Source organism: Taudactylus pleione, unplaced genomic scaffold (assembly GCF_031769625.1).
Source record: "Taudactylus pleione unplaced genomic scaffold, aTauple2 ptg000897l, whole genome shotgun sequence".
Lineage (NCBI taxonomy): Eukaryota > Metazoa > Chordata > Amphibia > Anura > Myobatrachidae > Taudactylus > Taudactylus pleione.
Genome location: NW_028285298.1, coordinates 1,485,319 through 1,629,497, shown reverse-complemented (window position 1 = coordinate 1,629,497; position 144,179 = coordinate 1,485,319). Strand labels below are relative to the sequence as shown.

The following is a 144,179-nucleotide window of genomic DNA, read 5'->3' as shown; positions in this document are numbered from 1 at the left end:
CCTTTGGTGCGAGACCCATAACGACGGCTACCCCGTCGTTATTTGGGTCTCGTGCATGCGCACGACGGAGCTCCCTCCGTCGTGCGCATGCACACTAGGGCACCATCGACCCGCTTGCAAGTGCTAAGCGCTCGCGAGCGGGTCAGAATCAGGCCCTGAGAGCTGGTAAAATAGGTAAATGGTGCAAAGGTTTAGATACATGGATATCATTTACAGGATTGGAAAACCTGGTTTAAGGAACAAAGGGCATGATTCCGCAGAGGACGGAATTGCAAAGCCGCACACAAGCAGCTTTGCAATCCCGTCCTTGCTAAAATACTACGGTCTGACACCTCCTGCCGCATCTGTGGTTCACCATCACGACCATCTGTCGCGATGTTGGACGGCGCCGGCCAGCTGAGATGCAGACTCTGATCCATGGACGCAGACCCTGTCCTTGGCACTCCCAGAAAACATGGGCGACTCTACCCTGTTTTCGGGAACACAGGCCGTTCACCCTGCCGCACCGCCCCGAAATTGTTTCTGCCTGTCAGTCAGGCAGAAGCATACGTGCGATCACAGAATGAGTCCTGCCCATGCGCAGATTCCCCATAATCGGGACTCAGCAGTGCACGCTGAATCAGGCCGAAAGTTCAATAGATCTGCATCCAGCTGAGTGTCTGGTCACCATGTATTACAGGGCGTGCCGGTCGCTTCTGTTTGCTCATGCAGAGATTACTGACTTTGCATTAGTTGTAGCGTAAGGACCACACCATGTTGCAAATTGGTTATGACCAGAGGATGCGGCATAGCCCTGTATATCACAAAGCTATATGGCAGTAAGGACCTAAAGAAGCACAACAACCAGGATGTGTATAGGGAAGAATCCTGACAAATACCCAACATTGCAGTAGACTAATTATATACTAACCAGAGACATATCCCTGAGCTACACCTGCAAGTCTGGTATTCTCTGTAGATGCTGAAACTGATTGTAGCCAGACAGAGGACTACACAATCAGCTGCCATGGCTGTGGTTATGACCTTGAGCTGCAGCCCCTGATGTAATATCGTCAGTAAGTGTGTTCCTCCCCTGATAAGTCTAGATCCCTGCTCTGGAGGCAATGATGTCCGGAGGTGATGCCGGAGGGAGCCGAAATGCCTGTTTTGCTCTCACTTGCCTGGCGACTAGCCACGCCGGCCACCAGCATGTCCTGAGGAGCCAATACTTCCCTCAGGTCCTTGATACGCTGTGCCGCCTACTGCAGTCAGAGGAACAGGAGACCTGCTGGTTCGCTGCCATGTAAGTACTCGTTGTTCTATTCCCTTTTTTTTTTTTCTTTGTAATTAAGGGGTCTATTTACTAAGCAGTGTTAGGAGACAGAGTGAAAAGTGATAAGGCGCCAGCCAATCAGCTCCTAACTGTCATTTTTCAAACACAGCCTGTGAGATGACAGCTGGGAGCTGATTGGCTGGCACCTTATCACTTTCTTATCACTTTTCACTGTCTCCTAACATTGCTTAGTAACTAGACCCCTAAATATTGTACTTGAATGATCCATGATGTCACCACGGTTTATGGTCCGAAAATTACATCACACTTTTGTTAATGTGGTTTGAACATGAAATGTACAGTTATTGATCCGCTGATTAGATAAACCTGTAGTCAGTCGGGAGCATTAGAACATCCAGGGCCGTAACTAGGGGTGTACGAGTGGTGCTCTTGCACAGGTCTTGGGGGTGGTACCGTCGCTGACCCACAGTCCTTGCACCTGGCTAGCAGAGGGCCTGGAATGACTACCTGCCGCCAGTATCGCTGGTTGGATGCTCTGAGCACACACCCTGCAGTCTGTACAGCCGATCAAAGCATCCGCGGGACGTTCAGGGTACTGCAGTACTTCCTGGTGCCAGCGGCTCTGCCCCCTTGGTGCAACATTATGTGCTCAGGAGGAGAGGGCACACTGCCACCCTGTTACAATGCTAAGAGCATCATTAGTACTAGATCATCTTTTAGCCAATCAAAGCATTAGAACATTCATATTACTAGGTCAACCTGTAGCCAATCAAAGCGTTAAAACAGTCAACAAACACTGTGTTACTATAATAGTTTTTATTTTCAATGGACCTTTCACAATACGTTAAGCAATGACAATATTGTTTTCTGAGATGTTTATGGGTTTTATTTCCTTTAATAAACATATATGAAAGAAGAAAAAAAAAACATTCACATTAAGAGATCAACCTGAAGCCAATCGGAGCGTTAAAAAATTAACGGGAAGGGATCAACCTCTAACCAATCAGTTCATTAGAGCATTCAAAGGTATAGGTTAACCTGCAGCCAATCACAGCATTACAATTACAGGACTATACCAACTTGTAGCCAAACAAAACATGAGAAATTGAGAATGTTTCATAACTCCAAAGTTAACAGCCAAATGCAACAAAGAAACAACACGTATGTATGAAAATAAGTTATACACTGAACTCTATTTAAAACTTGCTGCAAGATTTTGGTGAGACGTCTTCACCAGCATCCAAAACCTGCATAGTACCGATACATATATATATTTGCCGCATAAATTACCTGTGTAACTGCAGAAATGGCCACAGACTACCTAGATTTATCTGAGGCTCTGGATGAGGATTAGAAATAACCTTTTATTGTCTGTTATCATTGTAGAACCATTAAGATTCTATCCAAGTATCCCGCAGGAGTTGTGAGACTTCGCCAGCACTCTGTTCTGGAGACAGTCCTTAAGGTAAAATACCAGTAATCTTTTTAAGTTATTATAAGAATGACTTCTACCGTATCAGCATTGTGTTCTCTGTGACAGCATCGAAAAGGGTTTACCTTGTTACTTTCATTCCAGAAAGGAACCTACGGCACCGCCTTTCCCCACTACAGTGCTTAGGTAGAGGTAGCACCTCTAGAGCGCCCCCTGGTTGCTCATTTCAGCAGAGCTTTCAGTAGTGAGGACCTCTGCTGATCTGCCTCCGACATCTGGTTCCTGATTGGATGGTTTTCCAGTCTAGGGCTACCGGTTACATCAACCCGTAAGTACGATCCTTCCTTCCGCTGCTCAATATGGAGGCAAAGCAGCAGAGGTTCTCTTTAAATAAATTCTGCTGAATTGAGTAAATAGGCAGGGGCCACGAAGGAAGGGCCCCACACCAGATTACTAGTCACGGGAGCTCGTGGAGGTTAAAAACAAAAATATATTGTTAGGATTGGGGTAGCATGAAGATATATATTTTTTCCTAATATACATACTTTTTATTGTCCTTTATGCCCAGAAATCTCTAAGATTTTGGGTATCATATTTTCTGTAAACTTACATTTATTTACATATATTGTAAGAGCAGTCATATTGGGAATAGATCTAACTGTCAGGCATAAAACTCAATGTCATGAGTAGATGACAATGTGAAGTCATAAAACACTGCCGGGGAGAAGGAAAATATTACAACCTGCAAAAGGGTACCCTCGGCTTGGCGTACTCGGCAGGAAGCCCATGTCGCACACCCCTCGTTATGGCCCTGATCGCAAGCTTTGCTGAATGCTACAGGATAGGGGCAACATTGCGCCCACCTATACAAAAATATAGGTTTTGTGTTGCGGAACAAGTTCTCGACACCTTCTAAACCACGTAAGCCTCAAGTGTCTCCAATGCAGACAAATTGTGGACATTTTTACGTACAATATTACAAAGCTGTACTTTTCTGTACAAGTCACTAGTAATTTCCGTTAATCAGAACATGGCAGTTTGCGGCTGACTGAGCCGAGGGATCTTCTCCATCCAGCAAGTCGGTAAAACGTCACAGGACAAATAACAGCTGGAACCAAACAGTGACAGAGCGACTTTCTCCTTGCGCCATTGTCTGTGTGACTGCACGGTGACAAAGAGCACACATTCAGGTCTGCGCCTGCAGAGTGTTTTGGTGACCTGCAGCCCCCCACAGTGTCTCCGGTCTCCATGGAGAATTGGCCCATAAATATTTTACGGGCATTGCCATAGTCACAGGGTAGAACCTGATTGTTAGTAATGGTTGGCGGGTCACCACAACGAAGGTCACCATGGTTATCCTGGGAGGAAACACTATTGTGTCACTGAGGGACACAATTCTAGAGAACAGGATAATAAGGTGTAAATATTGTCTTACTGAGCCATTCAGCGTGCCCTCCCCCCATTATCCGAGTCCTGCATTTGTACACCAATCGCCTCATCAGCTTGGCGGCAGTTATGTGTCTCCACTACTCCTTCTGAACAGTGGGGAGTTTGCAGATACCCACCAAGCCACCGGGGCTGTAAGGATAATGTGTAAAGTAACAGTCTGTCTTTCTCTGTATTCCTTTCTCACAGTATATTATTATTATTACCAGTTATTTATATAGCGCACACATATTCCGCAGCGCTTTACGGAGAATATTTGGCCATTCACATCCGTCCCTGCCCCAGTGGAGCTTACAATCTATATTCCCTACCACATGCTCACACACATACACACTAGGGGTAATTTTTGTTAGGAGCCAATTAACCTACCAGTATATTTTTGGAGTGTGGGAGGAAACCGGAGTACCCGGGGGAAACCCACGCAAGCACAGGGAGAATATACAAACTCCACACAGTTAGGGCCGTAGTGGGTATCGAACCAATGACCTCAGTGCTGTGAGGCAGTAATGCTAACCATTACACCGTCTGTGCTGCCCATATAAATGCAGACATTTATAACGGTCTAATCAAATTAGATAAATTCTTGTTGATTTGTTGTATTTAGTGATGGATTTAGGGCCTGATTCAGACCACAAGCGGGTCGATGGTGGCCCAGTGCGCGAGCCCGAGAGCGAGTGAGACCTTCACTCGCTCCGGAGCTCGCAGCAAAACGGGGCGGCTGTCGATGTTGATCAACAGCTCGCCCCGTTTTGTAGGCTGGCAGGGGGGGTGGCTGAACAAATGGAGGCATTCCCGAAGGAACGCCTGCTGTTGGTGGGCGTCCCTACTGACATCACTCGTGATATCAGTAGTGGGCTTCCGGCTCTATTAGAGCTGGAAGTCCACTCGGCATTGCGAGTGCTGAGACCCTACCACAAGGGTCTCCTCGCAATGCCGATGGTAGCGATAATCTCGACCATCGCCAGGCCGCTTGCACAAGCTGTGGGTGGTCACCCACAGCTTTGCGAGCGGCCTGGAGGCCGGAATTTAAAAAGATAGGGACTCCCTGATTCAGAGCAAGCGCACGCAAATAGCGTGCACCTCTGATATATATATATATATATATATATATATATATATATATATATACATACATATACAGGTTGAGTCTCCGATATCCAAAGTGCTTGGGACCAGGGGTATTTTGGATAACGGAATATTCCGTAGTTTGGAATATGTGCATATCATAATGAAATATCTTGGGAATAGGACCCGAATATACACACAGAATGCATTTATGTGTTATATACACCTTATACACACAGCCTGCTGGTCATTTTATATAATATTTTCAATAATTTTGTGGCTCAAGCTAAGTTTGTGTACAGAAATGAAATTCATTTATGTTTCATATACACCTTATACACACAGCCTAAAGGTAATTGTATACAATATTTTTAATAATTTTTGCCTTAGACAAAGTTTGTGTACATTGAACCATCAAAAATCAAAGGTTTAATTTTCTCAGTCAAGCCCAAAAAATTCAGTATTTCGGAATATTCCGTATTTCGGAATATTTGGATATGGGAGACTCAACCCGTATATATATTTATTTATTTTATATCTGGAAGCGACAGAACGACACTGCTAGCTTGCTCCGATCAATGTGATGTACAACATTTGTAGTCTGAAGTTCCGTTGCGCATCATCTCTGGCTTTGTATGTTGGTAAAGCTAACTCCTGTGCAGTTAAACCCGCAGACCAGCGCCTGTAGTACACGGTGATTAGTGTTACGCTGCGTCTGTGATGCGAGTAAGACACTTCACTAGGAAGTGGGCGAGATGCAGGAGAAACACCTACACTTCTGGGGGGTGTGGGGGAGGCTACCCGACAATAGGAAGCCACAGACACAGATTAATATAGTGAAAGGAGCAGGGTCCCCAGCAGCACAAAGTAAAGGTGTGAAATGATTACAGAAAGATTGTAGTGTCAAATACATATTAATATTAAAGTTCATTAAACCCAATTTTTTTTTCTACTTGTCAATGTAAAACAGAAGTGATGCATTCGGCATCCCGGCGGTCGGGATGCTGACGCTTGCATTACCGGCACCGGAATCCCGACGCCGTTCACAATCCCAATTCCCAAATCCCACTCAATTCCCCAGTGTAGTGGGAAGTCCAGGGACTTGGTGACGCGTTTTGTGGATTGTATCACCGCGGACCTGCCCTGCTGCTCAATTGCAATTTATAGCGCTCGGCCCCCCACATCTCCTTCCAGGAGTAACCCGAGCCGGAGTACATCATTCAAGTGTCTCCATGTATGACTGCAGGTGCTGTGTTGGTGCATTGCTGTTGTGACAGCCATGTTTTTACCTCAGGTGGTTGCCACATCGCATAGGGCGGGGGAGGAGTTGCTGGAAGAGGTGGAGATGACATTACAGAACCTCCAGCGTCTTCCCCAACCTGCGGCCCCTACCGCGAAGATCCTGGAGTCCGGCTCTGTAATAGTGAGCTGGGAGGAACATAAACCAAAGAGCGGCCTTTTTGTGATTTACAGGTGAGTACCCCATTATATACATCTAATATATTGTAGGTAGTGGTAATATAGCATATATATATATATATATATATATATATATATATATATATATATATATATATATATATATATAATGCTATATCTACCATCACAGTTATATTTACCAGAATATAAATGTATATTTTGGGAGAGGTGCAAAAAAAAAAAAATTTGCGGCATTAATAGTTTTTTATTTATTTATTGTCATTTTTGTTACCGTCACCCTAACGGAGGATACACACTGGGCGATCAGCAACATGAACGATATCGCTGATCTTTCAAGATCAATCTTTGATCTTTTTCAACTTAGTACACCACCTTTTTTTTTGCAAAAGATTTTGAAACTATCAACGATCAGCAGGGTCATTATCGCTTGATCGCTCAGCATGTACAAGCTGAACAATCGAACTATAACGATAACGTCATAGTCCACATCGGGCAGCATGTACCGAAGATGAACAATGTCGAAAACGACCAACCGGCCCTCGCTTGTGATTGCACTCACAGTACAGCGCGCATCGCTGGTCGTTTTTGACACTGAACAGCACAATTAATGAACGATTAAACGTTTACGATATCGTAATAGTTTAATCTTTCATTTTAATCGCCCAGTGTGTACACTCCATTAGGCTCTATAAACAGGCTTCCCCAGGCAAATGGCCGGTGGAGACTCGTCAGCAGGTGTTTATAATTTATACCAGCAGTAGCCACAATAATATATTAGACGCGCCTAAATCAAAACTGAAAAGTGGTGTTGTTGCCATAGCAACCAATCAGGTTATAGCTTACATTTCTCTACTGCATTCTAGAAAATTATAGACATTAATCACATTCTAGCTATTATCTTCTAGAAGGTTCTAGATCAATAAGTAGAATCTGATTGGTTGCTATGGGCAACACAAGCACTTTTCTGTTTTACAAGCTTTAGTAAAATCTACCCCCTGATTTAAGCCCCAAAAGTGTGGCTCCCTTTGATAAATATGCCCCTAAATCCTGACAATAAGTTTGAGTCTGACACTAAGGGGTATATTTACTACAGTGCGGGTTTGTAGAAGTGGAGATGTTGCCCATAGCAACCAATCAAATTCTACTTATTTATCTAGAACATTCTAGAAGATAATAGCTAGAATCTGATTGGTTGCTATGGGCAACATCTCCACTTTTATAAACCCGCACTTTAGTAAATATACCCCTAATGCTCCATTATATATATATATATAAAAAAAAAAAGTTCCTCTAATTTCTCCTCACCTGTCCTTTTTAAAACATACAAAACTTCCCAACCACATCTTCTCCTCAGTATAGTGTCCGGTTCCAGATCTCAACAGCCTAGAGAATAAAATTGGGACATCTGAGAAAATCTATAGTAGCTTGTGCAAAACCTCCCCAATCCTTGTCCTCTGCTCTCATCCACAGTATTAAATAAGTGACAGCGTTAACAGTAACTCACAGCCATTAATCTTGTGTCCACAGTCTATTTGATGGTGACAAGCTCTTGTACCAGGGATCTTCATTCTCCTATGTACTCCCACACTGCAATCCCGGTCAGCACCATCTTAAAATTGTCATGAAAACCGAAGGCGACCAGAGCAAAGACAGTCCCATCACCTCCGTGACTGTGGAGGAACCATTGCCCGGCTGCCCCACGGAATTCCAAGCGGTAGGACGTACAGCCAAAAAAGTAAAGCTGAGCTGGAGTCCACCAGCAAACTCCAGTACACACATTAAATATTACGTAGTTTATAGAGATGAGATGCTTGTGGAGACCACATCGGATCTGAGCTGTATTGTTGGGGGTTTATCCCCTTCCACCAGTTACACTTTCAGTGTGTGTTCCTGTAACTCAAGGGGCCACAGTCAAAAGGTCTCCTTGGTCACCAGAACAATGGACAGAGGAGACCACACTCCAGACAAACTCACTGTCTACGTCATTGGTCGAAGCGAGATGTTCATCACGTGGGAAGTGCCCAAAGACCCTATCGGCAAATTTTTCAATTATGAACTGAGTGTGGATGGGAAGTCGGTGTACTTAGGCACAGAGCGGTCTTATACGGCCCGACGTCTTACGCCCAACACCGAGTACACCTGTACTGTGAGTGCAATCACAAGCGAGGGCCGTTTCGAGAGTCGCCCTGTCACCAAGCGCACCGCTAGAGATGAATACAGCAACCTGAACAAGTAGGTAACACTCTGATCATGGCAAGATGTATTTTCACTGCAACCGTCAAAAGGTGTCATTCACCAGCATGTTGGCACTGGCAACTTCCTACGATATCTCCATTTTCTCGTCACTCTCTTCATTTAAGAGACTATTTAAACATGAGTATTCATGAAATGAATGTCTACTTCTCATTGCACTAGCCCCCTCTACCACCCAGAATAAAATACAAAAATACTATACTTATCTTGAAAAGCCATATTCAATGCCCAACTGTACATATGTAATCTTTATCTATAGTCCATCCACACAATATACTTGTCTCAAGATGTGTAGCCTACATACGGCCTCTCTTATCACTTCCTCTGCATCGGCATCTCTAGGACTTCTCTATAGCTGCACCTTTTCTCTGGAACTCTCTACCTTACTTCATCTGACTCTGCACCCATTTATCAAGCTTTAATGGGTAACTGAATACTGCCATTTTTGAGAAGATTACCCTGACTCATGTAGCTTCCTGACCTCACCAATACTTTCTGCAACATCCTACTTTCTATCAGCATGTCCTAGACAGCCCACACCTCCTGTCTCACTTCTTCCCTTTAGACTTTGATTCCATTACACTTTGATTCCTTTAGACTTTGCTTCCTTTAGACTTTCATGCTAGGGATGGCGAATATTATGGCAGGGGGACCCCACACTGAGTGTCTCCCTGCCATAGTGTCACCAGCCATGGCTGTTTCAGCCTAGTGCTGGTTGGTGAAAAATAAGGGGCTCCTAATGCCATTACCCCCCCATACCCTATTTTTTACTTCCAGTCTAGACAGAATAACCCAGTGCTGCTTATGAAATTTGGGGATTCCCACGTTGTTGTTTTTTAACATAAAAAAAACCTACTCCGATCTTAGGAGCTCATTCAGACCTGCTTGCTCCCAGCGTATGCAAATCCAGCGCACGCCCAGCAAGGCAGGCGATCTCACGGCGAGGCATAAGCATGCCCACTATGTCTTGGCGTGCGATCACTTTGTGTATGCAGACTCCCACCAGCCATTCTTAAGACACCCACTTGCGCATGTCACGTTCTAAACATGTCACTCAGTAAATCTGGGGTTTCTATACTTTATAATGGTAAAAACATTGATAGTCATTCAGTGTTCTATTTTACGGTGTTTTTTGATCGTGAATCTGCAGTCTGCAATCCTATCTGTAAACCGCCACAAAAACCAATGGGATTTCAAACCTGCCACTTAGTAAATTTACCCCCCTTGGATGCTAGTAGATAAATAACCCCACCCGGAAAGGACGTTTTGTGAGCTGGCAATCCTCCTCAATTGATGTATCCTGCTACTGCATTAGCATAAAGAGTTGTTGCAACGTTATGAGTAAATTTCAAGTCTTTATGACATCACTTCCTACAGAGCCTCAGCGATCACATTGATTACTGGGGAATTGATATGTTGTATTTACTTGAATTAATATGGGTCAGGACACAGACTTGGCTGTATGGCACATAGGGGGAGATGTATCAAAACTTCCAAAGCGGACAAGTGGAGAGCAATCAATCAGATTGTAGCTATCATTTATCTAATTCAGGGCCGTATTTAATAAGCCGAGATCCGTGGAAAAGTATCGCGGATCGGTGCTTTTCGCGTGGCGGAAACTTATCTCCGTATTCAATTCCAGCCACTTTTCGCGTACGCGGAAAGTCAATGCAATGTAATAGGAGAAAAAGATTTGCCTCTGAATTTTGGGGTGTAAAGGTGGGGAAACCACTCAGAACCCTTGGGACAGCCCCCCATAGGACAACTGTCAAAAAATTACAAAAAAAACCCTTAAGAACACCCCAAAAAGTACTTTCATTTTGGGGGCAAAAAGGTAAAGAGTGGGGGGACAAGCATAAAAACTAGCGAAATAGACTTCTTGGGGGTCCCCAAGTATGGGCCAGGTGTTTTGGGGATTGCAGGTGCTTGCTTCACGTTTTTTCACACTTCACTTTAGCAACTTTAAAATATGCTTGCACCCATTTTCAAATACCACAAATATGACATGACTACTTATATCACCAAAAAATACTGCTAAATGCCATTCCTCACCACTTTTCTAAGGACGCTAATAGCAAGCAATTGTCCAAACTTAAGTACCCAAAATAGCTTTATTAGGGCTATTAGTAATCATCTATATTGAACCCCAATGTTCGTGCATCTTTTTGGGGGGTTCAGGCTGATTTCCCCACTTCTGACACCACTTTCCGCCTGTTTCAGATTCGCCGGGTCCCGTTTTCGTTTGGTTTGGAATTGAATAGGGCGAAAAGCGGGGGCGTGCACGATCAGTTTCCGCGTCCAAAACACACGATGTAGGCGGAAAGTCGGGCAGGCAAAATTAAATTGCGGACACAAAATTAATTGAATACCGCCCTCAGCCTTAAAAATAAGAGGTAGAGTCTGATTGGTTTGATACTACTCCCCCATAGTGATATTTGATACAGCTAAATCTCGTTTTATGTCTATCGGCATTTATTACAGTCATGGCTTCCAGCAGTAAAGCTTTAATCTGACTGAGGATAATCCTCTGACATCCAGTTTAAATATAAATCTCTATAAATAAGCTTTCCATATCATCCCTTTAATTCGGGATACATATGAATTACATTCTGTGGCTGCCTGACCTCAAGTCTCCATTTCACCTGGTTTTAATCAGCCACAGAACCTGTGTAATTCACGTGTCCCGAATTAAAGGAATTATATGGAAAGCAGAAGTTTTGTGTGTGGATCTAGATCGCGCACACAGCTCTGTGACATGGTGGCTTAGAGTGGGTGGATAATAACAGACAACTACGTGACCCCATCATCCGAATCCAGTGGTTCTCAAACTCGTTCCTCAGGACCCCAAACAGGTCACGTTTTCATTACTCACTGACACATTTTAAAGATCCACAGGCGTATCGAATTATTTCACTTGTGATTTTGTGAGGAGACCTGGAAAACATGCACTGTTTGGGGTCCTGAGGACCGAGTCTGAGAACCTATGTCTTATTCGCATTATCCTAATGATATTACTTTATAGGAACCAAACTGGAAGCAACCGGCACGCGGCCAGTTTACCGACCACCGAAACCCCGGATCAAAGTGAGAAACAGCCCCGGTCAGAGGTGCCGAGGAGAAGCTCTCTCACCAAAAGCCAGAGCCTGAGGCTGGTCATGAGCAGGCAGAACAGCAAGTCAAAAGGAGACGGCAAAATCCTGGCTAACAGATCACGGTATCAGTCCCTGTATAATACAATATTATCTGTTAAACAATAAGTCATACAGTAGGTCGTATGTAAGGTCTTCCCCCCCCTTCTAAGGGTCTTTTGCGAACCGCAAAACTACCCACAATTCTTCTCTATTTGCGCACTTGGCACAATCAAAGATACACGCCCACTTCTGGCCCTTGAAATGAACCCCCTGGAAGTCGGTAACTGTAGAGTGTAAACTGCTCAATTTAGGTTAATTTACGTCTACAACTAAATAAGCCCTCTCAGCATCTGCTAGCCCATATAAATAGGCGCGTGCTGCAAAATGAAATCTTGTATTACTACTTCACACTTCCATAGTGAACAAAACTAGGCGCACCAAGCTAGGCATGTCAATCCGCCCAACTTGTCCTATCAGAGAGTGCAGAGTTTTACACCCCTGCAGATGATCTTGGCTCACAAATCCGGGAAGAGCTTGCCCGTACAACCGCCTGCATTTGTGCAAAACTAGGCAGTTGATGTCACAAAGAACATTTGCATTTGTAGCTATGAACACTTGTGTGTGTCCCTTTCTTTGTTTATCTAGGAGAGAGTCAGTGACATCCTGGTCTACGGAATTAGGCGAAGGCCCTCTAGTGATTCAACGGTCATCAAGTCAGGTGAGAACACGCGAGGCGAACAACAAGGGGCCATTGCTCAGATCAGTGAGTAATATATCACAGTTCAGCTGTGGCTGAGAAGTATGTGCACGTTTAATAATATATCCTGGTCGTCCTGGTGGTCTTCTAAATGCATACGTCTCAGCATTTGTAGCAACATGCGCGGGATAGCTGCAGGTGCTCCAGATGGGATTTGGTCATGTGCACAGTCATGGGGGCGTTCCCATAACTACGGACGCAAAGGGCTGCCCTGGTTCCGTCTCTGTGAATATGACTTCCCTCGCCAATTGTCCTTCCGATCTGGAAAATTCAGTACCGATCGGGAATGCGGGACAGGGCCCTCAAATTGCTCTGTTTCCCCGGCCTGTAGGCAATGGGCGAATTTTAATCTTTTATCTACATTTGATAAGATCAGGACTGCAGAACTAGGGGGGGCTAAGGGGGCACGTGACCTGGGTGCCGGGGAGAGGCTGCTGGGAGGCTAGGTTGCTGCTCTTGTGGGTTTGGAGCTGCATCCCGGCCTTGAGAGGCACAGAGACACTGTCAGTCTAATGTGGTGCCGGTTGCAAGTCAATCAGTGCTCGCGGACTGGCAGCCAATCAGCAGAGGCTGCCAGTCCGTGAGCTCCAATTGGTTCGCGAGCGGCGCCACATTACAATGACGGTAGTACTGATAGTTCCCCAGCGTGTGGCAGCCCTGTCCTGTCCCGTGCCACCCTGAGCTCACTCACCGCGCGGCCTCGGCAGGTAAGAGAAGGGAGATGGGGGCCTTACTGTGGCATAATGTGTAATGGGCATTAATGTGGTATAATGTGTAAGGAGCCTTACTGTGGCATAATGTGTAAGGGGCCTTACTATGGCATAATGTAAAGGGGGCCTTTACTGTGGAATAATGTGTTGTAAGGGGTATTACGGTGTTGCATAATGTATTGTAAGGGGCATTACTGTGTTGCATAATGTGTTGTAAGGGGCATTACTGTGTCACAAAACCACACACCCTTTTCATCCTCTTTGTTGTATTTTTTTTGGGGGGGCGCCAAATTATGGCCTTGCCCCGGGTGACAAAAATCCTAGTTTCGGCCCTGATTAGATCTCTTACAAAATGTAGAAGGTGACAAAGACACTTCACAGTCTTACCAAGTGGCGAGTTGTTACACGGCACTGGGTAAGCGCCGAGTACAGAAGGCGCCACTACTCCCCACTAACCCACTGTTGTCTTTGCATTGTGCAGCCCTCATCACCGTGCGGTGTACCATCGGGACAGACAGACAAAAATATCCAGCAAAGGGAGAATAGGATATGTCCGGACCAGACTGAAACCAGCCATGAGAAGAAGACAGAGATGTCTCCGCAAAAGAATTCTATGGTCATATATATCTTTCATTTATATATTATCAACATATTACACAGCGCTGTACCATCAGATTATGTTTATCAGTTCAGCCGGAGTACAGATGTGTCCACATACATCTTACTTCCTTGCGAATAAAACAGCCAATCTAGTCGAGCCAGTGCCAAGCGAGTTTTTGTGCGACTTTTACTTTCAAATGCGACTTATTCGTAACATTATGTGAATAGGACGCACAAACATTCTGTTTGTGACTGTATCTGCATGCAAAGTCACAGCCGCTGACACTGTAACGTAGCATTTCGCATACAGATACACCCGCATTGGCTGTGACACTGTAACGTAGCATTTCTCATACAGATACACCCGCATCGGCTGTGACACTGTAACATAGCATTTCTTATAAGAGATACACCCGCATCGGCTGTGACACTGTAACGTAGCATTTCTCGTACAGATACACCCGCATCGGCTGTGACACTGTAACGTAGCATTTCTCATACAGATACACCCGCAGCGGCTGTGACACTGTAACGTAGCATTTCTCATACAGATACACCCGCAGCGGCTGTGACACTGTAACGTAGCTTTTCTCATACAGATACACCCGCACCGGCTGTGACACTGTAACGTAGCACTTCTCATACAGATACACCCGCACCGGCTGTGACACTGTAACGTAGCATTTCTCATACAGATACACCCGCAGCGGCTGTGACACTGTAACGTAGCTTTTCTCATACATATACACCCGCAGCGGCTGTGACACTGTAACGTAGCATTTCTCATACAGATACACCCGCAGCGGCTGTGACACTGTAACGTAGCTTTTCTCATACATATACACCCGCAGCGGCTGTGACACTGTAACGTAGCATTTCGCATACAGATACACCCGCAGCGGCTGTGACACTGTAACGTAGCATTTCTCATACAGATACACCCGCAGCGGCTGTGACACTGTAACGTAGCATTTCTCATACAGATACACCCGCAGCGGCTGTGACACTGTAACGTAGCATTTCTCATACAGATACACCATCACCGGCTGTGACACTGTAACGTAGCATTTCTCATACAGATACACCCGCAGCGGCTGTGACACTGTAACGTAGCATTTCTAATACAGATACACCCGCAGCAGCTGTGACACTGTAACGTAGCATTTCTCATACAGATACACCCGCAGCGGCTGTGACACTGTAACGTAGCATTTCTCATACAGATACACCCGCAGCGGCTGTGACACTGTAACGTAGCATTTCTCATACAGATACGCCCGCAGCGGCTGTGACACTGTAACGTAGCATTTCTCATACAGATACACCCGCAGCGGCTGTGACACTGTTACGTAGCATTTCTCATACAGAATATAGGCATGCCGCATATCATTTTAATCAGCGGAAGCTGCTTGTGCGTTCTATTGGCATCGCATTGCGAATAAGACACATTTGAAACTAAAAAGTTGAACAAAAAGATACTCAGCGCTACCGAGTTGCACAGCACTCCCACATTCTGTTTAACGCGTCTTGTACCGCACGGAGGTAAGATGTATGTGGACACATCTGTACCTGGAGGAACCTCATGCAAACACAGGCAAAACATATGAATTACTGTGCCTCCCATTTTCATATTTGTCACTGTGTGAAAAGTTACCTTTTTATTGAGTATAATGATTTGCGATGTTCTATGATAGGAAAGGGCAACGCTCAGCACTCCAGCTGCTCTGAAACTACACATCCCAGCATGCCGTGCCACAGTTTTGCCATTTGAACATGCTAAAACTGTCAGGTTGAAGCTGGGATGTGTAGTTCCACAGTAGCTGGAGTGCCACCCCTGTCCTGTATCTTGTAGATGTTGCTGTTGCTATTACTGGCTATGTAGAGTTTTTAAAAGTTACAAAATGCAGATGCATTCCATAAGTAGCAAAGGTCATCGCACCACCTACTGGTCGTGAGAAGCTCCTGCACCACAATTACATTTCAACATTGAAAACATTTTCAGGAAAATTAAACACTATGTATTAACTCCCACAATAGGGAATGTCTCATGATTTAATTAATAAAACATAATGTGTGTCTTAAGAAAAACTGTAAAATACAAAACATAGTTTTATAATACTGAATTGCTGTACGTTGGTTCTCACTATTTTGCTTTATACCTTCTATGCAGCCTTCACAGCCGACCCCGTTAAAGACGTTAGACGGCGCGTGTGACCAGCCCATGCAGCCCTGTCTGTCCCCGGACACCAGGAAGCCTCAAAGTGCGCTGGGGTTTAGGCTGACACCCATTGCGTCTCTCTGCAGTCTGGAGGCGGACTACCTGCTGAACGGAAGAGCCAAGACTGAGAGTGAGCTTATACGGCCACCAGCTGAGGATCGGCACAACAAGTCAACGTAAGTTTCATCTACAACTTAACATAAATATAGCAGATATGAAATGGGACTTGTAGTGCCATAACAGCTGCGGGTCCACAGGATGCCTAAGTGTAGGCAAGCTGCTCTTTCTGACAATGCTGGGACCTGTAGTTCCAGAAGTGCTGGAGAGCCAAATGCGTGTACTATCCTGTGTCTTCAGAACACGGAAAATATCTACAGCAAATGTCACTGAACTGCACAGACACATTGCAATCTCTAATAAAGATGCTTGTCTTGCACACAGACTCGCCCAAGAGTGTTCAAGAGTTTTGGATAAGGAAAGAAGTTTGAATCACAAGAAAACACTACAGCCGGTGAAAGGTACCAGTGACCCAGTTCAGTGTACGATATATAGCGACATTAGAAGTAAATGACCAAAAAATGAAGTTGGTGCAGAATACTGACCTAAATGCTTTTCAGCATAAATTGACTTCTTCAGGGTCTCATGATGTCAGTTAATAATGAAACGCGTTGAGGTCAAGATTCAACCTGATTGACGGTGCACGTGTTATATTCTATGAGAACAAGTGTCATCAATGTATCCTGTGTAATATACAGCGATTTGTAGGGGCAGGCGTGCTAATCAGCTATCTTCCTATGATTTTGGCATGTCCCTTAGTGAGGTACAGACACAAGAACATGAAGATCAACGCTTGGGACATCACAGGAACTGTAAAAAGCGGAGATGGAAAGTTGTGTAACTTTTCTGGAAAATGCCCCCTGACCAATAATGAATATATACTGTCACGTTTATCTCCAATTTCCAAGAACCTGGAGTGGAAGGACAAAGACAGCCTACTGTCACGTGCTGCTGGTAAGATGTGGATCTGATAGGTACTGATTTGTGAACCAGTGCACAACTTAGTTTAGATAGCATTGGTGGGCAACTCAGACTACATATGGCTCTGGACCCAGCAGCTGGATCACTTCTGTCTCCATTATTTTTCTTATTAGCGGCGATTTTCTGGGCAATACGCATAACATGATTAGCAAACCAGTAACGTGACCCAAAAACAGGTGAAAATCTTAATATTTCTAAATAATTTCAGCTCAACATCCCGCTTGTCTCTAGGTCAACTTGAGACCCGACACCGATCCTGGAGCCTCCCGAGTTCAGACCTATCACAGTTTCATGGTTTCAAAACCACAGAAGGGAAGTCAATAGAAGCAAATAAAGGACCCAGGTATGATACGGAGACCCCTGGACGGTGAATGTATTTTTTGATGACAGAGTTTTATATCTAAATTTGAGCATCCATAATCTGAAGCAGAGCTCGGAGTTTATGTGAAACCAACAGAGTTTTCTTGGACTGTACTGTTGTGATACATACTGTATATACAGGCGGGTGTGGTGCAGAATGTTGATTAGGTCTCAATGTAGAAAATGTGCATGTTGACATAACATTTTTCTACTGCTAGAACCTTAATGTTACCCTAACTGCAGCCTTTGCCCTAACCACAGCCTAACCCTAAATATAGCATTACCCTAACCTAACCGCAGCCTAACCCTAAACCTAACTATAGCATTACCCTAACCTAACCGCAGCCTAACCCTAACTATAGCATTACCCTAACCTAACCGCAGCCTAACCCTAACTGCAGCCTTACCCTAAGCTTCCCTAACACTAACCATAACTGCAGCCTTACCCTAACTCTACCCTAAGCACAGCCTAACCCTAAACCTAACTATAGCATTACCCTAACCTAACCACAGTCTGACCCTAACTCTAAAGCTGGGTACACACTACACGTTATTCTTAATGATTTGGCCGATTCCGATGCACCAGAACGACAAATCGTTAATATCGTGCAGCGTGTATTCACTACATCGTGTAGTGTGAGCTCCCATGGGGTCGTCAGCTGCATCGTTTGATCTTTTGTACATGCAGTCAAATCAGGCAATGCGGCTGACAATCCCATGTAGCGGGGGGCTGGCATATCGGGCGGTCGGGCACCGGATCGCCCAGTGTACAGACTGCCCAATATGTCGGCCAGGGGTTGATCATATCGCTGGGTGCACACGTCGTTTAGTGTGTGTGCTCAGTTTAATCCTACAGTAACCGCAGTTTAAACCTAACCTGAGAGTATGAGTAGGAACGCTGCCGTCACATTCACGCAACTTTGCGTATGACCGAATATCCGCATTTTGTTTAGTTTACGCAGTGCGAGTGCAGTTGCAGCCGGCTTCCATGTATCGGCCCCATTGTACGGCAATCTGCAGTGGAGGGTCAGTGCCTGGAGGACGAGGAGTTGGGATGGAGTTATGGCACCGATGCATCGAATGTATAATTACTATGCTGCTTGTACGCCTCCCTCACTCCTCCTCCATGTTTCCTAATCCTCCACCTCCTGTCTTTGACTGGAGCCGTGTTATGTGTAATAGCAAACCAGTACAAATGTGGCTGCACTTCTCTAATAATGGTGCACTGCAAGGCGGAGGTTACTTAGTCTGCATACGTCTTGGTTATAATGAGACGCTGAAATTCTGTTAACAAAAAACACCCTCTGGGTTATTTGTCATGGCGAGATTCCTGTTGTAGAAGTAATAATGTATTCTGATGCGTCGTTGCTGTGATCCTGTTGATGTGGCAGTGAGGTTTTTTTTCCGTTTGACCCTGGCCCACAAAATATTTCCTTCCCAAACAACAGGTTTTTGTTTTGTGGTAGCAGAAAACAGTCCATGCATCACATACACAGGATGCCACCTGCAACAAGCGGTATCCATTCTGATTCAGCGTTAGGAACATAAAACCATTAGTATCTTGCACTGCAGGTGGGGCAGGTATAAAATATGCAGAGAGATTTCAAGTTGGGAAGGATTGTGTCCTATATTATTCTTCATTTCAGTGTAAACACAGTCCTATTTTATGTATAAAATATCAGCATCTTATTGTTTCCAGGAGTAAAAGGCCGCTGCCCAGACATCTGCACAAGGACATCCAAGCCCTGATTGGAGACTCCAGAGTGACATTCAGACTCCTACCTCCCCCCAACGCCATTCCGCAGAGAGTCCGCCCGCACCATTGACTGCACCTGAATTCCTGCATATGAGTAATTCCCATCAGACTGTGTATCGCAGGAAAGCAGGGTTATAGTTTCACCTTGTGTCGCTGTCACCCAACACCCACAAATTTAGGAATAAAACTACCCCCCCTCCAATTGCCAATAAAACAGATCTGGTGTCACGTTCTGCATTGAATAAAACTGATAAGAGGAACCGCTGGCGCCATACGATGTTAAAACGTATCATTACAGGAACAATGGCAATTTAGTGGTGTACGGTGATGAAAAGAGGGAATAATTGACCAATGCTGCGTATGATAACATGTAAGGCCCAGGTCTGAGTACGAACAATGTGAGGCAATGCGAGGCTGTGCCAGTGAGCATTCCCAACGTTATTCTTGTAAAGTGCAATTGCCTGTCTGTAGCAGTAGCCTTTATTTTCCTTTTTATTTATCCACAATTATTAATTATTCGGCGCAGATCATCAGCTTTCTCTGTGACTTTATTCATTTCAGATGAGCGGACGCTGCTTTGCTTAGAAGAACAACCTAGATTACACGCGTTAATGGTCGCTGGTGAACAGTGATACTGTACATGTTGGTTATAGAACATGAAATGTGACAAATAATTGTTTTAAAAATAAAATAATAGATTGGGATCTGCAGCTCCGGAGCACTGGGCATAAGAGCGAAGTCTTTACCCCTTTTCTTTAGTTGGTGGAGGGATTCCATTAACAGAGCTAATAAAACAGAATCGAAATTGTGATATTTTCCTGGAACTGGCAGAATCGGCGTAGTCTGGTGCGCTGGTTCCTCGCCATTTGTAACTGGACGATTTAGAAGCGGTTTAGAAGTTTTGGGAAGAGGCTGCAAAAATATGAGATATGGTAAGAACTTACCCTTGTTATCTCTATTTCTACGAAGTCCATAGGGTTCCACAGGATACCTTGGGGTATAGGTGTGACGTCAGTCGCAGGGCACCAAAGAGTTAAGCTTTCAGCCTCCCAGGATGCACTAGGTCCCCCTCCTATACCCCGCCCCCAGGCCAAGGCACCTCAGTTAGTTACCAAGCCATAGGCCGGAGGAGGAGAAGGAAGAGAGAGAACAAAGATCTGGACACATACAAGAATCACATTCTCACCAGAGGGAGACGGAAAACCGGTGACCAGAGCAAAGCCCATCTGCAGCACAGGTGCGACAGGGCGGGAGTCCTGTGGAACCCTATGGACTTCGTAGAAATAGAGATAACAAGGGTAAGTTCTTACCATATCTCATATTTTCTACTTCAGGGTCCATAGGGTATCCACAGGATACCTTGGGGATGTCCCAAAGCAGTATCCTTTAAGGGTGGGGACGCTCCTGTGCAGAAAGGAGAATCCGCCGCCCGAAGGAAGCATCCTGAGAGGCGAAGGTGTCAAACCTGTAATACCTCACGAAGGTATGGACAGAAGACCACGTAGCAGCCTTGCAGATCTGAACTGCCGAGGCACCACGTCAAGCTGCCCACGAAGGACCCACAGACCTAGTGGAATGAGCCTTCAGAGAAGGAGGGACCGGTAGGCCCTCATGAAGATAAGCTTCAGAAATAGCCATACGGATCCAGGCTGCCAAAGTTTGCTTTGAAGCAGGCCAACCCTTTTTACAGAAGCCATAGAGGACAACAAAGCGTCCGACTTCCTAAACAAAGAAGTGCGGTCCACATAAGTCCTTAAGGCCCGCACAACATCCAAAGAGGCCTCACCCACGGAAAGACCCGGTGAGTTAAAGGCCGGAACAACTATTTCCTCGTTAACCTGAAACTGGGAAACAACTTTGGGGAGAAACTCGGGCCGAGTGCGGAGCACTGCCCTGTTCCCATGAAAAAACCAAGAAAGGGGGTCTACAAGAAAGAGCCCCTAACTCAGAAACACGTCTGGCTGAAGCAACGGCCAGAAGGAAAACAGTCTTAGCTGTTAGCCATTTAATATCCACTGAGCCCAGTGGTTCAAACGGCGGTCCTTGGAGAGTCCTCAGGACCACAGCCAAATCCCAAGGCGCCACAGGTGGAACAAAGGGCGGCTGAATACGGAGAACACCTTGCATAAAGGTGCGCACATCCGGGATTGTAGCAATCCTACGGTGAAACCAGACAGATAGGGCCGAAACCTGTACCTTCAAAGAAGCAAGGCGAAGCCCATGATCTAGTCCCGCTTGCAGGAAGGCGAGAATCCGAGACAGACGAAACTCCCGCGGTGCATAACCTCTCGGTCGACACCACTGGAAGAACGTATGCCACACGCGATGGTATATCCTCGCGGAAGACGGTTTCCGAGCTCGTAACATGGTACACACCACAGAGCTGGCAAACCCCCAGGACCTCAGCATGGCCGTCTCAACAGCCACGCCGCCAAAAACAGCCGAGTCAGGTCCGGGTGAAGACAAGGACCCTGAGACAGAAGGTCCGGTCGTAGCGGCAACCGCAGAGGACTGTCCACGGACAGACCCTGAAGGTCTGAGAACCAGTGCCGTCTGGGCCACGCGGGAGCTATCAACAGGAGCGTCCCTCCTTCCTGTTTGAATTTCCGGATTACCCGTGGAAGAAGGGAGACCGGAGGGAACAGGTATGCGAACCTGAACGTCCACCGGACGGACAGAGCATCCACCAGAGACGCCCCTTCGTCTCTTGTGCGAGACCCGTACACCGGCAACTTGTTGTTGTGCCGGGACGCCATGAGGTCGATTTCTGGAAGACCCCACCTGTCCACCAGTAGTTGAAAAACGTCCGGGTGCAGGGACCATTCCCCTGGATGAACGTCCTGGCGACTTAGAAAGTCCGCCTCCCAATTTAGCACTCCCGGGATGAAGACCGCTGATATGGCCGGAAGATTGCGCTCCGCCCAAACCAGGATCCGAGAGACCTCTACGAGAGCCGCCCGACTGCGAGTTCCTCCTTGCCTGTTTATGTAGGCCACGGTGGTAGCATTGTCCGACTGGACCCGCACCGGGTGACCCTGGAGAAACCGCTGTGCCTGCAGGAGAGCATTGAAGACCGCACGGAGTTCCAAGATATTTATTGGAAGCTCCGCTTCTGTCGGTGTCCACCTGCCCTGGAACAAGTGTGGACCCGAAACTGCTCCCCAGCCCCGAAGACTGGCGTCCGTTGTCAACAGGACCCAATTTGGAACCCAGAACGGACGTCCCTTGTTGAGGTGGGTCATCTTTAACCACCACGCAAGGGACAGGCGAACCTCCGGGGTGAGCACAATCGTCTGGATCTTCAGAGACTGAGGCAGCCCGTTCCACTTGGACAGGATCAGGTGCTGCAGAGGTCTAGAGTGAAACTGGGCGTATTCCACCATGTCGAACACCGACACCATGGAGCCCAGTAACCTCATCGCCGAGTGTAAGGACACCCGGCGGCTGTGCAGACAACTGCGCACCCTTGACTGTAAAGCAGAGATCTTGTCCTCCGTCACGAAGATCCTTTGCTGTCCCGAGTCCAATAAGGCTCCAAGATGCAGAATCCTCCGAGACGGGATTAGAGTGGACTTCTGCCAGTTAATTAGCCAGCCGTGCCGTTGCAGCAGTGCAATGGTCAGGTCCAAGTGGTGTAACAGGAGCTCTGGAGATCCTGCCACCAATAACAGGTCGTCCAAGTACGGCAACATGCGGACTCCTTGCAGCCGCAGAGAAGCCGCCATGACCGCCATAGCGTCCTGTATGTCCAATGACACCATGTAGTCCCCAGGTTCCAGCGCCAGAATGATGGACCGTAGGGTCTCCATCCGAAACTTCGGGACCCGCAAAGACTTGTTGAGTGCTTTGAGGTTGAGAATCGGACGATATGACCCATTGGGTTTCTGTACCAAAAATAGATTTGAATAGAAACCCTGGCCCCTCTGGGAGAATGGAACAGGCACTATAACTCCAGCCTGGAGCATAGTGTGCAATACCTTCCGCAGCTCCGTAGCCTTGTTTCGGTCTGATGGTAGACCCGTGGTGAAGAATCGAGCCGGGGGTCTGTGCCGGAAGGAGAGGGCGTACCCGTGAGAGACCACCTCCAGAACCCAAGTGTCTGTCGTAGTGAACGACCAACACCGGGAGAACTGCAGCAGGCGGCCTCCCACCCTGGGATCCCCCAAGGGGAGACCCGGACCGTCAGGCCGCAGGCTTGTCATCTGGCTTGGGGGCCGGACGTCTGGTACTCCATGCCTGTTTCCGGGGCTTGCCCGATTTCTTAGGGCCAGCCTGTCGAGGAAACGACTGTGGTTTGGGCCTGCCCTGGGCCCTAGATGACCGAAAGGACGATGGTCCAGAACCAGAAGGAGCAGCGGCCGACGGGAGACAAGCAGATTTGGCTGCCGCCAGCGTGGCCACAATCTTATCCAGATCCGGACCGAAGAGAACTTCTCCGGTAAACGGCAACGCTTCCAGACCTTTCTTGGATCTGCGTCCGCCTTCCAGGATCGCAGCCACAAGGTGCGACGAGCAGCTACCGCTGCTGAAGAAATTCTAGACACCAGAGTACTAATGTCTAGAGCCGCCTCGTTGATGTAGGTGGCCGAATCACGGAGATTGCCAATCAACTCCGCTTGTTCGGCCGGACAGTCGGATTCAAAAGAAGCCTCTAATGAATCCGCCCAGCGCTCCATCGCTCTGGCAACCCAGCAAATGGCCATAGCCGGCCGTGCTGCCCCCCCTGCAAGGGAATAAGCGGACTTCAGGCAGATTTCTACCTTGCGGTCCGTAGCATCCTTAAGGGAGGACATGGATGGCATCGGCAATGTGGCACTACGGACAAGACGGGTCACGTGAGAATCCACCTGTGGAGGGGATTCACACTTAGCAAAATAATTATCCGCGAACGGATAAGACACCGCCAGGCGTCTCTGCGGCTGGTATCTTTTGCCAGGTTGTTTCCACGCCTCCTCTAAATGGTCCACCAACTGACCCGAAAGAGGAAAGACTGTGGCATCGCCCTTCACATCTTTGAAAAAGGCATACTTAGATTTAGCCGCTGGGGGAACTTCGTCCTCAATCACCAAGGCTGTGCGGACCGCCCGAATAAGTCCAGGAATATATACTTTGGACTTAGCATCAGCGTCCTTAGTATGGAAAGGTTCCTGATCGTAAGGATCCAGAATCTCCCCATCATCAGACGTCCCTTCGTCATCCTCATAAGGAGCGGACAGAGACGCCACCGGCCTTTTATGAGGCCGCATCACAGACTCCCCTTGCAATACATCCGACAAGTGCTGTAAAGAACTCGTCAGGGAGTTAACCCACGCTGGCTCCTGAGAACCCGGGAGCGGGGAAATAGGGAGACTGTGGGGTACCACCAATTGTCGTGGGAACCCCTGCATGGGTGACGACACCACAGACTGCTGGGACAAACCCATCGGAGTAAACGCGGGCTGCGGAGCTAACTGGCCCACTAAAGCTGTTAACGCCTGAGCGAAACAAGCCCAGGGCGGCTCCTGTACCGGTGCTGTAACCGTAATAGGCCGTGCCATGGACAACACTGCCGGCAAAGGCCCTCCGCGCTACCCTCCCCCTCCGCTAACGGTACTTTGCACGTGGTACACTGTAGCCGGAGGGGAAAATCACTTTCAGACATGATGGCACCACGTATGTGACCTCTCTCACCAATTAAGTATTAAATAGGCGAGAGACCACCCTGCAGCACCGCACCGCAAGGGCTTTAGCAGAAAGAACAGGGACAGTAATAAAGCTGACAGTTTAGTGAAGAATAGTTACAGGCAGCGCTAGCACAGTCACATACAATGCAGAGAAATAACAATTCCTGCACTAACAGCGCTGATCACTCAACTACACAGACACAGGGCCTGGTAGGACACAGCGCTGCATACACAGACCTGAGCCACAGCGGAGGAGAGGTATGCGGGGGGACCCAGACCACGATGCTTCCTTCCAGACTTCCAGCAGCGTTCACCATGCGTTGCAGAGAAGATGGCCGCCGAGGAGCAGAGAGAAGCTGGCCTGGGGGAGGAGCGCTGACACAGGACCAGTCAGCACAGTGCAGAGAGGGCTGTGTGCAGCGGGGGAGGCGCCGGCTGTGAGACAGGGAAGGCGCGCTCCCCTGGCATGCATTTAACCCCTGGGACGCCGCAGCGCTACCGCTCTGCTGCGGTCCGCTGTCCCAGGGGGTAGTGGAAGCGCAGGTTGGTCGCCTGGCTCCACGCTGCAGCCAGTCCCCAGGGAGCCCCCTGCCTGGGGACTTAGGACCATGTGATCAGCGGGGACCCACCGCGGGACCCCGCTGCTTACCTCTGTCCCCCTTGAATCCGGCCATGGTCCGGAGCATCTGGGGTCACCGCTAGCTGTGACCCCAGACGCCCACCAGCATCCCCGGATCAGTACCGGCGTTCTGGTACCGGCGGGGTGTAGGGAAGACAGCATGGACGTCAGGACTGACTGTCCATGCTGTTCATCCAGATGTGCAGCCACAGCTGCATGAAGAAAAAGCTTCAGGGGCTCTTCTAGCCCCCACTCCAACAGGTGCACCCGACTCCGGCCGGGCACCAAACTAAACTGAGGTGCCTTGGCCTGGGGGCGGGGTATAGGAGGGGGACCTAGTGCATCCTGGGAGGCTGAAAGCTTAACTCTTTGGTGCCCTGCGACTGACGTCACACCTATACCCCAAGGTATCCTGTGGATACCCTATGGACCCTGAAGTAGAAAGTTTGAGATTCAATTGCATCAACATTTCACCGCATTTTTAAGTTGAGAGAATTAGTTGACTGGGTCCAATCTCTGTCTCTCTCCCTGAACTCATGAATGAGGACTTTTATTGAAACTATAATGCTGGGCGACATTTTTACTGTGTTTACAGCAAACGCCATGGACAAAGGGGGTCATTCAGACCCGCTCATGAGCAGCAGTACGCTCGCAAGCGGCTTGAAGTCCCCCCACTGCGCATGCGCACGACGGAGGGAGCTCCGTCGTGCACATGCGCGAGACCCGGCGAGCGACGGGCTCTCCATCGCTCTGGGTCTCGCACCAAAGGGGGCGTGCTGTCAATGTTGATTGAGAGCACGCCCCCTTTGGTGGGCGTGCCTGCCAGACGGAGGCATTCCCATGGGAACGCCTACCGTCTGAAGCCGGCCCCACTGACATCACTAGTGATGTCAGTGGGAGTGCTATTGGCTCTGATAGAGCCAAAATCACTCCAGGGCTTGCGGCAGCGAGACCCTACCGCAGGGTCTCGTCGCAAGCCCGATGGTCAAGACCATCGCGACCATCATCATGGACGCTCGCTATAGCTGTGGGTGGTAACCCACAGCTATGCGAGCGTCCATGAGGACGCTCCAAAAAAAGGTAGGAGGGCTCTGAATCAGGCCCAAAGTCCTGTGTAGGCCAAAGAAAACAGCTCTTCGTTTATCAACATCAACCTGTTACATTACCTGTATTATCACAGTCTACTGTTTCAATGTGTCAATTAAAAAAAATATATATATATATATTTGTATACATTGGTTTTGTGTCTAGTTAATTAGGTCATGTGAACAGCAGCACGGTGGTGCAATGGTTAGCTTTGCTGCCCCACAGCACTGGGTTCACCGGTTCAACTCCACTCTGTGAGGTCGGGAATATAGATTGTAAGCTCCACTGGGGCAGGGACTGATGTGACTGACTGAAGTATTCTCTGTACAGCGCTGAATACTGTGTGTGTGCCATGTACAGTCTATAACTGTTAATAAATGATCAATGATCTATAAAAGATATTTGTATTTACTATTTAGGGTTTTTCCTGTAGGCTGTTGTGGGACACAGACAGTGGGGGTAGATACACTAAAGAGAGAGTTTTTAGAAGTGCAGATGTCACCCATATCAACCAATCAGATTCTACTTAACATTTAACTAGCAACTTCTAGAAGATAATAGCTAGAATCTGATTGGTTGCTATGGACAACAGCTCCACTTCTAAAAACTCTCACTTTAGTAAATTTACCCCCAGTGTGTTATGTGTCAAAGCGGTGTACTGGACATTGGGAAAGTCATGATTAAAATGTTGACACCTGCAAAATGTCGACCTTGATAAAATATTGATGTTTCCATAGGAATTGATGACACTTTTCAGGAGACTTTTAAGGTGCATACACACTAGACGATATGCTCCCTGAGCGATATCGTCTAGTGTGTCCCCGGCAGGCTGTGCTCAATGTCGTTCATGACATTGAGCACAGCCACTGAACGATATCATTAGCGATATCGTTCAGCGCCGGGCTCTCTCACCCATTCCCTGACATGCAGCAACCTGACGAGGTCGTCAGGTTGGCCTGCATGTCAGCCCGATGAACGAGGATGACGAACGACCCGCGGGAACGCGCGTCGTCGTCATCGTTCATCTTTTTTGTGTTAAAAATGGACGATAAAGTGGACGACTGAACGATAACGATATCGTTATCGTTCAGTCGTCCACTTTAATCGCCCAGTGTGTACGCACCATTAGTGTTCCCGTTAGAGACAGAGGGCCTGATTCAGAGGCGGATGCCAATGTCTCCGCGACCGTCTTTTCTGCAGCGTGACTGTGCTTTTATGCTAATACTGCAGCCAATGGAATTCGTAAACAGGCTCCCACTGGCTGCTGCTCTGTCGATGACATGCCTGCATTTGGCTAGCCACGCCCGTTACCTCACTGGGACGCCCACTGAAATTGCCTCCCTCTGCGTCCAAGTTCGCTGTGCATTCCCTGGCGAGAATCAGCGTACGCATGCACATTGCCTGGCGAGAATCATCGGAGGCATGCGCATTGCCTGGCGAGAACCATCGGACGCATGCACATTGCCTTGCGAGAACCATCGGACGCATGCGCATTTCCTTCGAGAAAGTGTCAACATTGTTAATGACGACATTATGAACATTCTCCTGGAGGACGGGGACATAATCTATTAGAGTCTCCATCACCAATGAAACTGGTTTCATGGCACATATTTCCTCAGCAAACCTAACTTTATCATTTGGGCCAGACATTTATATATGATCTGTGAGTGTGTATTCTACAAATGTGACATTTACATGGCAAACACACTGCTCCCAGTCCTGTTAATGTATACATATCATATATTATCCGTTCCAGGACAACCCCCTCAGCGTTACTGGCAAAATAAAGCGTCTAGTAATCCAAGACCTGGAAGAGAGGCCTGAACAGTGTTTTTTTGGGGCAGAGATGTGTTTTGGCTGAGGACAGTATTTCACAATGATACACAATACCCTCTTATTAGTTTGCTTCTGGTAACAACAGAACAGAAGGTGCAGTTCTCACTGAGGCCACTAGGGGGTGCTGCTTTGTAGTAATGAACGTCCTGTTGTTTATAGACAAGTGTTAAGGTGCCCACACATATAGCGACATTTTACACGATCTGGCCGGTGACGACGAATCGGGTAAAAAAAAAAAGTACAAATCGTGAGTTTATACTCACGAGCACGATGCCGATGCGCGTCCCCGCTCGTCGTACATCGCATATTCTGATCTGCCGTGCTGTAGGGCAGATTAGCCAACCATGAACACGATGGAAGCAGATCGTGAGGGTTTTTTCCCTCATGATGAATCGTACGATTCATCACACAATGTGGAATTTGACTGACAGAGGCCTGGACACGCCCCATCGCCATCTTGTGCAGCATCGTGTATGGAGCAAGACAGTCGCGCATTGAGGAGCCTGCACACTGGATTCTTGTTTTGGACAAGTTTTGGTGAGTATTGGTACAGTTTAAATACAACCACACTGACAACCAATATGTGCTCCCCACAGCCCACCAATGTGTGCCCCCAAGTAATAAATGCATGACCCAGCCACCGCCCGCCGTATTGAGTCGGGCGGTGGCTGGGTCATGCATTAAGCTCCCACTGCCCACCAATGTGTGTAATATAACAAAAAAATAAATAAACACGTATTTTACAAAAAAAATCACCATACATTACATTTAAAAACACACATTATTTAAAGCTGGGGGTCTTCTACCTTTCGGTCTCAAGCTGTTGTGGAACTACAGATCCCAGGATGACCTGCCACCCACCGTTGAAACTGTTTTTAGGGCATCCTGGGATCTGTAGTTCTACCACAACGACAGGCCCAAAGGCGGAAAACCCATACTGTCAAACAAAGAAAAACATTATATTACCAAGCAATAAACACATGACATTCCTGTAAAAGAAAACATGATTAGAATACCATAACAAAATTTTAAAAACTTGTAAAAAAGATAATATTAAAACATTAAAAATATGAACTATAACAACATTACATTTAACAAAACTATATACACAAATATTTAAATGTCCTTTTTTTTTCTTATTCATAGATAATGTCCATGGATTCTGAACGTGAATTCGTTACAGGATTCATTGAAATCCTGCACTCGAAAGACTGTCTGTGGAAGATCAGTTCTCGGAAGTACCACAATAAGTCGCAGAAGTTGGCCGCACTAGAGGAACTTTTGGTGTATACGAAAAAATACATATCTGATGCAGACCTGAAAACTGTACGGCAAAAGATTCAAAATCTCAGGATAGTATACATCAAAGAAAAAAAGAAGGTGGATGACTCTAAAAAATCTGGAGCGGGCACAGATGAACTATATACTCCTGCACTGTGGTACTACCATATGATGTCATTCATCAGTGAACAAGAGCCTCAAAGGGAATCAATCATCTTGATGTCTGAGCGTGAGGGAGATGAGGAGGTTGCAGAAGTCTTGGTAAGTAGTGACACAGTTTAAACCAAAATCCTTAATGTTTTTGATGTTAAATCCCAAATGTCCAATTTAGTCAGTAGTTCACAGACAGTCCTCCTGCCATGGTACAGCACCTGGTCCATTGAAATAGGTCATGTACTCCTCCCTCACTTCTTTGGCATGTGCGGTGGATGTTGTTGTAATTGGTGGTGCAGACACAGATTTCAAATGTTCAATGTCCTCCAGGGGTCTTACATCTTCTGCTCTAGCTGGGACTGGTCCTCGTTGAGTAGATTTTCTTCGCAGAAAGTTGTGCAGCACACAGCACGCCATCACGACCCAATCTATCTTCTCCACATGTAGATTGATGGTGGTGTGGAAAATGCGGAAGCGGTTGCTCATTATTCCAAACGCATTTTCCACAATGCGCCATGGCCGGGATAGACGGTAGTTGTATATCCTTTTCTCTCTGGTCAGGCCCCTCTGTGCAAATGGCTTCATCACATGTTCATGTAATGCAAAAGCCTCGTCTGCAACGAAAACCTAATTTAGGCCGTGCTTTGTCTGGTCCAGTGAGGGCAGGTTGAGGGTTTTGTTGGCGAGTCTCTGGTAGAAAGCCGTCTTTTTGAAGGACCCACCATCCGAAGCACGCCCATTCTTGCCGACATCCACAAACAGAAATTCGTAGTTGGCATTCACCACTGCCATGAGAACGATGCTGAAGAATCCTTTGTAGTTGTAGTAGTATGATCTGGTGTTGGCAGGTGGGTTGATGCGGATGTGTTTCCCATCGATGGCTCCTCCGCAGTTAGGGAAATTCCAACGTTGTTCAAAATCTTCCGCGATGCTGGTCCACTCCTCCACGGTGTTAGGAAACTGTAAAAATAGTGACTATAATTTTTTTTATATCTTTTTTTCCTATATAGACTCCCACCCAAGACCCTGATTTAGCATCAACACCGGACCTCAGTCTGCTCGGTGGTGACAGTGATCCGGAGAATAGCCCACAAGTGGAAACTCCACTTCCACCTGGACCCTCATCTTCTCAACAACCCCAAAAAAAGAAAAAAAAAGGCAGAAAGGAGAATTTTACTGAACGTGAGGACCATTTTTTTAGAAAACACAGAACGGCTGCTGCAGAAACCCCCAGATGCAATAGATGATTTCACAGCTCATGTGAACAGCACATTGAGAAATATGGATACAGATATCCAAAGAAATTTTCTAAGGTTAACCCACGACCTATTGAGTCGCTGTATGAGCAAAAATCTCACAAATTCTACATACATTGCAGATCCTATGCTATTTTCCCCTGCCCCAAATAGGTATGTCCGTCCCCCCCTGCCCAGTTAGATATTACTCCCCCACCAAGCACCCCAAGCACCAGCACCACCTTGTATAATGCTCTGCTGGATGCAGCAGATGAGTCACCCCAATATACAGAGATGTAAATTTATTTGATATTTAATTTGGTTGTTTTTTTGTCTTGCTTTTAATGTCACCAAATTTTATGACTTCCAATCGGTGCTTGCTGCATGGGATAGGGTGGTGATGACGCCATTTGGACAAGGTCACTACGCACATGGCACAAGTACACATTGCTGGAAGCCGGGGCCACACCACAATGTACACTTGTGCCATGTGTGTATTGGCCTGTTCAAACGCGTCTGACCCACCCTATCACATACAGCCGGCTACCTATTGGGATTCATAAAATTTGGTGATAATGTTCTTTTGTAAAATTGTTATAAAAAAAGGATATAGCACACAGTTTAGTGCACACTTTCAGTTGCCTGCAGGTCAGTGCACATTGTACTAAATGAAGGTTATTTTTTGCTTTATGTTGAGTAAAAAATAAAAAAAAATGTTTTTCTTTACACAAGAAAACAATGTGTGGTGTTTTTTTTTAAACTTACCTTGCAATAATGGTCCTGTAGCACTTTTACGATGGCTTTGCAGGTCTCCGGAATGATGACGCCCAAGGACTGAGGTGAGATGAGTGTCCCAAACTTTAGGTCTTCCAGTGACCTTCCTGTAGCCAGGTACCTCAGGGTAGCCACCAGTCTGTCTTCAGCAGGGATTGCCCTCCGCCACCTTGTGTCCTGTCTCTTGATGTGGGGGGGTCACCATATGCAGCAATTCTTGGAAGCTGGCGTCATCCATGCGCAGGTAGTTCCGATAGTCCTCCGGTTTGTTCTCCTTGATCTCCATCAGCAGGGACATGCGAGAGCGGGTATCCCTTTGTAGCAGCCACTCCTTGGTCCAGCATGCTCTCGTCCTTCTTCGCTGGGCCCTCTTCATAATCTCCCGGACCCCAGCTTAAGCGACCAACACTTTATACTGATAGGGACGCATCAGTACAGAATTCAGGAACAGGATAGAATGCAGGTAGGTAGCACACACTTGCAGGTAGAATAAACTTTGTATAAGGCAAGCCAAATACAAAGAGCACAGTAGCAATGTACAGGATTCAGCAGGAATACACCTAGCCTCATCTAGTAGCAGAGCAGAATGTACACAGAGTTTAAAGGGTTCCTGCTTTTTATACTCCCTAGATAGCCCCTCCCATTGTTATGGCTATTTAAATTTCCCACCAATAGTCAAGAGCCTGTTTTTTTTTTTTTTTTTGTTAAACTCACGATTTGTTATGGCCAATCTCACGATGTGTACGATCCGATAGATCGTGAGATCGTAAGACAGATTGGGTGTCTTTTTTCCAAAATCGTGATCACGACGGCAAGGGAGCTCCTGTGAAAGTTCATGAGGAAATTGGCCATAAAATCGTATCGTGAGGACATCGGTATGTGTGTGGGCACCACACAGTTGTTTTATGTCAGGATATCAGCATTTCACTTGTGATTAAAGTTATGGATTCTTGGAGGACAATAAACGCTTTTAACTGGTTTTGACAGAAGTTTGTCATTAGAGAACTTATTTATAGGATTTGTAGACATAGTTAGTAGCCATAAAGCAGTGGTAGACAACGGGTGCCACTCCAGCTGGATCTACATCTCCCACCATGCCCTGCCACAGTTTTGCTGTTAGGACATAAAATCGTGGCAGGACTGGGATGTGTAGGTCCTCAGCAGCAGGAGCGTTGTACTTTGCCTGCCCCTGTCATAGAGGAATCTCTGAAAAAGGCTTTACAGTCAAAGTATCTAGACTCGGGCGTAATAACCGAGCTGCTATTCCAGATCCCCCATTTATTAATAATCACATTTGCAATGCGATCAGGGCATGTCAGTAGCACCAATGACTGCATTGCAATATGCGATCATTTCATCCCTCCTTAATACATCAGGGAATACTTAATATTTGAGGTAAGCTCCCAAAAACTGGTGTTTTTCGGGGATTTTACCTCAAATATTCAATGATAAACAGGTCCCGCAATATGTTAGGGCTCAACCACAGCTGGTCTGAGAACATGCTGCAGGCCCTATGCCAGAGCACTGCACAAAATGGCTGAACCCCAGCAATGCAGACATCTCGTCCTTAGATGTCGCTTGTCATCTGCACACAATGGGAGCAGCCATTTTGTACGCTGAAGCAATATCAATGAGAATGCACCTTATCTATTCCAGTGACATTGCTGAGGCACGTATATAAACTGTTCAAGAGCAGGCCTCATTAAAGGCACTAGCTACCAACGCTTAGACTACTTTCCAACAAAATGGCTGCTCCATTGCAGGAGTCATGTTTATTATAAATAAATCAAGAGAAAGGTCCTAAAACCAAGCTACTCATTGTACAAAGCACATCAGGAAACAGTACACTACTCCTACATTAGTCAGAACAGATTTATGTACCAGTTTGTATGTTCCTGGAAATTCATGTGTGTAAGCAGAACTGACAACAGGCCGAATGTCCGAGACAAATAAATGAGGCATTTTAAGGATTCTTTTAATATCAAAAATATTTCACTCAATACAGTATTTAAACCAAGACGTATGATTTATCAGTGCGCAAATCTCTTTAAATTTAAAAACAGGTTCTTAAGGCAACTCTGGCGTAATACAATTCACAGATAGCAGCGATAGGACATGTGGTACTTTCCTCTGTGCAAATCAACTATGTGGAGGCAGACCGGACGTCCAATATTCAGCCCATCAATTCCTTTGGAACTGGTGAAATGACTGAGGTAGAAAGTGCCTCATACCTCAGTGCAGACACTAGTTCCCCTGTGACTGAGACAGCTGTATCCTAGATCACAGGAACAATGATCTATTAGGAGATGTAATAATAATCAGCACAGGTAATTGTGCAGGAAGCGTTCATACATATGCAGGTAGCACCGCCGTCCTCCATTGGGAGAGATCTTATATTCATTGGGAAACAGTACCCCAATTACCAGAGGTGGGTCTGTGTCTTGATGCACCAGTCATGGACACACACAAAAAAAAAAATCAGACTTTGATCTGAGGCGGAGGCAGGATGCCAATCTCGTCCCTAAGCGCTTCCACCGTCTGCTCCCAGCGTTTCTCGTAGTAAAAATTGAGGACGCAGCGGGCGTTGCGCCCATTCTGTACTGCCCAGGGAACCAGCTCTAACAATTTCTTCTTCCTCCTGCAAAAACAATCAGAATCTAAATGCATAAACTGGCGCCCCCTGCTGGCATGGCGGGAAACCATCCCACCAGGAAACGGGAACTCTACACACCGTTACGAATATATGAAATCACACATTTACTTTACATGAGAAGTTAATGCGCCGCTGTGACGTTCTCTTATCTTACTTGGCGCTGAGGCGGAGAGGTCCAAACACGGCGCCCAGGACGCACATGGGCAGTCCCGTCTGAACGGCTTCAAACCACTTCACCACCACCTCCCCTGCCAGAGAGACACACGTGTCAGCAATTGCCGCCCTGTCGGTTAGATCCTGCCAGGCGCAAGGATCTGGCAGCCGCTCACTCACCTAGCATGTTGGTTGGCATCCCCAGAAGCGTGTGCATAAGGTCGTGGACTTCTCGATACCGCTGGGCTACATAGGCCAGCTCCTCGTCATCTACAAACTTTACTGGCATGCGGGTGTCTGGGGTGACATGCTGAGACAAAGCACAACGTGTGTATCATTACAGGATGCTAGGATAAGATTTCAGCCGAGGCAATGAGAAAATCCTATAATGACAGACATTAGCGTCACAGTGTTAGAATTGCTGTCGTATACTTCCCACCATGGTGCAATCTGTAATCATCTCCTACCTGTGTCTGTTTCTCCACCTATTGACCAGAGACATGCTGGCAGGCTAACCTGATTCTGCCTACAACTGCCCCCCGGTGTATGTTCCATATTCCTGAATCGCAAGACAATCGCAGCACCTGCGCAGTGCAGCTTATAAGCATGCGCAATGGCAAACAATCGCTCGTTCTGCGTAAAAACCGGCATTGCGTAAATCAGGCCCTAATTCCGTATGTCGCTTTCTATTCAGCTACACTTCTGTATGTGGCTTACTCTGGTCACACAGTGACATAATAATGTTTATTACGTCGGAAACTTACATTGACATCTAAGAATCGGATGTACTCTCTGCCAAATGTCCCATCCGGCAACTCTCGGAGCCTCTCTATATCCAGATTGGACATTATAATACGGGGCCGCTCTCTGCGGGGGAAGAGGAAGGGCTATGTCAGACGAACAGCTAACTCCCATGTTTCTATTACTTGGTTTATATGTATTAAAGCGATACCTTATATTGGGTTTATAATCAAGATGTTAAATGTTCTGTGTCTGTTTCTGCTGAAATCATTTATTGCCTAACCCTCCCTCCCCCTAGACTAACCCTAACCTCCCGGGGGGGGGTGCCTAACCCTAAGTCCACCCGGGAGCCCTAAACCTAACCCTCCCCCTCCTGTCCGCAGAGGCGCCCGGTATCCCTTCGATCGGGATGCCGGGCGCCGGTCTCCCGGCGTCGGTAAAATGACAGGCGTCTATATTTAGACGCCGGTCATTTAACCCTCGCCGGGATATGACAGTCGGGAAACCGGCTGTCGCAATTACGTCCGCCGGCTTCCCGACTGCACATTCTGCTGTATGATCATATTATAATTATTACTATTTTTGATATAGTGCAAGGATCACTTATATGAGCCTTGAATACTGACAATACACCTCCATTGACCCCATGTGACCAAATGCGTGGGGGAGGGCGTTGTTGAGGTGCACTTGCTGAGAAGAGTTCTGTGCATCCAAGCAGTGCTGTGTGTCAGACTAGCAGCCACTGAGAGCTCTGAGGTGGGGGCAGGGCCTCACTGTGTTAGTCTAGCAGCCACTGAGAACTCTGAAATGGGGGCGGGGCTTCACAGTATGTCAGTCTAACAGCCACTGAGAGCTCTGAGGTCTGGACAGGGCCCCACTGTGTTAGTTTAGCAGCCAGTGAGAGCTCTGAGGTGGGGACAGGGCATCTATAGTACAATGAATACGGTCATCAGTCTATGGTCGTCTTAGGCATAGTCAGAGAACATTTTCAAGGGCAACATGGTTGAAATCAACGACACTACACAATATATTTGCTCTGTGTGTGGCCAGGCCTAAAAATGTGTGAACTATATCATGATGGATATGTACAAAATTTAGGAGACTCACTGTAGAATCTGCAGCCCCTCTGGGTCATTTCTCATTTTTTCATGCAGACTTTGCAAGGCCAGAACGCCCGTAGTTTCCCCTAGAACGGCAACCATATCTGCAGATTTGAAAATATAAATCCGGCCACTTCAGTAAACATAAAAAATTAAAGAAGAAAGTGCAATTTATAGCCATATAGTAATCAGCAGACAAATGACACTAGGGGCCCAATTATCTCACTGGCTCCTAGTAAATGTATAGCATGCTCTACCAGCAATATCGGCACATGCATTTTAGGCAGCAGTTGGTCTTGTATCTGCTAACGGTGTCCGGCAGGTCCTTACCATGTCTGTACGGATCATACAGGGACATCACGGCTGAACCGGCAGACAGTAGCAACTTCTGCAGTGCGTTAGTGGGAATGTGGTTTGGATACAATGTACCAGATTCATGGATCCCAGCACTGAAATGAACGTCTCCTTCTGGCTCGTCTGCCATTGTGGCATACTCGCGATTATAGCGTTGACGGATACCTGCCAAGAAAAGACAAAAAGAACGTCAAGATATCCAGGCAGATGCAATTAAAATCTAAAATAATTGTTAGAAACGTGGTCATAAAATGTGCCATAAGCAGAAGGCTAACGAGACTCAGCAATCTACCTTTAATAAGATGACTTGATAATGTTATATATTTGTGTTATTAAATGCATTGTCCACTTCTGTACTTACTTGAACTTAGCAGCCGGAGAGGAAGCAGCAGAAATAAAGAACTGAACCCAGATTACAGATCAATCTGCTAGGTCATGTGTGGAGTGAACGCTGCACCTGATTGGACAGGAGTTTCCACCTATCCAAATGTGTTTCAATCACTGCACAGCTCTATCCTGGACAGTTTGCATTGACCATGTAGTCCGCACATCATGCTTACAGCTCCTATGGTTACTTAGCGTTACTCCAACACCCAAGACCAGATAATTTTGGAGCTCCAACTGAAGTGCTGCATGTCGAGGCAAACTAAAGGGATGGGGTGTACAACAGTGAACTATCCTTAAATGCAGCAGGATCTCCTAAATGAGTATGTCATTAGGGGGTCACTTGCAATATGGAAACAAAATTAGATCCAGCAGCACAGCTTCAGGTTGGTTACTGCAGAGAAGTGATAATCTGCTGGCAGAGCATTGCAGCATATTCTGCGGTTTTCATGGAAATTGGAGAGACAATACCAGTTCATTATAAGATGGACAGTTTCAGCGGATTCATACAATCCATGGGGTAATGTCATACGGTACCTATAGATCAGTTATTAGGGGGTCAAAGGGTTCCACGAACCCAGGGTGTAATAGTAACAGTGTATACGAACACTACGCATGATAAATCAATATATGACAGTAATTTATGTAGTGTCACATATCACGCAGCACTTTTACGGAGAATATTTCAGTCAATTAAATCAGTATCTAGGGATAATTTATTGATCAGCAATGCTAACCCCTACGCCAACTGTGCTGTCAATAAATATATATATATAGTAATGCGGGGTTCTAGGTGTCCACACACTCGAGAAAAGGAGGAAGAAAATGCCCGGTGACCCCAGGGTGTAACAGTACCAGTGTATGTTGGGCGTGATTCCGAGATGGACGCTGTTTGCATCGCTTCTGTGTCTTTGGACGCAGCAGTGATGCAAAAACATCCTAATACCGCAGGAGACGTCTGAAGGCAAAAGATGCCCAGTGCAGGTCCGAAGACTTGGCGTCAGATCACCATCCGCCATCTGAGTGTGCCTAAGCTTACTCAGAATGGCCGCCAGTACTTCTCTGTCGTCGGCACGCCTACAAAACAGGCGCAACACACCCTTATGTTTCCATAGCTGCCTCCAAATGGGCGCAGCATGACAGTCATGATGCGGTGTAGGGGGCACAGCGAGATAATGATCTGCACATGTACCAATCTGTAACCATCAGAGATGTACGCAAACCATCAGTTCCATTCACACTCTACGATAGATCGATAGATAGATAGATAGATAGATAGATAGATAGATAGATAGATAGATATGGGTCCTGTGACCCTTTGCTGTAATAGTGACAATGTATATCTTATATGTTAGCAGGTTTTATCTCTACGTCCATTCTCTGGGTCCAGTGACCCTAGGGTGTAATAGTGACAGGTAAATGTATTTTATATATATATATATATATATATATATATATATATATATATATACACACATACATGCACACACTGTGACCCCAGGGTGAGCAGCCACAGGCAGAGGATACAGAGAGAGCTCCAGGATCAGACAGGTGAAGGTTATGGGGACAGGGCAGAGACTTGCCTGTGAGTATGGGGGGAGCAGCAGCAGCAGCCCGCAGGGTTCTCCATGCAGGGACCAGCCGCAGCCCTCTCACCAACATCCCCATGTCCTCCCTATACCCTTTCCAGGGAGCCTGGGACTTGTAGTGCAGCAGGAAGAGACAGCATGTCACCAGCCTAGAGCCTACTACGGAAGCCGACTGGGGCCATACCGCGCCACGTAGCGGCCGAAGCGGGAACTGCAGCCACCAGAGCATCGCCCCGGCCATTACCCCGGGTTACATCAGTAGCCATACATGTGACGTCATCGTGACCCGTTGCCAGGACAACCGATGTCCGCAGATCTGGAAAGGGTTAATACTGTGTTTAGTAGCTCGTTACATCAGCAGCCAATGGGTGACCCGCCCATACATCAGCCTCGGCCAATGAGCTTTCAGCATGTCCTAGCCACATAGCCAATCAGCACCTCCTAGTCAGATAACCAATCGGCGCACCGTTTTCTGCTGCAGCACAGCCAATCAACGTCCTCTCACACGCCAAGCCCCAGTTTTCCAGATCTTTCCTCGGGTCGCGGCCAATCAGAATCACGGAATGCGTTTCGCCAATCGGAGTCCGCGCCTGAGAGATAGACGGGGCCGATGAGCAATGGAGGCGCTCGGGGCGGGGACGGGAGAGTTTGCACAGTGTCGCCTCTGTACGGCTGGGAGTCTCTGAGAGTGAAACGTCTGGGGAAGAGAAAGAAGCGGAAACATGGCCGAGAGTGACTGGGACACCGTGACCGTGCTGCGGAAGAAGGGCCCGACCGCCGCCCAGGCCAAGTCCAAGCAGGTAAGGGCAGCTGGTGGCAGGCATGCTCGAACGTGTACAAGTGAGAGAGGGAGAGGCCTAGGCTTATAATGTGTGAGGCGAGGCCTGGGCCTATAACAGTGAGTGAGACGAGACCGGGTTTGATACCAGAGAGAGCAAGAGGGGAACAAGGCCTGGGTTGATAACAGAGAGAGAGGGACAAGGCCTGGGTGGATAACAGAGAGAGAGGGACAAGGCCTGGGTGGATAACAGTGAGAGAGAGAGAGGGACAAGGCCTGGGTGGATAACAGTGGGAGAGAGAGAGGGACAAGGCCTGGGTGGATAACAGTGAGAGAGAGAGAGGGACAAGGCCTGGGTGGATAACAGAGAGAGAGAGAGGGACAAGGCCTGGGTGGATAACGGAGAGAGAGGGACAAGGCCTGGGTGGATAACAGTGAGAGAGAGAGAGGGACAAGGCCTGGGTGGATAACAGAGAGAGAGAGAGGGACAAGGCCTGGGTGGATAACGGAGAGAGAGGGACAAGGCCTGGGTGGATAACGGGGAGAGAGAGAGAGGGACAAGGCCTGGGTGGATAACGGAGAGAGAGCAAGCGAGGGACAAGGCCTGGGTGGATAACGGAGAGAGAGCAAGCGAGGGACAAGGCCTGGGTGGATAACGGAGAGAGAGCAAGCGAGGGACAAGGCCTGGGTGGATAACGGAGAGAGAGCAAGCGAGGGACAAGGCCTGGGTGGATAACGGGGAGAGAGAGAGAGAGGGGCAAGGCCTGGGTGGATAACAGTGAGAGAGAGAGAGAGGGACAAGGCCTGGGTGGATAACAGTGAGAGAGAGAGAGAGAGAGGGACAAGGCCTGGGTGGATAACAGTGGGAGAGAGAGAGGGACAAGGCCTGAAGGCCTGGGTGGATAACAGTGGGAGAGAGAGAGAGAGGGACAAGGCCTGGGTGGATAACAGTGAGAGAGAGAGAGGGACAAGGCCTGGGTGGATAACAGTGAGAGAGAGAGAGGGACAAGGCCTAGGTGGATAACAGTGAGAGAGAGAGAGGGACAAGGCCTGGGTGGATAACAGTGAGAGAGAGAGAGGGACAAGGCCTGGGTGGATAACAGTGAGAGAGAGAGAGGGACAAGGCCTGGGTGGATAACAGTGAGAGAGAGAGAGGGACAAGGCCTGGGTGGATAACAGTGAGAGAGAGAGAGGGGCAAGGCCTGGGTGGATAACAGTGAGAGAGAGAGAGGGGCAAGGCCTGGGTGGATAACGGAGAGAGAGGGACAAGGCCTGGGTGGATAACAGTGAGAGAGAGAGAGGGACAAGGCCTGGGTGGATAACAGAGAGAGAGAGAGGGACAAGGCCTGGGTGGATAACGGAGAGAGAGGGACAAGGCCTGGGTGGATAACGGAGAGAGAGCAAGCGAGGGACAAGGCCTGGGTGGATAACGGAGAGAGAGCAAGCGAGGGACAAGGCCTGGGTGGATAACGGAGAGAGAGCAAGCGAGGGACAAGGCCTGGGTGGATAACGGAGAGAGAGCAAGCGAGGGACAAGGCCTGGGTGGATAACGGAGAGAGAGCAAGCGAGGGACAAGGCCTGGGTGGATAACTGAGAGAGAGCAAGCGAGGGGCAAGGCCTGGGTGGATAACGGGGAGAGAGAGAGAGAGAGGGGCAAGGCCTGGGTGGATAACGGAGAGAGAGCAAGCGAGGGGCAAGGCCTGGGTGGATAACGGAGAGAGAGCAAGCGAGGGACAAGGCCTGGGTGGATAACAGAGAGAGAGAGAGAGAGGGACAAGGCCTGGGTGGATAACAGTGAGAGAGAGAGAGAGGGACAAGGCCTGGGTGGATAACAGTGAGAGAGAGAGAGAGGGACAAGGCCTGGGTGGATAACAGTGGGAGAGAGAGAGGGACAAGGCCTGGGTGGATAACAGTGAGAGAGAGAGAGGGACAAGGCCTGGGTGGATAACAGTGAGAGAGAGAGAGGGACAAGGCCTGGGTGGATAACAGTGAGAGAGAGAGAGGGACAAGGCCTGGGTGGATAACAGTGAGAGAGAGAGAGGGACAAGGCCTGGGTGGATAACAGTGAGAGAGAGAGAGGGACAAGGCCTGGGTGGATAACAGTGAGAGAGAGAGAGGGACAAGGCCTGGGTGGATAACAGTGAGAGAGAGAGAGGGACAAGGCCTGGGTGGATAACAGAGAGAGAGAGGGACAAGGCCTGGGTGGATAACAGTGAGAGAGAGAGAGGGGCAAGGCCTGGGTGGATAACGGAGAGAGAGAGGGACAAGGCCTGGGTGGATAACGGAGAGAGAGAGGGACAAGGCCTGGGTGGATAACGGAGAGAGAGAGGGACAAGGCCTGGGTGGATAACGGAGAGAGAGAGAGAGAGGGACAAGGCCTGGGTGGATAACGGAGAGAGAGCAAGCGAGGGACAAGGCCTGGGTGGATAACGGAGAGAGAGCAAGCGAGGGGCAAGGCCTGGGTGGATAACGGAGAGAGAGCAAGTGATGGGCAAGGCCTGGGTGGATAACGGAGAGAGAGCAAGCGAGGGGCAAGGCCTGGGTGGATAACAGAGACAAGATCATCTACGCAGCATCCATACAAAAGAGACCCCGGAGATGTGTGTGCCCAGTGAGGAGGCTCATCTTAGTGTACATAGATCTGCCCACTTACATACATACATACATACATACATGCACACACCCATGATCAAAAACATTATGAACACTCCCAAATGAAGTGAATGATGTCTTATCTCATAACAAAAGAAAATATAATATGAGTGAACCAGATGATGGATACAGTAAGCTGGCAATCCTCCATATTTTAGGTTATTAAAGGAGTGCATAAAATGACATAGTAATTAATAGTGATATTTAAGCCAGAGGTAGAAATAATGAAAAATGCAAAGGTAAAACCACCCGTTAAAGACTCACTTGGCTGGTTGGAAAGTGTCTAGAAAAGACCTCCTACTAAGTCATCCGGAACCGATAGGAGTCCCTGATCCTGGTCAGTGCAGTGTGCAGCAGATGGCTCCTAGTGAAGCTGGCATTAGCAGTAGCACTCAGGTCTGCAGCCCTGGAATTAATAAGCCTTCATAGGGAGCGTTTCAGTCAGGCGAATTGCCGGCAATGCCTGTGATGTTGGAATACTGGTAAGAAAACCCTGAATTTGCTCCTAAATTGCATATTTTTGTTTGCAGCCCCATATTGGTGCTTGTTAATAGATACAATTTAGTGGCTACTGTAAGTATTGCATGTTAATACAATAATTTGTGCACATCACCCCTAAATTAACTTACCCCAAAGAGCGCAGGTGTCCATTCCCAAGATAATATAGCTCCACATGGATTGCACGGCCTCAGACATTCGCTGCCATGTGTGGGATGTATAGTGGTGAGGTTACGTGTCAGCTGTTAGTAATGATCCTGGGTCACAGACCAGGCATGGAGCAGAGCTGCAATGTTCTGGCCAGTACACAGATGGTACACACAGCAGTGTATTCAGCTGGCCGGTGCTAATCTCTGCAACTTCACTGCTATAATCGCAGCAGCTTCTGGTTCTCATTTCAGTTATTTATTGTATTTCCAACTTGTTTCTGACATCGGGTTCACTCATTTCCTAAACTAATTCCATTACATCATGTGCTTCATGTGCTCCATTGTGCACCTAGAATTTTGTGTGTGTGTGTGTGTGTTACTCATAGTGGAGGTGATGTATCTATAGTTGGCAATTACACGTGACGTCACACAAGCTGTATTGAGCTTTTTGGTTTTCACGTTTGTGTTGTCGTTATTGTCTCTACTTGCGCACGCTGTAGGGTGAGTGACCACAGAGTGTAAGACCCAGGGCCTAACCTGGTTTATGGAGCAGCACCATGTGCTAATGGGTTGGGTACCGCTTCCCAGCCTATGCTAATTGGTTGGGTACAGCATTCCAAACCCCCCTTACCGCAGCCTAACCCTCATACTTAACGTTACAAGTTGTTGGAATTCTGCCCTCCAGGATGCCGACTACATCCCATGCTCATTCCCACTGAATATGTTTTACATGGGTGTAATAGGCTGCGGCGTGTCCATGTTCCCGTCCATCCCCCCCCGCCCCCTGGGTTGGGCTTGTTTTGGAATGAACAGTTGCCGCTTTTCCATTGCAGAACACAGAAGAGATGGGCGGGTGTAAAGACCTGAGTGACTTTTATAAGGGACAAATCGTTACGCTGCACGTCTGGATCAAAGTACTTCCAAAACAGCGAAGCTTGTAGGGTACTCGAGGTCAGCTGTGGTAAGTAGCTACCGATAGTGGTCCGGGGATGGAAAGACCACTGACCGCCAACAGGGTGTTGGGCGACCAAAATTCATTGATGCAAGAGGTCAACAAAGGCTATAGTGTCTGGTACTACCCAACAGAGGCTGCTGATTTTATTGATGGTAATTGAAGTAATGTATCATGACTGAAAGTGCATCGAACTCTGCTGAGTAGCCCAGGCCAGTCAGAATGCACATGCTAACCCGTGTCCACTGCTGAAGCTGCCTACAATGTGCACGCAAGCTTCGGAATCGGACCTTGGATCAGTGGAAGGAGGCAGTCTGGTCCGATAACTTCCCTTTTCTGTTGTATCGTGTGCATGGCCGGGTATGTGTGCGTCATTTACCTAGGGAAGAGATGGCAGCAGGATGCATTGTGGGAAGAAAACAAGCCGATGGAGGGAGTGTGATGCTTTGGACAATGTTCTGCTGGGAAGCCCTAGGTTATGGCCCTCCTGTGGATGCTAGTGTGGTGCATACTGCCTACCTAAACTAATTGCAGACCAGGCACATCCGTTCATGGCAACTGTATTCACAGATGAACGTGGCCCGTCGGCAGGATAATGTGCCACACTGCACGGATTGTTTGTGGAACGTGATTAAGAGCTGAAGGTGTTACCCTGGCCTCCAAATTCGCCAGATCGTAATCCAATCGTGCATCTGTGGTATGTGTTGTAGCAACAAGTCCGATCCGTGGCTGCTCCACCTCTCCGTGTACAGGCGTTACAGGATCTATATGTGTTAGTTTTGTATAAAAGCTCTGTCCCTGACCTGCAGGTTCCTGGGAAAGTGACTGCAATCCCTGCAGCACGTGTGTGATCAGGCTGCAGGGTGACTTATCTGCAATAAGAACAGCCACTCTGCTACCTTACCCTGCATTTCTGTGCACCAAAGCCCAGCTCTGAAGCCTGGTAATCCTAGACATTGTGAGCAGCATCTGATTAGCTCTCTGTCTGTTCTTATCCAGTCTTGTTTTATTACTGTCTTGTTCCCAGTTGTAAAGGACAATAGAATATGCTGGTGCTGTAGAAGTAACTATTAAAAATGACATAATGTGTTCTGTACTTTCCCTTGTGGGAGGTAACTGGGAAGGAGGCTTCCAACTAGTGACCAATGGTAAAGTGATTAATCCCTTTACTTCTCCTGCGATCTGCTCCGGCCTCGGAGGGCATGCGCGTGTGTGTGTGTGTGTGTGTGTGTGTACGCTATCGTGTTATATCTGGGCCTGCACCATGCAGGACAGGGAGCTGTTTGCTGCCTCTTATCACACCAGCTGACTGTTACCTGGATAGAGGCCCAAGTTCCATAAATTGTGTCGCAATTGTTGACAAATGTGCTATTCAAGCAAAAGGTTTTTTTTTATTCTATTTGCAACTTGATCTTATTGAAGCGATTCCGAACCATACAAGTGTCTTTGCTTACTGCCTGGGGTTTGTGTACCGTAGTTGTGGTCACAGCACATTGCTGGACTAAGGGCTGTATTTTATTCTGCTTATTGATCCTCTGGTAAGACACATGGGAAGCATGGTTGTGCAGTGGTTAGCATTACTGCCTCAGTACTGAGATAGGGCCCTTCTTAGGTATTGAACACCTATGGGCGGAATTCAATTGATTCCTGCCCCCATCGCGCCCGACGGAGCTATTCTATTCTTGCTCCTGTCGGGCACGAACAGCTGACAGCGCTACATTTCAGCTCGCAGCCCCAGGGGGGTGAGAGCTGAAATGTGCGAAAAGTGACATGCTTGGGCGCCCAAACATCCCTTTTTCGCGATCGCGCCCAGCACTTTGGTCGGGTTTAGCTGCTTTACGCGGCTAAACCCGGCCACTTTGGGCGCGATCAGCACGAAAATCTGGAACAATTGCATAGCGGCCCGCGAACTCCCGTCACTTTAGACGGGAGATGCGGGCCGAGGGTGCAATTCAATTGTTTTCTATCTGTGCAGAGTTTGCAGTGCTCTCCCCAGAATTTTTTTCCAGCCGGGAGGGGGCCTTCGCAATAAAAAAAAATGTTTTAAACCCACACATTATGATTTAAACTTGAAATAACATTTTATATAATAATTTTCCTCTTCTTGTTAGGGGCCCAGTCGTCTGATTATGAAAAAGCTGCAAAGTTTGTAGGATCCTTGTCCTTGTTATACAGCTCCCAGATACTGTTCCCACTTGCAGGCTCCCAAAGTGCCGGGTGGTAGGCGGCTTCTTGCCGGGTGGTGCACCCGCCAAAAACAGCCTGGGGAGAACACGGAGTTTGTATGTTCTCCGCGTGTTTTGCGTGGGCTTCCTCCTGCACTCAAAGAACATACTGCTATATAAATTGGATTCTGAGAAAAACTAACCCCAGTGCTTGTATTGGGGAATGTAGACTGTAATCCCTGATATAGCTGGGACTGGTATGAAAATGGTAATATTTGTACAGCATTGCGCACATTGGTGGCTCCATCTAAGCGATTATACAAATTGTGGCAGGGCCAGATCTGGGAGCAAATACAGTAGTAGCTTGTGTGACCGGTGGAAACCAGTGACTTCTGCTTGTATTGTGTACGGTGTAACCCGTGTGCTGCAATTATGTCATCTATTACCTCCCCCAGCCAGTGCAGAAACTTTTACTCTTGTATCTCTTTTTAGGTTGATACTTGCAGGACATTTGCTGTAACTAAAGTGTCCTCATGTCGGTATTCGGTCTTAAACCTTGTGTCTTATGCGACCTTGATGTGAGCTGCTAAACACAGGTTGGTATTGGGTAAATTTATAGGCAGATTCTATTTTGCCAGCTGTTTGTGTTGGGCAGATATCTGCGGGTTACGGTAGGCAGGTTCTGGCCCACACCTCCTCAGGCTGCAAGCAGAACCTTCCTTCTGAACACGCAGTTCCCAGCGAATCCATGGGTCCCAGGAACTTCCACACTTCATTGAATCTGGCCTTTAATCACACGGGTTAGTACGCTGCGCGTTCTCTGAGGCTGACCGTTTGCAACTATACGAAAGTCGTACGCAGTACAGTTGTATCTCCAGTTGCGGTTTAAGGAGACTAACTGGGCTGTTCTCACGTAGACAGGGGTCAGAGAGAGCGTGTAGATGGAATTGCAGGCTACTTGTTTTCAGGCACCTCTTTTGCAGCAAGGATAGGATTGGTGGACGTGTGCACTCATAACTATGACCAGTGACACCAGCCATATGGATAGGGGTGATTCAGCCGCAGACATTCATACAACTATGCATGTGGCTGGCTGTATATATTTATTACCGTGCGCTCGATGTGACAGCAACTGTACTGGAACTGTCCCAGTAGATCCGTCTTGCGATGCAAAATATCTGTTTTTTCCATAAAAATGTCACCAGCTCATTTAAGGCACCGCATTGAGAGGCCTTATCAGTTTATGGAGTCTGTTTTCTTTCACGTCTGTGACTTTTTGTGTCTTGCAGGCAATCGTCGCTGCGCAGAGGAGAGGGGAGGATGTGGAGACTTCCAAAAAATGTAACCATTCTAAATATCTTTCAAAATGAGCCGCTTTCTTGTCTAGGCCTTGCCGTTCCCCCTAAGGTGATGTTACGCTAAAGTCTAATGCCGCGTATGCACTACACGATATAATGAACGATATCGTTATCATTCATTATATTTTGCAGTGGATATGCAGTCAACGACCAGCGATGCGCGCTCCCGCTGGCCGTTTACGACGTCGCTTATCGCCCGAACCTGCTGTCCAGCCTGATGATATCGTCAGGTTGTGCTGGTTCGGGGATGAGGGAGGATGCCGGCACTGAATATCGTTCAGTGTGGGTGCAATGCCCACTGCACAATTTAATGAACAATATCGTTCAGTCGTTCATTATATCGTGTAGTGTATACGCAGCATTAGAGAGCACTGCCAGATCTGTTTTCTGGGGCTCAGTGATTCCCAACGGTTTACTGGCTGCCACCCTCCTTGGTTCCATAAATGTATTTCAGTGCCCCCCCACCCATTGAGGCCATTAAGCAAAATAAATGATTAAAAATTGTATTAAGTTAATGACTGGAAACTCTTACAATTAATGAATTAACTGTGTGCGTGAGTCCCGTCATGTGAACATACATTCATGTTGCCGGCTTCTGTCACCAGGGTCTGCAGGACAGAACAAGCAGCACACCATCACCAAAAACACAGCCAAGCTGGACAGAGAGACAGAGGAACTGCACCATGACAGAGTGCCGCTAGAGGTGGGGAAGGTCATCCAGCAGGGTCGGCAGAGTAAAGGCCTAACACAGAAGGACTTGGCCACGGTAAGCATGGACTTAACGAGAACAGTCATTGGGGTCTAGTTTGTTACTGACTTGGGCTAAAAGTGGAGTAATATAGTTTTGATAGTCTTTCGTTCTATTTTGTAAAAAAAATGATATATAAAGTCATGTAAATTGCCTGCGGGTGAGACCATTACATGGTGTTATAAAATGAAGTGTTATGTAGCACAGTGGCTGTAGCTTTCTCAGGGTTGATAAATGTTTGTATCTTGCCTCTCAGAGAATCAACGAGAAGCCGCAGGTGATCGCAGATTACGAGAGCGGGAAAGCGATTCCAAGCAACCAGGTCATGGGGAAGATTGAGAGAGCAATCTGTGAGTCTGATACGTGCATTGTATGAGGATATGATCACGTGTTGTATGTAGTGATATCTATGTGTGATCCGGTCACCTCTAATCATATTCATCTAGTCCCAGGTTACACAGAATATCCCATGTAGGTGCCTGAGAACAGGTTTTAGTCTTGAGTATGTCACTTCTCATTGTAAAGCATTGTAGTACGCTGTATCTCACTCTACAGGCCTGGAGACACTCTATGCTCTATGTGACCTTCTTTATAACTATTAGTAGCAGTCTGTCATCACTGCCTCATGGCAATAAAGAGAATAATTCTCATCCACCACTTGATTATACTACATCCAGATAGTCTACTTAGTGTCAACATGCTATCGTGCAGGCGGCTAATCTGGTCACAGTTACCCCATGTTTGCAGCTAATGGTTGTGTATAGTCCCTAAAGAAGCACCATTCTCATCCTGTATTAGATAAACCCTAATGATAAGTGTATGTAGTCATTGCTAGAGCCCAAATGACCTTATCTACAGAACAATTTCCCCACTGCAGGCACCAAAAGACCATAGCAAAATCACTGTTACTTCCACTTACCATAGTGTTTAACACCCGCATTATGTTCTGTCCTTATTGCGTATCACACAGCAGAGTTTTCTTTGCGTACATTATGTTCCCCTGTCCTTATTTTGTAATACTGGATCACATTTTACCTAAGATTTCAGCACACCAGCAATGCTTATATTTCTCATACATAATATGTAAATCATCTGATCACACCTGTGCAACTTGTGCCAAATTATGAAGCTGACCTCCTACATGTGTTCATTAACCCTCGTAGCTTACGATCTCTGGTCCATTTGATGTTCATACATAAACATGGTGGTAATGTCACCTCCCTGCCCACATTTTAATTGGAAAGAAATAAAAACCTGCCCGAGATTTAAATTCTGAGGGAGCTGTTCAATTCTCGTCTGTGTGTGAATGCAGACTATGGCCCGTATTCAACTTGGAGCGAAAAGCCGTTTTCGTGCGTTTTTGGTGATACTTTTTTGCGGGTGACGTAATTTTCACCTGTTTTGGTTTTACCCCGTATTCAATTTGAAAGACTTTCCACCTAGGCGGAAAGTCAATGCAATGTACTAGGTGAAAAAGTTTCGCCTATGAATAGCAGGCGGAAAAAAGTGCAGAATTGGGGTTTTGGGGTGCAACGTTGCGGGAACCCCTGTGCAGCCTTCAGACAGTCCCCCAAAGGTAAACGGTGTAAAATTTTTAAAACACTTAAGGACATCGGGAAAAAATTACTTTGAAAAAGTGGGCGAAAAAAAAAAGTTGGGGGATAAAGTTAAAATCTAGCGGACTTGACTCTGGGGGGATCCCCAAGTATGCCCTAGGTGTATTTTTTGATTGCAGGTGTTTGTGGCAGGTGGATTTTTCACAATTTTTTTTTCAACTTCACTTTAGCAACTTTAAAATATGTTGGCCCCCATTTTCAAGTACCCCAAATTTGCTGGGCTAAGTTATTTTCAGCAAAAAATACTCCTGAATAGTATTCTGCACCACTTATAGAAAAACGCTATGTAGCAGCTATTGAGCCCGTTTAAAAACACCAAATACTTTCAGCAAGCCAAGTCGGGGGGTACCATAGTGAACCCCCATGTCAGAGCATCTTTTGGGGGGTGTCAGGCTGATTTCCCCATATCTGACAGCACTTTCCGCCTGTTTCAGTTTCGCCGGGTGCCGTTTTCGCCTATTCAAATTGAATACGGGTATACGCGGGCACGCGCACGATACTTTTCCGCCTGCAAAACACGAGATGTAGGCGAAAAGTCCGGGCCGCAAAAAAGTATCGCGGCTCTGCTCATATTGAATACTGCTCTATGCTGCGAATTACAGTACTAAGAATTGACCCTTAAGAGTCTTCTATATAAAGGTACTATAACATTCTCAAAGCTATATTTTATCATGGCTGTGTTCTCTTGGATTAGTCTGTGTGTGTGTGTATATAATATAATATATATGCACACAAATGAACTAGTGCAAGTGTTTGTGGAATACAGTAGTCGCTGTGCACCTGTTTAGAAGATCTGCACAGCGATTTCCTACTGATAAGCAAATTGTTAATGGTCTTGCAGGTCTGAAGTTACGCGGAAAGGACATTGGAAAACCCCTCGAAGCCGTCCCAAAGGGCAAATGAAAACAAAGCCTCGAAATCAGTGTTCCCCAGCTGATCTCGCCCAGTCTGTCCGACAGGCAGACCGGGACCTTGTATTGCCAATCATGAACATGTGGGGGTTTCGGACTGTACTAGATGGGAGAGACTAAACACAATCTTACCTGCTGTCAATACAAACCAATAAATACCGCGTTTATGCCACACCTAAATCGTGATCCACAAAGTTCCTGCCAGGACCGGCAGGTGATAATTTATGGCCAGGGAATTACAGGACTAGTAATTTTTTGTTTTTTTGTTTCCCACATGTGGATGGGGTGTCCTTCTCTCTTTTTTTTTTTTTTTTTTTTTCCCCGGCAAATAGGAAGAACAGTCCTTCGTTTATATAAGTTCTCGCATCCTTTCTTGTATGTAATTGTAAAATAAAAATTGTTATTCTTCTTCACCTGAATGGGTTCCCAGTACCTTGCAACAAACTAATTCAGTGTGCATCAGGGTCCACTAAAAGAACCATGAACTATGAAAATACACCTGAAAGGAAACTCTTGGACATAGTCCCTGACAGTCCATTGGACTGGAACAGGTTAATAGCTCCTGATGTCCCTCTTACCTCATCCCAATGGCTAAGCTGATTGCTCTGCTATACTTATAAAGTAGCGGTAAAGTAACCAGATGGCCTTGGAAGCACAGGTGTTGTAGCCATTTAATGTTTCCACTTGTGTTTTGCTATTAAGTCTTCCTCTTGTGTCAGTTATGATTTTAGACCATGTGCTGACTGCCAAGCTCCTATCTATCTTAAAATAAAATCTCCAGTTTAGGGGGTATGTCTGATTGTTGGGGTTAATCTCTTGAACCACTGGATGGATTTTAATGGGGTTTTCATTCTTTACACCATTGGTCAGGGAAGGTTTAGGTGTATGAACCAGATCTGTGACAAGGCGGTCACTATTTTAATAAAGCAAATCACATCACTGAAAAAAATCTTGCACCAAGCTGCTGTAGAGAAGCTGGCCATGGTGCTGAAACAGCAAGAGAGCATCTGACACTGAGACAATCGAAGATGGCAATGTGCCCTGTTGCTTAGCAGCAGCCTAGAGAGAAGAGGGAGTCGGGCTGGGCAGGGTCACGTCTGAGGCAGGCGGAGAGTGAGAGACAGCCTCCAATGAACCCATGATGGTGCCCTGATGCAGACAGAGTAGCCAGGAAGGAACCTGGGGAGGCATAGCTATCAGGAATTTAATAAAAACCAACCAACCATCGGAACACCATTAAAAGATTTCCATTTGATGGTGACAAATATCGGTCTGTGTTGCCATCGGGACAAAAACATTGATTGTTAGTAACCATCAGATTCCGATGTCCATCTCTATGCCGAACCTGCAAGCCGACACTGGCCACCACTCCACCGTGAAGTGCTCCCTCTTGAGCATGATGATCCTGCTCAGCCACACGTCCTCGGTGAACAGGAGGCACCTCCCATGGAAGTCAGCGCTGTTCTTGGACAAGGGCACCACGGTGAGGAAGCTCAACAAGAAATACAGGTTATATTGTTCAAAGAGAACGTTGCTCATCGCCGTGTTTGGCAACGCGGGAAGGGCGTGCATGGAGGCTGTGGAAATATGCACTGGGAACATGCTGATGATCATGCTTTTACGGTAGCTGCAATACAAATTTCTCATCCATGATTCTCCTGCCCTTCCCAGCACATCCCAGTCGCTGGGACCTAGCCAGCTGTAGGGCAGCCGCAGTGGGGATTGTGGTGATACAGGGGACTATGGTGACATGGCGTAGGTTGTTATGGGGATGCGGGAGTGAGAAGCAGGGGGTTGTGGTATGAACCATTGGCAGGAGTGACAAATTGAATGCTGTGGTGAAATGCAGGGGGCAGTAGTGAGAAGCAGGAGGCTGTTGTGAGATGCAGGGGACCGTGATGACTATACGTAGGTTATGAGATTCAGGGGGCTGTGGTGAGACAACCTCCCGTGCGAAGCCAGGACGGGTCACTAGTTGACTAAGTCTTGAAGTATGTTTAGTGATCACTGGGTTTTCATGAGGATTCCTCAACATTCCAAATGATTGTGAGCAGCGATGAGACGATACTGCATGCAGTAGCTGCTGGGTCCGTGCAGTAACGGGTCACTTTCACAAACTCTCTTCTAAGTGACCTGAACTCTCAGCGTAACTAATTGCAGCTTATTTAGGCCCACACCTGAGAAATGCAAGATTCATTTATAAATTACTATTTGCTGGCATGGTGGCCATGTATGTGATGTCTCTACAAAAAGAGACCTGGGAAAAGAACATGGAAAAAGTGGGGAAATCATCCTGAACCCCAAAAAAGTGGCAACTAAAATAGCAAGACAATCTAGAAGGCTGTTAGTGGCCTTAAGCAAAGTATTGGGGGTTCTTTTTTACAGTTTTTTTTTATTTTTTTACTAATGGTGGGAAAATGATAGCTAGTGTGTGTGCTTCAGCAAATTAAAGTCCAGTATTTTGGGGAACAGAAAAATGTCTGTAAAGTGAATTTTTTTTTTTTATTATTTAATTTTTTTATTTATTTTTTTTTTATAAAAAACACTTGGCTTCGGAAACCCCTCTTCCATCTATACAACACTTCCAGCTTTTTAGATGAAATATCTGAAAACCGACTTTGTATTTATTGGCCAAATTATACACTTATACCCCTCAAAGTGCATGATTATTCATTGGGAGGGGTGTAGCACAGGTTCCCAACATTTTTACCTTATACCCCTTTCACACAGAAATACTGCCTTTTGTTTGCCGGTACTAGCTAAATACCCCTTGTACACAGAAAATCTAATTATCGGATAAAGCAATTTTACCCGGTAATTTGCAGATCAACACGTTTTCTTATTTTTCTGTGTGAAAGAGTTAACCCTGGTCGACATTGCTGGGTCTCCGACTCTGTTTTTTTTTTTTTTAACAGGGCCGGAGACCCGGCAATTTCGACCCGGGTTGACACTTTCACACAGGGAAAAAAAAAAAAACAACAGCGTTGATCTGCAAATTACCTGGTAAAAGTGCTTTAGTCAGTAATTTGATTTTCTGTATGAAAGGGGTATTAAAAATTACATTTTTTTTTTTTTTTTTTTTTCCCCTTATAAAAAAAAAAAAATACTGTGAATTTGCCATGAAAATGCATCACAGGACCCAGTTTGATTCTAATTACATTTACCCCTAAGTCTTAATTAGAGGTTATTCCTAAAAATGTTACTTTTTTTTTTTTTTTTTTTAATTCTATTTTAATTTAAATTTTTTGGTTTTTTTTGGAACTGTAGCACCCAAAAAATGGAAGTGTCTCTACGTTGCCAGGGCTTGGCAGAAAAGTGTAATCATTCCACAAACAATACAGAAAAACAGGGAATGTGGAGTAGTAATGTACTTTCCATTACATCTATACTAATAAGATTATAAAATAAACAGACACAGCCACCAAAGAACCCTCCCAAATGGTTACATTTTATTTCTGAAGGATCAGGGCCTGTATAACCAGGATGTAGTATTACGGTTGGGTCTCTTAGGGCCAAGAACAGTATTCGCAGTGAGGGGCAGTATCCTCATTGCCCTGTAAGGTAGTGGCATCCCTGGAATTTACATTACTGGAAGTCAACCTTGTAACATTTGCAGTCATCTGTCGGAGGTGGTGGACACAGCGTCTTCATTCTGGAAAAAATAAATTGTAAAAAAAAAAAAGAAACTTACAACCTGCATAACAAATGGTACTTCTGATGTCCTGGCCTTCCATAAAGCAAGTCTGTATATATTGTATGCAGTTATACTGTGTGTTGAACCGAAGTTTAGCCCGCATCCTGAACACATTGTGTATTCGTGACATGTACACTAAAATCACACAAGACCGTTCTTCTGCTGCACAAAATACGGAGGTTTATTAGGAAACCTCCAGTGAAGACTAAAAAATTAGCTCTAGCTCTGTCTACAAAGTATTTTTGTGTAGTAGGTGTTCATTTTTTATAAAGATTGATCTCTTCGGCCAGATTTACATTCTTTGGCACTTTCTCCAATACAGCTATCAACTTTTTAATTTCTCATTTTCTTTTTTTTAAAGAATAGTTTTATATGTAGCTTTTTTTTTTTTTCAATGGCAAATGTAAATGGTATTCTAAAATAACTGTGATGGTCAGGGACATCCTTGTGCATACTGTCACTAGGTGGCGCTGTGGGAGAAATGACCATGACCTGTTACCAGTTCACCAGCTGTCTTTCACTTTTGTTAGGTACCAACCACTTCATATTGGTAACACCCCACAAGACCTGCCATGGAGATGCTCTGACCCAGTCGCCTAGCCATCAGAATTTGGCCCTGGTCTACGGTGCTCAGATGGCTACGCTTGCCTATTTGGTTGATATGTCACTGCAGTCTGCCCAACCCCCCCCCCCCCCCCTCAAGTGCTGTTTCTATCAACTAAGCGCACTCCTCCACCTCGCGCCTTCCATTACTGGCATCATGCCCCCCCCCTAATGTTTATAGATGGTGATCGGGCATTACAGGGCATGGGGCTGCCTCCTGATTGCTAACATATTGGTTTGTATGTACTTTCCTGAAACTTTTACTAAATTATGATTTTGTTTTTTGATGGGTATTCTGAGCTTTTCAATTATATCTATCTACCAACCTGCAGCATTATTTACTTCTACTGCACTCAGACACCACACAGCGTTGGTTGTTTAGCGTCTTGTGTGCCAGAAAAATGGGATTAAACCATTATCCCCGCTGGTAGGAGTACAAAGCTAAACTGGATAACTTTGTAATGTAACATGTCGGCGTGTCGATATCTTAACTGTCAAACTCTCCATTGCATACCATTAAAAGCTACAGAAGAGCATGTACAGGCCAGTACATTACATACACCTGAAAGTTGAACACCTTCTTTAATTCACAATTTCTCATTGACCCACATGGCATCCGGTTGTGGAACAGAGATCATGTGAACAATCCACTTCCGACTCTGTAGTAATGCGGTGCTTCCTAATGGAGAAGTACTACTGCTCTGATATACTATATATTAGCCCCTGATGTCCCGTGACATTATATACAGCATGTAATAGACACTGATGTTTGTGTTGCCCTAACGCGTTTCACATTCAATTTTGCTCATATGTGCGGGAGGTGAGTATGCCTAGGATACCCGAATATGTCCACTTGCTGTAAAGGCAGCGCTAGTAATGCTGCCTCAATGTTCACGCATGCAAGTAACATTTGCTAGTATGTATAAAAACGCCAGATGCAGCAGGTATGAGGCCTTCCACTGGCAGACAGGAAGTCCTTGTTACCCAACTGACCTGGTATACAGAACATCCTGCTAATGGTAAATTACCTCTTCGAACACCACATTATCGAAACTGTTCCTTCGCCCGGATCGCCCAGGCAGCGGTGGGGCGCGTGCCAGGTTTTTTTTGCGTTTGCGGTACAGAAGATATCCCAATACTATGACCAGCAACACAATGATCACACCGATGATTATCGCCCAGGTGTTTCCTGACTTGCTTTTACCTGGTGGAACAAGTGGTGACATTTTATTTACAGTTACGTAGGGGTCTAGTTACTAAGCAGTGTTAGGAGACAGAGTGAAAAGTGATAAGGTGCCAGCCAATCGGCTCCCAAATGTCATCTCACAGGCTGTGTTTGAAAGATGACAGTTACAAGCTGATTGGCTGACACCTTATCACTTTTCACTCTGTCTCCTAACACTGCTTAGTAACTAGACCCCTTAGACATTTAAAAACATATGCGATATACTATGTAATCAATGTACTTATTTAATATTTTATTATATAAAGTCCATAAAATAACCAAAAATCTGTACAAATTAGTTTTAGAGAAAAAAAATCTTTACATACTGAGGGAAACCTAATATTGGAACACAGGGGTATATTTACTAAAGGGCGGGTATTTAGAAGTGGAGATTTTGCCCATAGCAACCAATCAGACTCTAGCTATTCTCTTCTATAAGGTGCTAGACAAATAATTAGAATCTGGTTGCTATGGGCAGAAATTCCACTTCTATAAACCCGCACTTTAGTAAATATACCTCTTAATGTGATGTGCACATTTGTTGGCTACATAATTGATTGCGTTGGCTGAAGCAATGCACAGAAGATTCACTACGGAGGCTCCTAAGTACCGGCATGCACCATTTGGCCAGTTCATTGATGCATAAGGAAATTCTAAAGAAATCCCTTCAAAATATGCTTTGTGTGGTTATGTAGAAATGATTTAATGATTTTGGTGGTCTACCCTAAGATTGGTGATTATGATTAGGTTGTCTACTTGTTGCCCATTGACCACTACAGCTGAGCCTGGACCACTGGGTTTTCATTTATCAGTAAGACAAATCGAGTTATTGCTTTCTTTGTAATAACTATACACTGTTAGACACCGTAATAAGCGTTGGTTGGATAGGTAAGTAATCGCATGCATATCGTGTCAGGCTGTGGAGCAGTGATCATGTGAACAATCCACTTCCGTCTCTGAGGTAATTGTGTTTCCTAACGGAGAAGTAATGCTGCTCTGAGATACTGTATACTGATACCCAGTGACTTTATCTATCGCTCTTGTAGCATGTACTGACGTTTGTGTTGCATTTCCCCACCAACGCGTTTTGCATGCAGTTTTGCTCATGTGCAGGAGGTTATTAGAGTATGCCTGCCCAGTGATGTCGCTGGGTCATAGAGTATTGTTACTGTACGCTTTCCACAAAATGGCCACTGTGTAAGCAACAAGTGCTCTTTACTAGCAGTCTTACAGGAACAATACGTTTTACAGTGTAATAACATACCAGGTGTACTGTCTGGCGCCTTTTCTTGTTCAGTATTACATAGTACGCCAGGGGTGTACTTCACATCATCCAGCGAGATAATGGCGGAATGTGGGCGAGAACCCTTTGATGCCTCAAATATTATCTGTAACAAAATAACAGTACATGAGGTGCAGCTTGCGCCCTTTTATTTGTTAAGCAAAAAGCTTTTGTCAAACTAGCAGACAGGTGCGCAGGTCTCCGGTAAGACTTGTGCAGGCCTCAAGTGCCATTCATTTTCTATATTACTGTGAGTTTCTATATTGTTTGAGGCTCTATGAGGCATGTGTGTGATTGGTCCGCCCATATCCATGCCCCCATTCCGCAGTCATTTTAAAGTGTGCAGATGGGTTTATCACTGTAGGTGGTAAAATATAACTTTAATAATGAAATAGACATTCTGGAAAAGGTTTGCATTAAGAAAAAAATGAGGTACAGAGCTGCTTGAATATTTAGCTTCCCCAGAGATATTAAAGACACGGTTTTAAGACTGGAATATTTACCAAAGGTAGATTTTAATCGGTTAAAAAAAAACGTTCTAAATTGGTCGACATCGAGGTTTTGTTTCGGGCTGAATCACACATTTACTAACAGACAATATTGTAATATTGATTTCTAAGTGTTAATTACTAACACTTAAGGTGCATACACACACAATGATTTTTTGAACGATTATCGATAACGATATCGTTCAATCATTGAAAAATCGTTCACTTTCTGAGTTAAAACGATGAACGATTATCGTTCAGGCGCGTTCACGTTTGTAGTTCAGTCAGACTGACCAACTCAACGATTTTCAGTAAGGGAATATGCAAAAATCTTTGTAGTTAAAAAAAAATCGTTCATTACATTTAGTAAATGAACGATTCTAGTAAACGATTTTCGTTCATTTTGAAAAAATGAATGAAAATCGTTTACTAAAATCGTTCATTTACTAAATTGTTGTGTGTGTGTATGCAGCTTTAAAAATCAATATTAAAATATTGTCTGTTAGTAAATGTGTGATTTAGCCCCATCAATGTTGATAGATTTTATTATCGACCTTTTAGTAAATTTACCCCATAGGCCGAGAGATATCAAACCTTTTAAAAAGGACAAGGCTAAGTTTCCCATAGTAAGCCAATCAGCGTCCGGCTATTATTTAAGTACAATCTATGAAATGACAGCTAGAAGCTCGTTGGTTGCTATGGGCAATGCCTCCACTTGTGTGGTACTTTACCTGAAACTCCTCGGTGCTGTTGAGCTGTATCTGATGCTCTTGCCAATCGTTGCTATGAAACCCGTGTAGTGCCCACACCATCAGCACCCCCCGCGCACTGGTTACGTACAGCACCAGCTCCCCCATATCTGGACAGGACAGAGAGTGATCATTATAGAGAGGACTCTGAGGAACATTCGGGGATAGTATAATAATATATACAAGTTTCCCATAGAAAAGAGACAGGCATTAGGCAGAAAAATAAGGAACACCGATCGTACTGAAAGCGAGGGCAACTACATGGATGTGGCTGATCCCCCGGAGAGGAGACACAGGTGTCCAATTTGGCGGCAGGGCCCACACCCACTGCGTCAAAATGCCACGAATCGCGTGTCTGTGGGTAAGGGGCTGAAATAGCGTCCTATTAGCCCGGACCCCTCCATACGGACTTGCGATTCCTGGTATTATCGCCCTAGCCTGCCCACTTCACCAGGAAGCGGGTGGTATACAGGAGATCCGCCCACTCTCCCGGAGACTACACGGAAAAAAATTGTGAGTCTGCCGCACCTTCTGGGAGAATAGTGTGAAGTGGAGGTGTATGTCTGTATGTAAGTGCCTCATTCATATCAATGGTTACTAGTAAACTAATAGGCTGTAGTCTCATGAATATTGGTTCAGCCAACATAATGTCAGCCTCCTCTGTGTACAGCCACGCCATATGTCTGAGGGATCGGTCCTGTCCCATCACTCACGGAAATGATCTGGGGAGTCCGTTCGGTACCAGAAGCTGAAGCAGGATCCGGCGGTCGCTGGTAGGTGCTCACTTATAACCCAGGCAGAAGTTCCTTCCGTGTGTAGTGCGCCCGTATCCACAAAGGCATAATGTCCTGCAGGGGGCAGTAAGAAACAAACAGTGACCCACTATTATATGGCTAATGCCGTCTATTATTATTGGGGGGTAATTACTCATTATCTGGTATGTGACTAATTCCATTAAATTGTTGCATCAGTTACAAAACCAAACCAAAAACATCATGAATTTCTAAATAAGAGACTATCATAAGCGGATTTAACATTATAAAGGGGATATTATTTGATGCAGAATACAAGGCCAAAAGCTGTATCAGTTTATATCCCAATGAGACTTTAATATTAAAACTTTCCTAAAACTTCTTAAAATGTTCCTAAAACTTAGAAACACCTTCTCACTCGCCTGAAAGCACCAACTTTTTCTGCAACGCAGAACAACTTGAGAATAATACAGTGATCACACAAATATAAGATGTGCAGAGGGCCAGCAGTATTGGTTTGTAAATAAATGATGGCAGTTATTTCAAGTGACTGAAGCGGTTTTAACACATCTACTTATCTGCTGGAGAATCCGTGACACCATAGTCAAGTGAATTTGAAAATGTTCAAATCAGAATTTCACACGTTTTTTTTTGTGGTGGGACTGAGGAATGTGGATCAGAAATCTTCTCCATATATATTAGGGGTCTATTTACTAAGCCTTGGATGGAGATAAAATAAAAAAAAGTACCAGCCAATCAGCTCCTAACTGCCATGTCACAGGCTGTGACTGAAAAATGATAGTTAGGAGCGGTTGACTGGCACCTTATCTCCGTTGACTATCTCCATCCAAGGCTTAGTAAATACACACCTTAGTCCTTGCACATTCAAAAGTTATTGATGAGGGTGTTATAAGATGTTAATGTGGATTGCTATCAGTTATAGGGGTCTATGTACTAAGCAGTGATAAGTGACAGAGTGAAAAGTGATAAGAAAGTGATAAATGCCAGCCAATCAGCTCCCAACTGTCATTTTTCAAACACAGCCTGTGAGATGACAGTTGGGAGCTGATTGGCTGGCACTTATCACAGACTTATCACTTATCACTGCTTAGTACATAGACCCCCATAGTGATGAATGAAGTAGTTGACACATGGGGTCACCATATTGACTGCCCGTAGTTTTGGCGAGTGCGGGTATAAAATGGCTGACCTTCTGGGGTACCAATGCTGTGATCCTTTTCTGGGGCTAATCTCGGTCTGTTTAGAGATTCTCCATTCGTCCAGTCCCAGTCATAGGTGTCCATGAGGGGGAGCCGAACATTGCTCCAAGCGCAAGACCCCCGTTCAAAGTCACAGGTCACTGTGGGTGAGCAGAAAAAAAGTGCTGCCTTAGTTATCATTAATGTGTGTGTTGTACCAGGGGCAGATCAACACTACTGCTCCCAGCAAGCCTATACTACTACACAGAACACCAGCCTTATAATAATGTATAATGCTACACATAAATGGGGTTTATTGCTTCTGAATGATTCTGCAGTGCAGATAAACTATTATCTTACAATGAACACACTTTAGACGCAGTGTTAAAATAAATCTCCCCAGTATTTGTGTGATTAATGGAGCATACACACGGTCAGATGTGTCAGATGAACGATTTAACGATTTTGCAAACTATTTGAACTACAAACGATTTTTGACTGCATTAAAATGACTGAAATCGTCCAAAACTGCAAACACATCAGATGTCAGATATCGTTATCTGACCATTGGGAACGCGCATCGTTCAAACATGTCAGATTTTCCTTCAGATATGAACAATTGAACGATTTTTGAAATCGTTATTGTTCAGATCTGAAGAAAAATCTGACCGAGTGTATGCACCATAACAGTGGCAGTATTTTCCCTGCATGAAACATTTGCGCCCCCGTGACGGGAGTAAAGCTGCATACACACACAACGATTTTATGAACGATTTTCTGTCAGATTACACTGCACAACAATGAAAATGTTTCCGATGTGAAAATAGTTACTTCTAATTGATGTCAGCATGCAAAGAATGACTATGACATGTAAAACTCTGTTAGCTCTGAGTCCCGAGATATAGCCCATTTATGACGATGTAGGGGTATTCCTAGTGAAGTGGGCAGAATGGAGAGAATCTTACCAGCAAACTGCGTTCTGCGCAGAGGGGGCGGGGCCTCATGACCCAATTAAATGAATCTGTTATTTGGCCCCTCCCCTATTCAAATATATGCGATTCACGGGATTACCCACACAAGATAACTGTGGTGCACTAAGTGACAGCATAGGGAGCGATTCCACCAAGACATTTCAGCAATGGGACAAAGATATCAGGGAAGGTGACAGTGACAAGAGACGCCCCAGAAGAGGAGTACAAGCTACAAGCAAAGAGAAAGCACCCCCATGACTAGGCCACTATATTACATAGTACTTTCCTATGCTGTATGTTTGTTTCGTATGCTGTATGTTTGTTTCGTATGCTGTATGTTTGTTTCCTATGCTGTATGTATGTTTCCTATGCTGTATGTGTGTTTCCTGTGCTGTATGTTTGTTTCCTGTGCTGTATGTTTGTTTCGTATGCTGTATGTTTGTTTCCTATGCTGTATGTATGTTTCCTATGCTGTATGTTTGTTTCGTATGCTGTATGTTTGTTTCCTATGCTGTATGTTTGTTTCCTATGCTGTATGTTTGTTTCCTATGCTGTATGTATGTTTCCTATGCTGTATGTTTGTTTCCTATGCTGTATGTTTATTTCGTTTTGTGTTCTAATTTGTGATTGATTGAATTAAAACAACTGTTATTTATTTTCTATCAAGAAAATATCAGATTATTTTAAAATAGCTTTTCACTATGACTATATTACTAATGTACATACAGTATAGTGCAAATAGTGTAGCTCAATAAATAGAGCTAGTAAAAACATTCTGAAATCATTTTAGTTTTTCTTGACCTCAAATTAGTAATGTATGACTATTTTTAGAAAGGAAACAAATTAAAAGTATTAATTTGTTGTACAGTGTTATCTGTCAGATTTTTTAAAGTGTAATGAACAATTTTTTGAACTACAAACGATTTTTGTAACTTCCCTTAATGAAAATCGTTCAGTTGGTCAGTCAGAATGAACTACAAACGGGAATGTGCATGAACAATAATCGCCCATCCTTATAACACAGAAACTGAACGATTTTTTCAACGATTGAACGATGACGACGTCGTTATAGTTAAATCGTTCAAAAAATCGTTACGTGTGTACGCACCTTTAGATTACATTCTTTAGCTGAGGCCCTATATTAGCACTCAATACTGCACTTGCAATTTATGCATACGGTTCATAAACCTCAAAATAGGGATTTTGTAAATTTCACACTGTAATAGTTTGTTTACATATAATGATACATTTGGAAATACACTTTATACTGCAAACACAGATGGGTATTAAAAACCTAAAGTTACAAAAATAAAGGAATTATGCAAATTTGAGAGACACCGCTACATACGTGCCTACTTTGAAATACTCCCCTCGAATAGATCAGGTAGAGGAGATAAAAGTGGGGGGAGTAGATGGTTTCGTGCCACAAATGCATGAAGTGATGGTGCCATGATAACGCGTTTCGCCGTGAATCATGTCACGTCTCAGAATAAGCACACTTCACCTAGGAAGTGGTCTGTATCCTGGCGGTTGGTCTACTGTGTTCCAAGATTTGGGAGTTTCTCGCACATTCCAAGTGAGTAGGCAAGTATGCACAGATGAATAGGTAAGAAATCAATGTTTAAAAACTGAATTTCATAAAAATAAAAAAAATTCAATTCTGTCCTTTCGGGAGACAAAATGGCTGCCACCATTGTTTGTACCTCAATATTGCATTTAGTTAGTCTGTATTCTCATGCATATGAGTCCAGCATTCAAAATGGCTGCCCGCACGGTGCATAGGTGGGGGGTGCACTTTAATCTGTTTCATGTGTCAGGAACTAAAACTGTAAATCTTGTGGAGTTTATTTTACAAAACCATTTTTTTTTATATAGAACTATGTTTTACTGATCAGTCCGCTTCATGAGCCTGCGCTGTGGTCACCGCTATCGGCCAATGACCCTCCATTTAGTACCTGCTTCATGACAACGGTGATGGTTGATGTGAATGTCGTCCACAGCGATATAGGAACGGTCTCCACCAGCGCCCTCCGCTTGAAACACAAGCTGCAATGAGAAGAGGTATGGTCAGGGGTCTCTATAGACAGAGAGCTGGGTGGTCTCTATCTCCAAACAATGGCTGCAGTCAAAGTAGATAAAGGGCCTTATTCTTAGTCGTATGCTGCATCTGCGTCAGTTGCAGGATTATTTTCTCCTGTGCATGCGTCGAATCCATGCGCACAGAGTCGCAGCTGCAATTGAACACACGTCCCCAGAAGTGTCTTTGAAATGTATGACTGGGAAGTGGCTAAGTGGGCGCATGGAGATGGTCCGTCTTATGGGCGTATCATGGGAGTGTCGATGTAGTGGTTTCCGCACAATCGGTCACATAGGCGGCCATACTCTGACAGAGAATCTGAGCTAGCTTGGGGCTGGTGAAAGTTTTGATGGTGTGACTGATGGCTGCGTCTAAAGACGCTCATAGTGGGCGTCGCAGTCAATCGCTGAAGCAATAACGGCAAAAGACGCACAGACGCGCACTGCACCATCACACTTAGAATCAGCCCCTATTTGTGTAGGGAATCCGTACGGCTGAAAGTGGAAGCCTGTCCCGCCCACTGCGTATCCGTCTGCAGGCGCAGCTGCTGCCATCATGAGTATTTGGACGTGCACCAGTCCCATGCTGGGTGCAACTGATCGATCTGAAACAGGCTTCCCGTCCCTGTCCGTACGCTGTGATCACGCATGGAAGTAGGATTACCCACCCACGGTGCTCCCACCAAATGGAAACTGGGCGAACATTACCCTGAGAAACGCATCAAGTTATTATTAGACTTTAGTCACCTTGTTTGCCGGAGTCACCTATCTTGGACTGTACTGAGGGCCTGATTCAGACCCACTAGCTAGGATGCGTTCACACGCAGACAGCCGATGTTTGCAATCTGCGCAAGCGTACGCATCGCAGTGCGCGTGCGCATCCAATCTATGCGATCGCGAAGCAATTGCCCCTTAAGCAAAGACAGCTCGCTAGACTGAGTGACAGGACTAGCCGTTTGTGGGTGGTAACGGGCTGGACGATGGAAACTGGGGGAGTGGTGGTGCAAACGCAGGCATGTCTGAGCGTCTCAACGCAGTTTCAGAGGCGTGCATAATCATGACGGAGCGTCATAGTACACGTCACTTGGTTGAATTTCACACTGAAGCACTCGCAGTGCTTGCGGTAGGGTATGGTCAACCACAAGCGCTGCGTTCGCTTCCGATGGTACTCGATGTTACCGATGGTTGCATACGCATCCTGGAGATGATGTGCATAAGTGGGCGTCTTAAGACAGGCTGGTGGGCGTCTGCATACACACAACGATCGCACGCCAAGACATAGTGGGCGTGCTAATGCCTTGCTGTGCGATTGCCGGATTTACATACTTTCGCATCTAGCGAGCGGGTCTGAATCGAGCCCCCTGAGATCAATCCCTTTAGGTGCGTACACACGTAATGATTTTTTGAACGATTTAACTATAACGACGTTGTTATCGTTAAATCGTTTGGAAAATCGTTCATCTTTTTAAGCTGAACGATAATCGTTCATGCGCATTCACATTTGTAGTTTTGTAGATTGTAGTTCATCGTCCATTCTGACTGTCCAACAAACTATTTTCGTTCAGAAAATCGTTCATGTTGTGCAGAATGAACGATAAACGATGAACGATTTCCATTCACTGTATGCATGATTAAAAAATCGTTCATCGTTTTTGAAAATCGTTCATTATTTTAGTAACCAACGATTTTTAGTGAACGATTTTCGTTCACTTTTCAAGGGAAAATCTGAACGAAAATGGTTCACTAAATCATTGGTTACTAACATCGTTGTGTGTGTATGCACCTTTAGGGATTGAGGGTCTCATTCAGACCCGCTCGCGAGCGCTGTACGCTCGCAAGTGGGTCGATGGTGCCCAAGTGCGCATGCGCACGACGGAGGGAGCTCCATCGAGCGCATGCGCGAGACCCGGCGAGCGACGGGGAAGCCGTCGCTCCAGGTCTCGCACCAAAGGGGGCGTGCTGTCGATGGTGAGTGACAGCACGCCCCCTTTGGTGGGCGTGCCGGGAGCGTGGCTGCCCAGACGGAGGCGTTCCCATGGGAACGCCTACTGTCTGGGTCTGGCCCCACTGACATCACTAGTGAAGTCAGTGGGAGTGATTTTGGCTCTGATAGAGCCAAAATCACTCCAGGGCTTGCGGCAGATGAGACCCTACTGCAAGGGTCTCGTCGCAAGCCCGATGGTCGTGATGGTCTTGACCATCGCGACCATTATCATGGACGCTCGCATAAGTTGTGGGTGGTAACCCACAGCTATGCGAGCGTCCAAAAGGCCGCTTCGCAATTAAAAAAAACATGCCCTGATTCAGAGCGGGCGATCGTTTAGAGCGTCCGGCTCTGAATCAGGCCCTGAACCCGTTTCTCCATTGCATCCAGACAGCTGCAGACTTTGGATATTCAGTGGATAATCCTACAGCCTACCACCTGGTATACCAACTTTAAGTGGACTGTTAAGGACTGCTTCCACGAATATGGTAATATCCCACTGCTAAATACGGAACTTTATGGAGTAAGGGTCCACATAATAGGTCCTACTATAATATCCGGTGTACTGACCAGTCCAGATGAGCCATAGTGTGTGTTTTATTTGATTTTAACATAATTATTTTATTTTTTGATGTTTAAATACATTTGTACATTTATTATAATACTTATCCCGTCCTTTATATTGATTTTTTAGCAACAGCGCTGGTGATTTTATTGATTTATAGTTATAGAATACACATAGGGGCTAATTCTGATGTGTCTGCGCAGTGGCGTATCTATAGTGGGTTTAGGGTGTGCGGTGCCCGCGAGCCCCTGAATCCAGGGGGGCCCACACTGTGCACCCATATTTTATACTCACTTTTCCGGAGTGCCGCATTGCGGCAGCCATTTTCCCTGTGATTTGCGCATGCGCAGCAGAAAAATTACCTTGCAGATGGTGCTGGTGCCATGTTCCCGGACACCTACGCTTGGGCAGCAGACTCTGGCACTGTGTCAGGGTCTACTCACCTGCGCCGCCGACTAGAGAGGAGGGGGCCGGCACGGAGACTGCACACGGGTCCTCTCCTGTCTTCTTACACCCCTGTATCTGCCGTCAGTGTTCCATATGGCTGCAGCTGTCTGCTTACCAGCTTGTGCGAGGTTCCGAATACCTGTGTGCATACCTCCCAACATGACCCTCTCCAGGAGGGACATAGGACCTCATTCAGAGCCGGTCGCACAGAGCGTGCGGTCGGTCTGAATGAGGGGAGGACCTCTTGAATTTTCAAGACGTCCTCCTTGGCGGTGGTAAGGCTGTGGGTTAACACCCACAGCCTTACGACCGCCAAAGGTGATGGTTGCGATGGTCAAGACCATCGCGACCATCGGGGCTTACGACCAGACCCTAAGGTAGGGTCTCCCTTGTCGTAAGCCCCGGAGAGCTTCTGGCTCTGTCTGAGCCGGAAGCTTTCCACTGACATCACTAGTGATGTCAGTGGACCCGCCCCCAAACGGTAGGCGTTCCCATGGGAACGCCCCCGTTTGGGCTGATACCCCCCCGGCCCGCCTTCCAAACGGGGCGAGCTGTCAATCAACATCGACAGCTCGCCCCCTTTGGATCGAGACCCGCTACGACAGGCGCTGTCGGTCGTAGCGGGTCTCACGCATGCGCACGACGGCGCCAGCGCCGTCGTGCGCATGCTCTGTGAGGGGCCATCGACCCGGATACAATCGCATCGGCGCTAACGACCGGGTCTGAATGACCCCCATAATGCTCCTGGACTTCCCTGGTAATGTATGATTGGTGGAGGCCCCAGAGGTGGGGCTGCAGTACATTCCAAAATTCAAATAGGGGAGTCACACCAACTGCCACTGAGTCCCAGCCAGTGATGTTTGGCAGTGTGTGAGATGACAGTTGGTGTGACTCCCCTATTTGAATTTTGAACTGCGCTGCAGCCCCACCTCCTACCAGGGAAGTCCAGGACCGGAGCATTGTGTCCCTGCTGGAGAGGGTCAGGTTGGGAGGTATGTGTGTGTCTGCATGCGGAAAGCCAGCCCGCCCACTGCTCTCCGTCCGCTGCCGCCATCATTAGTATCTAGACTTGCAGCCAATCCCTTGCTGGGTGTAACGGATCAGTCTGACACAGCTGCCGTTTACCCGCCCGCAACACAAACTAACACAGATGGCGGCTTCCATGCCCAGGACACTCCCAGTAGGCGTAATAGCTCCGTGCGCCCGCAAAGTCGAAGCCCAGAAACACCCATTTCACGGAAAAAGTGGTTCGCTATTGGACCGTTCAATCCGTCCGCACCTGCAAACGCCGTGCGTTTCTGTATTACCTGGCCCGGCGCAAGCACAGTCCGCGACTTCTTTCTTTCTACGGTACATGCGCGGTTTGCGTATATCTGCGCAATTCCACTTTGACTATGAATCAGACCCAAAGTAGGTTATACACGGGGTGACCGTTACCACCCATTGCGTCGTAGACTGGAGCGCCACGCTCCCGTGGTGCCAGCTCGCTCGCTGTGTGTTGCTGATCCTCAGAAGTTCTCTCTTTACTTTCTTCTTCCCGGTGTCCTCCTCCATATAGACGATCAGCGTCCCTGCCAATCACAGCACCAGCATTAGCGCGGCATCAGTTCACAACAAAGAACACTTACTGCATGAGGACGAGATCTAGATAACTGAGGCCCTGATTCAGCAATGAACGCAGTTACTAATACGCACGCAATCGGCGGATTAATTCGCACTGCGCATGCGTACGCATCACAGTGCACGTGTGCGAACTAGCATTTGCGGTGGGAATTGCATCTGTAGCTACATAGATCCAGAGCAGAGTGATTGACAGGAAGTGCCGTTTGTGGGTGGTCGGGCGAACGCAGGCGTGCCAGTGCGTCTCAACGGCGTTGCATGGGGCGTGCATAAATTAGCCACTGCGATACCATACGTAGCCTGAGGTCTCATAGCGTGCGCTGAAGTAAGCTATTCCTGAGTGAGGTCTGACCTGCCTTACCTGTGCGTATGGGTCCGATGTTACTCGATGTTACCGATTAATTCGCTATGTTGCCCAAGTATACGGATGTGAGTAAGGGGCAGTGAGCGTCCTTATGTTAGGCTGTAATCGCAATGTGACTGCAAACATTTACATTTCACCGCTGATATTAGCAACTGCGCTGCGTGCGTATTAGCAGAATAGCGATCCTTGCTGAATCAGGCCGTAGACAGAGAACTCCCTGTAAGAAATGTATCAATGCTCCATATGAAGTAAGAACATATATTCCGTGTATATACAAATTGCTTCGCTAATCCAAGCAACTGCGAAGAAAGACAAATGAACTGAGATGGCAGAGATATTTTGATGGCATAAAGGGATCACAAACACATCAATATGTTGCACGCCCCCGAAACGGTCGCAACATGTTTGCGACTGAGATGCCAAACCGCCAGGTAACTCCTCCCAGCGGTTCCTTCCTGTCAATCACTTTGGGAATAAATCCTCTCTGCGACCGCCTTGCAGCATGTGCGCAGACCACCGATAATCGCTCAACTGCGGGAACATCGGAATAGCGTCCATCTCTGTATCAGGCACAGTGCATGGTGGGATATAGAGCACTGGCAGTGTTTTATAATATATATTTAGCTTCTTTCAGAGTGTACGGGGAACGTCTGGACAAAGGAATAACCAATTACAGCAAAATTATTTATTGTTTTAATTTCAGTCGTGCTCTCATTTCCTATAAGGGTGTACAGTGCATATTCGGCTTTAGAATTGAGACTAGGCGTTTGTAGGCTGGTATAACATCTGACACCCCCTGGAGCATTGGCGCCCTAGGCATTCGCCTATATGGCCGAAGGCCCTGGGCTGGCTCTACATTCACTACAGCTGTGCACAGCAATGGATAGTTTTGAGGGGTGGAGCATAAGGGGTTGGTTAACACCTCATGGAGGCATGGCTACTCCCCCCACTATAACACGGCCACTCCCCCATTATAACATGGCCAAGCCCCCTTTTGTGTACTATGGCCCAATTTCATAAATAGGAAACGTGAGAGTTATGACACTTCGCCCTGTGGGTCTCATTCAGACCCCTCGCAAGTGCTGAGCGCTCGAAAGCGGGTCGATGTTGAGGCCCTGCGCACGCGAAGCGGCCGCACTGCGCGTACGCAAGCCCCGGAGCGAGAGAGAAATTCTCTCGCTCCGGGGCTCACTACAAAAGGGGCGGCTGTCGATGGTGATTGACAGCTCGCACCATTTTGTAGGCGGGGTGGGGGGGTGGCTTTCCAAACAGGCGTTTCCGAAGGAACGCCTGCCGTTTGGGGGGCGACCCCACTGACAACACTCATGATGTCAGTGTTGAGCATCCGGCTCTATTAGAGCCGAAAGCTCACTGGGGCTTACGGAAGACGAGACCCTACCACAAGGGTCTCGTCGCAAGCCCCGATGGTCGCGATGGTCTTGACCATCGCGACCATCAACCTGGCCGGTAGCTAAAGCTGAGGGTGGTCACCCACAGCTTAGCGAGCGGCCAGGAGGCCGGCTCATTATAGAGAAGCGGCCGCCCTCAATCAGAGCGAGCGCTCGCATTTTGAGAGCGGCTCTGAATGAGGTCCTGTGTGTAGATTATAAGGGGTATATTTACTAAAGTAAGAGTTTTTAGAACTGGAGATGTTACCCATAGCAACCAATCAGGTTCTACTTAACATTTAACTAGCACCTTCTCTAGAAGATAATAGCTAGAAATTGATTGGTTGCTATGGGCAACATCTCCACTTCTAAAAACTCTCACTTTAGTAAATATAACCCTTGGAGTTTATTTATTTTTTATTTTTTTACAGTACAAAAAACTTGACAACATTGCTGCATTTTTTTTTTCTATCAGCTTTTTTTAACTTTATCATAATTTAATTATAGATGAAGTGAACTGCAGCGGGCATTTGATTGGTTCTGTGTCACTTACCGGGTTCAGCACCTCCCTGCTGGTACCAGAAGTTCAGGCACCCCTCATCTGGCTGGGCACTGTACCCACTTGATGTTAGCAGAGCAGACTCCTTCCGAGGCAGGTAGGTGGCACTTGTGTCTATCACCATGGAGTGCCCTGGGGATGTGCAGACACACACGGTACATATTGATCATTATCCTATTCCCAGTCGGAGATTAATCAATCACTGGAAGAGGTACGGCGTGTCCCGCTGGTTACCTGTGAAACTCTGCAGTGTGTGATCGTGGGAAGGTCCCGTCTGGTGGTTGAAGTGAATGTTCTGATGTAACGTCCATTTGTATTTACCCTCAGAGGTGAAGCCACAGGTTCCAGCCTCGAAAGAGCAATGCCTGGGGGCGGCACAGGATCCTGGGGTAACAGTGATATCATCAATAGCGATGTGCCCCACAGAGCCGTCACGGACTGCCTCAAAGACCAGCTGGAACACGGAGAATGAGACAGATGTTACTGTAAACCTTCAGGTCATAGGACAGGACTATACTTCCTATTTAACGTCAGTCCTAATTCCTATATCTTCTATTAATGCAAAATTTAATATATCCATGGCTGCCAGGACATCGCTCTTAAAGGCTAGAACTACTCTACGGGGTAAATTTACTAAGATGGGAGTTCTATTAAGAAGTGATGTTGCCCATAGCAACCAGAATCCAGATATTATATTCTAGAAGGCATACTTGCCGACTATCTGGCTGCTCCTTCCGAGAGGGAGCAGCCAGATCGGCAGGACAGGGGGCGTGGCCAGCAAAAGGGGCATGGCCAGACGAGCAGATTATGTTTTGCGGGCGTGACCACGCCATTGCGTCATTTTGGCCCCGCCCCCGCTACACATTGCCTAAAAACTGGCATTGTGAAGCAGGGGGCGGGGCCAAAATGATGCGATTCAGCTTGAATCGCGTCAGCGACCCCCCCACGCTGTGGGGGTTTAACAGATATTGGTGGGGGAGCCAGGGGGGATCGGCGGGAGGCTTGCCTGCCTTTCCGGGCGGGACAGAGCTGCACCTGTTTATCGGGAGGCTCCCACCCGAATCGGGAGGGTAGGCAAGCCTGCTAGAAGGTGCTAGATAAATGAGAAGTAGAATCTAATTGGTTGCTATGGGCAACATCACTTCTTAATAGAACTCCCATCTTAGTAAATTTACCCCTATGAATCATTTGTGAGACCTTCCAGTTCCAGTCTCTGACCTGCAGTAAGTTAATGAACTGGCAGCTCCCAGCCAATAAAAGCTGACCTTGCAGTACCGATATGGGGAGATAAATATGACCAAGGTAGTTTAGCCCTTTCTAATATATGAATAAAAAACAGTGACACAGTACTGAGTATTGTCCGAGGTTTCAGCTATAACCAAGCAGTGGTGCTACAGTACCTGATATTTATTGTTGGTCAGAGTTACAGCTTCGTGGTGCCAACGATTCCCCCGGGTACCGGTGCTGGCCCAAATCAGCTTCTCTTCTTCCCCGTCATATTTACTGAACAGGTTCAAGGTGCCTGGATGGGACGTGAGCAAGAACAAATCCTGGGGTCATTAATGTAGACAGGACTGGGGTATCAGGGCCCGATTCAGACCCGTTTGCTCACTAGGATGTGTTCGTACGCAGCCTGCTGATGTTTGCAATGTGCGCATGCGTATTCATCGCAGTGCGCGAATCAGTCCGTGCGATCGCGAAGGGATCGCCCTTTGTGCATAGACGCCTCGCTAGCTTGACTGACAGGACGAGGTGTTTGTGGGTGGTGATGGGGTTGTCGATGGAAACGGGGGAGTGGTGGTGCGAACGCAGGCGTGTCTGAGCGTCTTAAAGCCGTTTCATAGGCGTGCATGATTAAGACGCAGCGTCATAGTACACGTCCCATGGCTGAATTTTACACGCAAGGAAAATGCATAATAATTGAATAGCTGTGGACGCTAAATCTGGAGCTTTCCCCGACATTAAACGCCGCGCTAATTGAATCTATCCCTTAGGTAGCGAGCTTGAGGCCTAAGGTGTATTGTCTTGTTGCCAACGGAAATACCGTTGTTGGGTAGACAGCTTTTGTTGACTGGTGAAGAGATTATTAGCTGAGTTTTATGTGGCAGGAGGACGGCCAATAATAATGACAATGGTGTTATAATAGAATGAACTAAGGCCCTCATTCAGAGCCGTACGCTCTGAGCAGAGCGCACGCTCTGAATGAGGGCCGCCCTCCATAAAAATGGAGCGTCCTCCTGGACGCTCGTATAGCTGTGGGTCACCACCCACAGCCTATACGAGCATGCAGTTTGTTGGCCGCGATGGTCGTGACCATCGCGACCATCGAAACTGCGAGCCGGAGCCTGCGGTTGAGGTTTTCAACCGCAAGGCCCGGAGTGATTTTTGCTCTATCAGAGCCAAAATCACTCCCACTGACATCACTAGTGATGTCAGTGGGCCGGCTTCTGACGGGAGGCGTTCCCTTGGGAACGCCCCCGTCAGGGAGGCACGCCCCCGGCACGCCCACCAAAGGGGGCGTGCTGTCAATCAACATCGACAGCACGCCCCCTTTGATCAGACACAACGAGCGAAGGACTTTCCTTCGCTCGGCGCGTCTGGCGCATGCGCACGACGGAGCTCCCTCCGTCGTGCGCATGCTCAGTGCAGACCATCGACCCACTTGCGAGTGGGTCTGAATCAGGGCCTAAATCCTGTTCCTGAAAGTCAGACCGATGTCCGTGCAATTACCAGCTGAATAATCTGAGTTCTTACCTGTATCTGGGCCAAACATTCGGTGGTAAAACGACAGGCAGCGTGCCGGTGATGAGGCGTTTTGTGCATATGATATCAGGCGTGCTCTTGTACCATGATCCTTGCGCGACTCACCTTCCACATACATGTAACGACCTGTGACACACAAAAGAGCATTACACGCCAATAACAGGAGACTGTGAGTCTCCTCTCAAACCCTTACTGTATCTGACACCAATCTAACATTATCAGATCTAATGCGCTCACCTCACAGAGGGGGAGATGTACCAAGTCCTGGAGAGAGAGAAAGTCAGCTGCTAACTGTCCTGTCAGTGTCTGTGGGGCTAATTCAGCAGGTGAGCGCAGATTCCTGATTATCGGGAGTCTGCGTGCATGCAGGACCCGTTCTGTGAATTTCCCAGTAACGGGGCGTCCGCCCCGTTTTCCGGGAGTGGCAAGGCCAGGGGCTTCGTCCACGGACGCAGTTTCCTGGCATCGCAAGTCGTCTTGCTCAGATGGCCGGCGGCCCAGCGCCGTCCACCATTGCTACCAATGGTCGTGATGATGATCCCAGCCTGCGACCTCAGTCGCAGTGCTGGGATTGCAAATGCAGCAGGGGGTATCAAACTCCTCCTGCTGCATTCACATGTTAGCAAGGATGGAATTGCAAAGAAGCTGATTGGTTGCCTTGAGTCATTTCTCTGTATTAGCAAGGGTTGTGTCTATGTAACAATTGTAGATCTGAGGAACCAACCTTGTACTGTGATCCATTAGGGGAAGCCTATCCAGCATGGTTACATCAGAGGAACTCACCTCCATCTATGATCAATCAGTCATTAGTCAGGCGGAGGCTCTCCAGCACCGCAAGATGAGAGGGAATCACCTCAGCATGTGATTAGTCAGGAGCTGGCTCTCCAGCACCGCTAGATGAGAGGGACTCACCTCAGCATGTAATCTGTCAGGAGCTGGCTCTCCAGCACCACTAGATGAGAGGGACTCACCTCAGCATGTTATTAGTCAGGAGCTGGCTCTCCAGCATCGCTAGATGAGAGGAACCCACCTCAGCATGTGATTAGTCAGGAGCTGGCTCTCCAGCACCGCTAGATGAAAGGGACTCACCTCAGCATGTGATTAGTCAGAAGCTGGCTCTCCAACACCGCTAGATGAAAGGGACTCACCTCAGCATGTTATTAGTCAGGAGCTGGCTCTCCAGCACCGCTAGATGAGAGGAACCCACCTCAGCATGTTATTAGTCAGGAGCTGCAGTGGCAAACGCAGGATTTCTAGAGGGGGGTTTCCAAATGCTTGGTTTTAGAGTGAGTGTGGCCAGTCCATGAAGAGGACATAGGGCCTGATTCAGACCCACTCGCGAGCGGCTGTCCGCTCGCAAGTGGGTCGATGTTATGGACTGAGCATGCGCACGACGGAGGGAGCTCCGTCGTGCGCATGCACCAGACGCGACGAGCGAAGGAAAGTCCTTCGCTCGTCGTGTCCGATCGAAGGGGGCGTGCTGTCAATGTTGATTGACAGCACGCCCCCTTTGGTGGGCGTGCCGGGGGCGTGCCTCCCTGACGGGGGCGTTCCCACGGGAACGCCTCCCGTCAGAAGCCGGCCCACTGACATCACTAGTGATGTCAGTGGGAGTGATTTTGGCTCTGATAGAGCCAAAATCACTCCGGAGCTTGCGGTTGAAAACCTCAACCGCAGGCTCCGGCTCGCAAATTCGATGGTCGCGATGGTCTCGACCATCGCGACCATCACAATGCACGCTCGTATAGCCTGTGGGTGGTGACCCACAGCTATACGAGCGTCCAGGAGGACGCTCCATGAAAATGGAGGCCGGCCCTCATTCAGAGCGTGCGCTCTGCTCAGAGCATACGGCTCTGAATGAGGGCCATAATTAGCACTTATCCAGCTTTAATATGCATCATACAAAGTATATTGTGTTGCATAATTCCAGCATATACAAGACCAGCGATCACAGTAAGCCATTAGAAACGGCAGTAGGTCCATCCTGTCTGAGAAGAATATTTTTTTTCAGATGTGGGCACCATTCCTGAGCATTGATGCAAGTCCGAGAGTCTGGGGTAACAGCAGAAGAACCTAGCACTGCCCTGGACATATATGTGCATATTGGTCTCCTGGGTAGTCTGTTATTATACAGTATTAATAATTAACCCTATTGATGGTCTATAGCAGTGCACCCATAACAGTGCATGTTTTCCACATCTCCTAGTGGGTGCACAGGTATATTTATTACTGGCTGACACATTAAAAGATTCACAGGTGTTACTAATCATTTCATTTCATTTGTGATACTGAGAAGAACATGTAACATTGTATTATATTACTATTTCTATTGTGATCATGGTGTGTGCTGGGGAGGGGGGTTTCCAGGCAGATGGAAACCCCCCCTGCGTTTGCCTATGCGCTGGCTCTCCAGCACCGCTAGATTAAAGGGACTCACCTCAGCATGTGATTAGTCAGAAGTTGGCTCTACGGCACCGCTAGATGAAAGGGACTCACCTCAGCATGTGATTAGTCAGAAGTTGGCTCTACGGCACAGGTGGATGACAGGAACCCACCTCAACATGTTATTAGTCTGGAACTTGCATGGGCTGTAGCCTGCTCAGCATATATTTTTCTCCAGCCCTGCGAGATCTGAAGAACTGACCTTGTTTTGTGATCAGTCAGGAGCTATCACCAGCACGTCAGGGCCTCAGAACTCACCCCAACCTATGATCAGCTACTGTAGCAATATTAGAACTGAGGAACCCATTTCTCAGCAGCAGTGCTAAGTCAGGAAACTCTCCTCGGGAGCTGTCTCATTACAGCCTTGCTAGGTCTGAGAAATCCAGCTCAGCCTTTGACCGGTGCCAAAAAAACTCTCTCTCCAGCTATGCTACATCTAGGGGAACCTGTTTCAGCCTATGATGTGTCCAGAACAGTCTCCCCAGCCCACTAATGCTAGATCTAAGAAACTCACCAGGTGGCCAGCACTGTTAGATCACCTCGCGCCTGCGACTAATCTCCCTAAGTGTAGACGGATCTGAGGCGCTCACCTTGGCCTGTCGTGTGGTCAGACAATGTCCCAATCTTCCAGTCAATCTCCTCCGTCAGATCTTGGTACCAGCCGCAAAGTCCAGTCTCAAAATTACATGTCACAGACTCTAGAAAAAAATCATAAATAACATATTTTCATGTCAACGTACCCGTGTCCTGTTTTAAGCCAATCGTTCCCTGTACACAGCACTTATTGAGCAACATTACTGAGAAATTTTTGATTAATAAAAGTTTGAGTAACGTGACTGCAGGAATCTGCCGCCATATTGGAATAGGGACAGAAAATTAACTTACATGGAAATTCTATCCCCCATTATCTCCTTTAGATAATCAAATTAAAATCTAATTTTTACATTGCTCTATAAATCTCTGAGCACCGATTTATCTACTCAGCGCTTATCAAGGAAAACATTTCACTCCACTCCAGCTCCTCCCATTGGCTTGTGAAGGCTTCTGCAACACGACTATGACTGCCATTTTGTTTCACGAAATGTTACGCTGCGGTGGATTCTCAGCTTACTCAAACTGAGGAGCTAAGCTGATTTTTCACAGTGCATCAGACATTTTGCTCCTCATAAGTTCCCTCCACTGCATTTAGGTGCAAAATTTGCAAACAACCTCAGCAGCCAGTCAGCAATTAGCTTTTATTTGCCTGGTGCAAGCTAAGACAAAGCATGTGTCTGATTGGTTGTTATGCTGAAGTGCAAATTTCACACATAAGTGCACTGCTGGGGCCGGATTCGTTTGGAGCAAATCAAAAAAAGAGCAATTTGCTCCTGGAACAAACCATGTTGCAAAGCAAGAGGTGCAAATGCATTTATTTATTTGCATGCAGGGAAAATAATCAGAGCCGTAACTAAGGTAGTGCGGCTGGTGCCATCGCACAGGGCACCACAGGGCAGGAGGCGCTGTTTGGGCCTGTCAAATTTCTGTTTATTATCATTCTCACTTGTAGCTTCCTCTTATTTCATCCCCAGCATCTCCAGGCCTCCCCTATCTCTTCCCTGGCCCTTCCCCATGAAGCCATGGCCCTTTTTTGGGTGCATTTTGTCCCTTTGAAAAATGAGGGGGGCGCCAATGCTCTTTCTGGCACAGAGCACCAAAAAGTCTAGTTACGGCTCTGAAAATACTGTCTGGTTTTCTGTAGTGAACAAATACTGGGCAGCTTTGTCTCTCCACTGAAATGTATAATTAATCTAGGAGCAGGCCTCTTCCCAACTATAAATCTCTCTGCAGTTTATATCTGTCCCATGTGCAGTGCAACGTGGTTTTGCCAAGGTGCAAAGTGCTCTTTTTTTTTTTTTAATCAGGCCCTTGGTGATTTCCATTTCTCTTACCTGTATCAGTGACCGGTTCATTTCCGCAGCGTAGAAACTGTATTGCATCTACTGCAGCACTAAACTTTCCTTCAGGTTGGGGGTCAACAGCCCCAACCAGCACCAACTAAAAGCAAGAGAGGAATACTCTCAGACCAGCAGTGGACACAGGAGCCTGATTCAGGGGTTCCGGTTGGAAGGTCGACATCAATTGGTCAACAGTCAATAGGTTGAAGGTTGACACTCTAAGGGGTAAATTAACTAAAGTGAGAGTTTTTAGAAAAGAGTTTTAAAAGTGATGTTGCCCATAGCAACCAATCAGATACTAGCTATTATCTTCTAGAAGGTGCTAGTTAAATGTTAAGTAGAATCTGATTGGTTGCTATGGGCAACATCACTTTTAAAACTCACTTCTAAAAACTCTCACTTTAGTAAACTTACCCCTAAATGTTGACACGGGTTTAAGTGAACAGATACAAAAGGTCGACATTGGGATAGTCAGCACACAAAATAAAATGGTCGACATGTTTTTTTTTTGTTTTTTTTTTAGGGTTAGGCACTTACCAGCGGCAGAGCCGTAACTAGACTGTTTGGTACTCCATTTTTAAATAAGGACATAATATAGTGTACCTGAAAAAGGGCCATGGCCTTATGGGGAAGGGCCAGGGAAGAGATAGGAGAGGCCAGGAGATGCTAGGGATAAAAGAAGAGGAAGCTACAAGTGAGAATGATAATAAACAGGAAAATTGACAGACCCAATCAGCGCCCCCTGCCCTGCGGTGCCCTGTGCCATGGCACTGGTCTCACCACCCTAGTTACGGCCCTGGGGCTGGGCACTAGGTTGGACGGTTAGGGTTAGTCACCAAGGGGAGGGTTAGGGTGAAGATTACAGTTAAAAACAAAATGTGTTGACAATTTTTGTGTCGACCATTCACATGTCGACCTTTTGTACATGTCCTACATTCATAGCGACCTTTTGTGTATCGACCTTTTGTATGTCAACCAATTGGTGTCGACCTATACAGTATAAAAATTTTTTAGTGTCAATCTATTATACCCACCCCCTGATTCAGAGATGGACGCTAATACAGTATAATCCAGTATAAATAGAATATAGGATGTGCCGTATAGTCCAGTATAAATAGAATATAGGATGCGCCGTATAATCCAGTATAAATAGAATATAGGATGTGCCGTATAGTCCAGTATAAATAGAATATAGGATGTGCCGTATAGTCCAGTATAAATAGAATATAGGATGTGCCGTATAATCCAGTATAAATGGAATATAGGATGTGCCGTATAATCCAGTATAAATGGAATATAGGATGTGCCGTATAATCCAGTATAAATAGAATATAGGATGTGCCGTATAATCCAGTATAAATAGAATATAGGATGTGCCGTATAATCCAGTATAAATAGTATATAGGATGTGCCGTATAATCCAGTATAAATAGAATATAGGATGTGCCGTATAATCCAGTATAAATAGAATATAGGATGTGCCGTATAATCCAGTATAAATAGAATATAGGATGTGCATTATAATCCAGTATAAATAGAATATAGGATGTGCCGTATAATCCAGTATAAATAGAATATAGGATGTGCCGTATAATCCAGTATAAATAGAATATAGGGTGTGCCGTATAATCCAGTATAAATAGAATATAGGATGTGCCGTATAATCCAGTATAAATAGAATATAGGATGTGCCGTATAATCCAGTATAAATAGAATACAGGATGTGCGGTATAATCCAGTATAAATAGAATACAGGATGTACCATATAATCCAGTATAACTAGAATATAGGATGTGCGGTATAATCCAGTATAAATAGAATATAGGATGTGCGGTATAATCCAGTATAAATAGAATACAGGATGTGCCATATAATCCAGTATAAATAGAATATAGGATGTGCGGTATAATCCAGTATAAATAGAATATAGGATGTGCGGTATAATCCAGTATAAATAGAATATAGAATGTGCTGTATAATCCAGTATAAATAGAATATAGGATGTGCCGTATAATCCAGTATAAATAGAATATAGGATGTGCCGTATAATCCAGTATAAATAGAATTTAGGATGTACCGTATAGTCCAGTATAAATAGAATATAAAATGTGCCGTATAATCCAGTATAAATAGAATATAGGATGTGCCGTATAATCCAGTATAAATAGAATTTAGGATGTGCCGTATAATCCAGTATAAATAGAATATAGGATGTGCCGTATAATCCAGTATAAATAGAATATAAAATGTGCCGTATAATCCAGTATAAATAGAATTTAGGATGTGCCGTATAATCCAGTATAAATAGAATATAGGATGTGCCGTATAATCCAGTATAAATAGAATATAGGATGTGCCGTATAATCCAGTATAAATAGAATTTAGGATGTGCCGTATAATCCAGTATAAATAGAATTTAGGATGTGCCGTATAGTCCAGTATAAATAGAATATAAAATGTGCCGTATAATCCAGTATAAATAGAATATAAAATGTGCCGTATAATCCAGTATAAATAGAATTTAGGATGTGCCGTATAATCCAGTATAAATAGAATATAAAATGTGCCGTATAATCCAGTATAAATAGAATTTAGGATGTGCCGTATAAATAGAATATAGGATGTGTCGTATAATCCAGTATAAATAGAATATAGGATGTGCCGTATAATCCAGTATAAATAGAATTTAGGATGTGCCGTATAGTCCAGTATAAATAGAATATAGGATGTGCCGTATAATCCAGTATAAATAGAATTTAGGATGTGCCGTATAGTCCAGTATAAATAGAATATAAAATGTGCCGTATAATCCAGTATAAATAGAATATAGGATGTGCCGTATAAACGGTATAATCCAGTATAAATAGAATATAGGATGTGCCGTATAATCCAGTATAAATAGAATTTAGGATGTGCCGTATAATCCAGTATAAATAGAATAGAGGATGTGCCGTATAATCCAGTATAAATAGAATATAAAATGTGCCGTATAATCCAGTATAAATAGAATATAGGATGTGCCATATAATCCAGTATAAATAGAATATAGGATGTGCCGTATAATCCAGTATAAATAGAATATAGGATGTACCGTATAATCCAGTATAAATAGAATATAGGATGTGCCGTATAATCCAGTATAAATAGAATATAGGATGTGCCGTATAATCCAGTATAAATAGAATATAGAATGTGCAGTTACCCTGAATCCAGCAATCACAGGGGACCTGCACAGTCTCATTCTGCCTCCCATCATTTTGGAATGAAAATGTGGCCTGAAGATTCCGCAGACCATAAAATCCATCATATCTCGTGCCTAACCCTAACCCCCCCTCCCAGTAGCCTAACTCTCCCCGGGGGATGCCCAACCCTAATCTCTCCCCGGGCTTGCCTAAACCTAACCCCCTATCCCCAGGCACAGTGATACTTACCCGGTGTCCGAATGTCCGGCATTCCAGCGTTTGAGATGCCGACGCCGCTATCCTGATCTCATTCGGGATTGCGGCGTCGGCACTTTGCCAGCAGTCGGGATCCCGTCCGCCGGCTTTTTAACTACATCCCAACCCCTGTACCTGGAACGGCTGCTTTCTCTCTCCCAGGGGGATGGTGACAGTCTCCCAGCTCGTACTCCTCTCTCCCTGGCTGTGCCAGATGTGCGTATGTGCCTCCAGCTCTGGATCCCACACGCGTAAAGTGAGAAAGCCTGTAACAGAAAGACGGCGAGACGCATACAGTCACACGGGTTCCTCTCTGATGATGGCAATCTTTAAAAACATCAAAGAAACAGCCCAGGTTGGGTATCGCCACTATAGACCTGATTCTAAAGTTGCACGCAATGTGGCCCCCATCTTGCGGCTTTGAAGCAAAACTGCTCATGCGCAGCGGAGGGAATACGCAATTTCCAGTAGCTATGAGCAGTTCTGAGTCGGAGGCATCTCAGTCGCTTTTCACCGGGTAGCAGCAGGGAGGCAAAGGGCCATTTGCACCTACGAGAAGTGCCCCACAGACGTGCAACTGCTCTGAGCTGAGACCATGGAGGGTGCACGCCGATTTCAGGCGCATCTTTTGCGCCAAGCATGGGGGTGGTTTAAGTGCCGCTGGGATGAGGGCTGCTCTTGCGCCCAGACAGATAAGGGCGGAGCTGTCGCACTGATGCGCCTGATTCAGAATATGGGCGGATAGTCGCATAGGACTTGGACGGATAGTCGCATAGGACTTGGACGGATAGTCGCATAGGACTCGGACGGATAGTCGCATAGGACTTGGACGGATAGTCGCATAGGACTTGGACGGATAGTCGCATAGGACTTACGGACGCTTTGCAGCGCTCAGAATCAGGCCGTATCTGAATAAAAGGGGCCACACAGACGAAACCCTACAATGAATCCCCGACTACTGCACTGAAGTCAATCTCACATACCTGCAGGGCCACTGTGAAAGTTATAGGTCATGTTGAGAACACAAGTAGGTCCCGTAGTGCCGCACAACAAGTGGCTTTGAATCTCTGCAAACGTCTTCAAATTCCCCTCTGCTTTCAGCACGGCCAGGTAGGGCCCTGAAGACATGACAGAAGGTGAATAGCAGAACAAACAGATAATCAGCATGCAATATAGGTCACTATGGAGTGTGAGAATGAGAGCTGTCTAAGTAGGACCTCATGAATCTTATATATAAAATTCATTGGTCTGTTTGATTGTCTGTCCGGTTTTGCATTTGGACACCCCTGCACCGATGGGGATGAAACCAACGTGCGGTGGATCCTGGCCAGGTTTTAGGGGCGGTTTCTGGGCCTCCCACTGGATGGATTTGGATGAAAACTTCACAGAGTGGTAACAATGGATCCCAGAAGATATACTAAGGGGTTGAGGTCCCGGTCGGACCTCCCATTGGTGTACGCTGGGCAGAACTGTGACCCGGGAAGCTTGTTCTGGGCCTTCCACTGGGTGGAATTGAATGACAATTTCACAGAAGGGTGGCAATTGGTCTGGGATGCCTAACTTGATAACTTGCAGATTTAAACCCGGGCAACACTGGGTACTTAATTGTCCTGTTTGTTTGTTTGTCTGTCCAAATATGCATTGGGACACCCCTACACCAATTGGGATGAAACCAACGCGAGGTGGTCCAGTTGGATCCTGGCCAGGTTTTAAGGGGGGCTAGGGTCCCGGTCAGACCTCCCGTTGCTGTACGCTGGGAAGAACTTTGACCCGAGAAGCCTGTTCTGGGCCTTCCAGTGGATGGATTTCGATGAAAATTTCACAGAGAGGTGGCGGTTGGTCTGGGATGCCTAAAGGCCCCCATACATCAGCAATTGATTGCAGCAATCGTGCAATTTGCAATCGATTGTGTATAAAAATCTTTCCCTTTTTCAATCAATTGTGGCAATTCTGCAATCGATTGAAAAAGGGAAAGATTTTTATACACAATCGATTGCAGATTGCACGATTGCTGCAATCAATTGCTGATGTATGGGGGCCTTAACTTACTGTAGTAACTTGGAGATTTAAACCTGGGCAACGCTTGGTACTTCATTGGTCTGTTTGTTAGTCTGTCCAAATATGCATTCGGATACCCCTGCACCGATTGGGATGAAACCAACGCGAGGTGGTCCAGTTGGATCCTGGCCAGGATTTAAGGGGGGCTAGGGTCCCGGTCAGACCTCCCGTTGCTGTACGCTGGGAAGAGCTTTGACCCGGGAAGCCTGTTCTGGGCCTTCCAGTGAATGGATTTGGATGAAAATTTCACAGAGAGGTGGCGGTTGGTCTGGGATGCCAAACTTACTGTAGTAACTTGGAGATTTAAACCTAAGCAACGCTGGGTACTTCAGCTAGTTATAAATATATAGCCCACAGCTCATGTGAGCATAAGGAGATGGGCGAGATCTGATATAGGAAAATGCAGTCTGGTAGGAACTACATTGCCTTGGTATGAAATTAAATCCATAACAATTGATTTCCTCCTGAATAAGCGTTGTCTTTTCTACTGAGCTGGGTTGGACTGAATATTGCTAAAAAAAAACTTGTGTAAAATACCAAAGTCCACAGAGTCCTGAAGGAGAGCGAGGCCACAGAGAAGCCTTTGAGGGTCTGCTTAAGGGCCCCATTCTTCTTTCAGGCTGCCATCTGGAAACATTGGTAGTGGGTAGGGTAGGATGGCACACGTAGACATTTGTTATTAGGTCCTTACCGTTGTTGCCTTCCTTGTGAGTCCCCCATCTTAGCCCCCCAATACTGACATCAGTCCATCCTTCATCACCCCTCTTAAAGTCAAATTTTTCTGTAGAAAAAGAAAAGGAAATACTGTAGTAACATGTTAACAATAGAATAGAGAGATCTCTACTGAAGAAAACTTAAAGTCCACTTAGGAAAAACCCTTCTTTCTAAGTAGCAATGTAATGGGTGTGCCTGGAGCTATGAAATGGATGTGCCTGGCCTGGGACCTCATTGCAACATTTTCTCAGCCCTGCTGTCTTTAGAGGCAAAGACCAAATGGGGTGGAACACCTGATTGGATAGACTTGGCACCTGATTGGTTATGGATAGCATCAGTACCTGATTGGATAGCCTCAGCACCACTTTGCATAGCATCAGTATCTGTTTGGATAGCCTCAGCACCACTGTGGATAGCGTCAGTACCTGATTGGATAGCCTCAGCACCACTGTGGATAGCATCAGTATCTGATTGGATAGCCTCAGCACCACCTTGGATAGCATCATTCATCATTCCCTGATTGGATAGCCTCAGCACCACTTTGGATAGCATCAGTACGTGATTGGATAGCCTCAGCACCTGACTGGATAACATCACTACCTGACTGGATAGCCTCAGTAACACTTGGATAGCATCATTCCCTGATTGGATAGCCTCACACCACTTTGGATAGCATCAGTAAGTGATTGGATAGCCTCAGCACCTACCTGGATAGCCTCAGCACCACTTTGGATAGCACCTGAATGGATAGCATCAGCACCACCTTGGATAGCATCATTCCCTGATTGGATAGCCTCATCACCACCTTGGATATCATCATTCCCTGATTGGATAGCCTCAGCACCACCTTAGATAGCATCATTCCATAATTGGATAGCCTCATCACCACCTTGGATAGCATCATTCCCTGATTGGATAGCCTCAGCACCACCTTGGATTGCATCATTCCATAATTGGATAGCCTCATCACCACATTGGATAGCATAATTCCCTGATTGGATAGCCTCAGCACCACCTTGGATAGCATCATTCCATAATTGGATAGCCTCAGCACCACCTTGGATAGCATCATTCCCTGATTGGATAGCCTCAGCACCACCTTGGATAGCATAATTCCCTGATTGGATAGCCTCAGCACCACCTTGGATAGCATAATTCCCTGATTGGATAGCCTCAGCACCACTTTGGATAGCATCAGTACCTGATTGAATAGCCTCAGCACCCTTTGGACAGCATTAGTATCTGATTGGATAGCCTCAGCACCTCTCACTGCACACCTCCCCTTAATAACCAGCCATTGTGGTGCACACTGCAGAGCCAAGAAAATGTGTCTCTTTTGCCAATGTAACTTTAGGGCCCCTGGGAGGAATTCCACACTGACTAATACCCCTGGAGGAGGGCTTCCTGAGATTTCTCTTAAAGAACCTTAGTATGCTTACAATCTACCTGGCGTCTGCATGTTATGTTCACAGCCTGCAATGCATTATACAAAGGACAAGATTGACCTTCTCTCACCTGGTACATTAGCGCACACTTCTCTCGCCACGCTGACTGCACCCACGGGAGTGGGTGCTGATATTCTCGAACTGACGCTCTCAGTAGATCTCCCTGCAGAAAGATTTCACGTCACTGAAGACCGGAGCCACTAGTGGGGGCTCTGCCCTATGACAACTCCACATAAGACCTCATTAAACAATGTTAAGGTGGACCTGACACCAACATCAACTGGAGGCAGCTACATTGTGGGTTCACTTCAACCAAAAATACCAGAAAATGCAGCCTAGGTACTAGTGACATCACTGAGGTATGAAGTGCAAAGACATTTTGTGACCTCCAACCTAGCCATCCCGGCCCAAAGCTGTGATAACACCACCCCACTCCTGCAATTGTGTCTGACAGAACCCCCCTCCCCATGTGACTGGCCCCTCCCCTACTGTTTCCTCAGAGAATTATCACACATGAATAACACTGATTGGCTTTGGGTCAGCGCAAGCGATTATGGGATAGAGACAAAAACAAGAGCACTCTGGTGAATGGATGCTTTTTATTACTTCACTATATACAGTACTTATATATATCTTGTACAGTCATCTCTTAGTGTTTATATTGGACGAATACAAAGGGAACAAAAATAGGTTTAAGTGTGTCCTCTGAAATAGGGCATATATATCATCCTTTTTGCAGCCAGCCCCCCAAAATAAAGGTTCCTTATCGCCTCAGTTCGTAGCAATAAAGAATATTTATTCACCCAGATGTATCATTTCTGAGTGGCCGGGACGCTCTTCTATCGGGGACCCTGTCCCGCCAGTCTCACAAATGATACATCTGGGCAAATAAATATTCGTTATTCCTGCGAACTGAGGCGATAAGAAAGCTTTATTTTTGGGGGCTGGCTGCATTGCGATCATTTTACTTCCTGCTTTGCCCCCTCAGCGCCACTACTGCACATGCACTGAGAGACGTCGGTGCATGTGCTAGCCGGAACCCGCCGGAGAAGGGTTCCCTCTCCCAATATATAAGCGGGAAGATGGCGTTATCGTCTGGGGCACAGCAGCCCCCATAGAAACATATGGGTGCTGTCAGGGCCGTAACTAGGGTAGTGTGACCTGTGCCATGGCACAGGGCACCACAGGGCAGGGGGCGCTGTTCAGGCCTGTCAATTTTCTGTTTAGTATCATTTTCACTTGTAGCTTCCTCTTATTTTATCCCCAGCATCTCCTGGCCTCCCCTATCTCTTCCCTGGCCCTTCCCCATGAGGCCATGGCCCTTTTTCGGGTATGTTATCTCCCTATTTAAAAAATAGGGGGCGCGCCAATGCTCTTTCTGGCACAAGGCACCAAAAAGTATAGTTACGGCTCTGGTGCTGCTGTTGCTGTCGGAAACGGGACAGTGGAAGACATCTGCTTGCGGTGCCTCCTTCATACATCCTGGGGATACTTAATATTTGCGGGTACCCCCCAAAAATTGTTGTTTTCGGGGGATATGAGTCTATGACGCAAATACACTTTAATAAATAATGGGCACCAGAAGCCGGAGATGGTTAGGGGGTGAGGCTCCAATCTTGATCCAACACAGGGACAATGATCGGTTTGTCTGTCTGTCTACAAACATGTCTGTTTTCTAGCCATCTGTAGGATCCTCGCCCTCCTAGTTCCCGCGGAGAACTCACCCTTCAATATACATCCAGGAGACAGGATAACATCGTCAAGAGCGACAGTTGCCAGTGTCCCTTCAGCGTTCCCCTCAATGATAATCTGAGTAGGAGAAGAGCACAGCACACAGCTCCATCACTTCTCAGCAATGGTTACAGTAATGTCAGCAGTATGTGGATAATACTCTGTCCCCCCTCAGCCGGGACAAGGGCTGGAAATCAGATGTCATAACATTTCCTCAGTCACACATGGGGCCTGTGTCAGAGATGTACAGTAGAGCCACAGGCGCTGCTTCTTTGTATGCGGCGGCTGTGCTCAAATATACGCCTACTGCCGGCTTCTCTGATCTGCTGCTGCACCCGAAGATGCATCACGGATCAACTGCGTGACCATCGGTCATCTAGGTAACCTTGAGGTTATTCAGGATGTCCGGCAAAATCACACTGCCGAGCTTGGTGAAGCTACTGACTTTGGCACGCCCAGAACAAGGGGCTGTCATGCCCCCGATTTCTGGAACGCCGCCCCCAAACGCCAGTAGCACGGCAATCGCCCTGCGGCTTTTGGAGCACTGCGGCCAACGTCGCAGGACCCGATCTGCATATGTGCAGTTCAAAAATGATCGGAGATGTGCGTAAATATCGAATTGAGGTAAATCTCTGAATCAGGCGCACATAGCGATAAATATGGTCTTACATGGAAGTCACCGGAATACGGGAAATGGAGCTTCTCCCGGAGCCACACGGGGCCCCTCTGTCCTTTTCTCTCTAACAGTATTTGCTCTGTATTATTTGTCGTGGAGCGGAGCTTGACAACCAGTGAGACGGAGCCGGAGCCATCCAGGAGGTAATAGAACACCAGCTGTCGGACGAGACACATGAATGAATGAATGAATGGATGGTGCCGGTATACGCTACAGTAGGCGCGGGATTGCTTCTCGACAAAGCTCGGTCAGTAACGAAACTAAATTCGGGATAGAAAGACTGGACTCATAGGGGGAGATGTACTAATCTGTGGAAAGTGATAAATTAGAGAGTTATAAACTACCAGCCACTCAGCTCCTAACTGACATGTTACAGGCTGTGGGCCTGATTCAGAGGTGCTCGCTATTTGCGAGCGCTCGCTCTGAATTAGGGACGGAATTAAAAAAAAAAAAAAATCCGCCTCCAGGTGGCTCGCATAGCTGTGGGTGACCACCCACAGCTTGTGCGGGTGGCCTGGCAGTGGTCGCGATTATCGTGACCCTCGGGCTTGCGACGAGACCCTTGTGGTAGGGTCTCGTCCACCGCAAGCCCCAGTGAAGTTCCTGCTCTAATAGAGCAGGAAGTTCACTAATGACATCACGTGTGATGTCAGTAGGGACGCCCACAAACGGCAGGTGTTCCTTCGGGATGCGCCTCCTTTTGTGCAGCCACCCCCAGACCCGCCTACAAAACGGGGCGAGCTGTCGATCAACATCGACAGCCGCCCTGTTTTGCTGCGAGCCCTGAGCGAGTGAAGTTCTCTCTCGCTCCTGGGCTCGCGCGTGCGCACTGCCCGACCATCGACCCGCTTGCGAGCGCTATGCGCTCGCGAGCAGGTCTGAATCAGGCCCTGTGTTTGAAAAATGACAGTTAGGAGCTGATTGGTTGGTAGTTTGTCACTCTCCAATTTATCACTCTCCAGAGCTTAGTACATCTGTCCCATAGACGTAGAAGTATCAGTAATGATATCAATGCCCTCTCTTTTTATGTCTGCAATTGCATTATACATCTTCAGCATGAGGCACAAAATAAGTTCCATTAGGAGAGAAATTGGGTCATAAAGTTATCAGTGAAAAATTTTACCAGGTATTAGCCTGTTTATACAGCAGCAGCCTCAGGTAAAGGTTAAAATAATAATAATATTAATAATAAAAATGATAATAATAATAATAAAAATGATAATAATAATAATATTAATAATAAAAATGATAATAATAATAATAATAATAATATTAATAATAATAATAATAAAAATGATAATAATAAAAATAATAATAATAATAATAATAATAAAAATGATGATAATAATAATAATAATAATAATTTAAAAAATGATGCGTTCTGGACCTTAATTGTTATTTAGATCTATTCCAGAAAAGGGAGACGGTTCTGAAAGCTCAGACTAATATCCTCCCAAACTAAATTGACACAAGTTGACTGAAATCTCCTGCTCACAAGTAGATTGGTTAGAAACTACGCTAATTTGCTTTTTCTTTTCACCCAAAAAAACATCGGGAAAGTTTTCAATACTATGTGAAACTTCTTATCACCCAGTACAGTAGTATATCTGATTTAAGTAATGGGGTAAATTTACTAAAGAGAAAGTTTTTAGAAGTGGATATGTTGCCCATAGCAACCAATCAGATTCTAGCTATTATCTTCTAGAAGGTGCTAGTTAAATGTTAAGGAGAATCTGATTGGTTGCTATGGGCAACATCTCCACTTCTAAAAACTCTCATTTTAGTAAATATACCCCTAATATGTCTAGCGTTGCACTGGTGGTGTAATATCTGTGAATATATAACTCACGTAGCAAAGCTGGGAGTCGTTTTTCTGCATCGGGAGGCTGGTCAGGCTGCTTGTGTTACTTTTCGGATTAGCTCTCAAAAAATAACCTGAAATGTATAAAAAAAAAATAAAATAAATAAAAGACAGAGGGCCTGATTCAGCATGGATCAAAGCTGCTAATACGCACGCAATCGGCCGATCATTGCGTTCTGTGCATGCTTATGCATCGCAGTGCATGAGCTGGCTACTGCGATCGCAGAGGCTATTCAGACTCATCGCAGAGTGATTTACAGGAAATGCCGTTTTGGGTGGTGACGGGGGGGTGGTCGTGCGAACGCAGGCTTTTCAACGCCGTTGCATGGGTGGGCATAAATTATCCACTGCGACATCCTACGCAGCCTGAGGTCCAGGGGCGTTTCTAGAGAGGAGGGGGCCCGTGTGCAGTCTGCGGGCCAGCGCCGGAGTTATAGACTCTGGGCACTAGAGTGTGCCCAGAGTCTATAATGTATGCACAGGTCACTGGGAAAATGGCCACGGTGGCCATTTTCCCTATACTGCGCATGCGCAAACGATGGGAAAATGGCAGCCGCGGCCATTTTCCAGTCGTTTTACAGCGCCGGACCCCCGCGCCGACGTGGGACTTCGGAGAGGTAAGTAATATCATGGGTGCAGGGTGTGCGGTGCGGGGCCCCCCTGGACCCAGGGGCCCGTGTTCCCCGCACACCCTGAACCCATTATAGTTACGCCCCTGCTGAGGTTTTACAGCGTACAATTTCTGAGTAAGGTCAGGGCTTGTGCAAGAGTGCGTGAGGCTGCGATGATACTCGATTATACCGATAGTTTCACTATTCTGCTAAGTATTACGGATGTGCGTATGGTAGAGCGGGCGTCCTTATGTGGTGCTGAGTTTGCATTGCGATCGCGGTGGTTTGGCTTGCTATCACAGTAGAACTGCGTGCGTGCGCAGTATGGCGATCCACAGTGAATCAGGCCCACAGTCAGCCGGGCAGGTTTGGGTCGCTCTCCTCAATCTCACGGGTCACCCACTTTGCAGGCAGGAAAGCAAGACCTGCACACACACCCCCCCCCATATTGTATAAAGGTGGGTGTAAAAGAGAACATTGGGCGTGATTCTGGGCCGCACGCGATGCCGAAGTTCAGCTAGTTGTGCGTTTTGCTGCAACTTAGTGCTATGGATAGTCATAGCAATACCGGGACCCAAGAATAATCAACCAACATGTCAGGAGTTACACGTGTGTGTGTCCGTGTGATATCACCTGATGGACTGTTTGCCGTGTGATCTCTGCCAGGCTTGGAGTCAGATGCATTAACCCTTTCCCATGTAGATGTCCAGCCACAGGAGTCCTGTGCAAAGCTGCAGGAATGGAATGCCTCTGAAACGAGAATAACATGTAGTATATAGACAGACGGTATGTAGTCATTAGGTCGACATTCAGAATGTCAACATGGACGTTATGTCGAAAGTTAACACATCGACAGTCACAATGTTGAACTTGCCGGATTAGGGTTAGACTGCGGTTAGGGATAGGTTTAGCATTAGGCTGCGGATAGGGATAGTGTAGGGTTAAGCTGCTGTTAGGGCTGGTTAGGCTTAGGCTGCTGTTAAGTTTAGGGTTAGGCTGTGGTTAGGGATAGGGTTAGGCTGCGGATAGGTACAGGTTTAGGGTTAGGCTGTGGTTAGGGATAGGTTTAGGGTTAGGCTGTGGTTAGGTTTAGGGTTAGACTGTGGTTAGGGCTAGACTGTGGTTAGGGCTAGACTGTGGTTAGGGTTAGGCTGCTGTTAGGGGTAGGGGTAGGGGTAGGATTAAGCAGCTGTTAAGGATAGGTAGAGTTAGGCTGTTGTTAAGTTTAGGGTTAGGCTGTGGTTATGGACAGGTTTCCCTATGCTGTGGTTAGGGATAGGTTTAGGGTTAGACTGTGGTTAGGGGTAAGCTGTGGTTATGGTTAGGTTGTGGTTAGGGTTAGGCTGCTGTTAGGGATAGGGGTAGGGTTAGGCTGTTTCTAAGGATAGGTTTAGGATTAGGCAGCTGTTAAGAATAGGTAGGGTTAGGCTGTTGTTACGTTTAGGGTTAGACTGCGGTTATGGGCAGGTTTAGGGGTATGCTGTGGTTAGGGATAGGTTTAGGGCTAGGCTGTGGTTAGGGATAGGTTTAGGGTTAGGCTGTGGTTAGGCTGTGGTTAAGGTTAGGCTGTGGTTAAGGTTAGGCTGAGGTTAGAGTTAGGCTGAGGTTAGGATTAGGCTGAGGTTAGGGTTAGACTGTGGTTGCGGTTAGGCTGAGGTTAGAGTTAGGCTGAGATTATGGTTAGGCTGTGGTTAGGGTTAGCAATAAATGGATAAATGCGCCCGTATGCAGCGTTATATATATTCTATGGTCAGACCGGCCCTATCCGTACCGCTTTGCTGTCATCCTCATCATCACCAAATCTCGACGCAATAGATGCATGTGAAAACGGGGGGTATTTACGTATATGTAACTCTGCACCGCCTGCAGTTCCTTTGGCGTGCTCTCTCTGAACTCAGGGCCTGATTCAACAAGTATCGCAAAGAATAGATTGCACGTACCTGGCCGCTGCGAGAATATGCTAATGAATGCATACGCACGGCAATCGTAACACAACATGCAGACGCCAAGCACTACATAAAGCCAGCCCACCTCCCTTTACTCTATGCATGATCAGTACGCAGGCTAACGGTAACATCGGGGACCATCGACCCCATACGCACAACTGTGGTAGCCCTGACCTGCCGCAGGATTGTGGCAGCTTCCTGTGTACATGTAGACGTACAACTGCATATGCCGCCGTACAGGCTTAATTATGGACGTCCCTGTAACGCCGTTCAGACGCACAGGCATGCCTGCGTTCGCCTGACCACCCCTCTGTCACCACCCACAAACGGCTGTTCCTGTCTATCAACATCGGAGGTCTCTCTGTGCTAATTGCGTATGCCGTGCGATCCCTAACTTGATCGCAATGACTGGCACATGCATTGAGACGTACATGCATGCGCAGAGACGCAACATCGGCCAACTGCGAGCGAATTCTTACTTGCGATCTTTGCTGAATCATGCCCCTCAGTCTATGTGAGAGCCCCCCATTACAGCCCAGTTACACACCTTCAGCCACTAGTGCAGATGCGACTCAGCAGCACGTTAGTTGCGCAGACTGGGATCCGGAGGATACGCAATGTGATAACGCACAGGATACATCCAATACACTGACTTAGCTTCACCTCCGCGCCAGCCCCCACTGTCTGTGCATACCATATACTGCAGTAGAACTATACCTTGAAACCAGTGGCGGAACTAGAGAGTGGTGGGCCCCGGTGCAAGAATATGCTCTGGGCCCCCTATGCAGTGCCCCCAGTAGTGGTATCCCTATGCAGTGCCCCATATACAGTGCCCCCAGTAGTGGTCTCCCTATGCAGTGCTCCCAGTAGTGCCCCTTATACAGTGCCCCCAGAAGTGGTCCCCCCTATGCAGTGCCCCCGGTAGTAGTCCCCTTATGCATTGCCCCCAGTAGTAGCCCCCCCCATGCATTGGCTCCAGTAGTACTCCCCCCTATACAGTGTCCCTGTAGCGCCCACCCCCTCTATACAGTGCCCCCAGTAGTGGTCCCCCCACACAATGCCCCTAATAGTGGCCACCCCCCCTATGTAGTGCCCCCAGTAGCGCCCCCCTATGCAGTATCAGCGCCCGTGCCCCTTAAACACACATACACACACAAAAAAAAAACACAACTTACCTGTATCCTCGCTCCTGCCGCGACCTCCGCAGTCCGCTCCTCCTGGCCCGCTCTGCACTATGGGAGAGATGTCATGATGTCTCTCCTATCACCCGCTGCGGGGGGGAGGCGGAAGGTGGAGCTCATAAGTGAGCTCCAGCCGGCTCCCTCCGTGGACTCAGCAGCCAATGAGAGTCTGTCTGACTCTCATTGGCTGCTATAACAAACACACTGCCGCCGCTGGCGGCGTTGTGTTTGTTACTGTGTAGTGCGGACCGCTCTCACTGCGGTCTGCACTGCACTTAAATACTGTGGGTCCCGGAGGACACTGGCGGCGGGTGCAGCTGCTATGGGCCCCTGCACCACAGCGCAAGCCACAGGCTGCACCGCCGCTAATTCCGCCACTATTTCATACAGATATTTTCACATCTGCAGCCTCGTGCCTTTATATGGCCACAAATTCTGCTAATAGGCTTATAAATCACAACTATTCCATATCTATAAATAATCGAGGTACTCTGATAATTACCCATGGAGGTGTCTGTCATACTTATCATTAAAAATGTTGGATTAGTTTCATTGACCCATCTATTTAATGAGATGACTGACAGCTCAGAATCTCTATTATCACTTATTATAATGTGTGGACTGTATATCACACCTACATTAACCACAAGGGAAGCTGATGAGTGAAATATGTCTGATAGCAATCTGAGAAATCTAGGAGGGAGTTCTATAATAAAGTAACAATGGGATCTATTCACGAAGCCTTGGAGAGAGATAAAATGGATGGAGATAAACTGCCAACCAATCAGCTCCTAACTGTCATTTATCAAACACAGCCTGTACAGTGACAGTTAGGAGCTGATTGGTACGTAATCTCTCTCCACTTTATCTCTCCCCAAGGCTTAGTGAATAGACCCCAATATACTGTACTCACCACAACTGCGCTCATCAGAATTATCGCCACAATCATCAGTGCTGTCACAGCGAACACTTTCATCCACGCAGCTGCCACAATCACAGCGGTACTGTCCAGCTGCACACTCTGTCTGTGGACCTGGAAATACACAATTATTGGAAAAGTGCTGACCTGGAAATACAGAGTTACTGTTGAAAGTGCTGACCTGGAAATAGAGAGTTACTGTATAAAGTGCTGACCTGGAAATAGAGAGTTACTGTATAAAGTGCTGACCTGGAAATAGAGAGTTACTGTATAAAGTGCTGACCTGGAAATACAGAGTTACCGGACAAAGGGCCTCATTCAGAGCCGCTCGCTGTGAATGAGGACGGCCGCTTCTCTGTAAAAAGCCAGCCTCCTGGCCGCTTGCTAAGCTGTGGGTGACCACCCACAGCTTTAGCGAGCGGCCAGGTTGATGGCCACGTTGGTCGAGACCATTGGGGCTTGCAACGAGACCCTTGTGGTAGGGTCTCGTCTACCGCAAGCCCCAGTGAGCTTTCGGCTCTAATAGAGCCGGAAGCTCACCACTGACATCACGAGTGATGTCAGTGGGGTCGCCCCCAAACGGCAGGCGTTCCTTCGGGAACGCCTTCGTTTGGCCTGCCACCCCCTCACCCCGCCTACAAAACGGGGCAAGCTGTCGATCATCATCGACAGCCGCCCCTTGTGTAGTGAGCCCCGGAGCAGTGTGAGTGCTGCGCGTGCGCAGGGCCTCAACATCTACCCGCTTGCGAGCGCTCAGCACTTGCGAGCGGGTCTGAATGAGACCTAAAGTGCTGTACTAGACAATACAGAGTTACTGTATAAAGTGTGAACCTGGAAATTCAGAGTTACTGTACAAAGTGCTGTACTAGACAATACAGAGTTACTGTACAAAGTGTGGACCTGGAAAAACAGAGTTACTGTACAAAGTGCTGTACTAGAATATACAGAGTTACTGTACAAAGTGTGGTCTGGAAATACAGAGTTACTGTACAAAGTGCTGTACTAGAAAATACAGAGTTACTGTACAAAGTGTGGTCTGGAAATACAGAGTTACTGTACAAAGTGCTGACCTGGAAGTACAGAGATACTGTACAAAGTGTGGACCTGGAAATACAAAGTTACTGTACAATGTGCTGTACTGTAAAATAAAGTGTTATTGTACAAACTACTGACCTGGAAATTCAGGGTTATTGGCATATAGTGGCTTATAGTGAACAAATATGGAGTACTAGGCAGGAGCTGACAAAACAGTGGCACAGTAATCACCCCATAGTGTCCCTAATGTCACTGAAGGGTTAGCATGGTACCTGAAAGAGCACAGTGGTGGAACTCCAAGTCATCCACAGCGATGTTTCCCAAGCTAAGAGCTTCATGTGAGGCCGTCACAATCACCTACAGGGCACACAGACATCAGTGGGCATAGCAGGTACCAGGGGAGGGGGTTCATGGGGTAAATATGGGTGTAAGTCGCACCTGGAATTCCCCGGTGATCCTGCCGGTGAATATGGCTGCTCGTCTCCATGATAACACACTGCGCTGGTTGCTCTCCCACAAGCTGTACGTCTGATTGATGTCTGTCAGCTGCACGGTGAGGTTCCCTTTCACAGTAGGAGAGTCTGAGGGAAAGATAAGGAGCGTTTCCCGGTGCCCCAGATCACAGCGAATCAGAGAAGCCTCACACATGGATAGGAAAATATGTTTGTCACCCTCAGATTACTTTTGCCTACTGAATTGCATGTGCCCTCTGCAACTTGTACTAAATACATGGCATTTTCTTTATCACTTCCTTTTATACTTTTAACTATGTGTGACTAAACTTTTATTTACTTTGTACTGGGATACAGCATTGACCATTGCATAAATCATAGCAGATCTATGACATATCCAAGGGTAATGAAACTAACCAACTCTGCCTGATGACATAAATACATGGCGTTTTCTTTATCACTTCCTTTTATACATTTAGCTATATCTGACAAAACATTTATTTACATTGCTCTGGGATACAGCATTGTCCATTGCATAAATCATAGCAGATCTATGACATATCCAAGGGTACTTAAACTAACCAATGCTGCCTGATGACATAAATACATGGAATTTCTTTATCACTTCCTTTGATACATTTAGCTATATCTGACAAAACGTTTATTTACATTGCTCTGGGATACAGCATTGTCTATTGCATAAATCATAGCAGATCTATGACATATCCAAGGGTAATGAAACTGAGCAACTATGCCTGATGACAGAAAGGCATGGCTGAATGCCAAAGAAGGAAGCCAGACGGATCGAACAATCAATTTAGTAAAAGTCGCAGGAGGAGGGCATGTACAGTACATGTCAATACATTTTGATGGTGGGATTACCCTTTAAGACAGGGGTGGGGAACCTTTTTTCGTCCGAGGGCCATTTTAATATATATAATTTGTGGGCCCGGTGCAGGCCATGCCCCCTCAATGTGAAGTCACTTGGGGGCAGGACCATAATCGCCGGTGATTACAGCAATGCCCGGAGCATCCTGAGGATGCTTCGGGGAGCTGTAAGGGCAGCGGTGTGACCGTCTGTAGCATCATAAGGACGCTCGAGGTGGCACTGCTGCATAGATTCTGGCTGCTGGGTGCAAATCTAGGCACCCTGCTAGCCAGATGAGGCTAGCTGAAAAAAGCTCAGGGGGCCAGACCAAATGATTCCGGGGGCTTTATACGGCCCCCGGGCCTGAGGTTCCCAATCCCTGCTTTAAGATGTCTGCTCCTTCCACTCGTTCAGAAAAGGGGGCTGGCTATTTAAATTGACCATTCGCTCTTTGCGGTCTGTTGACGCCTCTATGTCTGAACGAGCGAACAAAACATGCGGTCGTTATATTGAAAAAAACGCCCCCTGGCCGCTCGCATCATACGTCATGTCCGCTATTTATTAGATTAATCGAGTACATCGAAAGGCGTATGAACTGCTCGCTATTCTTGTGGTTGCATTTTCCTACCGCAATCATGCGAGCAGTTCTGGCTATAAGACAACCAAGTGACGTGGTCAATGACGCTGCTTTGTTAATTAAGCACACCTTAAAACGCCCGTTTTGACCGTTAGGCACGCCTGCGTTCTGATCTCCACTCCCCGTTTTCAAGCACCTTCCCCTGTTACCACCCACAAACGCCTCATCCTGTCACTCAAATCAGCAGGCACTCGCTATTTTGCGAGCACACGATTTCTGACCGCACTGACTGGTTCGCGCATGCGTATTACGAGTTTACGACCCATACGCATGCGCAGATGTGCGAACATCGCTCGGAACGAACGAGCGGCCGCTTACGAGCGGCTCTGAATGAGGTCCACAGTACACACTTATTATGTGACCATACAGTATATGAAGATATGTCTCCTATGTGGGGTTTGTGTTTTCATTATTTGATTTACAGTCAGAGCACATAAAACCACTATTTGGCATTAATACAGTACATATAGATCAAAGCCTGTGTATTGCCTAACTGAAGGATATACCTGAAATATTTATACGTACGTGAACGTGTTCATTGTGCACTCAGGAAGGTTCTGTTCATTCTGAGCCAGCAAAGGTTGAGTGACAGATTTTCAGACCTGTACTTGTGGATTCAGGGCCAGTGAGGTGAACCTAACTTACGTGACTGAAATTTCAGCTTTTTGACCTGCATCCCATTCCACTAGCCGACTGCCGTAAAGTTGTGGGATTGATGGTTCTTTCATTCACTGATAAGAAACCAATCTTACCTGCCGTAAACATGTAGTAATGGATGATGATCTCGCAGGTGGCGGCTGCGTTCCTCAGTACTGGGGACTGGAGACGCGCGGATACTGCAGATTTCCTACTGTCACCTTCTGCTACCATCCGCCAACCTGTGTGGGAGACATAGCGACTATCAGACTGGGAACCGACCTGGCATATAGGGGGTAAGACTTCCAGATCAGTCACTCAAAGCCGGGTCCGGTGCATATGGAATACACAATGCATGGAAGGGTTACTGCCGGTGATAACACTGCTATCACCGTGGTAACCACTGACTTTGGTAAGATTTCCCAGTAATACCTGTATTGTTATTGCCAACGCTGGTTTAGGAGGAGGGTTGTGGAGATTTACTCTGGATGGGAGTAGGGGAAATATTGAGGGACTTTAAGAAGTCCCGACCTAGGGCGGTATTCAAAAAGTTTTGCACCCGCGGAAAAGTTTTGCCTGCCGGACTTTTCGCCAACATCGCGTCTTTTGGACGCGGAAACTTATCATGCGTGTCCCCAATATTCGCCGTATTCAATTGCAAAACAAAAAGAAATGGTTCTGACGCCTGTACCCATTAATAATCCTCTTGTTAGGATATAATATATGGTTGCAGCAGACTAGACAAACTCTGTGTATGTTGGTAATGTAGAAACAACTAGCAAAAAACAATCGTTTGCGCTACCTCTATATGTGATCTCAATTGAAGTAAAAGAAAGATAATAAATATAGATGGAATGTAAGTATAAATCAAAATAGAATATTTATTGACCGCTTTTTCAATTGCAAAACACGCGAAAACGGCAAGTGGCGAATTCAGAACAGGCGGAAAGTGCTGTCAGAATTGGGGAAATCAGCCTGAACCCCCCAGAAAGATGCACTAACATTGGGAATCAATATAGATGTCCCCGAATAGCCCTAATAAAACTGGGGTACTTAAGTTGTTTCAATAGCTTCTTATTAGCGCCTTTGCACAAGTGGTGAAGAATGGCATTAAGGAGTAATTTTGGTGAAAATAAATATTCCTGTCAAATTTGGGGTACATGAAAATGGGTGCAAGCATATTTTAAAGTCTCTAAAGTGAGGTTTTAAAAAACTTGAAAAACGCACCTGCAATCCCAAAAACACCTGACCCATAGTTGCAGACCCCCAAGAAGTCTATTTCGCTAGTTTTCATACTTGTTCCCCCACTTTGTGCTTTTTCTCCCCCCTCAAAATGAAAATAATTTTTTGGGGTGTTCTTAAGTTTTTCCCCGGGATTTTTGGACACAGTTGTCCTTTGGGGGGTTGACCCAAGGGTTCTGAGAGGTTTCCCCACCTTTGCACCCCAAAATAAAAAGTTTGCACTTCTTTTCACCTGCTATTCAGAGGCGAATCTTTTCGCCTATTACATTGTATTGACTTTTCGTGTATGCGTAAACCGTCTGAAATTGAATACGGAGATAAGTTCCGACCTGGCGAAAAGACGCAATCGGCGATACTTTTTTCGTGGCTTTTCGCTTCTAATTGAATACGGCCCATAGCTGGAAAAGGGGATACAGAGGAGAAGCAGGTGGCAGTCAGACCACCCGTCCCACCCGCTCAGTAGTAAGGAGGGAGGTAACGCAATATTCTGTGCTATATTTGTTGTTGTAAAAAGAAAAGAGGAATGAAACATATCTATGACAATATATTAAGGCATCAAAACAAACAAAGGAAAGGGATAAGTATATTACAATGTAGAAATAGATTTTGGTGGCACTTGGAACTTGTTGGCTGTGTGGCCGTGGAGCACTTGGTTGCTTCCCTTCAGATTAAGGTTTTAAAATGAAATAAATGTCTGTGGTCGTATTCTCTCCACTGCTTAGCGTTGTGTTATTAGGGTGATCCTAATAGTTTGGTAGCTAACAGGACAGAATGGCAGGTAACTTCCCAAGATCATGCGTTAGTAAATAGCTGACACTACACTGAGGGGGTGAAATATTTGAATTGCGCCTGCTGCCTAAATCACAGTGGAGAAGGCCGTGTTTTGGGCCGAACTGATATTCATAAAAATGTGGTTTAATTAACTAAGCACTAGTGACATCTCTGAGGAATGAGAAACAAAGGGGCTTGTGGTAATGAGCTGGAAGGCTGCATTCTAAAGCTGCATACACACGTAAAGATTATCTGTCCAACCATCCAACTAGTTGATTGGTTGGAATGAAAATCTGGTAAGGTATGAAAGTAAATGACAATCAGCTATTTGCTCCCAAACGCCGGAAAATGGACAAAAACTGTTGTTCTTTGAACAAATTGTTTAGATCAAACATTTAACAAACTTGTCTGACCGACCATTTTCATCTGTTTTCTGGCATTTAGGAGCAAATTGCTGATCATCATTTACTCCCATACGTTACCAGATTTTCGTTCCAACCAATCAACTAGTTGGATGGTTGGACAGAAAATCTTTACGTGTGTACTCAGCTTTATGATTAATAGTCATGTGTTGCCGACTTTCCCAGTAATGTCCATGAGCCTCACAAAATTAGAGGGAGAGTTCCCGGATTTCTCAAATAGCAGGTCATTCTCCCAAAGGAGTGCTTCCCCGATGCATTGTGGGTGGAAACATGGCAACAAGAATATTCTCTTGCCCCACCCACCACAATATGCTCCTAGTGGTGGGGGCACAATGCTGTGATTTGGTCACTACGTTTCTGCCAACTGGTGTGTACCGAGATGGGTGGATTTTGATGGCGGGAATGTTCCAATCACTTGATGTAAAATGCGTCATCAAAACCCATTCACCTCTTGTTTTCACACCTCAACCTGCTATCGAGAAGTATGATATTAGATAGTCTATCTTCACTGATTAGATAACAAAGAGATGTACTAAGCCCTGGCGAGAGATAAAGTGGATGGAGATAAAGTACCAACCAATCAGCTCCTAACTGCCATTTTTCAAACACAGCCTGTAAAGTGACAGTTAGGAGCTGATTGGTTGGTACTTTATCTCCATTCACTTTATCTCTTTCCAAGGCTTAGTACATCTACCCACAAGAGTGTTTTAAAATGTTGCAAACTGATACATAGGGGTAAATTTACTAAGATGGGAGTTCTAATTAAGAAGTGATGTTGCCCATAGCAACCAATCAGATTCTACTTCTCATTTATCTAGCACCTTCTAGAAGATAATACCTGGAATCTGATTGGTACACACAGAACATACTAATGATAACTCACAGTTACACAAACGATACAAATCATATTATAGCCAGCATCTAGGCTAAATGGCAGAATTACCCCATTTGTTCCTCAGGGTGTGATCGGAGCGGGGTTGGGACTGCCATACGGGAGAACTCCGGTGATCTCTCACCCATCGGAAGTTGGACGTACTGATGTCTTTCCAGCCGCAGTTGTCATGTTCAAAGTCACAGCTGAAGGGCACCCCCAAAACCGGCGAGGCTCGGTGGTAACCTGGGGGCAGAGAAAGAGTAGGTCACAAGCAAGGCAGCAATATTCAGGGCACAGAGGGGGACAAGTTAGGACATGAGGAGCAGCGTTGTAGTCCTACACTCACTATGATGGGGGATATATGGAGATGGGAGCTAAATTTGGAGGGCAGAATCAGATACCACTTTCTGGCGTTCTCTGTACCCTGTCCATTAAGATGACATTTTCTATGGACGATGGTACCCCAGCAATAACAGGACTGGTTCCAGATAGAAATAATTTAGTTAGTACCCTACCGTGAGGCCAGAGACCCCTAGCCCTGGTTGTGGTGGAATAGGACCAGTGCAGATAAGACTATAATGATAGCTTTGTTATAGGGGCTGGTCAGGCCAGGGTAGGACAGGGCAGGACAGGTTAGGGCAGGGCAGGGCAGGTAGGGCAGGACAAGTTAGAGCAGGACAGGTTAGGGCAGGGCAGGACAAGTTAGAGCAGGACAGGTTAGGGCAGGGCAGGACAAGTTAGAGCAGGACAGGTTAGGGCAGGACAGGTTAGATCAGGGCAGGTTAGGGCAGGGCAGGACAGGTTAGGGCAGGACAGGTTAGATCAGGGCAGGTTAGGGCAGGACAGGTTAGATCAGGGCAGGTTAGGGCAGGACAGGTTAGATCAGGGCAGGTTAGGTTAGGGCAGGACAGGTTAGATCAGGCCAGGTAAGGGCAGATCTGCTGCCTCTATCAGAGAAGTGGAAATAAACAAGAGGAACCCAAAAAATCTCAGGAAGAATCCGGAGGTAATTTGACTCCTTTTTTTTTCCATAGATTGATCGTGGGTGGTTTTACCACCTCCTCACACTGAGCTATCTGAATCAATGCTCGGTTTTAATTAGAATTTTTTATTTTCCCGCCCGATGTGGGGTTCACAAAGCTCACAGGTCTCCATCATTCCATCATAAGAGCTCGTTTCTACATAATAATCGCACTCTCATGTGTCCAACTTCTCCAAACTGGTGTTTACATTTCTCACTGACAACTTCTCCTTTCCTGAGATTTACATCCCCCGGAGGTTGCCCATGTCCCTGTGAAAGAGACCAAACCTCCCCTCATCTCCCAGGGCAGTGACGGCCTGCGCATGACAGGGGACTAATGATCGCACTACATCCCAATGGCTCAAATTCTGCAAAAGGATGTACTGTGCCCATCGCTGTCCTCAGACATCTGTACAAATGCTATTAGGGACAGATTTCATATCTTACTACTATAGGGGAGAGATTTACCAGACCTTCTGCAGAGGACAAGGGGTGGTGTTCCCATAGCAACCACTTAGCTTCTAGCTGTCATTTTATATAATGTACTAGATAAATGATAACTAGAATCTTGTCCTCTATAGAAAGTTTGATAAATCTCCCCAATAGCCTTTTCAGTCCTCCATGGTAGATATGACAATGGTAGCTTTCCTTCTATACGTCAGGCAGAGACAGGGAGATAACACAACCCTGTATGGTATATATTGTAGCTTATACATACCTACTCTCCCGGAGTGTCTGGGAAACTCCCAAATGTTCAGGGAGCCCCCCAGACCCCCGTAAGAGTGGATGTCTCTCCCGTATCCCGCCCATGTCCTAATGAAGTGGGCAGCCAGGGAGTGTAATGCAGGGAATCATGATGCTGGGGGGGAGGGAGCGGGGCCTATATGACGCGTTTCTATTAGAATTGCATCATTTTGGCCCCTCCCACTCTACATTGACCCGCGATTCGCTGCATCGTGCAGCTAGGGGCCGGGACCTAATGACATGTGGGGCCCGATGCCCCGTCATTACCGGTCAGCAGCTTCTCCCCTCCGGGGTTCTCTCAGAGGGGACAAAAAAAGTAGCCAAGTATGATGTAGCTTCTTCTGAGGCTGTGGATTTGGGATTGGGAACGCAGCAGCGCACCCAGACACCATAACACGCCCCTTTTGGTCACCTCCAAGTCTCCACCCTGATACGCCCAGGGATCGCAAACCCCTACTCAAGTGTTAGCGATGCCGTACGCAGGCACTTGGGTTAGCGCGTGCGCAGTAAGGGATTCCTGTACATTTCGCACATGCGCAGCAGCAGAACTTCGCTCAACTGCGTAAATAACAGCGCCTTGTCCATCTATGAATCAGGCCCTAAGCGCAGCTCTCAGACTAAAGCAGAGGTTCCCAAACTCAGCCCTCAAGGCACCCTAACAGTCCAGGATTTAAGGATAACCATGCTTGGGCGCAGGTTACTTAATTAGTACGTCAGTCTTTTGATTTACCCATTTGTGTTCAACAATGGATATCCTTAAAACCCGGACCGTTAGGGTGCCTTGAGGACCGAATTTGGGAACCTCTGGACTAAAGGAAAAGTCAGCCTCCAGAACAGTTCAAAGACTTTATTCTTTCATCCAGGCGGGTTGGAAATGGGATCCCGGCGATCGGGATGGCACTGGTCAGAAGACCAACAGCGGCATCCCGACAGTCAGAATCCCGACGCCCATAGGTAAGTAACCCTCATCCTCTACCCCTAATCCTCCCTCCCCGATGCCTAACCCTAAACTCCCCCTTAGTGCCTAACCCTAAACCTCTCCCAGCCCGGTGCCTAAGCCTAACCCCCGATACTTAGCTTCGGGATGCCAGCAGTCGGGATTCTGGTGCCGGGAAAGCTTTATGTTTATTCAGGAACAACACTGAAGTCCGGTATCACCAATGGCCAAAGACCTCAGATGAATGGGGACAAAGGCACTGCAATGGCGCTGTATCCCGATAAGGGGTGACGGATGGCCCGCAACGCGAACGAAAGGTGAGGGGGCGGCATGCTAGGTACGACTTTAACTCAATGTAGCAACTTTGCTGACCAATCACCCATCCAACCCAGATAGGGAAGAGGGGGCTGGTCCCAGCACTAGATAGGGGAAATCAATTGGTTTAATAGGTGGGATTCCTCTTAATCAATATTCATATGAAAAGTGCTCTCAGAAGTATAATAGTACATTGGAAAAAACAGGGAAAAGGTACTTCTCATAGAGAATATAGCTATTTACTAAAAACAATGCATTTTTATGTCTGGATTTACCTAGACAAAACATACATATAACTATTATAGGCAAAGTGGGATGCCAGGACTAAACCTGCAAATCAGGGGTCCAATATCACTGATGCCAATTAAAATACAGAAGCACTGTAGACATAAAGACAAAATGTAAAAAAACACCAACTCCAAAATTATATAGCTCCTGAAAGTCCGTATAGTAATAATAAATAGAATTATAATGATTTAGATAACAAGTCTGCTAGGTACAAATGATGCATATCATTGAAAAGGGGGCTCAAGTCTCCGGTCTATTAAATACAGAATCAGTCTGGTATAATTATTGGTGTTGTACGTACAACAAATATACAGTATAAATGTTTATAATATACTTTTTCTTTTTCTTGCGGCCCACACAATCTTAGACCTTGATTATTAGGCCCAATCGGGACTTTGAGTGTGACATGCCTGAGCTAGGCTACTGTTGGGCTACTGTCCAGATTTATTTGCTTCAGGGTCCAGTATTTCACCCAAATGTACAGCAACGGAGGTTAATGGCCTGGAACGGGGGCCGCTCTGAGATAAAGGAGCATCAGAGTGCGTAATCAGGGCGATACTACTGCAAGCAAGGAAGAAGAACCTCTCCCCCTGGAAGAAGTCTAATTATATGGCGTGAATCTAATATAAATCCAACTAAAGCTTGGTCATAAACGGCCCAGGCCGCAGTAACAGAAATGACATCCATCCATACCTTCTCTAGCCATTATAATATTTGGATATATTGGGCCTCATTCTGAGTAGGAGATATCTTCAGATGCAATTCCGTTTGGCTGCTGCAGCCTGGTCACTACCTTATGCTAATGTGGATATCCACCCGTCTATGCTGACTATCTGTCCGCCTTTATTGCGGAAGGCTGCGCCTCCAACTGTTTTTCTGTCCATAGACATTATCATTAGTATAGGGACACACCCATCCTGTCAGAAACAGACACCCCCATTATGTGGCTTAGGGGTCTATTTACTAAGCAGTGTTAGGAGACAGAGCTATTTGCGCTCGCTCGTTTAGAAAAAGGGGCCGGCTATTTAAATTGAGCGCTCGCTCTTTGCGTTCTGTTGACGCCCCTATGTCTGAGTGAGCGAACTAAACATGCGCTCGCTATTTTGTAAAGACGCCCCCTGGCCGCTCGCATCCTACGTCATCTCCGCTATTTATTTGATTAATCGAGTACATCGAAAGGCGTCTGAGCTGCTCGCAGTGCTTGTGGTAGGATTTTCCTACCGCAATCATGCGAACAGTTCATGCTAAGAAACAACCAAGTGACGTGGTCGATGATGCCGCTTTGTTAATTATGCACACCCTTAAAACGCCCGTTTTGACCGTTTGGCACGCCTGCGTTCGGATCTCCCCTCCCCGTTTTCAAGCACCTTCCCCTGTTACCACCCACAAACGCCTCATCCTGTCACTCAAATTAGCAGGCACTCGCTATTTTGCGAGCGCTCAATTTCCGACCGCACTGACTGGTTGGCACATGCGCATTACGACCCATACGCATGCGCAGATGTGCGAACATCGCTCAGAGCGAACGAGCGACGGCTTACGAGCGGCTCTGAATCACGCCCAGAGTGAAAAGTGATATGAAAGTGATAAGGTGCCAGCCAATCAGCTCCCAACTGTCATGTCACAGGCTGTGTTTGAAAAATGATTGGCTGGCACCTTATCACTTTTCACTCTGTCTCCTAACACTGCTTAGTAACTAGACCCCACTGTGTCCTTGTGGCCCTTCCTGTTATACTACTTGGGTACATCCCAGTGTAATGGCTACCATGGAGAACTGAAGAGGAAAACAGCAAATTAAAAATAATGCTTATTTCTTTTCCGTTAAATACTCCAGTGCAAGCCCGGGATTCCCACACATGTTGCTGGAGATTATTATATATTATTTAGACAGCTTGGAAAAGGGGTGGGATGTATTAATGTTAAAAATGCGGTAAAACCTCTGAAAATGGCTTCCCGCAATACACACGGCTCACAATATGTATTAAGAAGGGTCCACAGCAGATATTGGAGATATCCGCTGAGAACCTACAGCACAGCAGCCCCCATAAATTACTATGGGGCTGTAATGTGCCGGTATGCAGCAAGCTCCGGAAAGCGCAACCTTCTATATATAGATGGCGCAGTGGCGTCACAAGGGGGAGGGGTGTGTGGGTGGTGTGTGCCGATTCCTCCTCAGTGACAGGAGCTGGGTGCTACACTGTAGCACTGCGTTCAGCACTCAGCTCCTGATACAGTGAGGGAGCTGGCACTTTGAAACAGACTTGTCCTCGACCCCGATGGACGGCAGTGCATGCATAGTAGGCCTCCCAGGCCATAAACCCGGAAGTCTTCATCGCCAGCACAGAAGAGCTGTCCCTGCAGGTAAGGTTGATGCTAGATCCTATGTGCAGAAAGGACCTCTGTGACGTATCAACCACGTGACCACTGCAGGAGGGCTGGACCGCTCCTGCGTTACCATCCACTAGGGCATAGAGGGGAGGCGAGCGTACCGAGCCCGCGAGGGGACACTTTTGGTCCCCAGTTAGCATTCCTGCCCCTCCCCCTTTCACGCCGGGTCACGTGGATGTGACGTCACAGGTCCCCTGCAGACCTCTATTCTAGTCATAACCCTGCAGGTAACGGTACCTGCATATTGGCGATCACAGCTGCCGGTATGCAGGCGAAAGAGGGTGGGATGTGTTGGAATTTTCATGCGCCAATTGATACATCTGGGCGTCTGGGCCAAAGACTCAGGTGCGTTTCTTATCTAACCTGTCTCTCCCTAAGGGAAGCCTCCCATTTGTAATGGCTGCCATGAATTATTTTGAGGAAAATTAATTATCAGCAATTATAATTTGCTGCTTTTTCTTGTCCTGTACAGTGTGCAGAACCAGTGCCAGGTCTGTCCCCTCCCTTGGTCATTGGTAGAAATTGCATAATTACCAAAATGTAAATACCAATTGTAAAGCGCAACGGAATATGCTGCGCTATATAAGAAACTGTTAATAAATAAATAAATAAATAAAATGTATTAAAAAAAAAAAAAAAAACCCATGTAAATCGTATTTCCCAGAGGCCTATTTCCCTAGGAGTGACGTTTCTCCACAGTGATATAATGACCGTACTCACCGCAGTCCCGCTCATCGGAGCAATCCCAGCAGTCACATACAAAGTTACAGCGGCTCTGGATGGGGCTGTCACAGGCTGAGGAGGAGGCGGCAGAAGTAGCTACGGAAAAGGTGGGTACATATTAGCAGACGTGTCACAAACCTCATCTCAGAGCACACGTAACAATATAGCCCCCTGTGATGGGGAGGGGGGTCACTTGATTTGTGCTGTTTGGCTTACATTATATGTTAGTGCATCATGTGGTATATATGGATGCAACCTATTTAGTATAAAATAAATGTAACGCCCTCTAAGGGATGGTATTGTGAATACACCCCTCTCAGTGTTATGGTGCATACACACTGGGCGATAAAGTGGACGACTGAACGATAACGATATCGTTATCGTTCAGTCGTCCACTTTATCGTCCATTTTTAACCCCAAAAAGATGAACGATGATGACGACGCGCGTTCCCGCAGGTCGTTCGTCATCATCGTTCATCGGGCTGACATGCAGGCCAACCTGACCTGCATGTCAGGGAATGGGGGAGAAAGCCCGGCGCTGAACGATATCGTTAATGATATTGTTCAGCGGCTGTGCTCAATGTCATGAACGACATTGAGCACAGCCTTCCGGGGACACACTACACGATATCGCTCAGGAAGCATATCGTGTAGTGTGTACCCACCAACCATTAGAGCTAACTTCCTGTTGTAGATATTACATGCCTGAGACCCTGGGATCAGTTTTCAGGTAAAGGAGGGGCTGGAGAGATAGACACGCAGGGGTGGGAAGACTGGGTGTGTAGCTGGCAGAGCAGAGGGAGGAGGGGGAGAGAACAAAGGGAGTTGAGAAGAAGAATTTGGGAAAGACAGACATCTTTGGGAAGCTTCAGAGCTGGAAGCAGAAATCTAGCCCTCGTGCTCCCCTGGCAGGGGGAGATTGGCAGGGCCGTGGTGACTGCCACGATGCCCATCTAACACCAAAGGAGAAATAGGTCTGGAGTGAGACCACTGAGATAAAGTCTGTGAGAGACCACAGAGAAAGAGCTGGAAGGTTGCAGTGTGAGCAGCTCAGTGAAGTGTTCAGCACCCATGAGAGGGGTAAGAGACGCAAGTATATGTGGTGAAGAGATGGGGAAGAGGAATTTCCCAGGAGCTTTTACTGTTAAGGTACCAGAGGAGTCCCTTATGCATAAAAGCCCCCCAGCAGCCATTAATGGGGGGGTCACTGTGGTAGCAGTGTGGCTATAGGAGCCATTCCTGTAAGAGAGGGATGGGCGGCAGCTAAGAGTGTGATAGCTGCAATAGAAAAGTCTGTATATTGCTGTCCCATGTGATAGAGATGGGGAGCAGAGAGAGGCAGACTGGGTATGAGACACTCTGTATGTTGTCTTAGAAGAGACAAAGAAGAGACAGAGTGCAAAAGAAGTTATGTAAGATGTGTGTGAAGCTGTGGAACTACAGGCACCAGCCAGCGAAGGGCTAGGTGGACCTGCACGTATGAAGTGGAGAAGTACAGGCACCAGCCAGCATAGGGCCAGGTGGACCGTGGACCTGCACGTATGAAGTGGAGAACTACAGACACCAGCCAGTGAAGGGCTAGGTGGACCTGCACGTATGAAGTGGAGAACTACAGGCACCAGCCAGCATAGGGCCAGGTGGACCTGCACGTATGAAGTGGAGAACTACAGGCACCAGCCAGCATAGGGCCAGGTGGACCGTGGACCTGCACGTATGAAGTGGAGAACTACAGGCACCAGCCAGCACAGGGCCAGGTGGACCTGCACGTATGAAGTGGAGAACTACAGGCACCAGCCAGCATAGGGCCAGGTGGACCTGCACGTATGAAGTGGAGAACTACAGACACCAGCCAGTGAAGGGCTAGGTGGACTTGCACATATGAAGTGGAGAACTACAGGCACCAGCCAGCAAAGGGCTAGGTGGATGTGCACGTATGAAGTGGAGAACTACAGGCACCAGCCAGCAAAGGGCCAGGTGGACCTGTGTGGAAAATGCAAAGCATTCATTGTGACTGTGCTTAAAGACTGTGCTGGTGAAGAAGAGTGTGATGTAATGTAACCATATCCATAAGATTGTCCTACACCATCTGACATGCCCAGTATCTGAGCTGGAGGGAGAGGAGAAGCTGCTGTAACCATATTCTTGTCCTGTAAAGTCATGTGCAGGAGGAGAGAAATAAAGTGGTTTATTTTTATAAGAGAAGGTCTGGCGCCCAAGTTATTCAAAAGAACTGTTACTGTATGTGTATAGCTATACCCGTATCTATATGTGTGACTGTTATACAGCCTGCATGGGCAGGGACCCCCTTCTCAGGTATTGCCCACACCCTGGAGAGCTAGCCTGAGGCAATAGGAGGTGTATCACTCCAAATGCACCTATGTACCACACCGCACACCGAAGGGGGGTTACATAAAGAGGACTCGCCAGTCAGCGGGGATGTTATGCTATAGATATAGGCACGGATTTTGGGGGCCTGCCAACCACTGTTCTGGTAAAGACCCATCTCACATTACTTACTGTATATATTAAATTACAAATATTCCTAAAACAAACATTATTATATAAAAGTGCGTACACACGCAGCAATTTTTTTTTGGACGACCGAACGATAACTATATCGTTCAGTCATCAAAAAAATAGTCCAGTTTCTGCCCCAAAACGATGAACGATAACTACCAATGCGCACTCCCGTTTGTAGTTGGTAGTTATTGTTCATCGCCCGAACCTCCCGTCCAACCTGATGATATTGGTAGCTTTGAACATGTTCGGGGATGAGGAAGGAGCCCGGCACTGAACGAAATTGTTCTTGATTTCGTTCGGTGTTTGTGCTCAGTGTCGTTAAAAAGTGTCGTTAAAGACCCTGAGCACACCCCTGCCGGGGACACACGGGATGATTTCGTTTATGGAGCGAATCGTCCCGCGTGTACGCACCTTAATTATGTATGTCCATTACGCTCTCTAGCAATTATTTTTAGCATGTTACCATTTTAGGAGGGAGGTGCTTCTCTATCTGTGTGTGTTAGTGGCAGCTTTTGGTCCATAGTGGAAATGTACACTAGTAAGCGTACAATGGGCCTTATTCACGCAATTGAGCGATTATCGGTGGTCTGTGCATGCATCACAGCTGCATTGCGCACATGCTGCGAATGAATTGCGCTCGTGCTCACTGCGAGGATTGACAGGAAGAGACAGTTTTGTGGGTGGTTCTTGGCTCCAGGACGTTCCGGCCAAAACATGGGCGTGTCGGGGCCGTTACCTCGGCGTGTACCAGCCAGCGTCTGCGATCGCGCACACAGAGATCAAAGCTCCAGCTCCTCGGTTACCGCGGCCATTATGAGTAACCACAGACTCACTGGAGGAGTCGGTGCTTTCAGGATCTGCGTCCAATACTGCGTTTGTGTACACAGTTGTGGGCAGCTGCGAGGGCTCGGGTGGGCAGCTGAGGAACTAGCAAATTTTAGCAATCACTAATGCTGACCATACACCTGCACGTTTTGGGGCCGATTGGCTGATTTTCGACGAGTCGTACGATGGATTATGTGGAAATCGTGTATTTTTTTAGTAGGATCCGATGTGTGCTCCCGCAGGTCCTAAAACGGATCGTATGATCAGATGTGCAGCCCATATTATCCATCGTATCGTGTGCAGATCGTACTGTGTATTTTGTGCATGCGATGCATCACGCGTCCATTCATGTCATTTCAATTACCTTTTCCTGATGAGTGCGTGAGGCACACGATCGATCGTACGACAGATCGTGTGCAGATAAAAACAACAAATCGTGCCGCCGGGACTGCCAGGGAGCTCCAGGGAATCGTGAGCTGAATCTTATCTGATGCTGGTCGCGCAGATGTATGGCCAGCATTAGCGTCAAAATTCACTAATGCATTAATGCAATACATCAGGTCCAATGTCTTGCACTGGTTACTGGAAACTGACAAATAGGTAGTAGGAATGGGCTGTATGAAACAATGGGCAGAGGAGATGAGTACAAAGGAAAATTTACTCATTTTAAAAATATCCCAAATGACACGTGTGACTGACAACGTATTACAGTTCTACCTTTCACATTGTCGTTGTGAATATCAAAAACTTGTTCTAACTTCACCCTACAATCACATTAGCAGCACCCCCTAAGTTCTTCTAGCTCAGGGGGTCATTCAGACCCGCTCGCGAGCGAAGGTCGCTCGCAAGCGGGTCGATGTTGGGCGAATGCGCATGTGCACGACGGAGGGAGCTCCGTCGTGCGCACGCGCGAAACCCGGCGAGCAAAGAGAAATACGTCGCTCGGGGTCTCGCACCAAAGGGGGCGTGCTGTCGATGGTGACTGACAGCACGCCCCCTTTGGTGGGCGTGCCAGGGGCGTGGCTGCCAGATGGAGGCGTTCCCATGGGAACGCCTACCGTCTGGGTCCGGCCCCACCGACATCACTAGTGATGTCAGTGGGAGTGATTTTGGCTCTGATAGAGCCAAAATCACTCCAGGGCTTGCGGGCACCGAGACCCTACCGCAGGGTCTCGTCGCAAGCCCGACGGTCGCGATGGTCTTGACCATCGCGACCATCATCATGGATGCTCGCATAAGCTGTGGGTGGTAACCCGCAGCTATGCGAGCGTCCAAGAGGCCGCTCCATTTTTAGGGAGGGCTCTGAATCAGGCCCAGAGTCCTTAAAGAGACCTTGAGCTGTCTCTATTAAAAGGAAAAGGCTTTCTACTGAAGGGATTGGGCAAGTATCGGTTACTGTCACTGCAGAGGTGGTGGTAACTTGGCATTCCGTAGTAGATTGGTGAGGGGTCCCTAATGTGGACCACCATTTGAAATTTGCACTTTAATCAAGACTGTGCTGAGGAATAATCAATTCCAATGTTCTGACGGTTTGTTGTACGAATAGATGTCTGTGCTGCTTGCCCACATATGGATTAAACTGATTTGACTACAAATTTGGTGAGTGCCCTGCTCAATTTAGTATGTATGTATACACCCATCAGCCATACTATTAAAACCACCTGCCTAATATTGTGTAGGTCCCTTTTGTGCCACCAAAACAGCTCGCACCCATCGAGGCATGAACTCCACAAGACCACTGAAGGTGTCCTGTGATATCTGGCACCAAGACGTTAGCAGATCCTTAGATCCTGTAAGGTGTGAGTTGGAGCCTCCATGGCTTGGACTTGTTTTTCCAGCACATCACACAGATGCTCGATCGGATTGAGATCAGAGGAATTTGGAGGCCAAGTCAACACCTTGAACTCTATGATCCTCAAACCATTCCTGAACAATTGCTACAGGAAGGCACAATGCATTATCCTGCTGAAGAGGCCATTGCCATTACGGAATACCAGTGCCATGAAGGGGTGTAATTGGTCTGGAACAATGGTTAGGTAGGTGGTACGTATCACAGTAACATCCACATGAATGGCAGGACCCAAGGTTTCCCAGTAGAACATTGCCCAGAGCTTTGCACTGCCTTGGCCAGCTTGCCTTCCCATAGTACATCCTGGTGCCATCTATTCCCCAGGTAAATGACGCACACACACCCCGGCCGTCCACATGAAATCTGATTAATCAAACCAGGCCATCTTCTTCCATTGCGCCATGGTCCAGTTCTGATGCTCATGTGCCCATTGTAGTCGCTTTCGGCGGCGGACATGGATGAGCATGGCCACTCTGACCGGTTTGCAGCTACGTAGCCCCATACACAACAAGCTGCGATGCTCTGTGTGTTCCGACACCTCTGTGTCAATGTGCCTTGGGCACCCATGACCCTGTCGCCGGATCATCAGTACACCCCGCAAGACCTGCGGTTTTGGAGATGCTCTGATGCAGTCATCTAGTCATCACAATTTGGTCCTTACATTTGCCCATTTTTCCTGCTTTTCAACACATCATCTTCAAGAACTGGCTGTTCACTTGCTGCCTAATGTGTCCCACCCTCGTTACAACACAGGTGCCATTGTAACAAGATAATCAATGTTACTCACTTCACCGTCAGTGGTGTTAAAGTTATAGCTGATGGGTGTATATTTTGAATATGTTCAAAATAAGAAACAAATGAAGTTATTTTTAAACATTTGGTACTCTTAGAATGTAGGGTGTAGTTGGGCTAAACTGATACACACTAGGGTGTACTTAGTAAGCTCGGTAACATTTACACGGTGTACCGTGATACAAAAAGGCTTGGAAACACCAGTCTAGTGCAAAAGGTCCTGTACCGGCATATAACACCATGTTGAGTCAGTCAATTGCAACGAGCACACTGGCACAAATATTGGTATGCAGTCAGGAAGCCGACGGTCGAAATGCCGGCCACCGGCTTCCCAACTGCAATCCCGACAGGTGACTAATGATAGGCGTTGAAATCCCGACGCCTATCATTATCCCTATGCCGGGAGCCCGACGCCCGGTATACCGAATAAAGGTAAGGCGGGCACGGACAGCCGCGGGGGAGGGGGGGGCAGAGGGTTAGGTTAGTGGCTAGGGAGGGTTAGGGTTAGGCACCCCTAAGATAGGGTTAGAGTTAAGGGGGGGGGGGGGGGACAGGGTTGGTTTTACTTACCTTAATCACCTGTTGGGATCTTCACTGCTGCTGGTCTTCCGACGTCGGGATTTGAACCGCCAGCTCATTCATTCTGATCCCCATATATTGCATGTGATGAAATAAATAGAATATGTTTTTGTTTGGCACAATGACAGAGACCCTTCCAACATAACCCATTCCATTAGGTACAAAATGCTCTGCTCCTGGACTTCCTTCTTAATTTATGATTGCTGTCACCTGTGGTCAGGGGCATAGAGAGCCGATGCTGGAAGGGGTGTGGCCTAAACACAGGTGGCGTGGCCACGCCCCCTTCATGAAAAAAAGGTTAGAGCCCCTCAGCCCGGATCAAATCCAGGGGGGGGGGGGGGTGCGATCAGTGTGCAGCATGTAGTGTCCCACTATAAAGACATAAATAGAACGTGCATATTTTAGGCAGGGGGTGGGGGGGTTATAACTGAAGCTGTTGGGTTTGATTTTGGATCCAGGCCATAAAAAGGAAAGGGTTTTTGGTGTAAGCATTGGTGACACAGTAATTAGACAGGAAACACATTTTTTTTAAAGGTACAAAGCAGGCAAAGGAATAATGGCAGATGGGAGCCGGCATTACAAACGGACAAACAAAAAAAAGTGTACATAATTATTTCTAATCCACCTTTAGGTAGAGCTTCTGTCACAGTGTAATGTAACCGATGCCATGTGCACTGTGGGGGCCACCATATTGCATGCTGAAGCATATTTATATACAGGACTCGTCCTCCTATTGAATCAACCATATCCTTAATTATTCTGTCGATCTGTGCTACAACTTCATCTTCTACGTCAGACTAAAGCTGGGTACACACTATAGAATGTATCACACGATATATATAGCTCTGCCGCGGATTGGAACGATATATCGTACACATCGTGTAGTGTGTGCCCCCGATTCATCGTTCACGACGGTTGTTAATGCAGCATGTATCGTTACATCGCATCGCATGGTCGCACCATCCAAGGGTGTGTACCCAGCTTTGGGCAACACGTGGCTCTTTAATGACCACCAGCCATTCTTCAAGAACAACAATAGGGAATGTGGCTCGACAGCTGTGGTGGAACTACATGCCCAAGCATGCCAACACTATGCTTCATACCGAGCAGTAGGAGAGACGCTGTGACTCTCCGGCTGTTGTGGAACTACAGGTCCATAAATGCCCAGACTATACATCTTTAAGAATGAGCAGTGGTAAAGAATTTGTAACTCTCTGGCTGTAATGGAACTAAAAGTCCCAGCATGTCCAGACTGCCATTCTTTAAGATCAGTAATAGCAACCGGTGGCACGCCAGCTGTTTCAGTGCTACTGGTTGACAGAGTAGACTGGGATTTGTAGTTCTTTTGCTCCTGAAGAATATATCACCAATATTATATGAACTGATGGTAAGGACAGGTGTACAGGCCACTTCCGCAGCAGGCTCTAATCTGCCTTGCATTACAAACCCCATTGAGTCTCCAGAACCAGACAAAAGCCCCCCGCCCAGAAATGGTGGAGTCAGAACTAGTAACTCTAACTAGCCGGAGCTCAGCAATCACTCACCGAAGCAGCACACAGCGAGCAGGAACAGGGAGATGTGTGATCTCTGCATGATAAACCCCAAGAGAGCTCTGAGTACAGCAGAGGATTCTCTCAGGAACTGTGAATGTGGACTTTTACCCCTAATTAGCAGAAATCAGAGCTCTGCATAGTAAGGAGCCCAGGACAATGCTCTACTATGTAACCCCGCTGCCTACTCAATGCATTGTTTGCAGATTCTGCATCAGCAAATAATAAATATTGCACAAAAAAAAATCAATAAAACTATTTTTATTCTATGCCAACAAAAAAATCTACACTATACAGAAGACAGGTCTCTTCCATACATTTCATATTCACATCTGTCTATTTATAGGTAGCATGAAGACCATACCGCAAAGCAGTGGCGTCATTTGGGTTGGTGCCACCCAGTGCGCTACCGTAACTACTCGCACGTTCGTCCCTTGGTGTATGACGTTTTGGGATCGTGACCGCATGTCACGGCCCCGTTCACGTCCCGTTGGGGGCTTACCTGGCACTCCAGGAGCTGCTGAGCAGCCCGCAGCCTCTCCCGACTCTTGGCACAGTGTGGATGACGTGCCTATGTGTGCGCCATCTAACACCGCCGCTCGGTGCCACCATCTGAGGGGGTGACACCATAATAGCACAGAAGGGTGCACTTTGCTGCTTCTCTAAATACATATAACATTATCTACGTACAGGTAACAGGTCGCTATGGGCCCAGTGCCGGGTAGGAAGTATGCCGGGTTGCCTGACGTATCTTGTCTGGGATCGCTCTGCCTGTGCTCAGGCGATGAATGCCAGGGCTGGTTAACAAAGACCCTCCGATACGCTGTCAATTTATTATTCTCAAGTCAGCACAGCACCATGGGGGCGCTCCCCCAACTTGGTAAGAGGAAGATCTCAATGTTATATCACAAGTAGACCTATTAGACACTTATTCCGCCTTTTTTTTCACTACTGCAGAGGTTCCCAAACTCCGCCATTACAGTCCAGGTTTTAAGTATATCCATGTTTGAGCCCAGATGGTATATGAAATTGTCTGTGGTGCTAATTAAGTCATATAAAATGGTGGTTGCTCAAATCAACTTAATCGCCTTTCATAGGTGCATGAAAAGGGAGTGGTTAATCTAGGCAAAAAAAAGTCACCAGTGCTCAAGCATGGATATCCTTAAAAAGTGGACTGTAATGGCGGCATTTGGAAACCTCTACACTATTGGGTGTCATGACCTAATGTAGAGTTTTCCCAAACTCAGTCCTCAAGACACCGTAACAGTCCAGGTTTTAACGATATCCATGCTAGAGCACAGATGGTTAAATTATATTGACTGAGGTACTAATTAATCCACCTGTGTTCAAGCATGGATATCCTTTAAACCTAGACTGTTAGGTTGCCTTAAGAATTACTGCCCTAATGTATTACACTAGGTCATGTTTATTACATTACATGTATGAAGAAACTGATGCCTCCGTCACCTGAAGCAGGGTCATAAAGAGCCCAGATGGGCCCGGGTGAAGGGGGCGTGAACTAATCGCGGGAGGCGTAACCACGCTCCTTTAGGACCCAGGCCCCTCCAGCAGCCCAGGTAATTAGTACCCTCTCCCCGCCATCTTGGCGCCCCTGATCTGAAGAACCAATGTCTACTTATTCAGATAAGATTTCTTAGTACTCTGTATAAGACAAGTAGGCTTACCATACTACGCCTTTAGACATAGGCTTACCATACTACGCCTTTAGACATAGGCTTACCATACTACGCCTTTAGACATAGGCTTACCATACTACGCCTTTAGACATAGGCTTACCATACTACGCCCCTATACATAGGCTTACCATACTACGCCTTTATACATAGGCTTACCATACTACGCCCCTATACATAGGCTTACCATACTACGCCCTTATACATAGGCTTACCGTACTACACCCTTATACATAGGCTTACCATACTACGCCTTTAGACATAGGCTTACCATACTACGCCCCTATACATAGGCTTACCATACTACGCCTTTATACATAGGCTTACCATACTACGCCCCTATACATAGGCTTACCATACTACGCCCTTATACATAGGCTTACCGTACTACACCCTTATACATAGTCTTACTATACTACGCCCTTATACATAGGCTTACTATACTACGCCTTTATACATAGGCTTACTATACTACGCCTTTAAACCGGGACACTCACGAATTATACAGGTTCTGTGTCTATTTAAAACCAGGTGAAATTCAGACTTGAAGTCAGTCAGTCACAGAACCTGTGTAATTCATGAGTGTCCCAGTTTAAAGGGATAGTATGGTAAGCCTATGTATAAAGGGGTAGTATGGTAAGCCTATGTATAAAGGGGTAGTACGGTAAGCCTATGTATAAAGGGGTAGTACGGTAAGCCTATGTATAAAGGGGTAGTAAGGTAAGCCTATGAATAAAGGGGTAGTACGATAAGCCTATGTATAAAGGGGTAGTACGGTAAGCCTATGTATAAAGGGGTAGTACGGTAAGCCTATGTATAAAGGGGTAGTACGGTAAGCCTATGAATAAAGGGGTAGTACGGTAAGCCTATGTATAAAGGGGTAGTAAGGTAAGCCTATGAATAAAGGGGTAGTACAGTAAGCCTATGTATAAAGGGGTAGTACGGTAAGCCTATGTATAAAGGGGTAGTAAGGTAAGCCTATGAATAAAGGGGTAGTACGATAAGCCTATGTATAAAGGGGTAGTACGGTAAGCCTATGTATAAAGGGGTAGTACGGTAAGCCTATGTATAAAGGGGTAGTACGGTAAGCCTATGAATAAAGGGGTAGTACGGTAAGCCTATGTATAAAGGGGTAGTAAGGTAAGCCTATGAATACAGGGGTAGTACAGTAAGCCTATGTATAAAGGGGTAGTAAGGTAAGCCTATGTATAAAACAAGAGATATGGTAAGAACTTACCTTTGTTATCTCTGTTTCTACGAAGTCCATAGGGTCCACAGGGTTGACCTTGGGGTATAGGTTGGGAACCAAATCCGGGCACCACGCAGTTAAAGCTTTTAGCTCCCAGGATGCACTTGGGTCCACTCTCCCTATAACCCCGCCCCCCAGCCAGAGGCACCTCAGATTGTAAGTAGCCAAAGGCCGGAGGAGGAGAGAAAAAGAGAGAGAAAACTGGAACACTCTAGAACCATACTCACAGAAAAGGAGACGGGAAGCCGGTGACCAGTAACACAGCCCATATGAAGCCAGGTGCGTCAGGGCGGGCGCCCTGTGGACCCTATGGACTTCGTAGAAACAGAGATAACAAAGGTAAGTTCTTACCACATCTCTTGTTTTCTACTTCAGGGTCCATAGGGGGTCCACAGGGTTGACCTTGGGGATGTCCCAAAGCAGTTCAACCAAGGGTGGGGACGCTCCTGTGCTGAGAGGAGAATCCGTCGCCAAAAAGGAAGCATCCTGAGAGGCAAAGGAAACCAATGCCTAGAACCTTAAAAAGGTATGGACAGAAGACCACGTGGACACCTAGTAAGGCAAAACAGCCGAGGCGCCACGACGAGCCGCCCACGAGGGTTACACGGCCCGAGAAAAAAACAAGCCTCAACGACAGAAATGCCCACCCATGGGTAGGCCCCTGAGGAAGACATACGAGGCCATCCAGTCAACATTTCATTATAGGCCGGCCATCGTTTCCTGTTAAAACCAGAAACCGCAGACCACCAATAAGGAGTCCGCTTACCATAAGGAACTTGAACGGATCACATAAAGCCAAAGAGGCCGGACCACAGTCCATGAGGCCACAACAGCCGAGAGGACTGGGAACTGAATGGCCATACCATAAGTTCCAGAATAATATGGAACCTAAAAACCACTTTAAGAAGAAACACAGGGCGAGAGCAACTCACACCCTGACATGATGCCCTCCAGAAGAGGGAGCCACATGAGAACGCTCCCCATTCAGACACTCTCCTGGTTGATTTAAACACCCTGAGAGAGAGAGAGAGAGAGAGCTTAAACAATAGACCATGTAATGGCTATCACAACCAGCGGTTCCATGGACTGTCCCCGGAGGGAACAAAGAACCACTACTAACTCCCCAGGAGTCCCTAGGGAGGATAAGTGGAGACATAATCCAGAAAACACTCCAAAGGATGAACTGGATACCAGAGCGGAGCAATTCCATATCTTAACCATACCGACAGTGTAGAGATCCGCACTGTCAGGAAGGCCAGGCCAAGGGTGAAACCCAAGCCAGCTGGAAGGAATGCCAGAATATCTGGAAATCCTGGACACCGGAGGATCGTATCGACAGGTACGATACCATAAGAATTATGTATGCCACAGTCCGTGGCAGATCCCAGCAAAGTCTGGCCTATCTGCTCTAAACATCTCAATGAAGACAGAGCCAGGGAAGCCCGAGGACCACAGTAGGGGCGCAGTTAAAGACAAGCGATCCAGATCCAGGGAAAAACAAGGACCCTGAGACAACAGGTCCAGATAGTGAAGCAGTAGGAACGGAGCATCGAGGAGGAGACTCCGAAAATCTTAGTACCAGTGATGTCTGGGACGACCTGGAGCCCCCAGAAGGAAAGCCCCTCCGTCTCGAATTAAACTTCCGAAGACCTCGAGGAAGAAGGGAGACCGGAGGACACAGGTACACAAAGTGGAAGGACCACTTCACTGACAAAGAGTCACTGAAGGTAGCTTCAGTACTCCTAGAGCTGGACTGTAACACCGGTAATGTGTGATCGAGTCAGAAGGCCATGGGGATCAATCCCCTCAGGGAGGCCCCCTCTGCTCACCAGGAGTTGAAACCTCTCTTGGAGAAGAGACTAGTGCCCGGGATGCACGCCGTGACGGCTGAGGAAGCCCGCTTCCCAATGGAGAGCTCCGGGAATAAACACCGCAGAGTTGGCCAGGAGAAGACCCTTGGACTATGTCAGAATGGGTGACATTCCTAACATTGCCACCCAACTACCAGTGTTGCCTAGATGGAAGCCACTGTTGTGACACTGTCGGACTGAACCTATTCAGGTTAACCGTGACAAATGGGTTAGGCCAGAGTGAAAGTCCAAGACAGCTTAAAGTATCAACAAGGTAAGTGGCAGGGCAGAAGCGACAGACGTCCAACTGCCCCGAAATGAATGCGGACCAGACACTGTCTTTAGCAAAGAACACCCTGGACGAGATGGCGATAGCCACCCGGACAGAGACCAACTCGCCTCCGTAGAAAGTATCATCGTTCGAACAGTGATCCGATGGAAAAAACTCGATCCATCTGGAGGGGAGTCAATTATGGCAAGGCCTGGAATGGAACTGAGCACATTCCACCCTACCAAAAGGTAGACACTCTGGTAGACCGCGCATCACAAAGAGTAATGACATATGTCGACTGCGTAGATATCCGCACCCTCGAAGTTGAAGAGTGGAGATCTTGTCTTACGCCAGAAAAATTCTCAGATTCTGAGAATCCAGCAGTGCTCCCAGATGAAGAAAACCCTGTGAGGGATGCAGGGAGGACTTTTCTGTGACGAGAAGAAGCCCCGGTTATCCTGACCTGGCGGTAAAGTACCTTGGTGATCCTGCTAAAAGTAGGAGACCGTCCAGAGAAAGGAGCATTCGGATACACTGAACAGGTGAACTGTCAGAAAATCCATAAAGCTGGTAAACCCCGGTGGAGTTGAGGACAGCCCCAAAAGGCAGAGCCCGAAACTTACAAGTGTTGCTGTGGCACAGCAAACCTGAACCCATGCTGATGAGAGGGCTCTGTATGTACCCGTAGGTACGTATCCTGAATACTCGGATATACCATAAAATCCCCAGGTTCCAAACATCGGATGATGGAGCATGGACGATTCCACCTGAGTCAAGGCACCGTTGGAATCTGATTCAGGGATTTGAGACAGAGTATAGGCAAAGGAGGACCAGTCGGTCACCGCCCCAAAAAGAAAGTAGAACAACCAGTCCCTCACTGAGATAGTGAGGTTGGCCGAAATAGCTCTGCTTACCACAAAGACTGTATAGCTTTCTGGGATTGTAAGGCCCTGATCAGTTCTGAAGAAGGGCCCGTGTACCAATGCCTGTGAGGAGGCTGCATGAGCAATGAGAGGCCGTTGAGAATCAGTACCTCACTCTGGAAATTCCCCAGATGTAGACCTGTCCCGTCAGGCTGAGGGTATATCCTCAGGTGTAGAAACAGGGTCGTCCGGAAGTCCAGGACTGCTCGGTACTGGATATGGTGGCCCCCGTGGAGGCCGACAGCCTAGGAAAAAACAGGCCTTTAGGCTGACCCTGAGGACAAAAAGACTTAACAGAGTTAGTCCGAATGTAGTGGGAGTAGCTAAAGACGGTATCTCCCCATTAGTGATACTGCCAATGATGCAACGATCTTGTCAAGGTCGGGACCAAACAAGAACTTCCCCCTGGAAGGAGTGTGCACCTCTGCTTTCCCATAACGCAGCCATAGGGTACTGCGGCGGATACAGATGCCGCCGAAACCCTGAAAGTTAGAAGACCGGCATCCCATGAGGTAATCCCACATATGACCACTGCATATTTTGTGAGCGGCAAAAAGATATTTGAACCTCAGACGTGTTGGAGGGGAAAAACGTCACAAAAGCATCACCATGCGATGGCCATGGTAGGACGGGCAACAGGCCCTGAAAACGAGTACATTGATTTCAGGCAAAGTTACCACCTACGGATCCGTAAAATCCGTCCAGGCCGGGATGGGAGGCGTATTAATGCCTGTAACCCGATGATTAACATACAAATCCATCCCAGAAGGGGATTTCCATTACTTGTGAGGACCCTCAGGGAATGGGAAACAGGAGGCCTTTGTGACTCCTCGTATCTGGGGACAGCCAGACTCCCGCTATGAGATCCACCCGCTGGGCAGAAAACGGGAGATGTATGATACAGGTGCAGGATCGACATTCTCTATATCCAGAATGAGCCTGGCTACCAGCCCCAAAGCAGGGATAATAATACTTGAGATCGGCTCCCCCCCATGTGAGAGGGAAAGAGCCGAATATACCATCCAGTTCACGGCAGAGCCACTGGTCAGTAACCACAGGGCGTATATCACGCCAATTAGTATTTCGTATAAAACGACATCCACCAGGGTGGCCGTTGTGGTAATCCCTGCAAGGGGAATGACAGACCGATGTGGTATCGGAGGTAATTCATGTACTGTGAAAAACCCCGGCAGGGAGCGATAGTCTGTGACACAGGGGTAAATTGCAAGAAATTGCGAGATACCCCGAGTTCAAAAGGGCAGTATGGTGAAGTAACTCCAAGCGAGTGACGACAATGGGGCCCGCCCGGCGATCCTCAAAGGAGAGGATCCTGAGAAACAACGCCCTTTAAGGGGGTCGTGCAAGGGGCCCGGCACCAGATGGTGCCGCATACGTAAACCTTTCTGAGTTAAAATCCTCCGCACTAATTCCTGCAGGCTATGACTTGCAGGATAGCAATAATGGGTGCAGTATCGTGTGCAATCTCCTGGTCAGATATATCTGACTATCTTGACGGAAATATTAAGCAGCGCCATACCGGTCCTGACTGACGCTAAGATTAGCTGCAGGAACCCATTATCAGCGTACGCAACTCACAGTTCCATCTAAAATATGGCAACGTGCAGCACGCAACAGTATGTGACAAACCTCACAGATATTAACAAATATATATATGTGAGGTCTCAGAACCACCCCAGGTACACCTGTATTAGGGCAGATAAAGAAAAGGGATAGATATACACTGACAGGTGAGAGAAAAAGCAGACAGTCAGCACTAGCATAAGTCACATACAATGCAGAAAAATATATATACATACATAAGCATGACATATAATATACTGCACAATGTCGCTACATTCAACTGCCCAGATTCAGTGTCTGGGAAGGCTATAGCGCTGTGTACACTCACCCAAAATGGCCAGGTACGCAGGGGGACTGGGCTCACTGACATCCTAAGAGTTCTGCAGCACCACAGAGAGAAAATGGCCGCTGGAGACCTCAGAAGAAGCGTGGCCCGCGGAGGAAGCAGCTCAGCGACGCCAGACTGTATTATTGAAAGGCGCGCTGAGCTGAGGGGAGGAGCCGCTAGACAGGGAAGGCTTCCTCCCCTGGCTAGCAATTAACCCCCCGGGATGCCGGCTCCCGCTGCCGCTATAATCCCTGGTGGGCTGTGGACACGCGGGGTATGCCTCCATGGAGGGGGAGCCCGCCGCCACCGCTAGCGCCTCCGGTCTGTCCCCAGAGACCGGAGGCATAAGGCTGCATGTACACGCGGGTCACCGCAAGCGGTGACCACGCGACTTACCTGTCCCCGTCGATCCGGCAGCAGCCCAGGGATTCCTCCAGAGCCCGGCTAGTACAGACTCTGGGGTCCCGCTGCGATCCCCAGATCTGTACTGGCGTCGCAGCGCCGGCGGGGTGTAGGAGCGGCAGCTCAGACGTCCATTGGACAGTCTGATGCTGCCGCTCTGAAGAGTAGTAAAAAAATAATAAAACAAAACTCTTTTAAGCTTAGAGGCTGCTAAGCAGCCCCCCTGCAGTAACGGTGACCCGACTCCGGCCGGGCACCAACTTAAACTGAGGTGCCTCTGGCTGGGGGGCGGGGTTATAGGGAGAGTGGACCCAAGTGCATCCTGGGAGCTAAAAGCTTTAACTGCGTGGTGCCCGGATTTGGTTCCCAACCTATACCCCAAGATCAACCCTGTGGACCCCCTATGGACCCTGAAGTAGAAAGGGGTAGTACGGTAAGCCTATGTATAAAGGGGTAGTACGGTAAGCCTATGTATAAAGGGGTAGTACGGTAAGCCTATGTATAAAGGGGTAGTATGGTAAGCCTATGTATAAAGGGGTAGTATGGTAAGCCTATGTATAAAGGGGTAGTACGGTAAGCCTATGTATCAGTGCCAGGTGCGATTATAATCTCTCTCCATTTCATTCATTCATTGTCTACTGGTTCTATAGTGGTGGAAATTGAGGAAACACCCGTTGGCAGAAAGAAAACATCTAGTAGCCATTAAAATATTCTATTTTGATGGGAACGGTGAAGACATTTTTTTGGAAAATAGAAAAAAAAAAAAAAAGAGACATCCGATTCTGTAACGGCGCAGAAAATGGTGTTAGATGCTGCCTTATAGCGCCTGTACCGGGCCGTGATCTGCTGAATGACCAGTGACCGGCGCAGCCAACATTTCCTGCCCATGTTATAGTGAGCTGCCTGAATGTCTGTCAGTGCTTCCAGTTACCAATTATCCCTAAAAATACTGTGTGATGTCTCACACCACTGGCCAAAGCCCCCCAGAAGGGGATATATTGTTATAAATCCTGTAAAAACAAGGTTGTTTTAAATTAGGCCATTTTTTGGGGAAGATCTTTTTTTTTTTTTTAACCCCTGCCCTACCTGTTAATCGCTTACATGACGTTCTCTACAAAAGGAGACAGGATGATTGGTGCCTTAGAATCTTCTATTGTTCCGCACAGTTCACAGAACGGGGAAGAAATGAGTCAGCTCACGACTTACCCAGAGACTATTTGTGGTAACGCAATGGAGACACTGACACATACTGCAAGCGAAATACCAGCACCCGGGGATGGCCACATATATATCACACACAATTATGCATGGATAATGCAGAGTCACCCATGATGACACCTAGGCGGCCATGACAAACATTTATGTAAGCTCCGCAGAGATCATCCCGGAGCGCGCCGTCAGAGAAAGTCACTCGGAAAATACCGCGGGTGTAAGGATCACTGAGCCCAGAGCCTGCATTACTGGAGTGATGATCAGGAACCCATCAGTTGATCTCCATCAGCATTTCTCCGGCTGTATAACAAGTAGCCGGGTGCAGCGTGACCTGCAGGTGCTGTAAATTGCAACACAGCTGGTGCTCTGCGAGTCAGCCGTTCCCAGGCCACTGTGCGGATCAGACCTGACCTTAGCACCAAACGGAACAGCCTGCACTTAGCTCACAGCTATTAAGTCATAAAACCATGTTCCAGGAATGTATGATGCTGCTGTGCCACCCTCACCCCTAACCCACCCCTTCTAAAACAATTATAACTGCTACAGTTATGGTAGAGCAGGTTAGAATAGGCTCCTTCCGACGTGGTGCAAGGATATGTACTAAGGTAGATATATGGAGGAAATACCTTTCTCAAGGCTGCGCATTGCTGCCTGCAATGTCCCTACAGTCTAGTTACATACATTCCACACTGCAGCAGAGAGACGCTTTTCTGCATCCTAGCGGAACATATGCACCTTTGAGCAACTACGGGAAGGTTAGCGGTGCGCGGTGCTCAGTGGCGTCTGCACTTGCGGCTAAATCGGTATAACTGGGTGAAGGGTTCTATGAGTGTATGCACAGTTCTATTGCACTAAAGGCAGGACTGGTGTAAATACGCTTATAGTGCAGACGAGGCCGGGTCCGAATGCAGACGAGGGTCTGACGTTCTATCTGAGAACGCAATGCGAAGGACTCGAATCAGCACCATATATGTAACTGCTTACAGTACGTTACCTGCTTTTATACAATGCTTCGGGTATAAGCCATAGTCTCCTTATAGCCCCTTGATCACAACTCTGCCAAAATTAATTATTATCAAGATCCTCACATCTATGTTGCGTACAGGACAAACGGATGTGCTGCATTAGCATAGGATAATATATATATATTTATTTTTCAAAATACACAGACATATGTTGATCCCTGGCATCCTTTCATGAGGACGGACCAAATCTTTACCTCCGGATTCAGGCTCAGTGGGGCAGATGGAGACCTCCTGCCAGGCTGGCAGATGCCATCACACTGGCATATCAAAGAGCTTTGCTGAAATAAAGACTGGTCAGCAAGGTTACCTGTTCTTACATAGCGTTTTATCATATTCTTTAGATTTAAACTACGAGTGATCAGCTCTATAATGGATCTGAGCAGTCATCGGCAGGTATGACTGCGCGCTGCAGCGCCCACGGACCCCTCAGGTGAGGGGCTATTTGTGTGACCACAGCCACCAATAATACTGAAATTTTATAACTACAGGCATCCAAACGGGAGGCTTACATAGCCATATGTTACTAATTATGGCAGCGCTGTTGTAGATGAGGATAATTGAGGGATTAATCCACCTAAGTGAACTTTGGTCATTATGAAATAGTGAACGGTATTGGCATTCCTGGCAATTACATCACCCACCTAGCAGAGTGCATCTACCATTAGTTGTAAAGAAAACAACAATTGGCCTGACTGAGATGTACGCTATCGAATCACTTGCATGAACATCGGCCATGGTGGACGTGAAATCCGCGCTTCTGGGGCCGGTGACGCTGCGTGGAAAGATCAGCACATATCCTGATCAGGCGCCGTTCGGCAACCATCGGAACTGTACATAAATCATTGGATTTGCATACAACTCTAAATCACGACCTACAGTATGTCCTTTAGGCACAGGTGCAGATAGATTTACCCTACAAATCCATGACCCTCCCCACCTGTCACATAATAGCCCCCCCCTACCCGAATGTTGTGCAAATAGCTGAAGTACCCCGCGTTGCCCGGGTTTAAATCTTCAAGTTATTCAGTTAGGCACCCCAGACCACCTGCCACCCCCTCTGTGACATTTTCATCCAAATCCATCCAGTAGAACGCCCAGAATAGGCTCCCGGGTCAAAGTTCTGCCCAGCGTACACCAACGGGAGGTCCGACCGGAACCCTAATAACCCCTAAACCTGGGCGGGATCCAACTGGACCACCTCACGTTGGTTTCACCCCAATCAGTGCAGGTGTGCCGAATGCATAACCGGACAGGTAAACAAACAAACAGACCAATTAATTTTATATAGAAGATTTCCAGCATAGGCAAATTATTTCACTTACATATGATTTCAGCAGACAGACGTCGGATGTGGAATTTTGTGCTGCAAATAACACTAAACACTGCATCTGATGGTGGTGTAAAGGTTTAATGTGCACCTTTCGCCTGCACACGACAGAGGAAACCAATGTATTGTCCCTGGTTCCTAGTTAATGCATAGTCTGCATGTGTCTATAGTAGGGAAAAAAAATAAAAAATAGCTGCCTGCGATATGTATAGACGATCCGTTCAGTATAATACAATTATCCAATCTTCCCATGAACTGCTGAAAACTCTGCTCAGCACAGAACTCTGCCCCTTGTGGTCAGAAGCAGACACATAGCTCAGAGGTTTCAACATACAATACTGGACGCCTAACACAGACGTTTGGCGCAGGGCTCTCCACAGTCAGCGACTTATCTAGTATCCTTCGTCCGACCAAGTCACTTCGTAGTCAGGGTATTTGGCTTTTATAAGCTCCATAGACGCAGCGTGTCTGGCCCGACCAAAGCCCTGCAAAGGCACAAGATAAAACTATTATCAGCAAAAGATTATTAAGCTCTGTTCACTAGTTCTGAGAACAAGAATAGATGTGAATACTGTATTATTTAGTATTATAAATAGTGTTCATTCTAGCACCCTGCACCTGTCACAACCCGTGCAGTTTCTCTTCCCTGCCTGGGTTGTTGCTCTCTGCTCTGGTGCTTCTAGCACACTCTGGGCCTGATTCAGACCCGCTCGCAAGCGGGTCGATGGTGGCCCAGTGCACACGCACGAGCCCCGGAGCGAGCGCTTTTTCACTACAAAATTGGCGCCCCATTTTGTAGGCGTGGCCGGGGGGGGGGCTTCACAAACGGAGGCGTTCCCAAGCGAACGCCTGCCGTTTGTGGGCGGCCCCACTGACATCACCAGTGATGTCAGTGAGAGAGCTTCCGGCTCTATTAGAGCCAGAAGCTCCCTGGGGCTTGCGGCCACGAGACCCTACCACAAGGGTCTCGTCGCAAGCCCGATGGTCGCGATGGTCTTGACCATCGCGACCATCATCATGGCCACTCGCTATAGCTGTGGGTGGTCACCCACAGCTATGCGAGCGGCCAGGAGGCCGCTCCTAAAAAAAACAGCGCCCGCCCTGATTCAGAGTGAGCGCCTCTGAATCAGGCCCTCTGGTCTGTATCTCAGCAGTTTGTTGCTTCAGCTGAGTGTGCTAGAAGCACCAGAGCGAAGAGCGACACCCCAGGCAGGAAAGAGGAACTGCACAGGCAGGGTGCTAGAATGAATACTAAAGCTGGGTACATATTAGATGATTTTTGGCTCGATCCAACGAATCGGGGCGACATATTATCAAAATAGTATAGAGCAGGGGCTCCCAACCACGGTCCTCAAGGCACACTAAAGCTGGCCACACATCTAAAGATTATCTGTCCAACCAGCCAACTAGTTGATTGGTTGGAATGAAAATCTGGTAAGGAATACAATCAGCAATTTGCTCCCAAACACTGGAAAATGGACCAAAACTGTTGTTTGAACAAATAGTTTAGATCAAACATTTAACAAACTTGTTTGAATTACCATTTTCAACTGTTTTCTGGCATTTAGGAGCAAATTGCTGATCATTAATTACTCCCATACATTACCAGATTTTCATTCCAACCAATCACCAAGTTGGCTGGTTGGATGTAAGTTGGTCTAGTGTGTGGCCAGCTTAACAGTCCAGGTTTTAAGAGTAACCATACTTGAGCACAGGTGACTTAATTAGTACCTCAGTTATTTTGATTTAACCATCTGTGCTGTAGTATGGATATCACTAAAACCAGGACTGTTGGTGTGCCTTGAGGAGCGAGGTTGGGAATCACTCGTCTAGAGTGTACCCACTATGTCGGCCATCGGGCGCTTCTGTCAGCCGCATGCAGCTCAATCTGATAATGCGACTGCTGAAGACACCATGCAGCGGGATGCGGCTGGGGCCGAAATATTGTGCGGTCAGGCACCGGATCGTTTAATGTGCATCTTCCCATCAGCAGGGGGGAGGGGGTTCGCCTGTTGCATTGCTGGGTACACATATTGTTTAATGTGTACCCAGTTTTAGAATCAATAATGCTACTGTGATGACAATACTGGCGAATGCCACACACATACGGTGCCTACAGCGGATTCAGCCACAAGAGAAACAATGTGTACACACAACGAACACGAGGTCTGCAGTATATTGTTACACTGGTTCTCTAAATGAAGCAAAGTAAATATCCAGCATCTGATTATCATAACGTATAATGGAGGTGTCACCTAAACCACAAGAGGGCAACCCGTTGCGCAGGACCTCCGATGGGGTCCCAGAATCTGTCCTTGGGGTCAGTTATGCAATACAGACGATTGAGAGCTCCTCTTTTAAATAAACGTCCCTAAAGAAAGGAGCTGGTGCGATAGCTTGTACAGCGCTACAAACGGCTATGCAATAGATGCAGTCATACTGTATACTGTAGTACATGGGTAAGCCTGGTTGGGAAGGGAGATTCTGGGCACCTGTAACACCATCCCTGTACATGCCTATGAACATGGCAGGAACATATTACCAGAGAGTAGCCGTAAATGTGGATTTTCTTGCTGGAGTGGCTGATGCGTCCTCCCCCCAGGCACTCGCAGTCATAGACCCCGTCCTTCTCAATCTCTGCGGCCACCTTGTCATAGATATCGGCTGCAACGGAACACAGAAGTCAGTTGTGCGGTTTATTTTTTTAGTTTTTATATGAGGACCTCTTTAAATTTGCCTTCCTCATTGCTAGCAGTTCTTCCATGATGTAAATGTGTTCTTATGCAAATGAGAGTGAGGAGACAGATTCAGCAGTTATTCTAGCAGTAAATTAGGTAACATAGTCCAGCAATAGTAGTTTTGTGGCGTGGAAGGAAAAGACAGCTATATACAGCCCTCCCTGTTGTTACAACACAGTTACGGAACTTTCTCGGACCATCCCACACTACGAATGCTGCAACCAATCAGAGAGACCTATACGAGACCTATATTGGGCCACAGCTCAGTCTGGCTACAGGTTGCCAGGATTTAATAACTTTGATGGGAAAAAAATTTAATCTACAGAAAACTATAACCTCCATAAGATAGACAGCCTGGATGGACAGGTAGGTTACTTTCTGCCACTAAGGAGTACTCTCATTAAATAAAGCAGCATGCCGCACCAGACCCTCATTTATTACGTTCACCTCCAGAACCGAAAGTACTTTTATTAGGAATACCCTCACTGGATATTATACTAAAGGTGGCCATACACGGTGCGATGCACCGTGTAGGGCGATTGTAGATCCATCAGCAGACGGATCGTGCCATCACTGCCGCCAATCGTGCAGTCCCCGCAGACTGCACGATATGCCGGCTCCCCCCTCAACCATTTGAATGGGATTGTACATCACATCCCAGGTCAGATGGTTTTGCAGGAAGACCTGGGGGGGGGGATGCGATGTACGACCCCGCGGGAGAACGCAGCACGATATCAGGTACGATATTGTGCCCATACACGGCACGATATAGCACCTATATCGTGCCGATCCGTCGCATCGGCACGTATATCGTGCCGTGTATGGGGGCCTTAAGCTCTGAGAGTAACCTAACTGGTTCTTATACTCAGCATTAGGAGTACCATCACTGGGTATTACACTCAGTACCCTCAATGTATACAATGCAAGAGCACTCATGGTATATACTGTCCCAGCACTGGGAGCACACTCCCTCCCAGCACTGGGAGGGAGCTCCGTCGTGCGCATGCGCCAGACGCGACGAGCGAAGGAAAGTCCTTCGCTCGTTGTGTCCAATCAAAGGGGGCGTGCTGTCAATGTTGATTGACAGCACGCCCCCTTTGGTAGGCGTGCCGGGGGCGTGCCTCCCTGACGGGGGCGTTCCCACGGGAACGCCTCCCGTCAGAAGCCGGCCCACTGACATCACTAGTGATGTCAGTGGGAGTGATTTTGGCTCTGATAGAGCCAAAATCACTCCGGAGCTTGCGGTTGAAAACCTCAACCGCAGGCTCCGGCTCGCAATTTCGATGGTCGCGATGGTCTCGACCATCGCGGCCATCAAAATGCACGCTCGTATAGCCTGTGGGTGGTGACCCACAGCTATACGAGCGTCCAGAAGGACGCTCCAGTTTCATGGAGGCCGGCCCTCATTCAGAGCGTGCGCTCTGCTCAGAGCGTACGGCTCTGAATGAGGGCCTTAATCCCAAAAATAAAATTTCCAGTGCATTTCAGCATTGCCACAAAAAGACCAGCTGACACGTCAGTGATTCTCTCGTTAACACAGGTGAGAGTGTTGTCGAGGACAAGGCTGGAGATCACTCTGTCATGCTGATTGAGTTAGAATAACGAAGCTTTATAAGGAGGGAGGAGCTTGAAATCATTGTTCTTCCTCTGTTAACCATGGTTACCTGCAAGGAAACACGTGCAGTCATCATTGCTTTGCACAAAAAGGGCTTCACAGGCAAGGATATTGCAGCTAGTAAGATTGCGCCTATATCAACCATTTATCGGATCATCAAGAACTTCAAGGAGAGAGGTTCAATAGTTCTGAAGAAGGCTTTAGGGAGCCCAAGAACATCCAGCAAGCGTCTCCTAAAGTTGATTCAGCTGCGGGATCGGGGCACCACCAGTGCAGAGCTTGCTCAGGAATGGCAGCAGGCAGGTGTGAGTGCATCTTCACGCACAGTGAGGCAAAGACTTTTGGAGGATGGCCTGGTGTCAAGAAGGGCAGCAAAGAAGCCACTTCTCTCCAGGAAAACATAGGGACAGACTGATATTCTGCAAAAAGTACAGGGATGGACTGCTGAGGAATGGGGTAGAGTTATTTTCTCTGATGAATCCTCTTTCAGGTTGTTTGGGGCATCTGGAAAAATGCTTGTCCGGAGAAGGAAAGGTGAGCGCTACCATCAGTCCTGTGTCATGCCAACAGTAAAGCATCCTGAGACCATTCATGTGTGTTGTTGCTTCTCAGCCAAGGGAGTGGGCTCACTCACAATTTTGCCTACGAACACAGTCATGAAAAAAGAATGGTAACAAAACATCCTCCAAGAGCAACTTCTCCCAACCATCCAAGAACAGTTTGGTGATGAACAATGCCTTCTCCAGCATGATGGAGCACCTTGCCATAAGGCAAAAGTGATAACTAAGTGGTTCGGGGAACAAAGCATCAAAATTTTGGGTCCATGGCCAGGAAACTCCCCAGACCTTAATCCCATTGAGAACTTGTGGTCAATCCTCAAGGGGCGGGTGTACAAATAAACAACACACAAATTCTGACAATCCCCAAGCATTGATTAGGCAAGACTGGGCGGCCATCAGTCAGTATGTGGCCCAGAAGGTGAGTGACAGCATGCCAGGGCGAATAGCAGAGGTCTTGAAAAAGAAGGGTCAACACTGCAAATATTCACTCTCTGCATAAACTTAATGTAATTGTGAATAAAAGCCTTTGACACTTATGAAATGCTTGTAATGTTACTTCAGTATACCATAGTAACATCTGACAGTATACCATAGTAACATCTGTCAGTATACCATAGTAACATCTGTCAGTATACCATAGTAACATCTGACACTTATGTAATGCTGTAATGTTACCTCAGTATACCATAGTAACATCTGTCAGTATACCATAGTAACATCTGTCAGTATACCATAGTAACATCTGACACTTATGTAATGCTACCTCAGTATACCACAGTAACATCTGACTGTATACCATAGTAACATCTGACTGTATACCATAGTAACACCTGACAGTATACCATAGTAACATCTGACACTTATGTAATGCTACCTCAGTATACCACAGTAACATCTGACTGTATACCATAGTAACATCTGACTGTATACCATAGTAACACCTGACAGTATACCATAGTAACACCTGACAGTATACCATAGTAACATCTGACACTTATGTAATGCTACCTCAGTATACCACAGTAACATCTGACAGTATACCATAGTAACATCTGACTGTATACCATAGTAACATCTGACTGTATACCATAGTAACATCTGACTGTATACCATAGTAACATCTGACTGTATACCACAGTAACATCTGACAGTACACCATAGTAACATCTGACAGTATACCATAGTAACACCTGACAGTATACCACAGTAACATCTGACAGTATACCATAGTAACACCTGACAGTATACCATAGTAACATCTGACAGTACACCACAGTAACATCTGACAGTACACCATAGTAACATCTGACTGTATACCATAGTAACATCTGACAGTATACCATAGTAACACCTGACTGTATACCATAGTAACATCTGACAGTACACCATAGTAACATCTGACTGTACACCATAGTAACATCTGACTGTATACCATAGTAACATCTGACTGTATACCATAGTAACATCTGACAGTACACCATAGTAACATCTGACAGTACACCATAGTAACATCTGACAGTATACCATAGTAACATCTGACTGTATACCATAGTAACACCTGACAGTATACCATAGTAACACCTGACTGTATACCATAGTAACACCTGACAGTATACTATAGTAACATCTGACAAAAAGGTCTAAACACACTGAAGCAGCAAACTTTGTGATAACCAATACTTGTGTCATTCTCATAACTTTTGGCCATGGCTGTACACTGCCACAGCACTGGGAGCAACCTCCTGTTATATACTGTCATTATATATGTATACTGCCGCTGTGCTAGGATGATCCTGCAAGTAAATATTGCTGCAGCACTGCCACTACCCTCCTGGCATATACTAGCCCAGCACTGTGGGTACCCCCTGGTATATAATAGCCCAGCACTGGGAGTACCCTCCTGGTATAATATACTGCCCCAGCACTGGGAGTACTCTCATTGCACATGACGTAGTCTCCTCTGTCGCTGTCAGTCACACTGTAATACTGTATGCGGGTACAATGGATGACATAGTAAGCATGGTGGCTGTCCCCTCACCGTGGTACTCAGCCCAGCCGTAACCCCTCACAATGTCCTTGTACTCCTCCGAGCCCTGCTTTATGTGGACCCGGATGAGCACGTACTTAAACACGCCGCTCGGGTCTATAGCCACCCCGGGAATCCGCTCCAGCCCCTTCTCCGCCATCCTGCCGTATCACTGACTGACAGCACAGGCAGCCAATCCGCAGCCACCCCACCCAATCCCGATGCCTGGCCAATAAGAACACACAATTGCACACTAATAAAATAACGTCCATCGTTACGTCACTTCCGTCTACGTAGAGGCGCAGCCATAGTACACCCGGGCATTCCCTTAACATGATGTCATATATATATGTATGTGTATATATATATATATATATATATATATATATATATATATATATATACTATGTGATCTGTGTACAAATGTATTATCATATGTGTCACCTGATTGTAGCTTCTGTGACAATTAGGTGTCCCATCAGTTCATGTACTGGGCCTTAGAGCATAGTAAAGCATTCTGGGACTTGTAGTTCACCCAAAGCTGGAGAGCCACAGGTTTAGACTTTGTCTAATATATATAATTATATATGTATGTCTGTTCTTCCCTACCAATAAGTGTCCTTAGTGGAATTTGGCTGGGAATTCCACACTGTACCATGTAACCCGATAATAAGAAACAATGATGTCCTCTGGCTGTCCTCTGAGTCCCAGTTTTATTGGCTTTGTCCTCGATTTTAAATATTTGTCCCTGTAATATCATGTTTGTGCCACCAAAATGCTGCATGTCAGGGCTGCAACGAGGGGTGAGCGACCGGTGCTAGGGCGCAAGGCTGGAGGAGTGGGATGGTCGCGGGCCTTTTGGTACCCCACTACCCTGCTGGGTGCCAGCAAATGCTCCTCATTGCAAGGAAAGCTGCAGCCCACGTCCTCAGGACCTTCCTGCTCCCACGCTGCTCCCCCAGCTCTTGCTGGGTGATGCCAGGGCACGGGTGCTGGGCCATGGCGCGCTGCCATCCTGCTACTGCTGCATAGAATTCTCATGCTGTGCTTGTTATGGGCCTCATTCAGTGGGTGCATGCAGTGACGTTGTTGCACATAGTGGGGCAATGTTTTAAGTCTGTACATGCATCTGAGTTACATAGCGCATGCCTCCCGATCATTACTGCACGGAGGCGCAGCACATATTAGGGCGCAAGAGGTGGATTTCCTTGCAGGCACCAATGTGAAACAGCGACGCACACATTGTTCCAATCTGACAAAAATAATAGTAGGGATATATACTGTATATGGGTATGATAGTTCTATATAATCCATGTATAAGTCCCTCTAACAGTTCCACTGACGTTGTTCATAATGCTAGCTGTCATTCTCAGCATCTACTCATATTGGGGCTGATGAGGAGTCGGTCGCTAATCAGTTTGGTGGACGTACAGTAAATGGCGAGTTTTTCCTCTGCGCATACTGCGAAGCCGTGCGTACACCTGTATGGGGTATGCTGTGTGATATGTAACTCTATCAAATCTATACTTGCGGGTTAAGGGATATAACTGGGTGGTAACAGGGCGTTTGCAGCGGGGGGAGGGTGTCAAGGGCGTGTGGCTACGATTGAACTCTACGAGGAATTGTGCGTATGGCTGCCCTGCGTTCAGCTACTTCTCAGTTACTTTTGCTGAATGTAATTCTTACCATCCTTTCTTACTCTATATCAGGGGTAGGCAGCATTTTCCGGGTGCCAGCTGTTCAACATTACAAGCCAAAAAAAAATCCAGAGTGCCACCACCATTATAGCGGGTTGGGTATATTTTGCTGACATTTATCATGTCGGCAGACAGTGTGTCGACATGATAGTCATGCAGGGACAGGGCTGGCGCTAATATACACTGATAGTCATGTCGACATTGGCCGTGTCAACGCAGATGATGTGTTGACGATAAGAATGTCAACAAAACATTCACGGTGGTCCAGCGGTGGCTTACTCTGTTCCACGTGGTGAGTAATGCTAACCCCTCCAAATCAATGTATTATCTACACCAGAGGTTCCCAAAAGCGGTCCTCAAGGCTCCCTAGAGCTGGGTACATACCTAAAGATTTTCTGTACAACCATCCATCTAGTTGATTGGTTGGACTGAAAATCTGGTAACGTATGGGATTAACTGATGATCAGCAATTTGCTCCTAAATGCCAGAAAACAGATGAAAATGGTCCCAGCTGCGATTGCGTCAGCGTCCCCATCTGAATCCGGCACACTGTCAGGTAAGTCGGTTCGGTGGGCGTATTGTGCATTTGTTTTGCACAGCGCATGCAAGTGTGGAACTGTACTATAACTAGTAGTCTTCATGGTGGCGACATTCAGCGAGGGTGTGACGGCGCAATTCGGAGGTATGCGTGTGCGTAAATACGCCTGTCTGCAGGGACAGGGCTGGCGCTAATATGCACTGATAGTGATGACAGTTCTAAAACCAATCAGGGACGACTTGCATTCAACCAATCAGGGACAACTTGCATTCAACCAATCAGGGACGACTTGCATTCAACCAATCAGGGACGACTTGTCCGCTAACTATGTGTAATCTGTAATGGTTAGAAATGATACAATGAGAGTCCACACACAGGCTTGTACATTCAAGTTTATATTTTATTATTATTATCTATTAAAACTTTTATCTCCAGTTTGTTCAGAATCTCTTTTTCTGTCCAAGGGTTTTTCTACAACAAAATATAAAGAAATACAAGTGCTTGTCTTGAACGCTCACTTTAATAAATTATAAAGATAGACAGCTCTGCATGCGGTACATGACTGACCTGAGAAGAGCAGCCCCACTTCTGTGTCCGAGCCCCCTCCCCCCCCCTACACACACATCCCTGGCCATTGATTACACAATCATAGAAACTTTCATGCACACACAGGTGTGGTTTACGGTTTACCCCTATACTGGAAGTGCAATAGGAAATCTAACATATAGTAAAATGATTGTGCCGGATGGTAAAAACACCAAGAAGTGGGTGAATTTAACTGGAAACCTAAAATTAAAGCTGTGCTGTTACTTTACACCACTATACACAGTGCCGGCAGCCATTTTTAAGGCTAAACTATTACTGTTTATTACTTCACTAGGAACCAGCAACATCACTGAGGAGATTCATTGCGAATTAATAATTTACATCCTTTTAAATATTAGGTCGGCCCACAAAATGGCTGCTTCCATTCTGCGTATAGGCGATGGGTGCAGTTATATGACGGCAGAATGCCTGTGAAAATGGAGGTTACGGGTTTATCAGAGACACATAATTCAATGTTAGCAGCCAATGTTGCCTCCTGAAGTCTGCACAAGACACCCCAATTTCATTAGGCCTCACGCAGGTTATGCATAACTGTTCCCATTAGCGTAATCCGTGGTGATAGTCAGGTATTTGTGCAAGAGCCTGGCGAACGTCTCTGTAATATTGCTATCGGAATATCGTTTGTCCGTGGAAACTGCAATCAATCCCATTTTTGCCAAGATCTAAATACAATTTGTTTTCTGGATGGGTCTAAGCAAGTCCTCTGTGGCTGTATGGATAAATCTTTGGTCACTACAATCCATATCATAAAGGGTAATGCATTATTTTGGTATACCGGGGATAGGGCCAAGATGACATAATCCCAGTGTCATGCCCCCTGAGCCAGGATGCTGCCTCCCGGGGTCTCCCAAAATTTACAGAGTAACAGTCTGCAAGTATAGGTGCACACACACACGACGATTTTTTTAACGATTATATATAACGATATCGTTTATCGTTCAATCATTGAAAAAAATCGTTCACTTTCTGAGTTAAAACGATGAACGATTATCGTTCATACGCGTTCACGTTTGTAGTTTGAAGTTCAGTCAGACTGACGTAAGGGAATATGCAAAAATCGTTTGTAGTTAGAAAAAATCGTTCATTACATTTAGTAAATGAACGATTTTAGTAAACGATTTTCGTTCATTTTTCCCTTGAAAAAATGAACGAAAATCGTTTACTAAAATCGTTCATTTACTAAATCGTTGTGTGTGTGTGCAGCTTTTGAAATAAGGATTGATAGTGAGAATTCCATATGACATACACAGTAATAGGAACTGTCCTGTGACAATGGTCAATAATGAAAAATGGAAACATTTATATGGACATATATTTAATATCCAGGACTACCTAGAAATTAGGCACATGTCACATTAACAATAATAAAATCCCCTTATTCCACACATCACCCTACAATTATCATGCCACCTCTGCCATTTAATACTGGGTGAGGCTGCCCAGTAATCACACCGGAATTGCAGCCATACTGTGCATATGTTTGTGGTATTATTTATACTGTTTCTGCTATGCTTTAATTAGACCAGGAAATTACATTTATTTATTTTTTAAATTATACTCTGCAAGACATTTGTTCAATTAAAAATGAGGTCTCCAGTGCCTGAGACTTGGTTTGATCTAAAGTTATTGCTTGACAAACCAAGCAATTGTTCCGCCATTTTGGCATGATGATGTGACAACTGGGAGCCATGTTCTGTTGTAGACTGTGGATGTTATTTCATGTTAGAGTATAGATGGGAAATGAATCCACAGAGAGGAATATGGTGCTCGCATACGTAAGCCCATGATTATTTTTAGAAGCAAATTTTACTTATTACAGATTATAGTGCAGAGGAACACTTCACACATGTATGTTGTTGATATGCAGGTTTGTTAAATTATGGGGCATATTCACCCGGCGACTAATTTCAGCGCCCCACCTATTCAATTAGCGGGGATTCTTCGCGCATGAGTCCCCGCAGTTGGACTTTACCTCGCAGCTCATGGAGGTGCAAGGTAAAATCCGCGTAAAAGCCATGAAATCGGGCTCGTGCGCTGGGAATAAATCCATTGATTCCGCAGTTTACGCGGAATCAGTGTGTTTCCACGCGTGAGTCCCGATTTTTCAGTGCGGGAAAAAGGCTATTTTATTGAATAGCTTTTCCCAGCGCCGCAGGGATTTTGGCCAGCAATTAGTCGTGGGGTAAACCCACCGGCTAATTGAATACCCCCCCATGTGTTGTAAAGGTATTAACTCATCTGTAATGCGGTGATTCAAATTAGGGCAATGTCAAGAGTCCTCACAATTGTGATTAACAAAGGACTATGGGCACTGGGCCTAATTCAGACCCTCTCGCGAGCACTGGACGCTCGAAAGTGGGTCGATGGTGCCCTAATGCGCATGCGCACGACGGAGGGAGCTCCGTCGTGCGCATGCGCGAGACCCGCATAGCGACAGCCAAGCTGTCGTTATGGGTCTCGCACCAAAGGGGGCGTGCCGGGGGCGTGGCTGCCCAGACGGAGGCGTTTTCGTCTGGGTCCGGCCCCACTGACATCACTAGTGATGTCAGTGGGAGTGCTTTTGGCTCTGATAGAGCCAAAAGCACTCCTGGGCTTGCGGCAGAGAGACCCTACAGCAGGGTCTCGTCGCAAGCCCGATGGTCGCGATGGTCTTGACCATCGCGACCATCTTTTTGGCCGCTCGCATAAGCTGTGGGTGGTCACCCACAGCTATGCGAGCGGCCAGGAGGCCGCTCCATTTTTAGGTAGGACGGCCCTGATTCAGAGCGAGCGCTCTGGTCAGAGCGTCCGGCTCTGAATCAGGCCCACTGTACTCACTGTAACAATTGGCGATCTGTGTGCACTGCAAATCACTATTCTGTGGTCCATTGGCACTTTGTTCACCATCTTTCAGTCAAAGCACCACAGGCTACTACCACCAGTCATTACACACCCTAATGCTCTGGCTACAGGTCGGTCCTAGTCCTGTGCCCTCTCTAATGGTGTAACTCTATGCCCTGTTATATATATTATATAGTCACACATATATAATATAAAATGTGCTGCTTTAGTGCTTCTCTCTCTTATTGCAATTGAGACCCCATTTGCTTTGTACCAGAAAACCCTTATACCACATTACTAAAGTAACTTCAGATTCAGAACATACATTTTCTGTGCAAACAATGAGTAACATTTGTGTTACGTACAGATGTGTCCTAATACACTGTTGTCCTAGCTGCTGTAAATAGCCCCTCTCGGCACGCCTGCCCAGGCGATCCGGCTGCGCATAGCGTCTTTCTCAGTCAAAATGTGGGTCTAATCCGCATAAATAATTTACTGGCTAGATTACACGGATCATTTTGATGTGCGACAGTTGTACATCTGTGTGTGACTGAGTATGAATCTGTATACAAAGTGCTACAATGCAACGGCCGCGACTTCTCCTCACGCCAAGTTGCTTCATCTGCGATTTTGTGCGTGTTTCAAACTAATTTTTGTGCTGTTATAACCGCAGACCATCATCTCCAGTACACTTTAAGTGGTGTATTGCTGTGTCTGCGATGCAAAACTTGAAGAAAATGACTGGACGTACGTGTACGCTACACCTCTCGGAGTGCCTCAGTCACACCAGGCGTTTCTCGCCGTATGGCACATAGAGGCTAGGGGGTAAATTTACTAAAGTGAGAATTTTTAGAGGAGAGGTTTAAAAGTGATGTTGCCCATAGCAACCAATCAGATTCTACTTAACATTTAACTAGCACCTTCTAGAAGATAATAGCTAGAATCTGATTGGTTGCTATGGGCAACAACTCTTTTTAAACTCTCACTTTAGTAAATTTACCCCTAGGTGTATGAGGACACATCTGTATATAACTACCTCCATAGTGAGTCTACACTCCATAGTTTACTACCGCATTTGCTTCTGTAGACCTTGATTCCCCCTATAATGTGGTTATCTTACCACAGTGGAGTCGACCATTTTGTGGGCTGAACCATCCCATCAATTCCCTAGGAACCGGTGACACTGAGGCATGAGGCACCTATCCTGTTACTAGTAAATTCTTAGGCTGCATTGAATGATACAGAATTCTACTTGTCAGGCAATTGGCAGCCTGGCCAATTACCTCCCAACAGCCCCGATGGAACTGTCCCGCCATTATGTGAGTGAGCCCCGTTGTCCCGACCCAAAGGAAGTTGTAATGTATGTCCCTGTCCATCACGTTGAGGAGTTGGAGGACAGAAGACGCTTCAGAAGCACTAGACAAGTCTCTGGAAGAGTGTGACCATGGCCAAGCTTCTAGTTGATACTGTTGCATACCATATGCCATGTTATGATTTAGGATATGTGGATTGGGAGTTATGCCTACCTTAGCCATTACCTACACATGCTAGAAGCAGCCATTTTGTTAGTGTAACAAATAAACTAATGCAGCCAATCAATTTCCTAGGAGCCAGTGACTCTGTGCCTCATTGATTGGATGATTGGTAACTGTAGCGTACAAATATTTCTGGAAGGTTTTCAAACATTCCTAGACTCTGAGATATATTAATTTCCATATGTTGTTTCAAGGCTATCTCGTAGCAAATATTCATATAAATGTACTCCAATTTTAAGAAATTACGCCTTGGTTTTGCATGAATGGGCCTTGATGGCCTAACCAGTGCATAAAGGTACACGCCTTCTCTCCACCCATGGCAAACACCTCAGACATGCACCTAGATGTGAATCAGGAAACACGGAAAAAAACGCACTGCGCAAAAGTGTAGCCATCACATCAAACTGTATCCTCGTCCCACGTTCGTACCACCTTATCCGGTAAACCCTGGAACTTCGGTGCAAATCAAGGCGTACCTGCGCAAAACTAGCATAGAGGATTTTGGGCCTGATTCAGCAAGGCTCGTTATGTCGTCGCAGCACGACATAAGGACGCCCACCTTACCTTACACACATCCGCAATGTTTAGCAAGACTGCGAAATCATCGGTAACATCCAGTACATCTGCGTAGTCACTGCGATCACAGTGGAGTCTTCGCCATGCGTGCATAATCGCAGTTGAGATCCTTGCTGAATCAGGCCCTTTGTACTTAAAGGCGACATTGTACGCTTCATGAATAAGCCCCGGTAAACAGTCCTTGGGAAATTCTCTTGTATATACGTAGACCAGTGGCGTTCCTCCATGCAGTGTCACCCGAAAAGTGGTGCGGCCACATGGGAAGGGGCGTGGCCACTCAGGAAGGGGGCGTGCCTGAACCTCCGTGTCTATTACTTAGGGGGGGGGGGTGCAGGAGGTCCCTGTGTGCAGTACCGGCCGGCTCCCTTAGTGTCAGGAGCCGAATGCTGCACTTAATGCTATAGTGCAGCACACGGCTCCTGTCAGTGAGGGGGAGTCTGCACCTTGGTGTCACCCTTGGCAGGTGACACCTGGGTGCGGACCGCACCCCCCTTGTGATGCCACTGACGTAGACCCAGCACAAATACCTAAGTTTTGTCGCGGTATGAATACATTTAAATGCATATATCACAATATTCTATTTTTTATGTTCTCTTTTTGACACAATCCTTTTACATACAGTGCCTGCTCCCATGGGAAGGTATATGAAGTGCTTTCATAAATCACAGTATAAAAAACAATGGGGAGACTAAAGTGATATTTTCAAACATGTCATTATACTATGAACAAAACAACACAATGATATTATATCAGTGCAAGCTGGTGTAATACTTATGCTGGGCATACACTGTACAATTATCTGTCAGATATCTCTCTCTCTCCATGGCTTAGTACATAGACCCCAAAGATAGGAAAGTCACAATTTAAGGGCTCTGTAACCTCTCTGGGCCAGAAAGTTGTACAGTATTCCCCCACCACTGGTGCTTGTGGCAATGAACTGGCGTTTGAATGGAAGTATGAGGCCATGGCACGTCCATGGGGGCATGGCCGTGCCTCATTACAACCTGCCCATTCACTGGAAAAGTAATGCCTCACCGATATCGCTAGAAAGGCGGCATTTTCTGAATATAGGCTCCGCCCTCAAAATGGCGCTTTGAGCAAGCGATGGCAAGCCAAAAGATAGTTGACTTTCAGCTGGTGAATATTTTTGTAGACAACAATTTGTTGAAGTCGTTGAGTCATACAGGATATGATCATTACAGGAATGGATTGCCAGCACCTGTAGGGGAATGACAATACTGCACTCCTTCTTATACACTGTGTTATGCGGATTCCTAGGAACGAGTTATTATTGAGTGCTCCCAAACACAGAAAGTACCCGACTTAAATGTCATTTCATAGCAACTCTTGCACCAACTGGTGACAGACCATAGATATCGAAACATGACATTCATACATAAACACAGGGCCTGATTCAGACCCGCTCACTAGGAAGCGTTCACACGCAGTCAGCTGATGTTAGCATTCTGTGCATGCTTACGAAATCGCAGTGCGCGAACCAGTGTGAGCAATCGGGAAGCGTACCCT

The 144,179-nt window shown here is 46.7% G+C and overlaps 5 protein-coding genes across 6 annotated transcripts in view; 2 read left to right on the top strand and 3 right to left on the bottom strand.

Annotated features, from left to right (window-relative positions):
- The window catches only part of LOC148474057 (uncharacterized), a 37,768-nt gene extending 17,299 nt beyond the window's left edge, over window positions 1–20,469 (top strand). The window contains exons 6-17 of the mRNA XM_088459155.1: window positions 1,086–1,282; window positions 2,660–2,738; window positions 6,511–6,689; window positions 8,184–8,888; window positions 11,932–12,123; window positions 12,686–12,758; window positions 13,989–14,123; window positions 16,278–16,501; window positions 16,767–16,843; window positions 17,142–17,336; window positions 17,595–17,706; window positions 19,423–20,469. Of these exons, the coding sequence (XP_088315281.1) occupies window positions 1,086–1,282; window positions 2,660–2,738; window positions 6,511–6,689; window positions 8,184–8,888; window positions 11,932–12,123; window positions 12,686–12,758; window positions 13,989–14,123; window positions 16,278–16,501; window positions 16,767–16,843; window positions 17,142–17,336; window positions 17,595–17,706; window positions 19,423–19,549 (2,295 nt within the window). The 3' untranslated portion in view covers window positions 19,550–20,469. The remainder of the gene's footprint in view (window positions 1–1,085; window positions 1,283–2,659; window positions 2,739–6,510; window positions 6,690–8,183; window positions 8,889–11,931; window positions 12,124–12,685; window positions 12,759–13,988; window positions 14,124–16,277; window positions 16,502–16,766; window positions 16,844–17,141; window positions 17,337–17,594; window positions 17,707–19,422) is intronic.
- Window positions 20,470–34,084: 13,615 nt separating this feature from the next.
- On the bottom strand, window positions 34,085–39,456 carry COQ4 (coenzyme Q4). 2 transcript variants are annotated; one of them, XM_088459126.1, is made up of 7 exons: window positions 39,095–39,453; window positions 37,104–37,292; window positions 36,781–36,877; window positions 35,697–35,799; window positions 35,113–35,242; window positions 34,934–35,027; window positions 34,085–34,764 (listed from the first exon to the last, which is right to left on the bottom strand). In XM_088459126.1, exons 1-7 carry the CDS (start codon window positions 39,339–39,341, stop codon window positions 34,605–34,607), a joined length of 1,020 nt encoding a protein of 339 aa, XP_088315252.1. In that variant the 5' UTR covers window positions 39,342–39,453; the 3' UTR covers window positions 34,085–34,604. The 2 variants fall into 2 exon arrangements, with proteins under 2 accessions (XP_088315252.1, XP_088315253.1); XM_088459127.1 differs by having other exon boundaries at window positions 34,677–34,764; window positions 34,893–35,027; window positions 39,095–39,456.
- Window positions 39,457–39,702: 246 nt separating this feature from the next.
- On the top strand, window positions 39,703–51,340 carry EDF1 (endothelial differentiation related factor 1). The gene is made up of 5 exons (XM_088459112.1): window positions 39,703–39,900; window positions 47,584–47,635; window positions 48,258–48,418; window positions 48,657–48,750; window positions 50,858–51,340. The coding sequence occupies exons 1-5, from the start codon at window positions 39,823–39,825 to the stop codon at window positions 50,917–50,919; spliced, it is 447 nt and encodes a 148-aa protein (XP_088315238.1). The 5' UTR covers window positions 39,703–39,822; the 3' UTR covers window positions 50,920–51,340.
- Window positions 51,341–54,400: 3,060 nt separating this feature from the next.
- On the bottom strand, window positions 54,401–116,122 carry MAMDC4 (MAM domain containing 4). The gene is made up of 29 exons (XM_088459145.1): window positions 116,074–116,122; window positions 107,962–108,060; window positions 101,618–101,791; window positions 98,356–98,481; window positions 96,085–96,227; window positions 95,919–96,003; window positions 94,606–94,725; window positions 91,199–91,315; window positions 89,943–90,028; window positions 88,087–88,251; window positions 87,411–87,495; window positions 85,757–85,849; window positions 84,219–84,308; window positions 82,453–82,587; window positions 81,605–81,735; window positions 78,027–78,132; window positions 76,689–76,796; window positions 73,648–73,782; window positions 72,294–72,415; window positions 71,128–71,347; window positions 70,888–71,025; window positions 68,400–68,533; window positions 63,846–63,936; window positions 60,931–61,080; window positions 59,682–59,816; window positions 58,951–59,078; window positions 57,714–57,837; window positions 56,253–56,473; window positions 54,401–54,579 (listed from the first exon to the last, which is right to left on the bottom strand). Exons 1-29 carry the CDS (start codon window positions 116,120–116,122, stop codon window positions 54,544–54,546), a joined length of 3,546 nt encoding a protein of 1,181 aa, XP_088315271.1. The 3' UTR covers window positions 54,401–54,543.
- An 11,518-nt stretch (window positions 116,123–127,640) lies between these two features.
- On the bottom strand, window positions 127,641–135,117 carry PHPT1 (phosphohistidine phosphatase 1). The gene is made up of 3 exons (XM_088459146.1): window positions 134,893–135,117; window positions 130,484–130,605; window positions 127,641–128,426 (listed from the first exon to the last, which is right to left on the bottom strand). The coding sequence occupies exons 1-3, from the start codon at window positions 135,038–135,040 to the stop codon at window positions 128,334–128,336; spliced, it is 363 nt and encodes a 120-aa protein (XP_088315272.1). The 5' UTR covers window positions 135,041–135,117; the 3' UTR covers window positions 127,641–128,333.
- Window positions 135,118–144,179: the final 9,062 nt, after the last annotated feature.

Coding starts and splice junctions, on each gene's coding strand:
- COQ4 (XM_088459126.1), bottom strand. CDS start 39,341: ATGGCCGGGGCGATGCTCTGGTGGCTGCAGTTCCCGCTTCGGCCGCTA. Junction 35,243..35,696: donor TCCGATTCTTAGATGTCAAT/GTAAGTTTCCGA, acceptor GCTTTGTCTCAG/CATGTCACCCCAGACACCCG. Junction 35,028..35,112: donor GATGCCAACCAACATGCTAG/GTGAGTGAGCGG, acceptor TCTCTCTGGCAG/GGGAGGTGGTGGTGAAGTGG.
- EDF1 (XM_088459112.1), top strand. CDS start 39,823: ATGGCCGAGAGTGACTGGGACACCGTGACCGTGCTGCGGAAGAAGGGC. Junction 39,901..47,583: donor CCCAGGCCAAGTCCAAGCAG/GTAAGGGCAGCT, acceptor TGTGTCTTGCAG/GCAATCGTCGCTGCGCAGAG. Junction 47,636..48,257: donor TGTGGAGACTTCCAAAAAAT/GTAACCATTCTA, acceptor TTCTGTCACCAG/GGTCTGCAGGACAGAACAAG.
- MAMDC4 (XM_088459145.1), bottom strand. CDS start 116,122: ATGCAGAGATCACACATCTCCCTGTTCCTGCTCGCTGTGTGCTGCTTC. Junction 98,482..101,617: donor CACCCTGAGGAACAAATGGG/GTAATTCTGCCA, acceptor TCTCCCACACAG/GTTGGCGGATGGTAGCAGAA. Junction 91,316..94,605: donor TTCTGATGAGCGCAGTTGTG/GTGAGTACAGTA, acceptor TTCTCGTTTCAG/AGGCATTCCATTCCTGCAGC.
- PHPT1 (XM_088459146.1), bottom strand. CDS start 135,040: ATGGCGGAGAAGGGGCTGGAGCGGATTCCCGGGGTGGCTATAGACCCG. Junction 130,606..134,892: donor CGGCTGGGCTGAGTACCACG/GTGAGGGGACAG, acceptor GTTCCGTTGCAG/CCGATATCTATGACAAGGTG. Junction 128,427..130,483: donor ACATTTACGGCTACTCTCTG/GTAATATGTTCC, acceptor GTGCCTTTGCAG/GGCTTTGGTCGGGCCAGACA.